Source organism: Pelophylax lessonae (genome assembly GCF_965119305.1).
Source record: "Pelophylax lessonae genome assembly, chromosome: 13".
In the NCBI taxonomy this organism is placed as follows: domain Eukaryota; kingdom Metazoa; phylum Chordata; class Amphibia; order Anura; family Ranidae; genus Pelophylax; species Pelophylax lessonae.
In genome coordinates, this window is record NC_138780.1 from 113405776 (window position 1) to 113549954 (window position 144179).

Below are 144179 nucleotides of genomic sequence, written 5' to 3' on the forward strand. Positions count from 1 at the left end.
GCTGACTTTAAATTTTTTTGGGGGGAGATTGGAGTTCCTCTTTAAGTATACAGTGCACAGTAACCCATAACAACTGATCAGAAACCAACTTGTGACAGGTACTGCTTGACATATTCAATCCTCGTTTCAGATTGGATCTGTCAGATCAGTAGGGCTCACCAGCTATGTAGTGTTATGCCCCATACACACGTGCAGATTATCTGCAGACTTTTGTCTGCAGACTTACCTTTTCTATGTAGTGCAAGGGCCTGCCGGATTGCATACAAATTGAAAGTGTTTAGGTTTGACCTCATATTATATGGTTTTGGTAAGTCTGCAGACAAAAGTCTGCAGATAATCTGCACGTGTGTACGGGGCATTAGGGTCTTCTTAAATGTATATGATTTGAAGTGATTGATTGATAGGCTGATGAAAAGGATCCTAAACATATTCCACAATGATGTTCTAATATGTAAAGTTAGCTCTATGTAAAATATATAAATATGTATATGGGAAAAATACATTTAATGAATATCATAATGTGTCCTCTGGATCTTTAGCTCCAGAAATACATTCACCTAAAGGACAGATTTTTATATTATGTAGTTATACAATTTTAGGATACTTAAATATTTGTAACGCATAAAGCATGTCTACATTTACCCTGTAAGGCAAAGTTAAGAAAATCTGCTATCGATCAACACAAACCTATGGCACAGTGGAGATAATGATTCACAGCATTGCTTCTCATGTATTATACACATTCTCTGCAAACTGTTACTATAAAACACGTGAAAAATATAAGAAATGTTATAATTGCTGCTGCTGCAGAAGTGCTAAATAAGTATTTGGCAGGGTGTATAACCATTATGTGTCTGTTCCAAGAGGTGACAAAACTCATTAAATTGAAATTTTAATAAAAATTAATAAATAAATTACAAAGAAAGAAATGTTTAGAACACACAAATTTGCCAAAGAAAAAAATAAATCCCCTTTCTCCTAGCAATGTTTTGTAATAGTGTGCCAGCGGCAAAAGTGTAGTGCAGTATATATCCTGGCTCATTCCTGACATTTGTAAGATGCTAGAGATGCAACCTGGGTGTCAGGACAATGCAAATCCTGTCAGGTAGCCCACATCAAAGATGGCCAACCAATGCTCAAAGACAAAAGCCGGGAACCCAAAAGAAATATCAGAGAATAGGTGAGCGCCTGTGAATAGAGTGGCGAGGGACAGCTCTTGTCACTGCAAAAGGAAAAAATTTACTCTGTCACTAAAATCAAATAGTAAATATTTCCCTCTCTTGCTACCCATGCTGCCAAACGCTACTGTAATGAAGAGAAGCTTCTCCTCTTGCAATGTATTTCCCCAGACTGAGGTCCTTATAGAGGTATTGGACCATGGACGGTGGTCCTGCATTCATTATATACAGAAATTCTGCATAAAACATGCACAACTGAGAGCAGAATTGTGCAATTTGTACATGATGAACTGAGGAACAAATCCCTCTAGCACAATGGTCGCCAACCTTGCGGACCTCACGACCACTAAACTCACAAATTTGAATCCCACAAACCACTAACATAATTTATACATGCTTTCTGCACATAATGCTCTGGCTCTCTGCCCCTCTCCACCTGGATCACACTGCTGCCTTATATACACAATGCTCCAGCTCTGTGCCCCTGGCACTCTGCATCACACTACTGCCTTACACAGACGCATCATTGGATCTCACCTCCTTATCCATCCATGTGCTTGAGCTCTATGCTCCCTCCCGCAGTCTGTGATCCGAGCTGCCATTAAAAGTCCTCTCCTTCTTCATCTCCCACTCTCTGCACCACTCCTGGCGCCTCCATCAGATGAGTTCACAGGCGCCAGAACTACAGAGGTGGCACTGACTGGTAATGGGTGCTGACAGTATTGACTATTGGTGGGCATTGAGAACACTGGAAAAAACATTGGGTGATATACATCCACTAAAATGTTGATTTGCGGCAGAACCCCTGGAGACCACCAACATTTTCTCGTCCATGGACCACTGTTTGGCAACCGCTGCTCTAAAAGTAAATGTGGAAACTCCTAGTTTTGTTGTGTCCTATGTAGGGCCTTGATGTGAGATATTGACTACCTTTTGTGAGTATGCAGCATGGAGAAGGGGTGTGGGAATGTGTTTGGGGCTGTTAGGAACTGCAGTGTTGGAGTCGTTGAGAGCCTGGCTGGACTCGAGGAGGAAATAGGATCAGGGTGGCTAGGCACTTTCTGTACTTACGCACAATGTGTAAGAGATGCTTCCTTATCCTCTTTTCATCCCCTCCTGGAGGGCGAGTGTAGTGTGGCCCTGGAGCACCCAGTCTGCCCAGAGTCGAGTGGTGAGAGCAGGAGAGTTGTAAAAGAATGTGGGGATGGTAGAGGGATGACAATGGGAGGCTTGGCAGAGTGGTAAGATTGGAGGGGGCTGCAGAGTGGTGAACAGGGCAGGCAAGAATGGTGAGAGCAGGAGTAGGTGAGTGGGCATGTGGCAGAGTGGTGGGGAAGGCAGAGTTTTAAAAGCAGGATTTCCCCAGAGTGGTGAGGGAAGTGATAGCAGTGTGATAGGAGTGTATATTTAATTTGGCACTCTTTTTGTTGGACTTTCTGACTTTGAGTTTAACACATTTGTTTTAGAAATTGGCACTGGCTTCAATGCAGATGGTAAGTTCCTTCAATATTGCTTAAAATTCTACTAAAGGTTATATAAAGTGTGACCACACTATTGTACTCTCTATTTTACCGACTGCTGCAATCTTCAATTATACACCAAAACTTTTGGAAATAAAATGAGTGGTTTAAAGGTAGAACACCTCTTTATGGAAGTTGTGTATGCAAACTGTACCATAAGTTCCACCAGTTGCTGTAGGAATAATTTATAACTGGTAGTTCAAACTTCCATATACAAAGTTTGAATTATGTTATGCTGGCTTGAAACTCTAGGAAAACTGAATAGTGGAACTGAATGACAAATGCTGTAGGGGTTAGTCAATGACAGCAAGCCATCCTGCTGGTAGAGCTGCCACACTTAAAAGGTTAGCCTAATGCCCCATACACACGTGCAGATTATCTGCAGACTTTTGTCTGCAGACTTACCTTTTCTATGTAGTGCAAGGGCCTGCCGGATTGCATACAAATTGAAAGTGTTTAGGTTTGACCTCATATTATATGGTTTTGGTAAGTCTGCAGACAAAAGTCTGCAGATAATCTGCACGTGTGTACGGGGCATAATTCAAACTTTTTAGAAGATGTGTGTGTGTGTGTGTGGGGGGGGGGGGGGGGGGTAGTTAAACCACAAAATGGTTTCATACATCTCTTGGAGTCTATGGGGGGCTCTGAACTTGAGTTTTGGTCTCTAGATGTGCTGCAGTTAATATGTACTGTATTCAATTTTTTTATTATAGATGACACAGAGAGGGAATGGAAGCACCCCAGGGTGGGCAGGAACACCCAAAATGACAACTCAGGGGCAGTGCCAGAAATTATGGGAGGGATATTTGCTTTTGGAAGTTCCCTAGAGATGTAATTGTAAATGTATTTCAGCCCGCCAAACTCCATACAGAAGTATAACATTTGGGTAGAATGGACCTTTGATTTGCCATTCTACATGGCTACATGGAAATTTTACATTTAGGATCAAAATCCATACTTGCCTGTAGTCAGGCTATGTTGTGGATGTACAAGAAAAGCATTATAACTTTAGCCTTGCCCCTGCTGCTCGTACCTGGCAGTACATCCTTGAGTTGACTTGTAGGATGCCTGGCAATCATTGTTTCGCACCTATTATTTTGTCTCGTTTTGTTTTTATGCCTTCTGAGGTTGTTCCTTTTTGTGTGTATTGAAAAATTTTAAATAAAGTTTATATAAAAAAAAAAGCATTATAACTTAAAATATGTGCAAAAAGAACCTTCTGTCAGGCCAATCAGTTTGTTACTTCATATTTCAATGCAGACTGGAAGATGAGAAGGTCCGCTTTCTATATGTAATAGAGGCGTTTCCACAGATACTTTATTTTTGCAATCTGTTGTTATTTTTGATTTGTCATTAATGAAGTTTTCCTAGGAGAGTTAACAGCGGTGTCCTCATACAAATTTAACACCAGCTCTTGGCCTCAGTTAAAAATAAGCAATAACTGATACACCTTAGAGTAATTGTAAAGGTTAAAGGTTTTTTTTTTCTACTTAATGCATTCTCAGCATTAATGGGTAGTAACCGCATCAAAAAAAAAAAAAAAAAATTGGGCCATGGGCAGTTTAAAGTGATTGTAAAGTCTAGTTTTTTTTTTTAATGAAAAATAACAAACACGTCATACTTACCTCCTCTGTGCAGTGGATTTGCAAAGCGGAGCCTGAATCCTCCTCTACTCGGGTGCCTCTTCGGCTCTACTGGCCCATCCCTCCTGTTGGGTGCCTCCACAGTAAGCATCTTGCTATGGGGGCACCCGAGCCGAGTCACAGCTCCCTGTGTCTTTTCAGACACAGAGCTGTGGGGCAGCCCTTCTCCTTCTATTCTCATTGGCTGACTGACTTTGATTGACAGCAGCAGGAGCCAATGGCACTGCGCTGCTTTCTCAGCCAACGAGGAGGGTAGTCCCGGATGGCTGAGACATTCCTACAACATCAATGGAGCTAGAGGGACTTCATGTAAATATTAGAGGGGCTGAAGGGGGCGGCTGCACACAGAAGGCTTTTTATCTTAATGCATAGAATGGATTAAGATAAAAAACCTTCTGCCTTTTAAACCCCTTTAAGTCATAATGCATCGCATACTAGCACATTGTGACAGACTTACCTGAAAATGAAGCCCCGCACTGTCACTGCTGAAGGCGCTTCCATCTTCACCTGGTCTTTTTTCTGGGTTTGCGGGCTTTAGCCATATGGATGCACATATGCACGGGAGTCAATGTTTACAGCACAGCTCTGAAGAAACAGAGCTGTCTCCTTTTTGTTTGCTTTTAAGAGTAAAGGAGAGATTTGGGGTCTTTTTTACCTCAGATCTCTCCATAAAGTGGACCTGTTTCTATTATAGGTCCTTATTTCTATTACAAGGGATGTTTATATTCCTTAATGAGAATAAAAGTGAACCAAAAAAAATTAAAGAGAAGGTGGAAAAATAAAAAATGAAAAATTTTTTTTAAGCACCTCCATCCTTTCCCTCCGTGCTCACGCGCAGATGAACACAAGTCTTGCACGTATATGTAAATGGTGTCTGCACCACACATGTGAGGTATCACCACTAATGTTAGAGTGAGAGCAATAATTATAGCGCTAGACCTTTTCTGTAAGGCTAAAGAGGTAACCTGTAAAAGGGTTTACGATTTTTAGGTATCATAGTTTGTCCCAAATCCACAAGCGTGACATGTTAGGTATCTATTTACTCGGAGTAACATCATCTTTCATATGCTACCAAACAGTTGGGGTATATATTATGTTTTGTTTTTTTAAATTCATTAAAGTGTATTTTTTTTAAAATTGCGTTTAAAAAACGCAAAGACCGTGTGAAATAAAAAATTTAAACGATTACCATTTTATTCCCTAGGGGTCTTCACTAAAAAAAAATATAATGTTTGGGGGGTTATAAGTAATTCTCTAGCAAAAAACACTGATTTAATCTTGTTAACAAAAAGTGCCAGAAAAGGGTTGGTCTTCAAGTGGTTATACAGACTCCACTTTGGATGAAGGATGCAGGGGGCAGACTTGGACAGAAACATTGTCAGTCTGGGAGGAGGGGCGTGCTAGAAATACTAGCAGATTTAAATACACTAACAAACTGAAGCTGAATGCCAGCTAAGGCTACCAACGATTAAGGCTGGTGTGAATTCTATCGGACGAAATCCTTCATTTACAGCTGGGGATGATAACGGCTAGGTGCAGCTATAATGACAGTTTGCTGGCGGTCGCAGATATTCGTGGCTCTATACACAGCCAGAGATTACTTGCTGTGATTGCTGGCTGTACGGAGGGCCGGGGATAGTTATCAAACAAAAGATTTCTGTCGCTACAATTCATACCAGTCTTCTTAATGGCTGGTGTTAATGTAATAATATATAATTAGTTACAGCAAACATTTTTTTTTCTTTGTGGGATAAAAGCTGATCATTTTAAGCACCCCTGCCAGTGTCAAATAGTCTGTCTCATCCCTGTAACTGCAAGAGAGCTTTTATGTGGAAAAACAATAAACTTACTGTCCAGATTGACAGATGAAAGAAAAAATGGCTAAAAAGGAAACAAATGCTGCCATCGCATCTAAGAATGGGTAAAATGCAATATAATAAATGTTTGCTTCTGGGTTTAATGCTGCTTTAATGCAATAGATCAGTGGTCTCTAAACTGTGGCCCAGGAGCCAGATTTTTTTTATCCAGCCCTTGAGGCACTATTCCATCCATTGACACCAACAATGGGGCATAATTACTCCCACTGACTCTAACAAAGGGGCACGATTATTCCTGATGACATCAACGATGAGGCACAATTTCTTCAACTGACATCAATGATGTGGCACCAATCCATTCACTGACACCAACAACGGGGGGCGCTTTTCCTCCTACTGACACCAACGATGGGGCACAATTCCTCCCACTGACACCAATGATGGGGTACCTTCCAACCCACTGACACTAAAAATTAGTGATGGGCTCAGGCGTGTTTGGGATCATAGTCCCTACCCACCTGAGCAATCCCGCCAAGAAGCCGACATTGGACACCGCCAATCATAGGCAGTAAGGCATTTCCCGGTCTGCAGCTGCACAGACTGGGAAATGCCTTACTGCCTATGATTGGCGGTGTGCAGTGTCGGCTTCCTGGTGGGATTGCTCAGGTGGGTTTAGACTACGTTCCCAAACATGCATTTGCCCATCACTACCAACAATGGGGCATTATTTCTCCTACTGACCCCAACAATGGGGCACAATAGTTCCCAATGACATCAATGATGGGGCACTATTCCTCCCACTAACACCAAAGATGGGGCATTGTTTGCTTCCTCTTATGCCGGGACATTTTCTATTCCCACTGACCACAGTCCGACCCCCTAAAGTCTGAAGGACAGTAAACTGGCCCTTTGTTTAGAAAGTTTGGAGAACCCGCTATAGATGAACTGCATCATATATATCATGTTTGATTTTGCCCATAGTTCTACTGAAAAATAAGTTTCTGTTCCAGGGGCCTTAAGGGCACTTTTCACAGGTTCCAAAGGAGTATATACACAACAATTTAAACACTTTTCAAATAATAAATAATATATAATGAAGTAAATATTTAATCATTTAAAACACAATTCATTGTCTGGATATTCATACAATATTAGGCTTATTCAGCAAAGTAAAGTAAGTCATAGCAACCAGCCAGAAACCATCTTTTACTGATAGGGCTAAGTTGATGTCTGAGTGGTTGCTAGGGGTAGCTGCACTTCTTTAAATCATTACGGTACTTTGCACATTCTTGAATTCGGTTGATTATGGAATCACAACCAATATCTGTAAACAGCATACATTTATGGGTAATAAATCCAGAATACGGCTGATTCAAGTTATTGAAGTTAACTTGAAATAAAGTGACATAAAGGGGTTAAGGGTTACAAAAAAACAAAGCAACAAACACTGAGGGAGATTTACTAAAACTGGTTCACTCAGAATCTGGTACAGCTGAGCATGGCAGCCAATCAGATTCTAACTTCAGCTTGTTAAATTAAGCTTTGGCAATAAAACCTGGAAGCGGATTGGTTTCTATGCATAGCTGCACCAGATTTTGCACTCTCTAGGTTTAGTAAATAACCCCCATTGCGTTAAAAAGAATCTGGTTTATCCGAAACTGAATATTTAGTCCAAACCTTAATTGTGCACAATTATTTATGAAATGTTGTATGTGCCCATTTCGTAGCTTTGCCTATTCTGTCTGACATTTCAGCTTGTTTTGGAGGGCCACCTCAAATTTGACAGTTTCTGCTGACCTCAAACACCATACTCTCAGAAGTTGGGTAGAAGTTTGTCACATCAGGAGATCTCAGATCTTCTTATACAAGAAATGTGTCAGACTCAGACAGCTAAAGCTGAAGTTTAGATAAAAGTTCAGATAAAAAAATATTTTAGCTCTACAGCTTTCTTGATCTTACTTACCTGTAATGCAGTATCTCCCACGTCATGCGGGATACTAGAGGGGACTAGTCTCTGTTGAGAACTTTTGCTTTTGAATTCAGCCTGGAGACCCCAAGCTATTAACCCCCAGGAAGAGGACAGGGCATCTCTGCAGTGACAGTTTTTCCATGATCTAGCAGCCTGTCATAGGACACACTTCAGAACAGCTAAGTTACGTCAATAAAGCTGTAGGGCTATACTTAATTTTTAGCTACATTTCAGCTTTAAAGTTTAACTAATATAGGGAAGCAATAAAAAATAGGTCTGTTCAATCATAATTTAAAGCAGTCCGCTTTTTAAAATGCCCCCTCCCTTCCTCTTTGCTAAAAAAACGTAATAAAAGCGTAAAAAAGACAACCGTAGGGGAAAAAAGTTAGATATTATATCTGCTTTCCTCCGGCTTCTGTGGTGCAGTAGTTATTATCATCATGCTGTCAACAAGATTCTGGGGAAGGTAAGTACTCCAAGTTTCGCTAGAAGACACTTCAGCACAATACTGGGCGCATTTTCTCATTTGGCCTATTCAACAGTTCCCAAATCTCACTGGAAAGAGGATGGCATTACCCTTTATTTACGTACCACAGGCAGAATCTTAAGAAAAGGTGAGTATACTTTGTTACGTTTTTTCCCCTACAGGTGTTTTTTGTTTTTTCACTTTTAAGTAGTGTTTTAACATGAGGGGCAAATTTGAAAAGCAAGTCTAGCATCTTAGGTGCTACTTTAAAATTGAAAATTCAGAATATTGCCTAAGCCCAATCATAGTTGGTCTTTAGAAGGTATGGTTAATATTTATTGGCTCATCGGAGGTATAGGTACATTTTTAAACATTTTCACATTTATCTCAGTTGTGTTCAGACAAATACTGGCAATGACAGGAATTAAAATATAACTATTACATCATCATCGATGTAGTCACATTCCAAAGTGTCACCTATCACATGAAAGTGAACCTGAGGCCCTGTGTGTTCAAAGTTCAAGTACAACTGAAGTACTGATATTGTTTTTTCATACTGTTAAATGCTGAAAATAGGGAGTCTGTATATCTTTAAATGAGAAACCGATGCATTTTTCTCAGCACCAAAAAAGCATGAAGTTATCTTTTCTGGTTTGTCAAATAATATTACAGCTGGCCAGAGAGCACACAGGAAAAACATTTTCCAATGCATGCACACTGTCCATTGCAATAAGGAACACTTTGATTGCGCGTCTCCTTCCTGCTGTGTACAGTATTTGGCATATATAACAAGATGGAGCGCAGATTTGCAGGAGGGGGATTGGGCTAGGCTAAGAGTCTACTTTAGGAAAAATACAAACTTTATTGTTCCTGCTTAATTTACGCTCTGTTTTACATTTGGGCTGCTTTGTTTGGATAAGTTCCTCAGGGGTATTTCCAAGAGGTGGTAAAAGACGCTTTTTGCTGTTCCTTTTATCAGACAGCCATTGTGGGGGCAATTCAAAGGGCCCAAACCCAAACTGTACAGAATACTTGTCATTAAGGATTTCCGCTTCTCCAGGCATCACAGGGGCCACCTGAGCTGCAGATTCAGCACCCTGTGGGATTAGCTTTTGCACCAGAGTATGTTCCACCTCTATACTGCCACTGGGTATTGTTTCCTTCAGCTTGTAGCTTCTGGAAGCCTCTAATTTGATCTCGTTATCCTCATCTTCTTCCACAGACCTGAATATCTGTTGCTGTCCAATATGAAACATCTCTAGAAGCTGGCTCCCTGACCGTACACTGGGCTCCAAATTCACCTCTGCTACCGATCCCAGGTTCACCACGTTCCTCCTGCTGTATCGCCGATGAAGTTGAACTATGGTGCCCACCACACATTTACGCACAGATTTGTTGACAGTCAAGAAGAGTAAGGGGTTGGTGACAAGGGAAACCTTAGGCAACCAGATGGCAGTAAGTACTAGAATGTCTGAGATATGAGAAACATTGAGCACAGTGCGATAAACAATCAGTGTCACATATGGAACGCTGCAAAGGATGAAAACCAGGACCATGGACAGCAACATTGAATGCAGTTCAGCCTCCTTTTGGGAAACATAGGGAATAGATATAGAGTTCTGCGGGGTCCTTAGGGCTGCTATGATCACCTTCTTCTTCTGGCTGGCACTTAGTGCTCTGCGAATGAGTAGCATAAATAGGAAAACCACAGCAACTGGTACTAGAACAGTGGTGACATTGTACACCAGGACATATACCAAGTGACCCAAAGAGTAGCCCCATGACTGGGAGCAGGTAGACATGGCATATATGTCAGTCACATTAGTCACAGCGAAAACAGGTACACTGGCTACAACTGCATGCGTCCATATGTAGATCAACAAGTCTCTAGCCTTGGCATCTGATATCTTCCTCTCTAGAGGGTACAATACAGAGTAATACCTGTGGTAACAAAAACATGGCATATATTAAAAAAGCACAGTAGTCTAACAATATTATAACAAAATACAGATGAATAATGTGTAGATAAAAGGATATGATATTTTTTATGTATTTAATTACATATTATTGAAATTTTCTCACTAAACTATCCTTGTCCTTATATACAGTATCTCACAAAAGTGAGTACACCCCTTACATTTTTGAAAATATTTTATTATATCTTTTTATGTGACAACACTGAAGAAATTACACTTTGCTACAAAGTAAAGTAGTACGTGTATAGCTTGTATAACAGTTTCAATTTGCTGTCTCCTCAAAATAACTCAACACACAGCCATTAATGTCTACACTGCTGGCAACAAAAGTGAGTACACCCCCTAAGTAAAAATGTCCAAATTGGGCCCAATTAGCAATTTTCCATCCCCGCTGTGTGTGAATGGGGAGCAGGTGTGTTAAATTTGGTGTTATTGCTGTCACTCTCTCATACTGGTCACTGGATGTTCAACATGGCACCTCATGGCAAAGAACTCTCTGGGGATCTGAAAAAAATAATTGTTGCTGGCCTAGGCTAGGCTATAAAAAGATTGCCAAGACCCTGAAACTGAGCTGCAGCACAGTGGCCAAGACCATACAGTGGTTTAACAGGACAGGTTTCACTCAGAACAGGCCTCGCCATGGTCAACCAAAGAAGTTGAGTGCACATGCTCATCGTCATATCCAGAGGTTGTCTTTGGGAAATAGACATATGAGGGCTGTTAGCATTGCTGCAGAGGTTGAAGGGGTGGGGGGGTCAGCCTGTCGGTGCTCAAACCATACACCGCACACTGCATCAAATTGGTCTGCGTGGCTGTCATCCCAGAAGTAATCCTCTTCTAAAAATGATGCACAAGAAAGCCTGCAAACAGTTTGCTGAAGACAAGCAGACTAAAGACATGGATTACTAGAACCATATCCTGTGGTCTGATGAGACCAAGATAAACGTATTTGGTTCAGATGGTGACAAGCGTGTGTGGCAGCAACCAGGTGAGGAGTACAAAGACAAGTGTGTCTTGCCTACAGTCAAACATGTTGGTGGGAGTGTCATGGTCTGTGGCTGCATGAGTGCTGCTGGCACTGGGGAGCTACAGTTCATTGAGGGAACCATGAATGCCAACATGTACTGTGACATACTGAAGCGGAACCTGATCCCCCTCCTTTCAGAGACTGGGCCACAGGGCAGTATTCCAACATGATAATGACCCCAAACACACCTGCAAGATAACCACTGCCTTGCTAAAGAAGCTGAGGGTATAGGTGATGGACTGGCCAAGCATGTCTCCAGACCTAAATCCTATTGAGCATCTGTAGGGCATCCTCAAACGGAAGGTGGAGGAGCACAAGGTCTCTAATATCCACCAGCTCTGGATGTCATCATGGAGGAGAGGAAGAGGACTCCAGTGGCAACCTGTGAAGCTCTGATGAACTCCATACCCGAGAGGGTTAAGGCAGTGCTGGAAAATAATGGTGGCCACATAAAATATTGACACTTTGGGCACAATTTGGACATTTTCAGTTAGGGGTGTAAGCACTTTTGTTGCCAGCAGTATAGACATTAATGGCTGTGTTTTGAGTTATTTGGAGGGGACAGCAAATATACACTGTTATACAAGCTGTACACTCACTACTTTACATTGTAGCAAAGTGTCATTTCTTCAGTGTTGTCACATGAAACGATATAATGAAATATTTACAAAAATGTGAGCGGTGTACTTACTTTTGTGAGATACTGTATATGTGCAAGAAATGACTAATGGTTATGTCTCAACATCTCTGCCCTAAAACTGTTTTGGAAAAGAGAACAAAGGGCATTAAACAAATAATTTAATTTAACAGAAACTGAGAATGAGCTGCTCAAGGCACATTGGCCATATAATCTATTTTACTCACTGCAGTAACGCTTTGACCATCGTTTTAATGAGAACGCAATAAGGGGGGCTTTATGAGAGTTTTGATTGGTTAACACCAAGAATCAAGAGAGAATGATATTACTGTTTATATTCACTACAGGACAAATACCCTTTGAGAGGCCACACCTGCAAGGTATCTGAGCAAGTGATCTGCAAACAGGTATTTTGCCCTCCTGTTAGAACTAGAGTGAGGGCAGCCAGGCTCGAGCCTAAGGCTGCTGATAGGGCAGTTCAGCCGGTCCTCCTGTACTGGGCTTTGGCCCCGTCATCTCAAAAGGGGGGCCCCAAGCAGCTTTATTGTAAAATTTATTGATAAATGAATTAAAAAGACAACCACAGTGCAACCGCTCCTACTAGGCTTCCCAGGATTTAATCGTAATTTCCCTGGACCCCAGAAGTTCAACAGAGGGTCCCAGGAGGCGAGAGCAGAGGAGAGACTTTTTTTCATTTTTGGCACATGGGTGGATAAAGCCAGCGCTGCAGGTCCTGTAGCTCAAGGTAAAGTTTTGGCTGGCCACCCACAACCTTTGCTTTGTGGAGTGATTCTAGATGCCTCCACTCCCTGAGTAAGTGCTAAGGGTGTGGTGGGTGAGGCTGTAGCTAGTGGTGAAGGAATAGAGAAAGGTGGCTGAGAGCACAGCTCAAGGATCCCACAGACAGGTGTACAGGCTGTCTTTGAGCTCTTCTATCTACTCTATTACAGTCCTTAATAATTGAAACTTAACAGTATAATTACGGTACACTGTCATTATCTTCATTATCTCACAGTATTTTTGTGATAGATTTTTTTTTTTTAACTTGCACCCTGTAAAAGCACATCCAAGTATTTAATACTTGTTTAATCCAGGTAGTGTAATGCAGAGTAGTACTATTTTTATTCCTCACCCACCCCCCCCCCCCCCACCCCCTGCAGCCAATGGTTTTCCCTACTAATGCTACACTCTTAGAATGTGGGCTGGCCTTCCACATCATCATATATGATTCAGGACTAGCGATGGCCACTGGTCCTGCATTGTTTTTAATGATGTCTGCAAAGGACTAGTCTTCATACCAGAACCAGCATTGAGAAAGCCAGTGGAATCAAGGAAAGGGCTAATTAATTCTATTACATGCTCCCTAAAATAAACAAGCACTAGACCCTTAATGGGTACCCATATGGATTTTTTATAGCTGACAAGATTTCACATTTAACCAGAAAGACTCTAGAGAAAGCTTGAAGTCTGACCCCCTACAACAACGAGGCTGACTCAATAAAACTGGAGCAAAGAAAATGAGCATGAAATAGTAGTTGTGACTTATAAGATTTCACCTCTTACATCATAAAAATGGTAAAGTACATGTAAATCCAATCATTAAAATCTTATATGGTATGTTAACATGTTAATGGGATTTCAAAAGAAGTTTTCAATCTTTTATAATCTCCAGCTTTCATTTATTTCATACCTGGAGATCCTGCAATAAATTATAGGGTGCTTCCTGTTAAGGGGCGACAGTGCAGTATCGCTGTCTCCCAGTTGATCTCCCGTGTTGTTACTCCATCACATGTGTTTCTAGTAAAGGTGAGCATGTTGACGCTCCATGCACAAGCAGGTTCCGCACTTGTAATTAGAAAGACCATCCTTGACATATACCTTTTGCTACAGCACATGCAAGTAGACAAAAAGTGTCTACAATGAGGCTTCAGATGACCAGCAGCACTGGGATGTAAAATGGGATGAAAAAAGGTCAGAATGTAAGGGGTCTTAAACCCAAACATTATTTTGAGAGTTCCATTGGGGTAAAAAAATGTTGATAAAGGCTGGCTTAGATTCTCCAGACAGGGAGAGATTCTATAACTAGCTTCATTCATATTGACACCAAGTACTGTTGAACAAGTGAGGGTGGACCTGACTGCAGAGTATTGGATGTGTAAGTCTGCCACATTACTGTTAGAAACTGACCATGAATGCTGCCAAATTTTTGCTGCACATCCAGGTTACAGTTAAAGGCATTGTCTACTAGGGATGATCGAACGGTTTGGGTCGACCATCGGTTCGACCCGAACATTGGCTGTTCGAGGTTCGGCCGAATTTAGAACTTTTTGCCCAAAAAGACATCTGAACATGTCTATAGGGGTATATATACACACCCATGTCTGTATATATACACCTGCACATATATAGGTGTTAAAGGAGCAGAACACTATACTTTTGCCAATGAAATCATTTGCACTAATATGGTTACGCTCCCAACACCTCTATATGTGTACGTGTAATATACATATCAGTGTGTGTGTATATATATACCCCTATACAGAAGTTCAGATGTTTTGCCTGCCTCCAAAGAATCCAAAAAAAATGCCCAAAAAAATGCCTGCAAGAATAAAGCTGGGCATTTTTTTTTTTTGGCGCTGGCATTTTTTTGGGCATTTTTTTTTGGGTTCTTTGGATGCAGCCAAAACATCTGAACTTCTGTATATTACACTTACACATATATAGGTGTGTTAGGAGCCTAGCCATATTTGTGCAAATTATTTCATTAGCAAAAGTATAGTGTTGTGCTACTTTCACACCTATATATGTGTAGGTGTGTATATATACCCCTATACAGAAGTTCAGATGTCATGCCTGCCTCCAAAGAACCCAAAAAAATGCCCAAAAAATGCCTGCAAGAACAAACCTGGGCATTTTTTTGGCGCTGGCATTTTTTTGGGCATTTTTTTTGGGTTCTTTGGAGGCAGGCAAAACATCTGAACTTCTGTATAGGGGTATATAAAAACACACACTTATATGTATATATACCCATACACATATATAGGTGTTAAAGGAGCAGAACACTATACTTTTGCTAATGAAATCATTTGCACTAATATGGTTACGCTCCCAACACCTATATATGTGTAAGTGTAATATACATATCAGTGTGTATATATATATACCCCTATGCAGAAGTTCAGATGTTTTGCCTGCCTCCAAAGAACCCCAAAAAATGCCCAAAAAAAAGCTAGCGCCAAAAAAAAAAACGCCCAGGTGTGTTGTTGCAGACATTTTTTTGGGGTTTTTGGAGGCAGGCAAAACATCTGAACTTGTGTATAGTGGTATATATACACACATACTTGCATGTATTTTTACACTTGCACATTTATAGGTGTTGGGAGCGTAACCATATTACTGCAAATGATTTCATTAGCAAAAGTATAATGTTCTGCTCCTTTAACACCTATATATGTGCAGGTGTATATATACAGACATGGGTGTATGTAAATATACCCCTATAGACATGTTCAGAAGTCATACCTGACCCCAAACATGTCCTCAAAAAAGCACTATTAACCACTTAAGCCCCGGAAGATTTTACCCCCTTCCTGACCAGGGGGTATTTTGCGATTCGGCACTGTGTGACTTTAACGGACAATTGCGCGGTCGTGCGATGCTGTATCTAAACAAATTTAGCGTCCTTTTTTCCCACAAACAGAGCTTTCTTTTGGTGGTATTTGATCACCTGTGCGATTTTTTGATCATGCGCTATAAACAAAAAAAGAGCGTAAATTTTGCAAAAATAGCAATATTTTTCAAATTTTTTTATATGAAATTCCCCCCAAAAAAATGTAAAAATCAAAATTTTTTAACATTTTCGGCCAATTTGTTTTATGCTACCTATGTTTGGTAAAAAAAAAAAAATCGCAAAAAGCGTATTTTGATTGGTTTGCGCAAAAGTTATCGCGTTTACTAACAAAGGGAAAGATTTTTGTCATTTTTGTTGTTTTTTTTTTAACGCGTAATGGCGGCGATCTGCGATTTTTTTGCGGGACTGCGACATTGCGGCGGACAGATCGGACCCTTGACTGACATTTTTGACACTTTTGGGGTTACCAGTGACATTTCTACAGTAATCAGTGCTATACATATGCACTGTTACTGTAAAAATACACTGGCAGTGAAGGGGTTAACTTTTTTTAAAGGGAGGGGCTATGTGTGTCCCTAGGGGCGTGCTTTCTTCTGTGATTGGCTGTGGCTTCAGATGTATGAACAGTGATCAACGGTTCTACATAGTAGAACCGTATGATCATCCTTCATACACAGGGGAGAATGACAGGCAGCTTGTTTACACAAGCCGCCTGACTTTCTCCCTCTCCCCCGACGATCGCAGAGTGACCGGCGGACATCGGGTCCTCCGGTCACACGCGCGGGGGGGGTCCGTGACCACGCGGGAGCGGGAGCGCGCCTCCAGCGGGGCGCGCGCTCGCTCCCTAGACCCTCACAGGCTAGCGACGTAGACCTACGTCGCTTTGCCTGTGAGGGGCTGACCGCCGACGTAGATAGTCGTGCGGCGGTCGGCAAGTGGTTAACACCTGCAGCAAAAAAAAAATGCTGACGGGAGGGGAGCCATATTGGTGCTCTGAAAGTGACAAAATACAAACGATCTCTTTTTTTCTGGTTCTGGGCATGCTACAGAGCTGAAACTTCACAGGTACACTTTTTAGACCCCCCAGATACTAAATCCAAAGTCAAAATCAAATCTCTTTATTTTTTTCAATAATTGTCTCTGTATCAAAAATGACAATTTTTAAGAACTTTTTTTTGTGTGATTAATAGTCCCTGGGGCATGACCCAGAACCCTAGGCACTTTTTAGGGGCATTTATTGGGTTTTAGGGCTTTAAAATGGTGTTTTTGGATTACCGAAGTTCGGGTCCCATTGCTTTCAATGGGGTTCTGAAATCCGGGCCGAACTTTCGGGTAGTTCAGATGTTCTGGCCGAACCAAACTTTTCAAAAGTTTGATCATCCCTATTGTCTACCCTTTGTCTACCTTTTGCACTGAAGCATGCAGAGCATTGCAACTGTGATCAGTTGCTAGGACTGAGAAAAATCCCTCAAACAGAGCCCCAGATAGCAGGTGTAACCCAACAAGGGTTTTAATAATTCCCCACTCTATCCAAAACCTAAAAAAAAGTTTAGGCTGGACCTCTAATTTAGGCACCTGCCCATGAAGGGTAGATGAAGGGACATCAGTAGTTGAGGTGTTTTTGTCAAAGGCAATTATCACACATTTTAAAATTGTATTTGTTCAATGAATAAAAATCAGGAAAATAAATAATACAGAAGTTCAGAACATTTTCCTCCTTGAAGCATGTTTCATGGAGGAATAGAACATGATATTGGATTTTCCAGTTTTGTTTTGCTGGCTGTCTTTTGGGGAGAGCTAAACCTCTTACATTGAGAGACGTAAGACATCAATAGGCCATATTTCATCTGTGATTAAAGAGCATAGAATCTATTGTGAGAGTTTGAAGATAATTCCTGACACATAATGTTGATTTACTAAAATAAAGAATTCAGTTAACCAAATGAATAAGGTGACGCTGTGGTCACTGCAAATAAACACAACTTCAAGTAAACAAAAATTCAGGTTTTTTTTTTATTTATTTGCACATAATTTGGGGTACTTAAAGTGAATTAGCCACGCTATATTTCTATTCTTTTTTCCTAAAAAGGAACAAAAGGGCAAACCTGTTTTTTTTTTTTTTTCTAACTTTTATCTTTCAATTCCAAGTTACAAATCTATGGTGTTAAATGGTAATGTGGTTAAAAAGCAACTCCAGCTTTTGAAACAACCCATCCCCCAACCCTCACCTTCCGTTTCCCCTTGCCCTTCCCTGAAGCCCCCTACACATTTAAAAAAACTTACTATGCAAACCTTAAAGGAGAGATATAACCAAGGCTTGTTTGGCTGTACTTCTCCTGTGGATCACAAGAGTGCAGTTCGTTTTGCACTCTTGTGACCTATTTTCAGCAGAGAGCGGGCTGTTTTCAGCAGAGAGCGGGCTGAAGTCCGTTCTCTGATGACGTCACAGAGCCTGGACCGGCACCCGGCTCAACCTCTCAACGGGCAGCTGAGAGCCTGAGCCAGCCGCTCTCACCCCTTCCACAGCCCAGCACTCCAGTGAGCGAGGAGGGGGCAGAGCAGAGAGCGGTGACTGACAGTCAGCAGCTCTCTGCTCACGGAGCTGTGAGAACTGAGTGACCAGTGGTGTTCGATCACTCGGTTCTGAGTGTTAGAGGTGCCGGGGGACAGATGCAGCATCAGACTGTTGCTGCATCCACCTGGGTAAGTATGATTCTAAAAAAAAAAAAAACATACATCTCTTTTAAAGCTGAATTCCAGGTATGGCTTTCTTCACATAGTTACATTGGACCAATACATGTGTGCATGTTTCATTTATGGCCACTGCTGCTACAGTGATCCTCACTGTCTTCTATACTGAGCAGCTGCCCTACTGCATAGTGAACACAGGGGGTTACTTGATTGGCATGGATGCCATTCAGGGAGCGACTTGCATTTCTGCAATTTGAATTCAAGGTATTCTCTGATAGGACAAGTTGGTAATTTTGATGTCATCCAGTGAGAATATGCTTTGCATTAATTGTGAGAAATGAAAGGCGTTCCCTGAATGGCACTCGTACAAGTGAGCGACCCCCTGTCTTAACTATGCAGCAGGATAGCTGCCCGACACAGGACCTTCAAGACTGTGAAAATCACTGTAGTAGCAGCAGGTAATGAAGTGATTCTCTGCTTCCATGGGGTTTGGCCAGATATGGAACATGCATACTTGCTTTGTTCCAAGCTGGACCAATGTAACTATGCAAAAAAAACCATATCTGGAATTCAGGTTCAAATCCAGGTGTCTTCCAGCCAGCCATGTGGCATCAAAGCTGGCTGGCCACTTCTTTGACTGTGGCTATTGTGGGTGCACAGAATGATGTTCAGGTAATGATGACGGATTTTGTGCAGCTGTACTGTGATCCCCGGGAGTATGTGTATAATGACCTGGGCCCACAAGAAGTGGGTTGGATGATGCTGGACTTCATTCAACCTGTAACAAGAATGGAGCTGGACTACAGAATGGGGAGTCTGTGAGGGACACTGTTAGAGTGAAGGTGAGTTGAAATGAGAGCTGCATTTTGGGGTTTTTCTTTGCAATGCGGCGGAACCTTCTTTTAAAATATAAAACCTTATAGAGTTGGGTTAAAAAAATAGCCATAAACTGTTCATGTTAACACAAATATAAAATACACTGTTTTTACCTGTCCAAGGCGATGGCAGCAAAGCTGAGGATGGTCACAGAGCAGAAGACTTTGTGCAGGAATTTGATGGTCTTACAGAAAATCAGGGTGTAAATCCACCAACAGCACTGAGGGTTGGCGCTGAGCACAATATCGAAAGGCACACACACCAAACTGGCACAGATGCCAGAACAAGCAAGGTTCTTCATAAACCTATTTGTTACAGATTTGAGTACGGTGGTCCTACAGGTTGACCAAAGGACAACAAAGTTACCTGAAAATAGAAAAAAAGATTACTAAGCTGAAATATCAAATATGTATTTACAGATGGGAAAACACAGATGAAGGAACAACTCCAATCCTAACAGAATTGTCAGATTTGGATATGCATTGACTGCTTGATTGACCTACCGTACTTGTTTCTTTCCCTCATATGGCTGGATGCTATGGGTATTTGTTTACTCTACATTTTGTAGAACACAGAGGAGAGTAGGACACCATTGTTTCATTTTGTATTGCTTGTGGCACTCTGGATCCTTGAGAGAGATAAGCTAAAATTTGGCTGAGCTTGCCAGCAGCCATGAGGTCTGAGCTTTGGGCAGACATCCTCTGATCTTCACCTATACCCGCAGCCATAATTTGAGCACTGGACCTGTCAAAGACACTTGTCAAGAGTGCCGGCTATGCCTGCTTTTCTGCTCCCTCAACTCCATTCAAATAAGCTGAACTATAGCTTTAATCAATAAAAAGGGCTCTATAAATGTAATAAATTGCTTTTCATGAATGGAATCTATAGTATAGCTTCTATGAATGGAGTGGGCGGAAAGAGTGACCATAGTTGGTACTCTTGACAAGTCCCTGTGACAGGTCGCTCAACTCATATTAACCACTGCAGCACCAAGAAGATTACAGCTGTGGGGATGGGAGTGGGAGGTGGGGGTCAAAAGGCTTTGGATTTCAGCTAAAACCACAGCCAGCAGGCTTTAATTAGTATGTGTATGTAATTAAAGTTGACAGCACATGTTAAATCTGATTGTATAATCTTCTTTTATCTGGCCAAACAATTTACAATTTGATGATACCTCCCCCTTCATATTTATCAAAACTCTATAGTAAAGGACCTACCTAACCAATCCATCCAACTTGTATCCACTTAGTCAAGTGCTTGTACCACATAAGAGGAGATTGTACAACAGCCACATCTGAGAGGGCCTGCTTGGTTAGCTAATAATTTAATGGCTTGCTTAGGTTGCCATTATACTGTAGTTCGTAAAGCTAAATGTGATTGCATATGGCTGCATGGCCAGTGTTCAGTGCACTAATATAGTTTGTATATCTATGTACTCTTTGGCGTAGCAATGTACTCACTGTCGTAGCAATGTACTCACTGTCGTAGCAATGTACTCACTGTCATAGCAATGTACTCACTGTCGTAGCAATGTACTCACTATCGTAGCAAGGTACTCACTGTCGTAGCAATGTACTCACTGTCGTAGCAATGTACTCTTTGTCGTAGCAATGTACTCACTGTCGTAGCAATGTACTCACTGTCGTAGCAATGTACTCTTTGTCGTAGCAATGTACTCACTGTCGTAGCAATGTACTCACTGTCATAGCAATGTACTCTTTGTCATAGCAATGTACTCTTTCTCATAGCAATGTACTCACTGTCGTAGCAATGTACTCACTGTCATAGCAATGTACTCACTGTCGTAGCAATGTACTCACTATCGTAGCAATGTACTCACTATCGTAGCAATGTACTCACTGTCGTAGCAATGTACTCACTATCGTAGCAATGTACTCACTGTCGTAGCAATGTACTCTTTGTCGTAGCAATGTACTCTTTGTCATAGCAATGTACTCACTGTCGTAGCAATGTACTCTTTGGCGTAGCAATGTACTCAATGTCGTAGCAATGTACTCACTGTCATAGCAATGTACTCACTGTCGTAGCAATGTACTCACTATCGTAGCAATGTACTCACTGTCGTAGCAATGTACTCTTTGTCGTAGCAATGTACTCACTGTCATAGCAATGTACTCTTTGTCATAGCAATGTACTCACTGTTGTAGCAATGTACTCTTTGGCGTAGCAATGTACTCACTGTCGTAGCAATGTACTCACTGTCATAGCAATGTACTCACTGTCGTAGAAATGTACTCACTATCGTAGCAATGTACTCACTGTCGTAGCAATGCACTCTTTGTCGTAGCAATGTACTCACTGTCGTAGTAATGTACTCACTGTCGTAGCAATGTACTCACTGTCATAGCAATGTACTCTTTGTCATAGCAATGTACTCACTGTTGTAGCAATGTACTCTTTGGCGTAGCAATGTACTCAATGTTGTAGCAGTGTACTCACTGTCATAGCAATGTACTCACTGTCGTAGCAATGTACTCACTATCGTAGCAATGTACTCACTGTCGTAGCAATGTACTCTTTGTTGTAGCAATGTACTCACTGTCATAGCAATGTACTCTTTGTCGTAGCAATGTACTCACTGTCGTAGCAATGTACTCACTGTCGTAGCAATGTACTCACTATCGTAGCAATGTACTCACTGTCGTAGCAATGTACTCTTTGTTGTAGCAATGTACTCACTGTCATAGCAATGTACTCTTTGTCGTAGCAATGTACTCACTATCGTAGCAATGTACTCACTGTCGTAGCAATGTACTCTTTGTTGTAGCAATGTACTCACTGTCATAGCAATGTACTCTTTGTCGTAGCAATGTACTCACTGTTATACCAATGTACTCACTGTCGTAGCAATGTACTCACTGTCATAGCAATGTACTCACTGTCATAGCAATGTACTCAGTGTCGTCAGTGGTCTATTTAGGTTTTGTGCTGCCCTAGGCCTGACTAAACTTGGGCACCCCCTAATTTAAATAGGACGCACCCCTTCCTGTAAAGACCACACCCTTTCCTGTTTATGACCCACCCTGTCATCTGTAAACCACAGACCACAACCACAATCTATCAGTGCCCATCAGTGCAGTCTTATCAGTTCCCATCAGTGCCCATCAGTGCAGCCTTATCAGTGCTCATCAGTGCAGCCTTATTACTGCCCATCAATGCAGCCTTATTAGTGCAGCATATTAGTGCGGCCTCATCAGTACAGCCCCACCAGTGGCCACCAGTGCAGCCTATCAGTGCTCATCAGTGCATCATATTAGTGCTGCCATATCAGTGCAGCCCTACCAGTGCAGCTTATTAGTGCCACCTCATCAGTGGCCATCAGTGCAGCCTATAACTGCCCGTCAGTGCAACATATCAGTGACCATCAGGACAGCATGGGCCAGCTGTATTAAGTGTGATCGGCGGCCTGCGGTCTGTCCGAATGTCCTCACTGGCCGGTATTATCATACCAACAGGTAGCAGTGTGACCGCTTTATGGGGCTGCCAGACTGACTTGCCTCCTAGAACCTGCCCTCCAGCCCAATTCGCCCCATAGGACTGGCACTATACTAAAAGTGTAGCGCAAGCTGGCGGGAACACTTTTTGTGCGGGAGGGGGGAGAAGGCTGTTTTTTTTTTTGTGTGGGGTGCAGCTTTTTTGCTGCCCCCCTGCAAAGTGATGCCCTAGGCCTGGGCCTTGTTGGCCTAGGCCAAGATACAACACTGACTGTCATAGCAATGTACTCTTTGTTGTAGCAATGTACTCACTGTCGTAGCAATGTACTCACTGTCGTAGCAATGTAATTACTGTCGTAGCAATGTACTCACCGTCCTAGCAATAGCAATGTACTCACCGTCATAGCAATGTACTCACCGTCATAGCAATGTACTCACTGTCATAGCAATGTACTCACTGTCGTAGCAATGTACTCACTGTCGTAGCAATGTACTCACCGTCATAGCAATGTACTCATCGTCATAGCAATGTACTCACTGTCATAGCAATGTACTCGCTGTTATAGCAACGTACTCACTGTCGTAGCAATGTACTCACTATCATAGCAATGTACTCACTTTCGTAGCAATGTACTCTTTGTCGTAGCAATGTACTCACTGTCGTAGCAATGTACTCACTGTTGTAGCAATGTACTCTTTGTCGTAGCAATGTACTCACTGTGGTAGCAATGTACTCACTGTTGTAGCAATGTACTCTTTGTCATAGCAGTGTACTCACTGTCGTAGCAATGTACTCGCTTAAAAATGTCATGTTCATTATCTAATCTAGGCCGCAGCACATCTGTTTTGTCTTATTTAGTCTTATTTAAAATCACTGAAGGGTACAGGATCTGTTTTCTGCTGGTACATTTGCAGTTTCCAAAGTTACGTGGACATTTTTACCCTGCAGCTAAAATAACTTTGAAGTGAAATTCATGTAAAATGCAGTAGACTGGCACATGATTTATAAAGCTTTTAAATGCACACCTGTACTGTTGTTGCACGAGGGCAAGCAGCATACCTCCCAACTGTCCCTGATTTCGAGGGACTGTCCCTGATTTGGAACAAAGTCCCTCTGTCCCTCTTTCCTCCTCATTTGTCCCTCATTTTGGTCTGATCTATATAGTTGTATATGAAATGCTCTATTTATATTTCAAAAAGTGTTTGCCAGTGTTAAACCTTCTAATTTCTAAATTGCTGCATTTGTAAATTTTAAAAGCCAATTTAAAGGAATAGTAGTGGTAAAAAATAAAAGCACTTGTGGGTATAACTAACCTTTTTTTTGTAAAATTCTCCCTTAAGGGGGCATGGCAGGGGGTGTGTCCTACGCCTACATACCTTTGCTAATAGGTGTACCTCATACCCATCTCAAAAAGTTGGGCGGTATGGGCAAGGCCTGGTGCCCCTTGCTGCTGACACTCTTACCTCCAGCTTGGTGACCATCAGAGTCTATCTGGTGGTGGATTGCTCAAGCAAGGCCACTGATAAGGGGGTATCACCAGCCCTCTTGTCCCTGCTGTGCAGCTATTTAAAATAAAACTTCTCCAGGCCCCTTGTGTTTAGTGGGGGCTGGGGGACAGGAAGCCAACTATTTAATCACTTTTGGGTTTAGGTGGATTGATCCGCAGCAGCGCTCTCAGCCGGCCCAGGTGTATTGATATAGAAGAGGCTGGATTTCAATGTAATTGAGGAGAGTGCTGCTGCAGATCAATCCGCCTAAACCCAAAAGTGATTTAATAGTCCACTTTCTGTCTCACGGCCCCCACTGAAGAGAATCCACCTGCAGGAGAAGCACTGCACCTGGTCCCAAGGTAGAAGAAGTTGTCCAGACCAGGTGCTGGGGGAGACCAGCAATACTGCATTTGAACTCTTGTTTAATATCCAGCACGTTTGCAGTGACACATCTGAGGGGCAATATTGCTGTAGATTAGGGTACGCTAGTGGTGCCCTCTGAAGAGTGATCCCCGGTGGATGTCTTTTCAGAGGATGTTTGACAGGCAGCAAGGAAGCATTATATTGCCTTCTCATGACCTGATTTAATCTCTAAAAACCTGCACCACCTGCATTTGGTGTACATGGTTGTGAGGCACCCCCATTCAGTGGAGTGGGTTGCAATTGGCAACTGAGCATGATGGGGGGGGAGATTTTTGTATAACTCCATTTCCTGCCTTTGCCGTTACCCCTTCTAACCACTGTACTCTATACATTACATATCCCAGACTCCTGCATTCTATGCATTACCCACTCCTGACCCCTGAACTATGTACATTACCCACGCTTGACCTCTGCACTGGGTGTACTAAACATTCCTGACCCCTGCACTATGTTCGTACCCCTAACTCCTGCAAACTGTATGGTACATACTCCTGAAACTACACTGTGTGAGTTACATAGTCCTGACCCCTGCACTTTGTACATTACGTATTTTTGACACCTGCATCATATATAGACATATACCTGATACCTACCCTCCCACTGTTAGTGCAGTTTTGCCACACCCACATTTCTCCAAGGCACACAGTCCACGCTGCCTCCTTCTTCTCTGTTTGCTGCTTGCGGACTAGGGGGAGGGATGGGCGGGTTTTGGCCGGGTTTCCGCCCCAGGCCCTGTCAGGTGGGGGGGGGGGCTTGTCAGGTAGGCTGTATGGAGCCCCATGATTTCTAACAGCTGCCCTGGGACCAAAGCTTAGTGGTGCAACCATTTTTATCACTTAACTCATGGCTTCACTTCAGGTACCGTACCATATACTCAAATACAGATTCTGGTTGATATCACTACCTTCCTTTAGAACAGCCTGTTTCATGTGACTCACCCTATACACTTACAACGACTTAGTGGTGCCCAATGCCCATGGTATCCAAACTGCAGTTCCTACCTCTTCTTATACACTAGACGAGGGTAGTAATCTTCAACACTAACTTTTCCATAGAGAATCAGGTACACCAGCTACTTGTCCCTTGCTAGTAGAAGACCACACAATGGTGCACACACCCTTAACACTAAAGAGTTCACTTATGCCAGTCATAGATGGTGTGGGTTGCAGGAAAGAAAATCACTTGATTCCCCCATCAACACTGACTGTTGATCCCTCACTATTCTGTTCTCCAAGCAGGGGGGCCGTCTCAGTCAAGAGAACACATAGTGATAATTGCCGCTGGCAATAATTTCATGAAAAATCCGACAGGCTTGTTGTACCCAAGTTGGGTACAATCAGCCTGCCCATACACGGTTCAAATTTCGGCTGATCCCTGCTGAACTGGACGAGATTCGGCCGGCTTCAGTCTTCATCTCAGCTTTACACACAATTACAGAATGTCCAGTCAGGAATTGTGTATAAAGTCAAAATAATTGGTAAAAAGCAAAAGTGTAATTTTTCCATTACTAAGCAACATTCATTTACATGTTTGAGGATCTGGGATGCAGAGGGCAATAAAGGGGGCCCCACGATATCACAATATCTTAAAATGCCCAACATCATACAGTAATTTCATCATCAATCATAACATCTAGCAATGCAGACCCAGATCAATAATGATGAATCATGCCCATTGAAAGAAAACAATCTTGCCAACCACCATTATGATCTGCTCCTATTGCTTACTCATGTCTATATTTGATTGATGACATCACTCCTTTTATTGTTTCCTTTTATTGGTAGGGCCCCAAGAGATGTTATTCGGGATGAATAAGCAGCAAGAGTGGATCGTGTTGGCGGATTTCTTTCTTTCTGTGGGCATTGTTTATCATGAATCTACATTGCTGGATGACGTGACTGAGAACTAATTTACATCTTAGGACTTTTTTTTTTTTTTTAAATGAGTGAATACTATGAATGAGTATGACCTTACTCATTCACATAACGAGGCAATTTAAATTGAAATTTTTTCTTTCTAAATGTTGCTGTTAAAGGGTTGTATACATAGTATAGAGATTTACCTTTCACAGGTAGGTTCAGGGCATCCCCTAATTGTAACGGAAATTTGTATTTTTATTTTTACACTTAAAGATTTATTAACCACTTCAGCCTCGAAAGGGTTTTACCCCCTTAATGACCAGGCCATTTTTTGCGATATGGCACTCCGTTGCTTTAACTGACAATTGCGCGGTCCTGCACCGCTGTACCCAAATAAAATTGATGTTCTTTTTTCCCCACAAATAGAGCTTTCTTTTGGTGGTATTTGATCACCTTTGCGGGGTTTTTTTTGTTTTTTTTTGCAGTTTAAACCAAAAAAGAACCACAATTTTGAAAAAAAAAAATATATATATATTTTTTACTTAAACATAAAGCATTCCCAATACATTTAAAAAAAAAAAATCAAATTTTTTCATCAATTTAGGCCAATATGTTTTCTGCTACATATTTTTGGTAAAAAGAATCCTAATCGGTGTATATTGATTGGTAGGCGCAAAAGTTAGTAATAAAATGTGTTTTGTCGTGTTTTTTGATTTTCCCTTCTTTTTCTTTCTTTCCCCTTTTATAAAACAATTATATTTTCGAGCCTTATCTGCTATAATCTGTTACAATCGTTTCCCACAATTACATCGTTTTTGGTCCGCTCATCTCGGTTGTCCCTGTGTGCTGGCGTTCACCATGCCTCAGCCCCGGGTCAGGCTTCCCCTGGATCACCTTGGGTCCTCCTATTCCAACATGGATTGCTCTTCGATTTTGGACACTCACAAATTTACAAATGCTCCTGACGAGTGGACAGAGATCCACGAAACGCGTAGAGCAGACACATATTCAGATAATTCGATTCAAGGCTTCTCAAACAGGAGCCGAAAATCATCTATACAATATTATCCAATTTTCATTCAATGTTTTTTCTAGTCCTTGATTACAACTGTCCTAATGCATTGTATTTGTCATCCATGTATTCATTTCTATTTATGACCCATTGTATGGATTAATGTCTTTTATTATCAATTAGACTTACTTTGTTAGAGTTTTTATTGATCAACTAGATATTCGATTTTGTGGCAGCTCTCCATTGGTCCCCCTTTTGGGTTTATATAAAGTTTTGTTTTTTGCATCATGTATAATTGGTACCTACGGAGTAATTGCTTTCACATTAAAATCGTGTATTTACCAATGAAAATTCGACATTTTATTTCTATATTTACATGTAATACATAGATATGCTATATATATTTTTGTTTATTTATCTCAATTTATAAACAGTGTTTAGCCCCGGTGTCTAGCCGTACTCATCTAAAGTCCCACTTGCCCCCCCTATTTTGTTTTATATGTTTAGGGATGGAGATTAGCTAGACACTCTATCAAGAACATACAGTGGCAGATCTACTTCCTTTGTTCTTTCCCCTCTTATGTTTTGATGCATAGCCTCTCTGACATATGGTTTTTGATTCATGTTTCGAATTATGGGTGCATATATTTGTGTATTTGAGAGACATGCATCGTTACACGGAAGTGTTTTACATATTTGTTACATTGGGCACTTACTTTTATGGGGATTTTTGTATATGCACATTAGGGTGACGGTGGTATATATATATATATATATATATATATATATATATATATATACTTTGTATCACAATATTTTTTTCTCTTTTTTTAATTTTCCTTGGTTTATATTGTGTTTTTTTGTTTATTGTACAAAGTATATGTATTGTATCCTTTGTGTTTAATGAGTGGCCTTGCTTGGCTGTGGAGCTGTGAGAATGGTGTCATTATGACTTTATGGACCCCGCCTGCAGCTTCACAGCTATAAGCCAGTGCAATACCCAGTAGTAATCAGCAATGACTAAGCACAGATGTGTGAAACGCGTCTGCTGAATTGTTTTCTGAGCTGTGATTGCGTGTCATGTCCTCTTTTCTGATGGATTTAGAAATAAATATTAAGATTTTATGCTGGATGTGCCGCTACCTTTGCTCTTCTTTGCCTCTACTCCACAATCACGGTCCCTGGCAGGCACCCGGCGTTCTACAGACAGTTCTATCTGGTTCCCCCTACAGTGGTGGAACTTTTGATAGTCTGACTTTAGTGGTGCAAACCTTTTTGTTGCCTCCTTGCTGTAGTACTTGTAAGAGCTGTCACTCCCGCACATGTCCTCCCGAGCACTGCATAGCTGGACACAGGCATCTAAATTCCCTCTCCTGCATCAAGCTTTCGCACCCATCTGCCTCTCCAGAGAACCTCTGGACTTATCACTAGTGTTGTGTACCACCACCAGGAGCTGATAGGGGAACCTATCCTGTCAGGGAACCTCTCCTACCGCTCCGCTCCCTCTCTACAGGCACCCTGCAGCCCCATTGTTGTCTTCTCTTGGGCTTCCTTTAAATCCCTGGCACATGGGGATGCCCAAGGGCCAGCCACCAGGAGAGCAAAATAAAAAACAAGAGTAGCCAAAAGAAACAGCCAGAGAGAGAGAACACCTTGGTTCTGTGCGATCAGGAGTGCTGCACTGACAGGAAGTAGCAGGGGGAGAACACAGCTTGCACCTTCACCTGGTTTGCTCACATAACTCCTATCAGCCCCGGCACCCCTCTCAATGCACATGCCCTCCCTGCCCCCCCCAGTTTCGGTCCTGCTCCTCCTCACTACTGTATTTACAGCATTCTAGTAATGGTGTTTATTTTAGAACTGTTTTTAATCTGAGTATTGGCACAAGTGTTCCATCATTTTGGAGCACGCGATTGGACAATTATAGAAACTATCACATAGCACTTTTAGGCTAGGTTCACACTAACGCTCGTTGGGAATGTATGCACAATCATGCTTTCTCCTGCCATGGAAGAGAAATGTTGCTCTGTAGCAGAGGCATGGGTCGCTATTAATTCCTTATGGACCCCCACGCCCCGGTAAAATGTCTGCGTTTTCACATATCCATCCTGTTGTATCCTGTTGATGCTCAACATACAGGAATAAAGGATTTTACTTCATTCAAGTGTTGTGGGGGAGTACGGACAATTTCTTCTATATATCTGCATTTTCACATATGCAAAAATGCATTGTGCTGCAGCACCGTGCGATTCTGTAAGAAGCAATTTTTTTAAAAAAAAGGGTCTAGGACTTTTTTCTTTGCATTTCTGGGGGTAGGGAAGCCCACTAAAATGAATAAGCTGTCCTACACACAGAACACGGGTCGCACGGATCTGAACAGAGTCTTAGGCCCCTTTCACACATATGGTCTGTTCAGTTCATCAGTTCAGTCACGTCAAAATGTATCAGTTTTTCATCTATTTTTGCATCCGTTTTTTCAAAACATCCACTACCAATGCAAAAACAAATGAAGAACGGATGAAAAACGGACCGTTTGTCCGTTTACATCCGTTTTTCATCCGATCCGTTTTTTGGACGGACGAAAAATAGGGCATTCATCCGTTCCAAAAAACGGACATTGACAGCAGCGGATGAAAACGGATGTTAACGGATGATCATCCGTTGTCATCCGTTTTTACATAGAGATGCATTGATGTCCGTTTTTCATCCGTCAACGGATGGATGAAAAACGGACAAACGGACCGTATGTGTGAAAGGGGCCTTAATCTAATTTAGTGCAGCTGGTACAACATCACATAGAACTTCTAACATTGTCAATTAGGTGCATAGGAAAAGGTGCCAATTATTACACCACAAAATAAACATATTTCCCTTTGTCAATTCCCCTAATTTTGTTTGGATGCCCTTGGAATGTATACAGGTGATTTTAACATAAAGTTCAGTTGAACTTTGTAAAACTGTATACATTGATTAATTGAAGCGGAGTTTGGGGGTCAAATTTCGATAAAAATACCCCCGGGACAGTCGGGGCTAGTACATTCCACAATGGATAGCCTCTGAACTGTCCCGGGTCGCACTAACCTGTAAGAAGAAATACTTACCTTGAAAAGCAGCTGAAGCCAGCGCATCCTCTTCTGCGGCCTCTTCGGTGATGTTGGAGTCCCACAATGCACTGCACCAGCCCCGCTCGTCACTTCTGGTGCAAGCACGGCATCCCTGCACAGCTTCTGGGCATGCCCAGAAGCTGTTTAGCAGGGAATGCCGCGCCTTCACCGGAAGTGACAAGCGGGACCGGTGCAGGTGCATTGATTCCTGGGAGCGATGACGTTCAGCTCCTAGGAGTCATTGCAAACCGGAAGTGACGGCACGGGCCACGGCCGCAGAGGGAGGAAGTGGAAGGAAGGTGAGTATATTTTCTTCAATATCAAGGTAAGTGACCAATAAAAAATTGGGAGCATCCATTTCTTTTTCAGGTGGCCCTCAGCAAGCGGATGGCCCAAAATCGATTTTTTCGATTTTGAGGCCGGAACAACTCCGCTTTAAGGGAAAAAATGAGCAGGATAGCCTAGTTAATATTTTTGAAGAGATACTGTAAAAATTTGTTTCAAGCGTATATTTTATTTCTTTTTCTTTGCTAAACAATGATGTAAACAGTAGGTATATGGAATATTACATAAATGTACTAAAATACATAATTAGGTAAAACAAAAGACTGTGGTTTCTCAAAGTGACATTAGGCATGGTGGTACACATAATCAAAATTTGGTCCCTAAAATTCCACTACTGCCCACTTGCAATCATAAAAAAATCATACACTACAAAACAATCCACATGATTAGCTTAACATTTGTAAGAGCTCTCCTGTAATTGATATGAAGAGGAGCATTGCGCCTGCATTAACATGTGCTACACCAAAAGATTCTTCCACTATCACTGAAACAAGCAAAAGCCCGTTACATTCACAGTGCACTTTTCTTTGAAACCACTTTAGAGGATTAAAAATAAAAATAGCCAATTAGAGTAAAGCACTTCAATGAACATCAAGTTAATTACGATACATTGTTGGGTACATTAAAGGATTTTCAGTGTTGGAAGAAATGTTTGTGGGAGGTTTGAATAAAAAAAAGAGATACAGACACTTGTAATATGTTTGAAGTAAATTAAAATACAATTGATGGCAAATACAGTTTTTTAGGTAACCATTATATTCAATTTTTAGGAAAATTTACAGGCCTTTAAGTTGGTGTTGTATATTTGTATTTATTTGTAATATAAAATCTTTATTTTATAACTAAACATGTAATGAATCCAGAAAGCAAAGCACTAGCTGCATAACTGATGAGTCCAGAAGGGTCACTGTTTGGCATGAGAGAGAGAGGGGGCATCCCTCCTTTGAGTCATTTAGCTGTGTGCAATCAAATCTATCCTGCTGCTTACTGTATATTACAACAGTGACAAAAGTTTATAAATCAGCGCAAACTATTAAATAATATTATGTGCGACACAGCAGCTATACCAACTGTGCTTACCACTGCAAAGTCAAAGAATTATAATATAAAATAAGGTACAGCGCTATTGAAGACTTAAGCCTCGTACACATGCAACGATTATCGGCCGACCGATCGTCCGACTTTTGTCCAAGTTGTGTTTTGTTGGTTGGAATGTGCCTAGACTGCACACAAATTTTCTCGGCCAACAAAATTCTACTTCAGAAGTGATGTCATGTGTTGGTTAGTTTTCTTTGTGTTTTTTCTTCACTGAGCATGCCCAGACTTGCTCATCAGATTTTTCCCTGCCGAAATCTGTACTGACTGCACGAAAATCGGCCGTTATGTTGACGGCCAACAAAAATTTTATAGCCTGCACACCAGATTTCTTTCGGCTGAAAAGTTGGAGTTGGTTGTCGGAAGCATCATACTAACAAGCCGAAAATTGAAGATCTGTGTGTTACCTCTCCACTCCTTCTGAAGAAGTCGAGCATGCTATGACCGATGGCGCAACGCGTATAGGGGGCAGAGGCTTCCAGACCAACCAGGAAGTCGGCAGCCAGCTCCGTGCAAGCGGAGACAAGCACCTATAGTTTGCACTGCTTTTAGTGCTATACCATGTAAGTTCTTATTATGCTAATTCCTAATTTATTTATTTTAAAACGGAGAGCATTAGATCCCTTTGCCTCTCTCTTTTTAATGCAAAACGGGATACACGCTGAGAGTGATGCTGTGAGCAACATAAGCCATTATCATATCCAAGCCATTGAGCAGCCCCTATTGAAAACGGGCTTGAGGAGAGAGACCTTTAACCCTTAAGAGGAACTGCTCGTTTGACCTAGTGGTAACACACAGGTCATAGTTTCAGGTGAGAGACCATCTTTTGGGTGGTGGTGGCGGAAGCACTGGTCAAGCACCTTCTACTTGTTTTTTGCACAAGGGGTAAAGAAGTTTTATGGACTTTGAAAATTTGGATATTGTTTTGCACGTCATGAATTTATTATACTTCATGTGATTTATTTTGGCACTTTATTTTTTGTCTCAAGCACCTTATGTTGTCAATTTGCACTAGTTTTTGCACTTTTGTATACTGAGTCACTTTTTATATTTTTAAAGCACTTTAGCCAGCTAGCATATACTGACATTTGATGCTTAGTCTTCAATAGCGCTGTACCTTATTTTATATTGTATATTACAACAGTAAACATTTTTTAACCTATAGAAAGTAGCTAATTTGATTGGAGATTGCTGCTAGTTGCAAGCAAAAAGTATGACATAAGCATATGCCATCTCCCCAGATTCATGGCTGGGCTTACTCTAAATCGATTGTTGTGTTGTGAATAATTTCTGGAAGGCACAGTCTTATTTATTTCTCATTTGATTTTACAAGCTTGTTCTCTAGGCTTAGATGTATAAATTAAACCAACAACTCAGTTCCAGTTGCTTCTGTTCTTTCATTTCTATCCACACAAGTCAATATAACATTATGCAGTGCCTTATGAAGTCTTGAGCTGTAACCTCACTTTGTACTCTTGATTAGTTACGCTATCTACAAGCTCATGGCTGGTAGTACTGAAGAGACCATTGCGCAGGATGAATAACATGCCCTTAGTGTTAAATAAAGTCTTTTTCTAAACACAAGATTGTATTAGATGAAGCTTCAATTTTGATGGCAGCTGTTATTTCAATTATACTTCAATTGAAAACTGCTGGAATAAATAAGAGCCTCATCCATCCTCCCCGACATATGACCTAATCTAATCTAGAGTTGCATTAAACTACTCCTGCGTGTCTATTCTGGACTATGTCCATGCCCTTTAACAGAAGACAGATTTATGACTTATATAATGGCACATGACTGCTGAGAAGCATAAGTTCATTAAGACTAATTAGTAAAACCCATACCTTGCCCAAAAATGACACAGAGGCTGGGAATAAGGGCAATCCCACAGCTTTTTTTTGAACTTTTTAAAATGTAACAAACAACCAATTTCTGTCACAGTTATACAGTGAGCACTTGTAAACCATAAACTGACAGTCCAAGAGGCTTGTCCTTACCATCAGTGCCAGACAGGCATTAAAATAATCACAGAATTTGACTTCAAAGCATAGCCTATTAAAGCAGCGTCCATTGCTGGCAAGGTAAAAACTGCCAATAAAGCTGTGATTAAACATCACAGAGCAGGTGGGAGGGTGGGCTACTCTTCTTTAGGCTGAATCTTCTCAGTCTAGTGGGATGAGCCTATGTAAACATGAGAGATTTTGGATTTTCACCCTAAACACCCTTGCTCCATAAGGTCTAAATGAAGATCTGGAGGTCCATATGATTATTTTGTTTGTGACAAAATTCCACCCCCCACAAGCCCCATCATAGGGTACTACTCTGTCACACAACAATATAATCAGTATACGTTTCCTTTGTGTATTAAGACCTTCAGACCATGTGGGTATTTATTATTCCTAAACTCTTCTTTATTGCATATATTAAGTATATAATGTTTTATGCAATGATATTACAAAAAACATTTTACAAAATTTTAGTGTCCCAATTAATTGGATTTATTTAATTAATGTACCAATCTTATATATTTTTTATATGTCAATCCATTTTACGCCCATTGATCCCTCATGTTGTTATCACTGATAAGTTGTGATACATTACTCTTCCACTTTTTCTTTCTTCCACATGCCTTGAGAATCTTCCCTGATCTAACGAGCCCAGCTGCATCACAATTTGAGCTTGAACCCATTCATCCATCCATCCACCCATCCCGGATTACATCCATTCCTGTGACCCATCCTGCATTCACCCACATTAAGGCTGATGTCCATTGCATGTTATTCTGAGTCGCTCCACTGGAATTCAGACCCCCTAGGAGCACCGGTTTGTGAGCTTCTCCTACAGATCAAAGTACTTTAATTTAACACTTCCCTACAACATTGTTTTCTGTGCCTGAACTGTTGAGCGCAGAGAGATTTGTTTTTTTCCCATCACTCTGTAGTTTGACTGCAGAGGAAGACAAGGTATTGTAGTTTACTTTTCATGGCAAGATCACCTTACAGAAGCGAAATAGTATATGCCTATGTTATTAAAGAAAAATTATCTTCAGGACTGGCTGTTAAAAAAAAAACTGTAAGCAAAGAAGCTGGAAACTTGTTGGGATAAAAATAATTTCAACTGAAAATAGCATGTCATTCAGGGAGTCAATTTCATGAAATTTGTATTTCAAAAGTAGCAAACATTTCTTTGTAGTCGCTCCCACTGTACAGCAAGGCGTTCCATTAGTATGAGGGGATGAGAGATGCCGCACACCAATAGATCAACAGATGAAAAGAAATGTGAACGGTGTCAGCCTTGAGCTCCTTCTGAGCCCCGTCTCGGATGCATTTCACCCCACCCATCGGGGCTTAATAATAGAGATGCATCCCTATGATTAAGCCCCGATGGGCATGGTAAAATCCATCAGAGCCAAAGGCTGACGCTGTTCACATTTCTTTTCACCTGTTGAGCTAGTGGTGTGCGACGTCTTTCATCCTCTCATACATCCCTGATTTATGGATTAAGCATAAGATAGCCTGCACCCTTATATTTCTGCGAGACATCGGATCTACCAGAGCAACTTTAGGGGCGCAAGAAGTGGTATTGAGTATAAGGAGTTCATTTAGTCTAGGACGGGGTCTCCAAAGTACATCCTACGGCCACGTCTGGCCCGCTAGAACATTTTTCTGCTCCGCAGCTAGAGTCCTCAGACTCTTTGCAGGGACAGTCTCTGCTCAAGCTTTATCGAGTTGCGGAACCTGCGCTGCATACTCATCCCTCGCTTAGTATGCAGTGAAGATCCCACAACCTCTCCTGGCATCTCACTGTGTTGGTTACTATGACTGCTGGCGTCCTAGCAACCGATGAAGTACTTCAGTGCAGACCTGCTGCACTTCCCAGGCTCCCACCCCGCTGTTGAAATCAGCGTCCTTTAGCGTGCTTGTTTAAAAATGGGTCAGGAGCTGAGAGGTGCAGCAGGTCTGCACAGCCAGTCTAATCACTGTCATCACTGTCTAATCGGCAAGGCACAGTTTACTGCGGTAAAGTACACTGATGCACTGGCTCTGATAGGGACACAATTGTATGGGGGGTGGAGGGTAATGTCTCTGATGGGGACACAATGTAGGGCAAATATGAAAGGGGAGGGGGTTGTTGGCTCTATGGCTTTGATGGGGACACAGATATGCAGGGGGGGTTGTCTCTGATGGGGACAAAAAATATGCATGGGGGGGGGGGTGATGGCACACATGGGTGTAGGAAGGTTCTGATGGAGACACAAATATGTAGGGAGGGCTGTGATAGAGACAAAAATGTGGGGGGGGGTGAGCTCTAATGGGGACACCAATTTGTGGGGAGACTCTGATGAGTGATGGGAACACAAGACTGCGGAGAGACTGAAAGGGACACAAATGTGCAGAGAGACTCGGATGGGGACACAAATGTGTAGGGAGACGCTGAGAGGGACACAAATGTGTAGGGAAACTCTGATAGGGACACAAATGTATGGGGAGACTCTGATGGGCCAGGTTAAATTCTATCCTTTTCTGCTACTGTGGATTTATTTATAAATAATTTTTTCGGCCCACGAATATATGTAAAATATACAGTATACTATGTGGGCCTCAAAGTGAAAAGTTTGGAGACCTCTAGTCTAAGGGGTAAGAAATAGGGTGAAATAATGGCCCTAAATCCTTGCTCTTGCAGTATTCCTCCCCAATGTTCAATTTGTCACACAAAGCAACTACTCTTCCTTTGGCTACCTCTCCAAGACTATCACCTTCAATGCAGGACCAGTGGTCCTGCATTGTACGTGAGGGCATGGGCACACTAGCATCCTGGGAGCAGAGGACAGCAGAGAAGAGTGTCAGTTGTTAGAAGAAACAAGGTAAAAGTATTTTCTTATTTCTTTCCTCTAGTCTAACGAGCCGTTAACCATTGCTGTGGTGGTGAGTGAAATAGGAGAAAATACATAAAAGGAGTTGTCATTTTATAAGGTCTTTTTTTGCTGTCTTTATCCTTTCAGGGAGATTTCCTTTTGCTTTCTGTCCCAGTCACTCAACCAGAAATAAGAATTCCACTCTTAGTTGTTACCTGGCAATGTGTCTGCACTGGAAAATTTTCCCGCACCTCCTCTTCTTGTGACAATTTTCCACCACTATCTGTACTGGAGATCATGGTCACCAAGACAAATATAAAGGTTAATCTCTCTTTTCTTCCTTAGTTCTTTACTGTATCCAAAATAAATTACATTTTGCCTTTAAATGCACCTTCCTTGATAAGCCTTAGCAATATGTGTAAACAAAACTTTGATATCGCTGACATACCTGATAACTAATTACATCAGTATCCATAGGTGTGCATAGCCTATTGCATTAGGGTGTGCACCCTAAAGCTCAAACACATTTGTGTTCCTGCCGGCACAGTGAAATAGAAGTGCATAAACACTTATCTTATGACAGAACCAGTAAAAGGGAGATCTTTCATATCTTTGTGCTGGCACACAGAGCGATAATGCTAATGCGCATGGGGTGATTAGGGCGTGCCCAGGCACAGCCGCCACACACTGTGTGGAAGTCTATATCCGTATCAATGTAAAACAAATGTTCTATGAACAAAATGTTAAGTGTATCTCCATTAAAAGATTTTTTTTTTTAGTTTTGTATCAGATGGGGGGTGGTTTGATCTTCTGTCAGATTTTTACTGCTCTATAGGTCTGTCTATTGCAGAGATTTGGTTTGAGAAGGTTGTTACCAGGGCAGCAAATACTAAGGAACTTCCAACTTGGGACACAGAAAGCAATAAAAATACTTTTCTTCAGTAGCTTAGGGGAAGGGTAAGAACCTCTACTGACTTGAATTGCTGTCTGTGTCACTCTTCCAGATTTTCCCTTGCTTCCTGTTTGGCGACAATATTACAACCAAGACACGAAGTCAGAAAATATCCATAATGAAATCCTGTATGGCAGAAAAGAACTCTACAGAGTTTCTGCCTCTCCCCAATTCTATTACTAAAAAAAGGCTGCAGAAACCAAGAAAGCGGGAGTCACTTTGGTTGGCAGCCCGTGGAACCCAGCTTACCTTAGAGAGGTTGAGAAATCCCTCTCTCAGCTCCCTAGGCCCCTCTTACGTGTAAGTCACCCTGTGTCTGTTAGGGGCACAGGGTGGCCGAGATCATGATGGGCAACTACTTAATAAACACTGAGAATATGGTTTGGATTACTTCAAATGGGACAGTAATATTTATCAACAATATACCTGAAGAAATATATGAAGATTTAATCCCACTTCACACTGTGAGACCTTAAGCCTGTTGTAGACCATTGCCATGATGTCTGTAACTCCTAAATAATCATAGCATTGTTTAGAAGTGGATTCCATGTACTCCACCTAGGCTGATTTAAGTGCTAAGTTAATTAACATGTTAAAGATATCCTTGTCAGCTAAAGTAGTTGCTATAGGGGGATTAGCAACGAGTAAGCCCTACCTCGTTATCTAAACCATTGTGTGATGTTTTGGGTAAATATTTGGTTCATTGTTCATGTAGTGACTGACATACTTCTCAAGTGTATAAAAAGTTTGTATTCTTGTTCAATAAATAATTGTCAAATCAGAGTTTGCAGCGAAAACAAGTGCTGTCTAGTTCTTGGTTGCATTAGGCGTCAAAAATATCTGATATCTATGTTCAAGACTGAAGGAAGCTGTATACTGACGGAAGAACGCAAGCACATTGTGCGTCGTTTTTGTCATAGTAATAATTCAAAAATATTATAAGGTTTTAATAATGGAGATGCTGCAGTCATAACAGAAAAAATGTACAAAAATACAGCTGTCATATTATAAGCATGCCGGAGAAAAACGGTGGTTGAGGAATATACTGGGCCAAAATATATGACAAGTATATTTATGTATTTAAACTGGTAGCAGTCTATATGCAAATATAGTCTGCCTAGTGCGCCCCTACTTCAGACTGTAAAGGTGTTTTGGTATTTTTACAACTCCTCCCAGAAGCCAGCCAAAAAGTCTCCTCTATCACAGTTCAGACAAGTACCAAATCTAGTTTGTAGGCAGGTGCACAGTGCCAGGACAAGGTCTTTCAGTGCCCAGGGAAAAATGCCAAACTGTGCCCCCCTCCCCCATTCATGATGTGCAAGTTTAGGGAATCCTACACCCAGCAGTCACCCACTTGTTAAAATCACTGCCACTTTCCCTGTCAGCCTTGCAACAGAAGGAAGTTGCCCCCAATTCTACAGTAAACCATTGCACCCAGGGAAACTGAACCTCCCGCCCACCCCTTGTGCCGCTCTGCAGGTGCATACATGTTAATTGTATTCTACATGCAAAAGTAAAGTGAGAGTAAATTCCCAGGTATAATTTTTACCTATAGGTAAGCCTATATTTTTATGCGTCTCTTGCCACTTCCTTTCGTGCGTGTCACCCTGAGGTTGCGTTCTGATGGTTTGGGCTATCTGTTCAATGGGTGTGGTTTCCCTCCCTGGACCCGCATGATGTTCTGTCCATCTAATTAATATTGTGATATCATTAAATGTCTGCAATACTTACCTTCTTTTTTCTCTATATTCAATGTAGTATCACGACCATTGATCTAAGTTATTAACGCCCCTGAAGAAGCCATCCGGCGAAACATGTTGGGCGCCGCTCTAGTGGACGCGAATTGGAGTGTTCACTTTGAGTAGCCACATACATATCACCCCTATATGGTCATGCATACATTGTTGTATCTATCTATGTGATGTATTCTATCAATTATGTTCATTTTTTGACTTTGATTGTTTAGTTTTTGTTTTTTGTATTGTCTATATTATTCATCCAGCATATGCTAAGCGGATGATTTTTATATCCCAATGAATAAAGTTCTAATATTTTTAACTTTCTTGTGAATATTTAATGTTTACCGGTACCGGTAAAGTCCCACCTTTTTTGGTTCTTCCAAGCCCTCACTTATCTCGCCTAGGCGAGAGCTCTGTAATTTCAGAGATACATCTGATACAAGGCTTACCTATAGGTACTGTAAATATCTTCTAAACGTGCACCATTTAGGAGATATTTACTGCACATGCAGCTGGTGACCTCAGTGAGTCCTGTGCCATAAACAGCGGCTCCCGCGCACACCTGGAGTCCGCAAACCTGGAAGGAAGATGGGTGAAGATGGAAACCCTGTCAGCGGTAACAGCTTGTCGCTGGAAGGGCTTTGTTCTGAGTTAAGTTTCACATAATGTGCATACCTAGCACATTATAACTTTGCCGTTATTTGACAGGATGACCAAATTGGTAAAAGGATTGATTTATTTTTTTTTGACAGGTAAGCTAACTGGTATGTTTTCAGCTGTGATTTTAGCTGCCTAGAAATATTACCAATACCCTTTCCCTATGGACTGATGAACCTTTTCAGACTGAGTACTTTTGCAGGAGGAATAACATTGGAGCAGAGCTTGTTAATAAGTGTAGCAAACCAGGCACATGTCTGCTCCCCTCAATGATAATGAATCTGCCTACCTAGCACAGGAGTGTACATCTCCCAAGGAGTTTGTTGGCATATAAATTGCATTTCAGTGAGAACCTTTTTTGGCAGATCGGCAATTAGACAAAGTATAAGAAGGCAATATTTTCTTTTAGTTTTGGATAGTGTGGAGATAAATTAGAACACGCCAGCTTTTTATAGATTTCTCTGTCCCTGTAAGGGAGATGCTCCTTCTGTATTCCTGTCCTGTTTACCATTGTCACAGAGAATGAAAGATAATCCTAAAATTTGGGTTGTCCCAGAACAGTAAATTGAAATTGAAAAGTTGATCCTGATATGCTGGTTACTTATTGATGACAGTGTACCTTTGCTATACCACAGTAATTCTCAAACTGTGTGTGGGAGAATTGCAGGTGTGCCGCTGGGAATTCAGTGGCATTGAGAGGGGGGGCTTTGAAAGTCATTGGCGACCGGAGGGGGGGCTGACCTGGGCCTCCAAAAAGCCCCGGGTCTTTGTAGTGCCCATCCATCACTGGCCTCTACTGCGGCCGCCGCAATGGTTGCTAAGATCGTGAGACCGGCTGCTGTCAGACGAGAAGCTGTACACACCGGCCGGTAACTGCCAAACCGACCGTTTTCAACCTATTTTCAGTCTGTGTGTACTTAGCTTGGTAAATATCTTTTATTATTTTATAATCATTATACACACAATTTATACACATCTCCATTACAGTATAGTTTATACAATTTCTAATCTATACACTTAAGCCAAGCCTTATACACGTTTCTACATGTTATTTATTCAAGTCCTTTATGTAATTCTTCTCCTATACCCACAACATCCTATTGAAATTTCCCTCCACCCAATACAACCACAATAAAGCACAATATCATATTATACTTAGTCATATCATTGCGCCATAAGGGAACAGACAAAACAACCACCCAAGAAGAAGAAAAAAAAAAAAAGTAGTCAGATCTCACTTAACCATATCTAACATTTATCACCATTTCAGGCTGTACTTACAGTAGCTTAGCTCTTTACCTGATGACCTGTAGGGGCTGTTAAAGTAATTTTAAAGTCTTGTTTTTTTTTTTTTTATTTGAGTAGCCCTGATCCTCCTCTTTTCGGATCCCTCTTTGACTCTCGTGGCCCCTCCCTCCTGCCAAGTGCCCCCCAGCAAGCAGTTTGCTGTGGGGTCACCTGAGTCGAGTCACAGCTCCCTGTGTCCATTTAGATGTCTCTCTCTTTCCTGATTGGCTGAATGATTTTGATTGACAGCAGCGGGAGCCAATTGGGCCACACTGCTATCTCCAATGAGGAGGGGAGTCCCAGGCAGCCTAGACACTCCTGCAACATCGCTGAATAAAGACAGGCTCAGGTAAGTATTAGGGGGGCTGAGAGGGGCTGCTGCACACAGAAGGTTACGCATTAGGATAAAAAAAAAAAAAAAACCTTTTGCCTCTACAATCCCTTTAAAGTGTCATCTATAGAAAATATAGGGTACTGTAATTTTTCACCATTTCATGGCGCACATAATTTTAAGGTTTGACATGTTGGGTATCTATTAGTGCAACCTAATCTTGTATATTTTACCAAAAATCTGCAATATTTTGCGTTGATCTGCCACAAAATTAACTTTGGGGTATTTTTTTACTGAGATTTTGAATTTCCTAGACCTTTGCACTAATATTATGTAACATAAAACATTGGAACTACCACTATTTTATTCTCTAGGGTCTGCGCTTTTAGAAAATATATAGGGTTTGAAGGTTTATGCTATCTTCAGGGCTAAAATAATTTTTCAAACGTGTGCAAAGTCACGCAAAAACGACTGTGAAAGAGTTAAACTGTACACTTCAGCACATAATTATTGCTAAAAAAAAAAAAAAAAAATAGCAACAACCTGTTGTTAACCAGTGCATGCGATTTGGAGCTTTTCTTTCATAAATATTAAATAAATAATATTTTAACTTCCTCTCCATTTTCTGATCATCCATTAATACTAAGCCCATTCTAAATATAACCCGCCAGTTTTGTCTAATTATTGTGTATTCCAGCAGCTAAATATAAAATTCTCGCTCTCGCCTGGCGCTCCTTTCCCCTGAGTCTGTCACTATCCCTGGCTCGGTTGCCGTGGTAACCCTGTCTTTTTCACACATCCCCCTCTTCTATGTATAGTCGGAAAGCATTTTTCCTTTAGTGCATCTTGTAGCAATTACACTTGTGAACCCCATTGAGCGGTATATCTGAGTCATAAGCACACAGAAGTATACCGCATCCATAATGTCCCGCTGTTTGTGACACACACGACACGGCCCCTTATGTAACGTTGTTTTGTCTCACAGCAGCAGTCCGTGCACAAATGACTTCATAGTCTGTGCTGATCCCTCAGCACTGTGCGAATACTGCATCTTTTAAAGGGGATTTATGGGAAACTTACCTGAGGCTACTTCATTTTGTAAAAAGAGACTGCTAAAGTTTTAACTCAAGCCTTCACCAAAGTTCTGGAAGCGGAAGTGATCTGATTACAAAATTTATGTTAATAAACTGAATAACATAAAGTGGACCCCGTGCCAGGATAAGGCCAACTAGAGCCCAGGGCGAACATGCCAAACTGTGCCCCCCCCAAGATGTATGAGTATTATGTGTCAGCAAAAATTCCCATCACAAATTGAACACCATCTACACTCACCCCCAAGCATAAATTCCCCCTCCGCCCAGGACAAATACGCCCCACTGCTGAAATCCCCCCCTCCCAGCACAAATATTTGTTTCCCATCCAACACACACAAGTGCCCCCCCCCCCAAAAAAAAAAATCACCCCTCATAACACAAATCTACCCCTCAAATTTCCCCTCCAAGTGCACATCTTCCCTCCCCTGCACTCCAAATTCCCCCCTCCCAGCACAAATTTCACCCCAATTCCCCCTCCTAGCACAAATACTCCCCAATTATCCTTACTAGCTCAAATCGACTCCCTTCCTCCCCTTCCACCCCTTCCACCACATCACCTCTTCTAGCACAAACCCCCCAATTCCCCTCTCCCAGCACAAATTTCACCCCCAATTCCCCCTCCTAGCACAAATACTTCCCAATTATCCTAACTAGCTCACAAATCCCTCTAAATTACCACTCCCACCCAAATTGACCCTCCTAGAACAATTCTTCCCTCCTCCCTCCTCCCCCCTCAATCTCGTCACAGCACCCCCCAACTCACATAATGCCAGAGTGCCCAGGGCAGCTGCCCCTCCTGCCTACACCTTGTCCCGGCCCTAAGTAAAACTATAGGCAAAATGAAAAACTTCAGTCTCTCAATAGTATTAACATGGTAGTCTGTATTCTGCAAGCAGATATGTTAAATCCACTTCCCTTAACAGGCCAAGGTGTCCAGGAAAAGTGACACTTACAGGAGCTGAGATAAACTGACACTGCAGCAGTGCTTACGATAGTCAGCATTTATTCATATATTGTTTAAACAATAAGTTCACCTTTATTAAAAAAAAAAAAAAAAGATAAATGTACATATTTTTTGTAGAAAAAAATTAGCATTTATTATTTTTTCCCAGCAGAGGGCTGGAAAGATTTGCACCCGTAAACAGTGGATCAAGGGTACGATGTCAGGCTTTTGCAGACAAGCCCCGCAGCTTTTAGCCCCTACCTGCATAAAGGCTTTCTGTTTGAAAGCTGCAGGCTTTGTGAATGAACTACAAGTGTGCTCATCAGCGCCCCCTCACAGTTTTTTCAGCACTACAAGCCATCTGCTACGGTGAAAGGAGGTACTTGTAGTTCTTTTATTCACAGGAAACTGTGAATGAATGACGCGGCTGTGTTGGTGGAGCCCCACATGGCGGTGCTCTTTTAAAGTGGATGTAAATCTATTCTGTAGGCTTGTACCTACAGGTAATCCTATAATAAGCCTTACCTGTAGGTACTATGAATATCTCCTAAACCTTCGTGGTTGAGGAGATATTCACACTTCATGCAGCCGGTGATGTCACTGGCGCATGCGCTCTGAAGGTATGGTATAGCCATGACCCATGCACGGGAGTAACGTCATCCCAGCACAGCCAATCAGACGGCTGGAGGATGCGAACATGGAAGGCAGGCCGGGTCAAGAGGAAAGCGTCTGTCAGAGCTCACAACACGGTGGTGCAGGGCTTCAATCTAAGGTAAGTATTTCATATTGTGCTAGTATGCAATGCATACTAGCACATTATGCCTTTACTTTGCAGGGTTTGAAAAAAAAAAAAAAATTTGGCGCGGTTAACTTACTCTTTAAGTGACAGCAGGTGAGGGGACAAGAACCCCCACCTACTGGCCATGGGGGAAGGGGGAACATGGGAGAGGCGATAGAAGCTAGAACATGTTACATGTTCCACCCTAAATACAAGTTAATAAAAGGTCCAAAAGTGAACTTACCCTTCAAAGCTTCATAAAAATTAAAAGGTAAACTCACTCCAAATATCCTCACATTCCCTCCAGGCCCTCCAGCACATAGTGGCTGTAATAACACCCACAAAATTAGTAGTCATGGACTTTGTGTGGGCATATAGATATCATAAAAGCAATCCTATATTACAACACATTGAAAAAAAACTGTCATAAATGGCTATTATTCATGACTCATTGTTTACTATTGTGATGCTGTGATTGGCCCACAGCTAGCCAATCACAGCATCGTAGTATAGGGTGCTGTGATTGACCCAGGTACCATGTGATCACTGGTGACCAATCACAGATCACACACAGTGGTAAACAATGATGTTGTGAATAAATTCCATTCATGACTCTTGTTTACTACAGGTCATGGGATTGCACAGCTGGTGTCTGGGCCACCCACAGTTGCCCAATACCGAGCACCACAATCGGCTGTGTCCGGTGTCTGCCAGTGCACATGTGCACCGCAACGTACAGGTATGTAGCAGTGCCTGGGGGAGCCTCCTGCCAGCAGTAATATACTGCTGGCGGCCGGCAAGTGGTTAACTTAAAAAGAAAAATGTTTATTTCTGCTTACATAGACATTTGCTAAGCCTCAATTTGACAATACCTGGTGGCTCCTGCCACAAAAGGGCTCGTTCACACTATCTACGGTGACACTGGATAAACGCAGGTCACCACTAGAGAATGCAGAAAATAATCGTTTTCTAAGTGATTTATTCACATTGCAAAGCTGGTGTGATGTGGAGTGCGGTGAGGTGAGAGAATGCGTGTTTACATTTTACTACAGTGCAACGTACCGCATCTCACTGAACAGTAGCCATTACAAAAAGAAAAAAAAACAAGTAAGCCTTGTGATTCAGTGAAATGCACATTGCATGGCTCTCTGAACAAGGCAGCATTGTTATTAGCAGAATGCTTTTTTTTTTTTCATGCGGACTAAACAAACAGCTTATCAACAGTCTATAGCCATTAGTACTAGGGATGCACTGATCCGATATTAGGATCGGATATCGGCGCCGATATGGCCATAATAGCTGGATCGGCGGATCGGTAAAATTAACAGATCCACGGGCCGATCCGGTTTCTCTCTTTAACAAAATAATAGCTGTGAGGGAGCAGAGAACAGCTGTCAAAGAAAAAAAAGAAAAAGAGCCTCCTGCAAATGCCTGTCAATCTCCCAGTTAAGTAAACACAATGAATACAATGTATCTTTTTGTTCCGTCTGCCGGAGGAGGGAAGTTTAGAGCCGGTTCACACTGAGGTGATCCGACTTCGAGGGGCGACCTGTGAAGTCGCGGTGCACAGCGCGCACCGCGACCTCGGAGCAACATGCACGGACTTCATATCATTGAAGTCAATGCAGGTCGCTCCAGGTCGCCTCAAAGTAGTACAGGACCCTTTTTCTAAGTCGGAGCGACTTGTGTCGCTCCTATTAGAACGGGTCCTGTGCTAATCAATGGCGAGCGACCGAGTGCGACTTGTCAGGCTGACAAGTCGCCTGACAAGTCGCGCTAGTCTGAATGGGGTCTTAACCTCTTAAATGTACAATTGTTATAAGGTATCTGCCGATATCGATCTGGAAGTATTATTTTGTTATAAGCTTACAAAACAGTACTTCCGGATCGGACTTGGGATCGGCGATTTCACAAAGCAAAAGATCAGCATCGGGATCGGGACCAAAAAAGTTGGATCGGTGCATCCCTAATTAGTACCCATGTGAATGAGGCCTTATAGGCCTTAAAAACCTTCCTACATGCACTTTGTGCTTTTCAGCTGAATAAAATGTGCATTGATCATGTAGATTTATGGTAGTTACATAGTGTTGCCTTGTACATACAGCCTAAAAGAGAATAAATTTTCACATTGCTTTGTCAGCAATATCTGTTTTTGTTCAAACATGAGGCATGCGGCATAGCACTGTCCAGGTTAATGCATGACCTCTATCTGTAATCTGAGAACTGCATTTTCCTGTTGAAAAAAATACATATCCCACAATTCCTGTGTTTATCAGGCTAATGTTCTTCAGGTGAGAGCTAAACAGTAATTAGATCTGACATAGTCACAAGCAGGCAGAGCAAAGAAGAGAAGAGATGTGTTTAATCACATTAGCTCTCCCACGTTTGTGAGGCAACGCTGGGATATTGCAAGGCATGAATTGGACGCTGTGTGACCCAGAACAAGAAGTTACTTGTTCCTTTAGGAACAAGCTAGGTGAATGAATATATAGACATTTGGAAATTGATAAACAATGACACTACAGTGCTTCCAACTGCAGAGGTCTAAGGATGGACCGGAGTTGTAGTGTATGACATAAAGCTTTATTTCACCAAAAAGACATGTTTCGTGGCTCACATTTGCCATTTCTCCAGTGAGTACTCGAGTCAATCTATGGGCGGTAGAGATTTCAATGACCAGGTGATGAAGCCCTACCTGGCAACATAGACAGCCATTTACTGGTACAAAAAAAAGTGTCCATCTACTTATTTCAATTAGCCATGTACAAATCATATGTTCTCTATAAGTCTGCATGAAGACCTGGCTCTTTTCTAAAACATCAATAAGCAATTGTAACAGACCTAATTTACCAGAAGGGCCCTTTACCTGAAAGCCTTCAAACTGATGCAGTCAGCAGGCTGCATGAGAGACACTTTCCTGATATTATCCCTTCCACCCAAGCAGACTCGAAACCCCCCAAAAAAAGCTGTGGCCTAAATGTATGGAGAAATAATATTTATTTGCAAAGTTATGTAACAATAACCAAAGGAAGTTTTTCCTATAAGACTCCATTCACACTAATACGACTTGTCAGACGACTTGGTCAGCCTGACAAGTCGCAGACCGTTGCGGTCCATTGTGTGGTACAGAAACGGTTCTAATAGGAGCGACACAAGTCGCTCCGATTTAGAAAAAGGTTCCTGTACTACTTCGGGGCGACCTGGAGCGACTTGCATAGACATTCATTTTATTAAGTCCGTGCAAGTCGCGCCGAAGTCGCGCTGCACGCGACTTCACAGGTCGCCCCCCGAAGTCGTGCCGCTGCAGTGTGAATGCGGTGTTATACAGTAAAAAAATAAATAAATAACACACAGTGGTGACTAAATACTGTCAAAGAAAGCTCCATCTGCCTGAAAAAGAATGATATAAAATTCATTAGGTACAGAGTTTCATGACTAAGTAATTGTCAGTCAATGTATCACAGCTCTGAAGCCTGAAAAATGGCCTGGACAGGAAGGGGGTTTAACATGCTGATTTTCAAGTGGTTGAACAAACTGGCAGTGCAAATGACACTTAGCAGACACCCCTTTGTGAAGGACGAACAGCAGGACCTGGTTTCTGCAGCATACACGTCGAGGAAGGGCTCCAGACTCTGTTTTCCATCTACCTTGTTGTAGTAATCCCTCCTGCTGGGACATTGTATTCTGACAACGGGACCTGCCACTGTCAGATTACCCTAATCAATGGCTGCAGCCCATAATCGACAAAAGGTTTTCAACATGTCCCTTCAACAGAAGTCGATCATACAATTGACTTCTGTCATACATGGACAGTCACACACTGGTTAGAATTCATCCAGTGCTTACTAAACTAGCAGAATGTCGATCAGATTTGGTAGCAGTCAGTCTTCTCCAGAGTATCCCGCAAGGAATGATGGCCGGGAGCCCTAGTGGCCCTCAGTGTTTTTGCTGCAAACTGGAATCAGGTAGTAGCCCCCGGAATAGCCCCACCAGACGGTGGTAGAAATGGAGGGACTACTATGTAGTGACAGTGGGTGAGGCAGGAGATTGGAAAGTGAGATCCAAGGAGGAAATAGGACAGCCTAGTTAGCAAAAAGTTGTCAGAGTAATCCCACAGTCCGGGTGCAATGAATAGGTAGGAGACAAAAGATTAATCAGCAGGGGTTCAGGCAGACAGCAAGCAGAGTCCACAGTCAGTCCGGGATGGGACTGAACAGATAGGCAGTGGACAGGGCAGATGCTGAGAGAGTAGTCAGGCAATCCGGGTCAGCAATAATCAGGTAATAGCAGGCTTCAGTACTATAGTTCTCAAGTAGCTGTCAAGAAGACACAGCACCAATCTGTTCAAAGACTAGTCCCTAAACTGGAACTTCACCCAAAAAAGGGAAGTTCCACTTGTTTCAATCCTGCTGCTGACTTTTTTGGAGGGGAGCCTGGAGCTCCTCTTTAAATACCCTCCAGGTCACTACCTGTGTCATTAGTGTGTGCAGATGCATGTTGGAAAACCAGGACTGAATTGAAGAAGTGCATCAAACTCTTGGACAGGGGAAGGAGATCCGAAACAAGGCTGGAAATGAGCAATGTCCAAAGGAATCTAGGCTCAACAAGCATTTAGAACAGGGGTCTTCAAATTATGGCCCTCCCGCTGTTGAGGAACTACAATTCCCATCATGCCTAGCCATATCTGTGAATGTCTGAGTTTTACAATGCCTCATGGGACGTGTAGTTCCACAACAGCTGGAGGGCCGTAGTTTGAGGATCCCTGATTTAGAATCTACTACTCCCCTGTATTTTTGTATAAAATTTTTACCACCTTCTTATCTACCTGAGAAATTTCTGGTGACTTTCTGCAGTAGGCATCAGCCAAGTTTATCATAATCATTCAGTCCTGAGGGCAAGGAACTGAAGCAATAGTCTATAAATGTTTAAAGTGTGTAATTCCAAGCTAAGGATCTAGTTAGTATATAGCTGCTGCCCCCACTGGGACTAACCACCAAAGTGGCGTCTGTAAGATGGATGTGGAATAAAAGGGAAGTGGGTGTTGGCACTGCTCAGAGTGTTGCGCTAGCTGATATATCAAGTATAATTAGATGGACATGGAAAACATATGTAAACTAGAGTGGTACCAAATAATTAGATATACAGTGCCTTGCGAAAGTATTCGGCCCCCTTGAACTTTGCGACCTTTTGCCACATTTCAGGCTTCAAACATAAAGATATAAAACTGTAATTTTTTGTGAAGAATCAACAACACGTGGGACACCATCATGAAGTGGAACAAAATTTATTGGATATTTCCAACTTTGTTAACAAATAGAAAACTGAAAAATTGGGCGTGCAAAATTATTCAGCCCCTTTACTTTCAGTGCAGTAAACTCTCTCCAGAAGTTCAGTGAGGATCTCTGAATGATCCAATGTTGACCTAAATGACTAATGATGATAAATAGAATCCACCTGTGTGTAATCAAGTCTCCGTGTAAATGCACCTGCACTGTGATAGTCTCAGAGGTCCGTTTAAAGCGCAGAGAGCATCATGAAGAACAAGGAACACACCAGGCAGGTCCGAGATACTGTTGTGGAGAAGTTTAAGGCCAGATTTGGATACAAAAAGATTCCCCAAGCTTTAAACATCCCAAGGAGCACTGTGCAAGCGATAATATTGAAATGGAAGGAGTATCAAACCACTGCAAATCTACGAAGACCTGGCCGTCCCTCTAAACTTTCAGCTCATACAAGGAGAAGACTGATCAGAGATGCATCCAAGAGGCCCATGATCACTCTGTATGAACTGCAGAGATCTACAGCTGAGGTGGGAGACTCTGTCCATAGGACAACAATCAGTCGTATACTGCACAAATCTGGCCTTTATGGAAGAGTGGCAAGAAGAAAGCCATTTCTTAAAGATATCCATAAAAAGTGTCATTTAAAGTTTGCCACAAGCCACCTGGGAGACACACCAAACATGTGGAAGAAGGTGCTCTGGTCAGATGAAACCAAAATCAAACTTTTTGGCAACAATGCAAAACGTTATGTTTGGCGTAAAAGCAACACAGCTCATCACCCTGAACACACCATCCCCACTGTCAAACATGGTGGTGGCAGCATCATGGTTTGGGCCTGCTTTTCTTCAGCAGGGAAAGGGAAGATGGTTAAAATTGATGGGAAGATGGATGGAGCCAAATACAGGACCATTCTGGAAGAAAACCTGATGGAGTCTGCAAAAGACCTGAGACTGGGACGGAGATTTGTCTTCCAACAAGACAATGATCCAAAACATAAAGCAAAATCTACAATGGAATGGTTCACAAATAAACATATCCAGGTGTTAGAATGGCAAAGTCAAAGTCCAGACCTGAATCCAATCGATAATCTGTGGAAAGAATTGAAAACTGCTGTTCACAAACCCTCTCCATCCAACCTCACTGAGCTTGAGCTGTTTTGCAAGGAGGAATAGGCAAACATTTCAGTCTCTCGATGTGCAAAACTGATAGAGACATACCCCAAGCGACTTACAGCTGTAATCGCAGCAAAAGGTGGCGCTACAAAGTATTAACTTAAGGGGGCTGAATAATTTTGCACGCCCAATTTTTCAGTTTTTTATTTGTTAAAAAAAGTTTGAAATATCCAATAAATTTCTTTCCACTTCATGATTGTGTCCCACTTGTTGTTGATTCTTCACAAAAAATTACAGTTTTATATCTTTATGTTTGAAGCCTGAAATGTGGCAAAAGGTCGCAAAGTTCAAGGGGGCCGAATACTTTTGCAAGGCACTGTACATATAGAGAACACTAATATTAATAGTGTCACCGTGTTAATATAAAAATAAAAATAATAATAGAATAATAAAACATACTGTATATCGATGGCCTATATCCACAGATGAAGAATTTGCTATATTTGCAAACAGACTATTTGCAAGATCTGCTCCTATTGTAGAAAAAGCACACTAAACATAAATGTATCCCGCTGTAAATAAGTATGCCTGGCTTGTATATTGCCTTCACAGTCTCCATATACTCCCCCACGTATTCAATAATATAGTGGCATTCTCCCATATGGGTCAATGGAACATAGAAGAAACAGCCCCTGCAGTGTAAAATCGTAATAAACAAGTTTATTGATAAAAGTATTACACCTACATAAAACCGATCAAACTCTCGTGTTTGAATCCAGGAATTTCCTGGACGATATGCGCTCCACAGACACAAACCGGAAGTTGCGCAATGACGCTTGACTCCGCCCTATGCGTTTTGTCACTGTTGCGTCATCAGTAGTGGCGCTATATTGCTGCTTCCTCCGGCTTATATTATGCGTGGTATCCTGGCAATCTGGTACACGTGACCCGCAGCCATATTGGATATGTCAATTGTAGTCATGGAATAGATCTACAGTCAGGTCCATAAATATTGGGACATCGACAAAATTCTAATATTTTTGGCTCTTTACACCACCACAAAAGATTTGAAATGAAACAAACAAGATGTGTGATAGTGACAGTTCTTTGGATCTCATATTGAGAGTTGACAGCAACAGATTCCAAATGCAAATAGCACACTTGAAATGAACTCTGGACCTTTTATCTGCTCCTTGTAAATGGGATAATGAGGGAATAACACACACCTGGCCATGTGTAACGCTCCTACGTTTTTGTAACAAGATGGATTTGCAGCTGCAGAAATCTCCACTCAGCAGTCATGTAGAGATGTGTTGAAATACCAATTCCAACTCCCAAGACTCATCACTGTGGCCTGCCTGATTCAGCATACAAATATACACACTCAATAAGATGTTCCTGGAGTGATAGATGTATGTAGCAGTATAGTGGTGATGTGCTGAAGGGACAGGTATGAACAGTGACAGTAGATGGCAAGCACTCGAGAGAAATGTTCAGGAGAGTATAGATGGTAACAGGTAGGATGCAGATAGGTTAGCAATCATGTATGGTAGTAGGTGGTAGGATAGCAGATGACATACAGGAGAGACTAACCCAGTGCAAGGATAGATGTTAGTAGGCTCAAGAGCTAGCAATCTAAATAACAGTGCAGATGATAGGTTTAGTATTGCATAGAGAGTGACAGTCTTTAGTGAGCAATAGATATAGTGTAAGTAGGTTTTATGGAGGTTTCCCCTGCGGGGTACTTATCACTAGAGAGTAGGTTAGTAGCGGGGTCCGGTAATGAGGAGTGATCCGGTAGCGAGATACAGGGATCAGGAGCAAGGTTCCGGTCTGTTCAAGGCAAAGGAAAGCAACTGGAGGTTCCGACAGCGAGACACACTAGCAAGCATGTGGACAGCCAAGCAGGTTGAGTGAAGGGTAGAAGCAGCAAGCCGAGAGTGATCGGGTAGCGAGATACAAGATCAGATATGACACAGGTTCAGGTAGCGAGATACAGGAGCGTGTGACATCTAGTATGCTGCTTCACTGATGGCAGGATCGAACCAACCATGCGGTTGAACGAACGATGTGAGTGAGACCGCCGGCCGTTGAAATAGCCGCTCTGCGGCGCTCAGCAGTGACCTCATCGCTCTTAAAGGTATATGCGTACCACCTAAAGGGAAAGGTGGGACGCATTGAAAAGAAAGTAGTAAATAAGGGTACTAGAGGTACCAGAATCTTACACCATGGAACAGCTGAGCAGCCAATTGTCCCATTACTTTTGGTCCCTTAAAAAGTGGGAGGCACATATACAAACTGTTGTAAATTCTACACTGTTCACCTGATTTGGATGTAAATACCCTCAAATTAAAGCTGAAAGTCTGCAGTTAAAGCACATCTTGTTTGTTTCATTTCAAATCCATTGTGATGGTATATAGAGCCAAAAAGATTAGAATTGTGTCGATGTCCCAATATTTATGGACCTGACTGTATATGTACTCTGTTCTAACAAGTCTCCCGACTTGCTACCATTGCTTTTTAGAAAGCAGTTTGTGAAAAATCACTTTGAGGGAAAAAAAGGGAGTCCCGGTTGTCATGTTACCCTACTATATAACAAACCTTTAGAATACAGACCAAGACAACAAGCTGTGCATAGTTGTTCAAGTTTGAATGTACACTTTCATATATGCCAAATTGAGGGCTTTCTAAAAGAACCGCTTTCTAAAAAGCAATGGTAGCAAGTCGGGAGAATTGTTGGAACAGAGTACATATAGATCTATTCTGTGACTACAATTGACATATCCAATATTGCCACAAGTCACATGTTCCAGGTTGCCAGGATACATGTACACAATATAAGCAATATAGCGCTGCTCCCGATGACGTCAGAGTGACGAAACACATAGGGTTTAGCCAAGCATCATTGCACAACTTCCGGTTTGTGTCCGTGGGACGCAGAGCATCCCGGAATTCCTGGTTTTAAACACGAGAAATTCATTTGTTTTATGTGTGTTTTTTAGTGTATTACTTTTATCAATAAACTTGTTTATTATGATTTTACACTAAGGGGGCTGTTTCTTCTATGTTCCATTGACCCATATGGGAGAATGCCACTATATCATTGAATATGTGGGGGAGTATAAGGAGACCGTGAAGATGATATACAAGCCAGGCATACTTATTTACAGCGGGATACCCCTATTGAAAGGGGAAGGATATCTGGTGAGTGTGATACCAGGTGGGGGACATGAGTGGAGACACCAGGGTTCACTGCATGGTTCTAACCTGAGTATTACAGCACCACTAAAGGTTTTTCACCAATGGCATTACAAGGGGCAGCAAGACCAGGAGGAGAGTCAAATTTAACCTGTTCCGGACCGTCCGCCGCAGATATACTGCGGTAGGCAGCCCCTCCTGTGCGAACCGACGTAGCCCTAACTTGGCAGCGGGGACTCCGATGCACGGGGCCAGCGGCTTTGATTGCCGCCGGCCAATCACTCCCCGCTGAGAGAGAGAAGGATGGTCAGCTATTGTAAACACAGCTGACCGTTCTTCTCTCTGGAATGATCACAGAGCGCCTGTGATCCTTCTATATAGGATCACAGGTCTGTGTGATCATTTCAAAAGATGGTCCTGTTCCAGCCAGCCACCCACAGCCCCTGTGCCAGCCACCCACCTACCACAGGGTGCCAGCCAGCCACCCACCACAGCGTGCCAGCCAGCCATCCACCACAGGGTGCCAGCCAGCCATCCACCACAGGGTGCCAGCCAGCCACCCACCACAGGGTGCCAGCCACCCATCCACCACAGGGTGCCAGCAAGCCAGCCACCCACCACAGGGTGCCAGCCGGCCAGCCATCCACCACAGGGTGCCAGCAAGCTAGCCATTAAGCAATTAAACAAAAATTAACATGTTCAATACCAGATTTGTATCAAAAATTGTCTTTATTTTTCAAAACTTTAAATGTACAAAATATCTAGCAAAGGAAAACATTGGTCCCCAATTGGGGTTTATTACAGCATGCACACAATAAAAAAAGGTTTTAGAGTAAAAATTCAAAAAGTTTATTTCATAAATAATTTAAAATCACATGAAAGGGACTGGGTACATGAAATACTCCAGGTCCTATAAAAGCATACATACAGACTAGTACGTCAGATTAGTGCAAATAACTGTGCCATGATACAGTTACCAAATCAACAAAATGGCATGTGTGGAGGCTGTAGATGGTGATTCGGAAACAGTAATGTCAACATGTTTCGAAAACTGTAGTTTCTTCTTCAGGAGAGAAGGCACAAAAAATGTCTGTGATCAAAAATATCCATACAAACAATCAATATGGAGTTAGAAGTTATAAAGGATCATCATATCAAAAATGGTTAAAAACATTTTTTACTTCAACAGTCCACAGTCATCATATTAATTGTCTATGCATGTGTTTCTCCACTGTGATGCCATAAAAACAAACATGAGTAATAAACTTACCCTAGGTCTAGCTGTAAACACTGGAATAAGGCTCTCAAATGGATACCGAAAGGGAGAGGACTTCCTTGCTTCCAAGGCTGGGTGACATAGAGGTATTAATAGAAATATAGACTGTGGATTCTATGTGGTGGTTCTGGAGTTCAACAGAAATCCACCAAGCCCCAAAGTCTGGTGACAGGCAAAGAGGGAGGGGGAAGGAGGAAGGGTAGAGAGAGGGGGTTTGCATCAGCACAGGGGAGACAAATCCCCAAGGGGGGGTATTATAGTGTAGTGCCACTTAAATGAAGGCCTGGTGAGCGGCAAGTCACACGATCCCCAGCATTTGTCCCTCAAGGATCCCTACTAAGGGGCAGGCAAATAATGGGGAACTTTTACAGGAGCTGAAAAATAAGAGAGGGGAGAGTATATGGATATCAATTATTATCAGGAGAGAAGAAAAGGGTCCATCAAAAAAGGTCTCCATTGTAAATGCTTACCCAGTTCCCCAAGTGTCAGGAGTGCAGCAAATACTGGGATGAGTGATACATTCACTTTCCAAGGTCTAAATCCATATTGATTGTTTGTATGGATATTTTTGATGACAGACATTTTTTGTGCCTTCTCCCCTGAAGAAGAAACTACAGTTTTCAAAACATGTTGGGATTACTGTTTCTGAATCACCATCTACAGCCTCCACACATGCCATTTTGTTGATTTGGTAACTGTATCATGGCACAGTTATTTGCACTAATCTGTCTGATGTACTAGTCTGTATGTATGCTTTTATAGGACCTGGAGTATTTCATGTACCCAGCAGTGTTTATTTTGACATCAAATTTTGAATTTAGTTTTAGTTATAGTCTTTTGGCTAAAATGCCATTTTAGTTTTAGTCGTATTTTAATCTTTTAAACAAAATGCCATTTAAGTTTTAGTCAAATTCTAGTCATCTGAGTTGTTTTAATTTTAGTCGTATATTAGTCGAGCAAAATCTCCAGTACATTTTAGTTGACTAAAATGTAATGGGTTTAGTTCAATTTTAATGCATTATTTCTTTAGAACTGAGAAACGTTATATACTCCTGGAGTAAAAATCTAATAACATGTTTATTATTTATGATATTAAGGTTTGAACATGCACTACAGACACAGATTTAGCTGTTGTGATATAAATTCAATTTATTTCAGTCATAGTCTTTCGACTAAAATGCCATTTTAGTTTTAGTCGTATTTCAGACTATTGATTAAAATGTCTTTTTAGCTTTAGTCTTATTTTGGTCATCTGAATTGTTTTTGTTTTAGTCGTATTTTAGTAGACTAAATAGTATTAATTTAGTCGACAAAAGTATTTTAGTCAATCAAACACTGATACCCAGTCCCTTTCATGTGATTTTAAATTATTGTGTATGATATGAAATAAACTTTTTGAATTTTTACTCCAAAACCTTTTTTTTTATTATATAGTTGTAGGGGGACAGACAGCACAAATTTGATGTCATCCTACACACACTTTTCTCCTGTATTAATATACAAAATATCGGCCCATATCGGCCGATACCGATACGTTGTGACTAGGGTTGATCGAACACGGACTGTATTGTTTGGGATCGTACCGGACTTTTTGGTGTTCGGTACCCGGACACGGACCCGAACATTTTACTGTATGTTCGGGATACAGTCCATTGTTCGGTAATTTATTTCATGTTTTGGCGCGGTTTTAATGGCGCGGTTTCAACAGCTGCAGGGCAGCCAATCAACAAGTTTTTAACTAGTGTGCCCTTAGAAGCCATCACAGCCATGCCTACTAATGGCATGGCTGTGATTGGCCAGTGCAGCATGTGACCCAGTCTCTATATAAGCTGGAGTCACATAGCGCCGCATGTCACTCTGCTCTAACTACTGTAGGGAGAGGTTCCTGATGCTGCTGAGGGAGAGATAGGAGATTATTGTAGGGGCAGGCTGGAGATTGCTTTCAGGGAAAGAATAGGAAGAATCTTCTTTAATCAGACAGCGATCTAAATTGATTTTATTGTGGGGGGGGGGTGCAGTGCACAATCTTTTTGCCCTGACCTGAGCCCAGTGAGGAGGAGGGAGAAAAAAAATGTATATCAGTCTGTTAGGTTTGCGGCGTGTAGCGGCCATGTAATGCAAGCTCAGTGCATATGTGTCTGCTTAATCTGGATTTAAAAAAAAAATAATAATTTTTTTCCTTCATATTTTACTGTGACATACAGCGTTTAGACACTGCTGTTCTAATCTGCTATTCAAAAAGCACCAATTTAAGGGGACAATTATTTTTAAGTCTTTCATTCATACCTTACTGTGACACTGACATACAGCATTTAGACACTGCTGTTCTAATCTGCTATTCAAAAAGCACCAATTTAAGAGGAAAATTATTTTTCAGTTTTTCATTCATACTTTACTGTGACACTGACATACAGCGTTTAGACACTGCTGTTCTAATCTGCTATTCAAAAAGCACCAATTTAAGGGGAAAATTATTTTTCAGTTTTTCATTCATACTTTACTGTGACACTGACATACAGCGTTTAGACACACTGTTCTAATCTGCTATTCAAAAAACACCAATTTAAGGGGAAAATTATTTTTCAGTTTTTCATTCATACTTTACTGTGACACTGGCATACAGCGTTTAGACACTGCTGTTCTAATCTGCTATTCAAAAAGCACCAATTTAAGGGGACAATTATTTTTCAGTTTTTCTTTCATACTTTATTGTGACACTGACATACAGAGTTTAGACACTGCTGTTCTAATCTGCTATTCAAAAAGCACCAATTTAAGGGGAAAATTATTTTTCAGTTTTTCATTCATACTTTACTGGACACTGACATACAGCGTTTAGACACTGCTGTTCTAATCTGCTATTCAAAAAGCACCAATTTAAGGGGACAATTATTTTTCAGTTTTTCATTCATACTTTACTGTGACACTGACATACAGCGTTTAGACACTGCTGTTCTAATCTACTCTTCAAAAATTACCAAAAAAGAGAAAAATAAAAAATTTTCATTCATACGTTACTGTGAGATACACCCGTTGGATACTCTTGTTCTATTTCGCTTTGCTAAAAAAAACACATTTAGGGAAAAAAAATTAAATTGCGGCCTAGTCTGCATATGTTACTGTGAGATACACCCGTTGGATACTGTTGTTCTATTCTGCTATTCAATAACCAACCATTTAGGGGAAGATCCTAAATTAGAGAAATATGAGGAGAAGGTCAAATAAGGGACGTGGCCTGGGTCATGGTGCTGCTGGTGGAGCTGTTGCAATGAGAGGACGTGGTCGATCTGTGCCAGCTACACGCACAAGTGAAACACCTTCTTCAGGTGTGAGTAGGCGACAGAACCTGCAGCAGTATTTGGCAGGGCCTAATGTGCCTCTACAAATGTTGAGGCCAGAACAAGTACAGGCGATAGTAGATTGGGTTGCTGACAGTGCCTCCAGTTCCTTCACATTGTCTCCCACCCAGTCTACTGCTGAAAGGTCAGAGTTTGCACCTGCAGCCGATGTCCATCAATCTTTCACCTCACCCCCTAGCAAATCAGCCAAGCAGTCTGAGCCCCAAGTCATGCAGCAGTCTCTTCTTCTTTTTGATGACTCAGTTAGCATGGTTTCCCAGGGTCATCAACCTAGCCCTGCCCCACTATGGGAAGAGATTGAGTGCACCGATGCCGAACCACTTATGTCTCAAGATGAGTACATGGGAGGACCATCGCAGCACGTCTCGGATGATGAGGAAACACAGGTGCCAACTGCTGCGGGAATTCCGAATTGTGGAGACAGACAAGGAGGGCAGGGGTGAAGACTGGGTGGAAGATGATGTAAAGGACAATGAGGTCCTCGACCCCACATGGAATGAACATCATGCAGGTGACCTGAGTAGTTTAGAGCAAGAGGCGGTGATCGCACAGAGCCACCAGCACAGCAGAAGAGGGAGCAGGGTGCAAAAGCGGAGCAGCCGTGCCCTAGACACTACGCCTGCTACTGCCCAAAGCAGCAAGGGACCGAGCACACCAAAGCCAGCTCAAAGGAGTTCCCTAGCGTGGCAGTTCTTCAGACAATGTGATGATGACAGGACACGAGTGGTTTGCACGCTGTGCAATAAGAGCCTGAAGCGAGGCATAAACCTTCTCAACCTGAACACAACCTGCATGACCAGGCATCTAAGTGCAAAGCACAAGCTGCAGTGGAGTAGACACCTCAAAAACCAAGAAAGGTCTCTGGCTTCTCTTGCTTCCTCTTCTGCTGCAGTCTCTGCCTCTTCATCCACCTCTGTAGTGACAGTGGCACCTGCCACCCCGCAAACAGAGGATCTGCCAGCAACACCACCACCTGGGTCACCAACAACCATCTCCACAATGTCCTGTGGAAGCGTTCAGCTTTCTATCTCCCAAACACTGGAGTGGAAGAGGAAGTACCCCCCTACCCACCCGCGATCCCTGGCCCTGAATGCCAGCATTTCCAAATTCCTGGCCTTTGAAATGCTGTCATTCTGTCTGGTGGAGACGCAGAGTTTTAAAAGCCTTATGGCGGTGGCTGTCCCACAGTACATCGTGCCCAGCCGCCACTACTTTTCCAGGCAAGCCATCCCTTCCCTGCACAACCAAGTGGGTGACAAAATCAGGTGTGCACTGCGCAACGCCATCTGAGGCAAGGTCCACCGAACTACGGATACGTGGACCAGTAAGCACGGTCAGGGACGTTATATCTCCCTAACAGCACACTGGGAGAAATGCAGTGGTGGCTGGGCCTGAGGCGGATAGCAGTTTGGCGCATGTCCTTCCACCACCGAGGATTGCAGGGCGCTTCAGTTTGCCTCCTGTTCCTAACTCCTCCTCCTACTCCACTTCCTCATCCTCTACCGCCTCCTCATCCGGTCAGCGTAACACCTTCACCACCTACTTCAGCACAGCCAGGGGTAAACGACAGCAGGCAGTTTTAAAACTTGCCTGTTTGGGGGAAAAACCCCACACTGTGCAGGAGTTGTGGAGTGGCATTGAACAGCAGACCGATGAGTGGTTGGTGCCAGGGAGCCTAAAGCCCGTCCTGGTGGTGTTCGATAACGGGCGAAATCTCGTAGCAGCTCTGGGCCTAGCCGGTTTGACACACATCCCTTGCCTGGCGCATGTGCTGAATTTGGTGGTTTCCTTAGAAATTACCCAGATATGTCAGAGCTGCTGAAGAAAGTGCGGGCCGTCTGTGCGCACTTTCGGCGTTCTCACCCTGCTGCTGCTCACCTGTCAGCGCTGCAGTGTAACTTCGGCCTTCCCACTCACCGCCTCATATGTGACGTGCCCACAAGGTGGAACTCCACCTTGCACATGCTGGAAAGACTGTGCGAGCAGCAGCAGGCCATAGTGGAGTTTAAGCTGCAGCACGCACGCGTGAGTCACTCTGCGGAACAGCACCACTTCACCACCAATAACTGGGCCTCCATGCGATACCTGTGTGCCTTGTTGCACTGTTTTGAGTACTCCACCTACATGGCCAGTGCTGATGACGCCGTTCTCAGCCTAACTATCCCACTTCTATGCCTCCTTGAAAAAACACTTTGGGCGATGATGGAAGAGGATGTGGCACAAGAAGAGGAGGAAGAGGTATAATTTCCAAGGCTTTCAGGGCAGTCATTCACAAGTGGCTCCGAGGGTGGGTTCCTGCACCCACAAACGTCAGGTACACAATTGTCCAGCAGGGGCACAGTTCTGGAGGATGACGAGGATGAGGAGGAGGAGATGGAGGAGGAGATGGAACCATGTTCACAGCAGGATGGCACCCAGGCCAGCTCATGGCCATCACTGGTGCATGGCTGGGGGGATACAGAGGACACAGACAATACACCTCCCACAGAGGACAGCTTTTCGTTGCCTCTGGGCAGCCTGGCACACATGAGCGATTACATGCTGCAGTGTCTCCACAACGACCGCCAAGTTTCCCATATTGTAACTTGTGCTGATTACTGGGTGGCCACACTGCTGGATCCCCGTTACAAGGACGAAGGTCCGTCCTTAATTCCCTCACTGGAGCATGATCAGAAGATGTGTGAGTACAAGCGCACGCTGGTAGACGCGCTGCTGGTGGCATTCCCACCTGACAGCGGGGGCACAGTGGAAGCACAAGGCCAAGGCAGAGGAGGAGGAAGAGGTCGCCAACGCAGCCAGGGCACCGCCAGCACCTCAGAAGGCAGGGTTAGCATGGCCGAATTGTGGAAAAGCTTTGTCAGCACGCCACACCAAGCAGCAGCACCACCAGCTGATATGGAACGTCTTTGCAGGAGGCAGTATTTCACCAACATGGTGGAGCAGTATGTGTGCAAATGCCTAGACGTATTGAATAACGGGTCTGCCCCCTTTCAACTTCTTGGTCTCCAAATTGGGCACATGGCCTGAGCTTGCCCTTTACGCCTTGGAGGTGCTGGCCTGCCCTGCAGCCAGTGTATTATCTGAACGTGTATTTAGCACAGCTGGGGGCGTTATCACAGACAAGCGCAGCCGCCTGTCCAGAGCCAATGTGGACAAGCTCACGTTCATTAAAATGAACCAGGCATGGATCCCACAGGACTTGTCCGTACCTTGTGCAGAATAGACATGTATACCGGCCTTACCCAGCCATTGTTGTATTTTTGATCTTTCTCACTCTTTTGGAGTTCACCCTAATGTAAAAAAAAATGTTAAATTAAAAACAAAAACCAGTGTTGGCTACCTCATCCTCCTCCACCGCCGCTTCCACCTACCCTGCCACATCCACCGCCACCTCAACCTCCTACTCCATATGGGCCTCATCCTCCTAGATCAAGATGATTATTTTTTATTTTTATGTTTTTTTATGTTATTTTAAGTTATTTCCCTATCCACATTTGTTTGCAGAGCACTTGCCATGCTCTTAAGAAGATTTTGCTGCCATTTGCAGCCCTCTAGCCCTTTCCATGTTTTTTTAGCCATTTTAGTGCTCCAAAGTTCGGGTTACCATTGACTTCAATGGGGTTCAGGATCGGGGTAAAGTTTGGGTTAGTTCGGGTTACGAACGCGGACTTTTTTTTCAAGTTCGGCCGAACCCGGACATCCAGGTGTTCGCTCAACTTTAGTTGTGACCAAAATATCGGTATCGGCCCTGAAAAAAGCATATCAGTCTATCCCTATTTGAAACTTTATTCATTTTAGCATTTGTACTTTTTGGCGAATTTGCATTATTAATGACTTGCACAGGTTTGTCAAAATTGGAATTTAACTGATTTGCACATTTATGTTTAGTGTGCTTTCTGTGCAATATGAGCAGATCTTGCACATAGACTTTTTGCAAATATAGCAAATGCTTCATCTGTGGATATAAGCCATTGATATATATGTTTTAATATTCTATTACTATTGTTATTTCTATACTAAAACGGCTTTTAATATGAGTGTTCTCTATATAAATATCTAATTAATTGGTACCACTCTAGTTTACATATGTTTTCCATGTCCATCTAATTATGCTTGATGTATAAGATAGCATAACATTTCAAACAGCCCCAACACCCACTTCCCTTTTTTTGCACATCAATGGTCTGTAGAGACTCCATTCTGAAGCTTTCAACTTTCATGAAGGTAGTAAGCCTTTTCAAGTCTAAGACGGGTCGGTATTTTCTTGAAAACCCCAGGAGAAGAATGATGGGGGAGAGCACCCCTGGCCTGTAAGAATTCTCTCTTTTTATGGTTCTTGGGGATCATCATCGACAAGTACATTGACGGGATATAGTGTTATACAATTTATAATAAAGTTATTTTTAATTTTGCATGCAATCTTTGTACAGCAGACATTTTTATTTAAGTGGTTACTGTTTTGTTTGTTTTGCATTCTTTTATGGTTCCCCTTGTCTGCACACTTGGTAGTGCTGGACTGTTTTTCATATGTTTTGGCATTTGGATACAGAGATGTTGGTGGAAACATGAAGAAAGAGAGGTAAAAAGAGGAAGAGGAAGATGTAAAATACATAAGGAGAACAGAACAATACCTACTTAATAGGAGTCCTCCTGCTATGTAATAACCAGTCCTTTGGACCAGGTGAGGTACGCCCTTACTATACATATCAGGGAGGTTCTACTCTCCTCATTGTTTACTTACCACTGCACCCTCATATACAGCCACCGGCCCAGTCATCCTCAGTATTTAGTCACCCACCACTGCCATCCCATATACAGCCACTAACCCAATTCCCCTTATTATTTAGTCACCACTGTCATCCCAAATACAGCTACCAGACAAGTCTCTCTCATTATTAACCTGGCGCTGCCACCATATACACAGTTATTAGCCCAGACCCTCTGATTAGTCGGCCTCATCATTTACTTACCATTACCTCCAATATACAGCCAACTGCCCAGTTCCCCTAACCACCTACCTACCTACCACTGCCCCCTCACATAAACTGCCCCCTCACATAAGACATCAGCCAAGTACCTCTAATTTCCCCACAATACCCCTACAAAAAAGCCACCAGCTGAGTCAGCCTCCTTACTTACCCACCATTGCCCCCTCATAAAGGGCTACCAACTGAGTCCCCCTAATTATTTACCTTCCATTCCCCTCATAAAGGGGTACCAACTCAGTCCCCCTCATTATTTTCCTATGCCACCTCATACGGCCACCAGTCATGCCCCTCTCATTATTTACATACTACTGCCACCCTATATACAATACCTCCATTAGCCCAGTCCCCCTCATAATTCAGTCAACAGTGCCCCTTCATATGAGCCACCAGCTTGTAGGCAGATGCAGTCTGCATTCTCCACTGCAGGTGGTGCTCAATAGCAGCAGCATTGCAGAAGAGAGGAAGTCAAGAGGAACTTGGTTCCTCTATGGTTTCCTGGGTCACATGGGGGCAGCAATCCGATTGAATGCTGGTGCCCCCTGTGACTCTGGCAGCCATCTTCTGTCGGGCAGAGTCTATTTTAGACCCTGGCTCCTGGGCTTGACGTGTATTTCGCTTGGGGATAGTGACAGGGGGAGGTTTCAGACAAGTAGGGAAAGTACAGGGAAAGGCCATTCTTGCTGGAAGTCTCCCCACTTGTGTATGGACCAGTCAGGCTGCATTCCACCCCTCGATGCTGTCAGCATACCTGAGATCTACTGCTAAACACTCATTGCTGTTGCATCCTGTGAGTGCGATCAGACTGCCTTCCTGCCGTGTTTGTTATGTATTGCTGAACTTTAACTTCAATATAGTGGTGTTTTCTGCATACAGACTCTGAGTGTTCTCTCCCGCTGCACCACACTGCACCCACCCCCTCATTATTTACTTACCATTGCCCTCAATATACAGCCAACTGTATGGTTCCCTAATCACTTACCTACCACTGCTATCTCATAAAAGTCATAAAACTTACCATTGCCCTCAATATACAGCCACTTGTATGGTTCCCTAATCACTTACCAACCACTGCCATCTCATAAAAGTCAGCAGCCGAGTACCTCTTATTCTTTACCTACTACCAGCCCCTTATGAAGGCCACCAGCTGAGCCCCCTCATATAAGTTACCATCCGAATCCCCTTCATTATCTACCTACCACAGACAGTTCATTAATCGACCAGCCCATCCCCTTCATTGTTTAACTACCATTGCACCGTCATATACAGCCACCAGCCCAGCCCCCTCATTATTTACCTACCACTGCCCCCTTAGATTCAGCCACCAACCCTACGTTACCACTCATTACTTATCGCCCTCTCATATGAGCTACAAGCCAGTCCCTCCTCATTATTTAGTCCCCACTGCCCTCCCCCCATATAAATCCCCCTGCCATCATGTGCGTTCCTACAACACATGTGCATTGCCTTGCAAAATGAAAGGCACGGCAGCGAAGTGCGTGTAACTTGTGTTGCTGCAAATTGCAAAGCTAAAACAACCGTCTATGTGGGGCCCCATTTTACAGTAGTAATTGCATACATTTTAGGTTGCTCGGTCAAAAATTAAACATGACACAATAAAATATGTAATACAGTGAGGGAAAAAAGTATTTTTGAAATGCGTTTTTCTGGATATTTTTTTTTTTTTGTTATTGTGTCACTCACAGTTAAAATAAATCTACCATTAAAATTATAGACTATTCATTTCCATGTCAGTAGACAAGCTCAGCAGGGGATCAAATACTTTTTTCCCACACTATAGGTATGCAAAAAAATTACTGTAACCACATTAAACCATAAAAAAAAGAATGCAGCTGAATTCCAGGCATGGATTTTATTGCATGGTTACATTGGTCCAAAATAGAACAATGTAAGTATGCATATGCAATACCTTTGGGATCCCTATGGAAGCTGGAGATCACTGTTGTAGTTGCCGCTTCTACAGTGATCACCGCTGTCTTCTGGGCACCATGCCGAATAGCTGTCCTACTGCATAGAAACCACAAGAGGGTTAGAAGGCTTTGCATTTCTCTCAATGGATGAAAAGTGTTCTCTGAGTGGACAAGGTGCAGATCGTGACATCACTGCCTCGCCACCTCGTCCAATCAGAGAACTGCATGAATATAAATAGAGTCCAGTTATATTCAAACTTGGATGGAAATACACAGTATAGTCATTGTAACGCACATTTTAACCATATCTTGTGTAATAAAATTTGAACTGGCCCACAATATCCATATGATTCAAGTGTATAAATTCCTTGGCATTAAAGGGTAACTCCACTGTCGTTGGGAAAAAAAAATAGCAAGTAAAGAAAAAACAATATAGCGTATACAACTGCGACACAAGTCATATTGTAGTTGAAAGTTATTAAAAATTACCTTTCCTTTTTAATCTGCAGCTTTTGTAAATTTTCTGAAAATACAATGCAATATGGCTACCTAGAGGCGTTCTTTACACAGAATATGTACTGACCACACTCCAGAAATATAATTTCCTGCTTGTGTGATTGGCTCACCAATTTTCCCAGAAGTCTGCGCTAAGATACAAGTCAGATTTTTGGCATCCCCTGCAACAAAAATGTCATTTTTGGTGAGATACTCCCAATAGGAACATGTCTAAAGGGATGCAGACCCAGCAGCATTCCTCATTAGAGCCCTGCAACTGCACAGCTGATAAATAATTATGAAACCACTCCCATTAGACCCAATCAGCACAGAGGAACAAACAGGGATTTCTTCAGAATAACAAAAGGTAGGAATCAGCAGCAAAATTTGTTAAAGACCTTGTAATGTACAGAGATCACCCAGAGGGGAATGTTTTTTTCTCAGCAAAAGTGGAGTTACACTTTAAATTTATATTTAGCAGTTCACAAACTCTTTGAATCATGTACTGCAAAGTATCTGACTCACAGATGCAGTATAAATTCAATCAATGTTCAAATAATTGCGTGCAAGCATAATGAACATGAATCTAATGACTGATAATATGATCCACAATGCCAGATTCACACAATAACCAAAGCTATTTCCATAATTAGTCACTGTGCCCTGCAAATCGGCAGATCTTCAGATGAGTTAGACATGTTAAGTGCTTTTCGTGTAGTTCAATGCTATTTTGTCAAAATGACGAAATTTAGAAACTGTAATGAAGCAGTAACTTGACACCTGGATAACAGAATATGTATGTATTTCTTTAAGTGATAGGGTACAGTTATTCGCAAGAATAGCAGGTGAATGAACCTTGAAAATAACCCAAAGATGTAGATATGTTTGGCAAGATGTTACTATGCATGCCAATTATTTGTGTAATGTATTCCACAAAAGATATAAGTCCGGTTGCCGCTGCCACTATCTTACTCACCACCTAAGATATTGTGACTTTTTTTTGTCAAAGACACTGGCATTACCTGCATCCATATTCAATACCCTCATTTTTGCAGGCATATTGATTACTGAAAATCAAGCTTTTGAAATTTAAAACAAACCCTTGGCAATCAAGGCCCAATTTAATCTTCAAACAATATTTTGTTTTATAAGTCTGACAGCGAAAATAGATTGCCAGCTCTTGTAATCAGCAAGATATGTTAGAAAAAGATAAAATTATTTAAAACATTTTTAAGCCTTAATGTGGAAATGCAATGCCAGTGTTTATAAAGCAGGCAAGGTATAATATATGGCCTGAAGCATTTAGACGCTAAAATGATTGTGTTCGGGTACACAAAACCAGGTCCATAAAGGCATGGTTGGTAGAAACCTAAGGGACCTGCTCAGAGCCCTGCCCTAAGTGTGTTTCCACTTTTGAGGCTAAATTGGGAGAACCCCATCTTTGTATTTGTTAAAAGTTCCCATTTACATAACATAAATGTAAAAAATAAATTAAAATTACTGCTTACCTTATTACCTGAAAAGTCATATTTAGCTCTCCCTTTCTATGTAATGTTAAAGGGGGTTGGGGGGAGTAATGTTAGTCATATCTGCTATACCTTGTCTGTACTATGTTGGCAGATCCCCAATATTAGATGTAACCTAGATGTGCAGGACTAATGCTGGCCATACATGGATCGAAATTAAGCCTGTTCAGCAGAAACTGGCTAAATCTCAATCCATGTATGGGCAGGGAGATTGTACAAAAGTTGAACTACAGATGGACTCCTGTACAACCATCCTGTAGGATTTTCCTCACTCGATCAGCTCCTCTGGCTAAAGACGGCAGGACTGATTAGTGAATTTTGACGGCAGGGAAGTCTCTCCACTGTCAAAATACAATAGCTTGGCAGGGAGCATTACCCCATGCACATCAAGTGTGTGGATGTGAGGAATCAAGTCATTTTTTTTTTTTCATTCCACCCATTGGTTGAATCCATGAAGCCTTTATGTCCATGAAGCTTAGTGTTAACTCCAGATTACCAAGTATTGGATAGAGAGGTGAGTGGATCAGGAATAAGATGTATCTCTTGAAGGCCTGAGATGAAGCCTGAATGGAGGGTTCAATTGTTGGATGCAATGTTAGGTGCACTGGGATAAGTAGGTAGTACTAGGAGAGTAAGGCCCATTGTTTAGAGTCTCTAGGGTTGATTTACTAAAGACAAATAGACTGTGCACTTTGCAAAGTGCAGTTGCACTCTGTAAGAGCAGTTGCTCCAGAGCTTAGTAAATGAGGAAAAGCTCTGCTGACTTCCATCATCCAATCATGTGCAAGCAAAAAAAGCTTTTTTTTTTTTCTTTGATTGGGTATTCTTTGCAAAGTGAGGCCTTACCTCATTTACTAAGCTCTAGGGCAGCTGCCCTCTGCAAAGTGCACACTCTATTTGCCTTTAGTAAATCAACCTCTCTGTGTCTACCTCTGTTAATCAGTCTGACCAAGTGGCATAAGTAGCTTAAGTACGTCAGGTAGTGCAAGGCTTTGGTGATATAGAGGAGTTGGCTTTTAGGCCAGGGTCATTTGTTGGCTCATAGTAATTTGGTGCAAATAGAATTAACCAATCTAAGATAGGAAGTAGGGTTGTATGGGTAGGGTTGAGTGCAGGTACAACACTTTTAATAGGATTGTCATTTTAAGGATGTTTTAGTGACCAAACTAGGCTGGAATTCCACTTTTTAAAAGGAGGGTAGGAAATTCACAGTAAAGGTATTCTTCAGAATGGCTAAAATGGGACTACACTTTAACCCTACTGGACTTGTGGAAAAACTGTAATGTTGGTTGAGAGCAGGGCCTTATCCTCCAATATCAGCACCTGGTCTCAAAATACTCTTTTGGCTGAAAGAGCATGAATTCCCACAGACACACTCCAAAATCTTGTGAAAGGGCATGAATTCCCACAGACACACTCCAAAATCTTAGGAAGAGCCTTCCCAGGACAACTCCATATTAATACACTTCGTTTTGGGATGGGATGTCCAACAGACATATACAGGTAGGATGGTCAGGTGTCTACAACATTTTGTCCATAGTGTGTTTGTAAAGTCAGTGTTCCCTCTTCATTGTGTAAGTGAGTGAAAAAGTCAGGACTATGTAACATATAGAGTGCAGGGGTTAGAACTAATATATAACATTAGTCGCTTAACGTGTCCCCTTACACTGGTGGTAAGTGTTCTCTCTCATAATGGTGGTCAGTGCTTTGTGTGCCCCTTTGCATTGGTGGTCAGGGCTTAGTATGCCTCTTTACTTTGGTGGTGAGTGTTGTGACAGGAAGTCAGGTAAATCTGTGGATGTAGTCACAGACAGGAGATACATTTCCACCTGGTTTAGAAAATTCACCAATTACTATAGGGTGTCGGCTGCAAAGGTAGCCAGAACTGTCTAAGGAAGTTGAAAGGCCTTCAGCTGTTCGGAATGAGGAAGTTAAGGCCTCTATAATTTGTCCAAAGGAAGTCCTATTGATTGCGGCATCCTGACGCCGTGTGGGCTGGGGAGAGGAGGACAGTCAGATGTGTGCCTCCCGACGCTGTGAGAGCCTGGGAGAAGGATCGCTGCCTCCTGACGCCGTGTGGGTAGCGGAGGACAATCAGATGGGTGCCCCCTGAAGCTGTGTGAGCATGGGGAAGACCTCCTGAAGCGATGTGCGCTGAGGAGGGTAACAAGTGTGAAGACTACTCAAGGATCATTTCTATGTGAAAAGAAACAAATGGACATTTCCTGTGTGAAGGGGAAATTAATTAAAACTGAAGACTACTCAAGGTGAGGTCTTGGACTATTTCTATGTGGAAAGAAATAAATGCACTGTTTGCTATGTGAAGGGACAAACAAAGGAATGTGTTCTATGTGAAGAGAAAAGGGACATGTTCAATGGACATTTGTTGTATGAAGAAAAAACATGGACTATTGAGTGTCTGCTGTAGGATCAGCAAAGTTTGCCCAACAGTAGGTTGGAGACAGACTCCGTAGGTAGGTTCCTGTATGTGAGAAGGTAGCCGCCCACAGTGGCAAGGATTTAATTTGTGTTTTATTTTTATTTTGATGTTTTTGAGGCTTGCACCTGTGTGAAGAAAATTGCACGAATAAACCAAACTGTTGTTGGCAACCACTTCTCGGCTATCTCCCTGTGTAACTAACCCCCCCAAGGGGTCATCCACACTCACCACCAAGCAAATCAACCTCACATATGGTGGAGGTATGCATTGGGCAGAAGCAGAGATCCCTGCAAAGAAGTGCATTAGTTCTATGAACTTTGTCTGGTGCATAAGATTGAACAATCTGTGTGTGCAGGAGAGAAGATCCTGAAAGAGAGAAAAACTACGTGTTTTAAAGAGACAGTGGTCTCAAAATTTTTGATGGACTTTGTTGTGTCTGGTGCATGAGACTGCACAAACTGTGTGTGCAGGAAAGGAGATCCTGCAAGAGAGAGAAAAACTACTAGTTTTAAAGAGACAGTGGTCTCAAAATTTTTTGCTGGACTGTGAAAAATTTATTGTGGAGTTATTGAAGATAGGGCGGTCAAAACGCCTGAAAGATGCAAAGATAGCTGAAATGAGAGACCGAATTCTATGGATGGAAGGGATGCTACCGCCTGAACGAGCCCCATCCATGCCTGAACAGAATCTGCTAAAGAGAAAGGTTATTGTCCCTAGCAACACTGAGGCAAATGTGGATTTTCAGCAGAGCTTTGCAGCTCAACAAAAGGCTCACCAAGAGAGCATGGCAGGCTGGAAACAGAGACGCCAGCCGCCAATGGAGGCCATCGGTTTGGAGGAAACCGAGTATGTGTGCAGGGCTGAACTGGATGCCTTGCAACGGAAAATGGAAGAAAAGGAACACGCCCTGGAGTTGCTTAGGATGGAGCATAGAAACTTGCAGGCTCAGGTGTTACAGTGGGAAGAATCCACTGCTCTTCTTTTTTCCGAGTTACAAAAACGTGGAGAGACTATAATGGAGAAAGATACCATCCTCATGGAAAAGGAAATTGAAATTCAGACTTTGCAGAAGCAAAGTATGTGTGAAATGTTGGAGTTGCATAATCAGCTGGAAAAAAGTCTTCAGTCTTTGGAAGCTACCAAAATAGACTTGCAGGATGTGCAGGAGCAGAATGTCGCTCTGAAAACGACTTTGTCTCTCAGCGACAAGGAGAAAAGTGAGAGAGAGGCTAAATTACTGAGTACTGTGTATGAGCTCACCACTTTGAGCAATGTGATAGATGAATTACGTACGGACTGTGAAAGTTGGAAAGAGGAAGCCCAACGTGTCCAGCAGCAGCTAAAGGAGAAAGAAGCCTGTGTGGCAGAATTACAGTCTCATTCCCAGAAACTAGCCAATGAGGTGAAGGCTCTTGTGCAGGGAAAAGGAGATTGTGAACGTAAGAGAAAAAAAGTAGAGGCACAGCTGTAGGAATCGCAAGTCAAGGTGTCAGAAGGTGACCGATTGTGTGCTAAGCTGTCAGAGAAGGCAAACCGACTGCAGGTTGAGTTGGACAATGTCACAAATCAGCTTTGCCAAAGATTTCTCTATCTTGGAATTGCAGATGCAAGACACGCAGCAACTCTTACAGGAAGAGAGGTGTCAAAGGCTGAGTTTTAGCATAAAGCTCAAACAAATGGAAGATGAGAAAAATGGCTTCCTGGAACAATTAAAAGAGGAGGAGGAAGAAAATAAAAACCTATCAGAGCAAGTCGCAACACTGCAAGCTCAGATAGCGGATATGAAAAAACGCATGGAAGAAAGCGTTGGTTCATTAGAAAATGTTGAAAATGTGAAAAAGAAGTTTGATCAGATGCTTGGTGAGGAGAAGACTGTGTCTGCAAAATATGCAGAAGAACGCGACCGTGCAGAAGCGGAGGCGCGTGATAACGAGAGCAAAGCCCTGTTCTTGGCTCACTCCTTGGAGGAAGCTCTGGAGTGTAAGGTTGAACTAGAAAGAGTTAATAAGCAGCTGTGTACAGAAATGGAAGATTTGGTCAGCTCCAAGGATGATGTTGGGAAAAGCGTTCTGGAGCTAGAAAAGTCTAAGCGAGCCTTAGAACAGCAAGTAGAAGAGATGAAGATTCAGTTGGAAGAACTTGAAGAGGAATTACAGGCAACAGAAGATCTGTCCCAAAGAGGGGATAGTGTGCCTGATGCAGTTTTTAAAAGGATCAGTGTTTTGGGGTCTGTCCTGAGTGAGCATCAGAAATGTGATGACATGTGGCTTGAATCACCCCTCTGGAATAAACAGTTCCTTCAAAAACTTCAAGTACTGGAAAATCTATCATTAGAACTTCAGCAAGTAAAGGAGTTGTGTAAGAAATGTGATGATTTCTCAGTTCAGGCTGAAAACCTAGTGGAGAAAACTAAGGCAAGTGATATAAAGCAGGGAGAAAAAAGCAAACACCACCTAGTGGAGAAAACTAAGGCTGTTGGTGAAAACGTGAAGCAAATGAATAAGTGCCTTTCAGGGAGTGTTTCCAAAATGGAACTGGTGAAAGACAGGTGGCAGAAGTTTGATCGTGATCTTGGGATACATTCCATGTGGAGTTCAGATAAAGAAGAGGAGCTACAAGGGAAAAGTAATGCAGTGGCAGAAAGTGCATCGAAGAAACCTGTATTAGACTGTGTTGCAGTTCCATGCTTCTTCACTGATGCAGAGAGGAGGTCTGTAATGGATACCACCCAGATCGCTGGGTTCAACTGTCTACGGCTAATTAATGAAGCTACTACCTTTGACCCATATGATGGTGGAAGGAAAGTTGATAAAGTACAGACATTTCTTGGAACAAAGCCAAGTGAAGCAGAGGTTCTCAAAGTGTTGTGAAAATAATTTGTTGATTGCAGAGAGAGGCATCTTAAGAATGTTGAAAACTTTAAGACTAGCACAATTGAGTTGCCTATGGATCACGGTCCTCCATGGTGGATAGGACAGACGGTTATGAGGGACAAGCTGTCTGACATTTATGAGAAATCTGTCAATGAAGATGACAGAAACGAGAAGGAGCGAAATGATGCCAAAAATGCAGTTGAAGAATGTGTATATGAGATGAAGGACAAGTTGTGTGACATTTATGAGAAATCTGTCAATGAAGATGACAGAAACAGTTTCATCCGGAAGCTTGAGGATACTAGGAGGCTTATCAGTGAGAGTCAAGAGAAGTGCCTGACACATGCGTGTCTGGAAATCTGTGTCCCAACCCTAGGGTTGAAACAAGAGGGGGGGGTATGTGACAGGAAGTCAGGTAAATCTGTGGATGTAGTCACAGACAGGAGATACATTTCCACCTGGTTTAGAAAATTCACCAATTACTATAGGATGTCGGGTGCAAAGGTAGCCAGGACGGCTTAAGGAAGTTGAAAGGCCTTCAGCTGTTCGGAATGAGGAAGTTAAGGCCTCTATAATTTGTCCAAAGGAAGTCCTATTGATTGCTGCCTCCTGACGCCATGTGGGCTGGGGAGAGGAGGACAGTCAGATGTGTGCCTCCCGACGCTGTGAGAGCCTGGGAGAAGGATTGCTGCCTCCTGACGCCGTGTGGGCTGGGGAGAGGAGGACAGTCAGATGTGTGCCTCCTGACGCTGTGAGAGCCTGGGAGAAGGATTGCTGCCTCCTGACGCCGTGTGGGTAGCGGAGGACAATCAGATGGGTGCCCCCTGAAGCTGTGTGAGCATAGGAGGGGAAGACTTCCTGGAGCGATGTGCGCCGAGGAGGGTAAAAAGTGTGAAGACTACTCAAGTGTGAGGTCTTGGATCGTTTCTCTGTGAAAAGAAACCAATGGACATTTCCTGTGTGAAGGGGAAATTAATCAAGATTGAAGACTACTCAAGGTGAGGTCTGGGACTATTTCTATGTGAAAAGAAATAAATGAACTGTTTGCTATGTGAAGAGACAAACAAAGGAATGTCCTCTATGTGAAGAGAAAAGGGACATGTTAAATGGACATTTGTTGTGTGAAAAGAAAATAAATGGACTATTAAGTGTCTGCTGTAGGATCAGCAAAGTTTGCCCAACAGTAGGTTGGAGACAGACTCTTTAGATAGGTTCCTGTGTGTGAGAAGGTAGCTGCCCACAGTGGCAAGGATTTATTTTGTGTTTTATTTTATTTTGATGTTTTTGAGGCTTGCACTTGTGTGAAGTAAATTGCAAGAATAAACCAAACTGTTGTTTGCAACCACTTCTCGGCTATCTCCCTGTGTAACGAACCCCCCCAAAGGGGTTGATCCACGCCCGCCACCGAGCTAATCAACCTCACAATACATATACTATCCAGGTCCTTGTCCCCAAGACAGTGTTTCATCATCCTTGGAAATGTTACAGATGCATTGTTCAGCCCAAAGGACCTCCATTTGAACTAGAACAACCCTTTGAGAGTAATGAAAGGGTCTTTGCCCAGTCCAACTTGGTAATATGGTTCTGCCAATACCTACTGATGAAATCCGAGTTTGGACAAAATGGTGCCCTGTCTTAGGGCGGCCAGGGATTCCTCAATTTGTGGAAGAGGATAGGCGTCCCTGGTAGTATCAGTATTTAGAAGCTTTATGCAATAAAAATACAGAAAGTGCCATCCTTCTTCACCAAGACATTTGGAGCCACATATGGGCTCTTTGATAACCTCTGTTTGCATCATCTGTTCTAGCATCTGCTTGACTTCCTTGTAAAGGATGCTACAATCATTTTCCCAGGTAGGTAGACATTTTCCTGAGGTCATTTCATGTTCGATCACACTACAGCCCAGGTAATTGCGCTCTTGTGGGCAAACTTCTGACCAATTATCCAACTGATGCCTAAGTCCTTCTGAGTGGGTGTCAGTTACTCAGTGGCTTCCATATGAACAGATCATGCCCCAATCACCCAAGTCCTGGCCTGACCCAGTGAAGTTTGGTAATTGCTGTGGTGGTAGTCTGTATAAGTGTCTATAACAACAGAGAGTCTAGATAAGCATCTACTACTAAAACTAAAACTAGCTTAGAACACAAAAGCTACACACAGTTATACTCATAAACAGCATCCTTCCTAGTAAAGTTCAGAGCAGCTCTGATAACACAGGTGAACAACTGGAGGGATCCAAGGACAAAGGACCACCTCACTGGCACTTGAGTACTCTGATCATAGGCGTGCGCAGGGGGTGTGCCAGGTGTGCCTGGGCACACCCTTATCACTCTATGTGGTGCCAATTCCCCCTACTGCCCGGGCTTTCTCCTGTGTTGCACCCCCCCCATCCCCCACCAAAATGCTGCTGGCTCAATCCCCCCCCCCCCCCCCATGGCTGCTAAGGGGGATGTTTCAGGATGGAGAGTGGGGGAAGGAGCTAATCAATGTAATTTACCGGCCTTTTCCTTTTTTTAAGTGAACACAGTGAACACACTCACAATGTTCAACCATAACTGAAGCATAGGAAACTGTGTTTGGAAAACACATCTGGAGGAAAAAGAAGAGGAAGTGAGGGAAGCGAGCAGGGAGAAGGGCCCAAAAAAATCAGAAAGCAACAATAGGCCAAGGTATATACAATATTAATGGCCAGGAATTAGGAATAGAGGAAATCAAAGTATTAGACAGAGGGCTTAAATATGATCCTGTCAAAAATATTAATAAATTCAATACCTATATGCAGGTACACAAGAATATGAGAACATTGAATCAGAAAAAATACTTCCTTTCTAAACCTGATAACAGACCAGCCATTAGTGAAAATCGATATACCACCCTCAGAAATAAATCAGTATTTAACCCTCAAACCTCTGATAGTAAATTCCTGGATGTATTTAAGAACCTGGTCTTTGATGATTTAGAAAAATTACCAGTTGTAAAGAAAAAAGATCCCTACTGGATGAGTAAAGGTATTAAACAAATAGAAGCTAGGAAAAATGTAATTGTACGTCCAGCTGATAAAGGAGGTGGTCTGGTTGTTATGAGCAAAGAATTTTATGTAGGAGAAATTGAGAGACAACTATCAGACCTACTAATTACTGACAAAGAATCCCATGAATGAATATAAAAATAAGCTGTCAAAATGTATTAAACAGGGAGAAACTAAAAATAGTTTATCCAAAAAAGAAGCATTATACCTCGACCCTGTAGCTTGTAGAACCCCCTTCCTATATATCTTGCCTAAGATACACAAAAGTTTAGATAAGCCCCAGGCAGACCTATTATAAATGGTATATAGTCTGTCTGTGCACGATTGGATCAATACATTGACCACTTTCTTCAGCCTCTTGTGGCCACTACTGATGTGTATGTGAAAGACACTACACACATACTACAAATCATTGAAAATCAGTCGCAAATGGAAGATTGTATATTGGCCACTGCTGATGTAGGGTCTTTATATACCATTATTGGCCACGATGAGGCGCTTGATGTATGTTGGGCATTAAGTAAGACAGATTTGTCAGTAAGACATAGAAAATTTCTCCTCGATAGCCTCAAATTCTGATTACGACACAATTACTTTTGGTTTGGAGGATAGTATTATCTCCAATCAAGGGGTGTAGCTATGGGGGCTAGGTTTGCCCCCAGCGTGATTAATATATTTATGGCCCGCTGGGAGGACGAACGTATCTTCTGTGCACGGCCAGACCAGCTGGTAGTATACAGAAGATTAACTGACGATATAATCATAGTTTGGAAGGGGGACCGTGATTCTTTGGATTCTTTTGTCCAAATGATGAATGAAAATAATAAAGGGGTTCAACTTACATGGGATGTCAGTGAGGACAAAATCGTTTTCCTTGATTTAGAAATCTATAAATATATGGGGAAGTTGTACACAAGAAACTACTTCAATCCCACTGATCGCAATGCATACTTACCCATAGACAGCTGCTATCATCGCTATTGGAATAAAAATATACCCAAAGGGTAGTTCATCCGAATCAGATGGAACTGCACCTCAGCTGATGAATATAGACAGCAATCAGATACGCTTATCCAGAGATTCTATGAGAAAGGTTATGATCTGGATGTGATCACTAGGGAACGGGGTGAAGTATATAGGTTAGACAGAGATCCATTGGTCCATAAGGGTCCTAATGTAAATAATAATAAAAATAAAAAAATGAAGCAGGGGAAAACCAAATTTAATGTCTTATTGGAATATAATGTCCAATATAGACAAATTGAAAAAATCATTAAAAAACATTGGGGTGTACTACAAAAAGACAAAGTTCTAGGTCCGCATTTACCCGCGACTCCCAAATTTATACATAAAAAGGCCCCCACCCTTAAAGATAAACTTTCCCCAGGGGCCATTGATCCACCGGTTTTAACCAATAATTCTGCTTTTAATTTTTTAAAAGGCTTCTATGCCTGTGGTAAGTGCTCAGCATGTCAACACAGTAAAGTGAACCCTAAAAGAAACAAAGAATTTGTGGCAACATGCTTGAATGTGGATGTGGCCTGCACTACGTGGGGCGGACATCATGTGCCTTAAAAATCCGCCTGAGAGAACATGTGGTCAACATTAAAAAGGGTAAAGTAGAACACAATTGGCCTAATTCATTGTACCTCCAACGCTGATTTTGTTCTATTTTACCTCCATTTTGACTATTTTTAGGTGAAAATGCAATTCACTATAACACCATCAGAAACGTTATGAGCAGTGTCAAATTCACTAAGATCAAATAACATCAGGACTGAACTTAAAAACAGTCCAGCTAAAAGGTGGACTAATTTTTTCAAAATCACAAAATATGGCAGGAAAAAAATAAAAAAATGTGTGGGAAAGATGTGTTATATGATTTTGAGCTAAACTGCTTTTAAACTGTGTGAAAAAGTTAAGTAGAAAAAAGATATTAATAAAAGTGTTAAATGCAAAAAATAGCTCCAGAGTCAATTTCTGGCAGATAGCCCATGTGCGCATGCTCCATACCAAAAATTAGGCTGAAAATAACGTTTTTGAAAACATTAGTGGAAGTTATAGTGAATTTGCGGCAAATACCGCCGCAAATTCGTGGTAAAATGGCGTTATTCCGGCGCTAATGAGAGAAATGCACATATCTTTTTTTTTGCACATATCTATGTTTGTCTATATATATATATATATATATGTAAAAAACAATATATTATTGTTACTTCCTATATCTAACCAACCCAAAAATATATTAATTTCACACATATACAATGTTTCATTTTTGGGGAGAAGCCCTATTAGTGTTGCTTGTCATATATAACAACAGACAGTTGCAGGTAGTTCAGGGATTCGAACACCTAAATACACTGTTGCACGGCAGCTGTGCTAACCACTTAACTACCTGAGGCTAATGACATTTTTTCAAAGCATGTGTGATTTGTGCTTTAAAAAATCAAATAAAAATAAATGTATATATATATATATATATATATATATATATATATATATATATACATATACATATACATATATATATGTGTGTGTGTGTGTGTATATGTATATATATATATATATATATATATATATATATATATATATATATATATATATATAGATAGATAGATAGATATTTATATTTATATATCTATATTTATATTTGATTTAGACCCAATTCAAGCTCAAATAATTTTTATTTATTAAATTTTTTTGATGGACTAATCGAATCAAACTATATTAATTTTTAAGGTGCTAGTGCATGTATGTTTGGTATAAAGATAACAAAAAAAAACCTCAGAGACCACAATTCCCAAATAATTACCCTAGTTTAGTGAAACTGTATAAAATCAACAAAATTTTAAAAATAATCCTGCATGTTGGAAATTATATATAGGTGTTTAAAACATTTATTTCTGTGAAAAATTATTTTAAATATAAATTGATAGGCTAAGAAACTATCAGTGGCATATATTATGAAATAAATGTAACAAAGTGATTATGTTTGTGTAAATTGTGTTTTGCAAAATGTTGCAAATATGTATTGAGCTGAGCTTGAGCTTGAGCTTGCGCTTGATTAAATAAACTGACCAAAATATCCAAGTGGTTAGCACATCTGCCATGCAACAGTGTATTTGGGTGTTCAAATCCCTGAACTACCTACAACTGCCTGTTGTTATATACAGTATATATGACAAGCAATACTAATATGGCTTCTCCCCAAAAATAAAACATTGTATATGTGTGAAATTAATATATTTGTTGGTTGGTTGAGTGGGGAGCCATATTAGTGTTGCTTCCTATATAGAGCCACATTACACTCTGAAAAATAGCAGTGTTTGAGCTTGCAAATCTGAGAATTTGCAAATTGATTGAGCATATGCAGTGGAACCCCAGAACTCAGAATTCAACAACCCCCCCAAAAAAAAAATATATATATATACCTGTATATATATACTATATATATATATATATCCCCAAAATATACTTTATATATACAAACATTTGCTATATTGCCCTACATCAAGTCAACACACATAAGAAATGCTTTCAATAATCTCAGCATGAGCACAAAGTGGCTTTTTCATTTAGGCTGGTCATACATGATCCAATTTTCTTACAATTTTCTGTCAAATTTTCTAGAAATGTACCTTCAAGTATGTAGTACAAAGGCCTGCCTAATTTGATACAAGTGAAAGTGTTGTTTAGCTTTGACCTCACATTATGTAGTTTGTGGTAAATCTATCAGAAAATTGTAGAACAAAAATTGAACATGTATGGCCAGCCTAAAGGGCCATACACACTATAAGATTTTCTGAAGACTTTTCCTTCAGATTTACCTTTTCTATGTAGTACAGGGGCCTGCCAGATTGCATACAAATTGAAAGTGTTTAGGTTTGACCTCATATTATATGGTTTTGGTAAATCTAAAGGAAAAAGTCTTCAGAAAATCTTATAGTGTGTATGGCCCATTAGGCTGGCCATACATGTTCAACTTCTGTTGTACAATTTTCTGGTAGATCTACCACAAACCACATAATGTGAGGTCAAAGCTAAACAACACATTCACTTGTATCTAATTAGGCAGGCCTTCGTACTACATACTTGAAGGTAAATTTCAAGAAAATTGGACAGAAAATTGTAAGAAAATTGGATCATGTATGGCCAGCCTTAGTCTAAATGAAAAAGCCACTTTGTGCTCATGCTGAGATTATTGAAAGTATTTCTTATGTGTGTTGACTTGTAAGAAACTTGGATCATGTATGGCCAGCCAAACACTCATTCATTAGTGAACTGGTGATTTTGGTTTAGGAACCAACAGACCCAATTAATTACTTTGCTGGGCGTTTCCTATACTGGGTGGGTGTAGTTTAACCAAGGTTATATAACGGGATGATTAAGAGCAGCTCATTTGGCTTCTGGCAGCAGGGCCACATGTCTTTATGTCCAAATTTGCTTTTGGGGGTGGGGGGTTTGCTGGCACCCCTAAGGACCCATATTGCAGTAAGTGTATTTTGTTGGATAAATACTTTTCACGCTCTTAATGTTTTGTATAGTTTTTGCAAAGTGTATCTTTATGCACTATAGCTATACATGTGTTTATTTATTTTCAGGCCTCTGTGTAGCTGTATGTTCTACTGATTTGATGGTATTTAAATGGAAAGGCAGGCTCATGCAAACAATAAACATAAAAGTATGTTGTGTATGTTTTATGCTTAATACTAAGGTGTCTACAACTTATTTTGCTTGACTTTTGGATATTGTAAGCTCTATCCATCATATGTTGTATCTTTGCACTGTAATTTGAATAAAAATTACTTGATTTGGGGGTTTTGGGAGGGGGGGGGGACATTTCACATTTCACATGCCTGCTTGAGTGATTACTGATGTTTTATACATGTTCAATTAAGCTTATTCATTTGTACACAGCTCCTGTTTTTTTGTTTTCTTTTCCTCATATTTGTCTGGATGTAATTTAGATCTTTTGTGTCTAATGAATGTAATCCATTTCTTGTATTTTTTTGTGTGTGTGCAATGGCAGGACAGTATGAACATGGGTAGGGTTTCTCCCTTTACTCCAGCAAAGTGTGTATGAGTGTGTGTGTGGGGGGGAGGAGGGGAAATGTGTGGGGGGGGGGCTAAATTGTAAGAATTAATTAAAGTGTGTATGCATATATTTAGCTAAAAATATAAATAAAGGAATAATACAAAATTTCCATTCAGCCTCTGTGGATGAATGTAACCAAAACATTTAAAAAAAAATCACTAAAAATGATTACTAAATAAAAGATTGCTACAGCGCTCACTCACCTTTTTAGTTGGCCTAGGTCAGTGATGAGGAACCTTGGCAACGGTGTTTTGTAACATTTTCCATGATGCTCACCTACACTGCAGAGTACATGAGCATTATGGGAAATGTAGGGCAAAAACATCTAGGGGGGTGGGGGGGTTAAGGGTTACCATCACTGGCCTAGGTAAAACATTTCCAATACATTTTAGTGGTCTGTGTGCGCCATTTTTAAAATAAAGAAAAATCTCTTTACAATAAATTGCAAATGGCACATTGGCGTTCGCCCTGGAGCAGAAATGACACCAAATTGGCTTGCTCACATTCCAGCAAGTGGTCACAATCAACTGGCTAATCATGGTGAGGGCCACTTTCAGCTGTGAAGAAATGGCATTCATATGCGAAGTAAGTGTGTGTGTGTGTGGGGGGGGGGGTCTGTGCTTGTAATCAGAGCATTGATTACCAGTGCAGACCCTTGGGGGGTGCCACTAGAGCCACCAGGGATTGCTGACCCATGGCCACAAGGGATGCCCACCCATGCCACCATTGATGCCAATCAGTGCTCAGGGAACCTGTTAGTGCCCTCCTCATCAGTGCTGCCCACCAGTGCCAATCATTGCCCATCAGTGCCACCTATCAATGCCCATCAATGCTGCATATTAGTGCCGCCTATCAGTGTCCATCAGTGCTGCATATTAGTGTCTCATCAGTGCCTGCCAGCGCAGCCTCAGCAATGCTCGTCAGTGCAACCAAAAACATATTGATTTACCAAATTTTATTACATAAACAAAAACACATTTTTGTAGGGGTCAAACATTTAGGTCTTCTTTTTGCCAATAAAAAAACCTTGCAGTGATCAAATACCACCAAAAGAAAGCAATATTTGTGAGAAAATAATGCCATACATTTGTGTTAGGTACAGGGTTGCATGACCGCGCAATTGTCATTCAAAATGCAACAGTATAAAAAGCTGAAAATTGGCCTGGGCAGGAAGGGGGTGTAACTGCCCTGTAAGGAAGTGGTTAACTATTGAAACATGGGAATAAATATTCCATGGGTAATCATGCTCAGCTCAATGGTTTAGTGGTTAGTGTTCCTGTCTATAAACACTGAGAGCATGAGTTCAAATCCCAAGTGTGCCATCACCTCCTTAAATTTTAGACAACTGTAAATAAATACTGAAACTTGGCAAATGCATAATTGCACCCTGCACATATGCATGTCTGTTTCTTGAATATACATGGCCATTGACATGCAATTTTAGGTGATGTAGCCAATGTATTACTAATTGGCCAAAAAAAATAATGACACACAACTGTGAGCACACAGGGTGTTATCGTGGTTGAGCCTTGAACTCATGACCTAGCAATCTTTGTCTATGAGCATAGCCCACTACACCAAAGTGCTGAATACAATCAGATATGCCTGAAAGTTTCAGATGAATAAAGAATGAAGATTGCTAATTAGACAGCTGTGTAGTCTGCTATTAGTAAATCTAAAGGTTAAAACACATAAGATACATAACTATACCTTAAAATTAAAATAAACCATAATAGATGACATTGATGTGTAATAGTGATTCAGAATAGACACATTTCCTTTTATGAAAAACACAAAGGGATTTTGGTTAACTCCAAACCTGAATTCAGTCTTAGTTAACTCCAACTCCGAATTCACTAAAGCACCTAGTTGAAGGTTTAACTACCACTTACCTAATTAGGATGCTAATGAGTTTAGGCTGGAGTTATTTCTGGAGAAGCGAGCAGCTCTACTCCAAACTTATAGTGAATTGGGCCCAATGTGTCCAAACATTTTAGATTATGCCATCAAAGAGACCCTAGCTCCCTCAAATTTTGGGGGATTGAAAAAGTCTCCAAACATTGGAGGGGGGGGGGGGTCATTTTATTTGAGTCCTTAGCAAAAGAGAAACCGCCTGGATATACCAAACCAAAGTTTTGACACCCAGAGGTTTAAATGTTGACTTAGATGTAAATTGCTTCATTAGTGATCGTTGATTATAATTATATTTTATTATAGTATATTATATATATTTTATTATCACATCTATGCTGGTACCCTTAATGTTTAATTCTATTTTAGTGAATTTTATATACTTACTAATGTATTTTAGGGTCTTATTGTTATTATATATATATTTTTATTTAATTAAATTTTTTATTATTTTTTCATATTTTTTTCATATATACATATTTTATATATATACATATATATATATATATATATATATATATATATATTTTTTTTTTTTTATTTTTTTTCTTCTTCATTATATATTTTTTCTTCATGTTTTTCTTTATTATTTGTATATATTTTTACAAATTATTGTATTGTTAATAATTAGTTAGTCTAGAGTTATTTATGGATTTTTATTGAGTATTATAGTCTTGCTGTGTGCCCCCGCTCCTCCAGAATTCAATATTTATTCAGTGCCAATACCTGTATACACCGCTATGGTAGGCCTGATGTTTATTTCCTGCTAATATTGGGCTTCCGGGGACACTTGTGAAGCCGCGCCTTTCGAGGAGAAGCTACTCATACTTATACCTCGCTGGTCTGTCTAGTCTCCACCCCTAATGACGAAGTCGTGACGCGCAAGCGTATGGCGCCATGCGTATAGGGGGCGGAGTCTCCGATGGACGAGCGGCGACTACACAGCACGGCTCCTCACAGCTCATTTGTTACTGTTTGTACGGTCTGCACAAGCCCGATTGTGCCTTATATGTAAGTGTACTTTCATACTTTTAATAAAGGGTTACATTGCAGTGAGCACTTAGATCTCTTGCAATTTCTTTCATGTCCTCCCTGTATACTGAGCCCAAGAGATTAGGAGTCCAACAAGTGGTATCCATTGATCCGGATTCAACTCTATTGAGGATTCATTGCTTCCTTATTACCTTATTGAGGTGAGAGGCCATCTTGTGGCTAATCGGTGGTGGTGTTTTGAGCACACTTTGAATTGAGACACCTATCAAGCACTATATATATTAAGTTTCACATTTGGCAATTTCTTGGATTGGACTTGATTTTTTCATTTGAACCTTATTTGTGTAAAGCACTTTATTGAAACCCTTTTTATGCACTTTGAGATATATATATTTATTGTATATCTTAATAAGCACATTAGGATTGTTAATTTATATTGTTATTGTTGAACCAAAATTCTTTGGTAAGAATAAAATAAAAAATATGCATTGAACATTTTTTTCTCTATCTTATCTTCTTAACATTTGGTAGTCATATCCCCGAAAATTCTAAAAAGTATCTTTTTTTTTTATCTCATGGACAAAATGTGAGAAATAATCTATATATATATCATACAATCATTTCATTAACACATACCACATACATTGCATATATCATTTGATCAAAATATGCTTATAAAATTGTTTATCATTTGCCAATTAAAAAAAAAAAAATGTCCCTGGATTTAATTTAAAAAATCTGGTCACCGTATCTAAAACAGGAGTAGGCAACCTTTCAGATCCTGAGATCTACCTGGACAACATGGAGGAAAACAAATATCCCAGGGGAGGGACGGTGCCCTTTTTTAGCAAAAAAAATAATAATAATTATCAAGACAATAAAAATATAGTGTGAAGAACATATAGTGTATCACAGTAGTGTCCTCTACCCCCCTCCACATTACTCCCCCCCCCCCCACACACACAGTATTGTCCTCTCCCCCTCTGCCTAAGGGTATCTGGCTTCCAGTTATCAAGCAGTAGTCTGCTCCTGGCCAATACAATGCTATTGCTAAGTAAAGCTGGATAAACACTATACAACTTTTGTTGGTAGATTTCCTTTAGATTTACCTTTAACTATGTAGTGCAAGGGCCTGCCAGATTGCATACAAATTGAAAGTGTTTAGGTCTGACCTCATATTGTATGGTTTTGGTAAATCTAAAGGAAAAAATACAAAGAAAATTGTATAGTGTGCATCCAGCTTTAGACTGCACTAGAAAAAGTGTATTTACCATGGAACTACTGCATTAGATATTCTATGAAAGAACTTGCGGAATTGGGACAGTAGGCATGGATGCAAACTTTTGGTAGGTTGGTGCTAGGTTGTAAGTTTGGATATGCTCTCCCATTGCACAGACAGAAAGTATTAATTGTTCATTAATTATCTGTTTATTTTTTTTTTTTTTTTATTGTTTTCAACAAATAAAAAAATGACAGGGCACAACAGTACATAGAGAAAACATTAGTAATGAACATTTGCAATGGATGCTATGAGTAGGTACACCAAAGGGGAGAGTAAAATATGTTTGTGCCTGCTTAGTTCTGCTATCGCCAAGTATGATGATCTCTCGTATAGTTTGTTCATGCAAACCACAAATGTAGATATCATATGCAGTGGCGGCCTGTCCATTGGGGGCGCAGGGGCGCCGCCCCCCCCCCTCCCCATTTATGCGTCTGGCCCTCAAATCTACATGCAGGGCGCCGGACGCATAGATTCCAATAGGGGATTTTTTTCTTTTCTGAAGCACGTGATTAGAGCCAGAGGCTCTAATAGGCTTAAAAAAAGGGTAGGCTCGGGATGCAGAGCACTGCGCCCTGAGCCCATCCGGTTGTATGTCAATAGCAAATGAATATTCGCTATTATCACACTGATTTTCCTCCCAGCCAATCAGGTCGTGAGACCCCTTTCCTGATTGGCTGAAAAGAGAAGCGATTTTACTGGTCATTGGCCAATAAGAGGGAGGAGACGTACGGCTGGAGGAGACTCACAGCCGCTTGAGGAAGGAGGAGGTAAGGATGCTGGCTGCCCGGCAGTCAGCCGTCCTTCCCGGGAGGGGGTGGTATATTTGATGGCTGGCCGGCCGTCCCGTGCGCGGAGGGGTGTTCGTTTTGCCGCCCCCCCCCCCCCAAATTTTCATACACCAGCTGCCACTAACCATAGGTCCCTAAACTAAGCTAAATTTATTACAAAGATAAGGAAACATGAAGAAAGGGAGGACAGAGGGAAGAAAGAAGGACAAGAGGTGGAGGGAGTAAAGAGGGAGGGGTACGGAAGGAAAAAAAGGTCATTTAGGTGCCTAAAGGACCAAGCCCAGATTTTGTTACATTTATGCATAGTATCGCGTAGAAGATACCAAGACATCTTACTCAATTGTAGACATAGAAGATTTTCATGTCATAGTTAAAATTTGTTTAGCCACTATTAGGATAAGGGTGATAAGTTTGCAGTAGGAAGAGGTACATCCCTCAGTTTTCAAATTAAACAAAGTCTCCCAAGGGTTTTTCCTAACGCTCCTGCACAAAACAGAATTAATTAAACTGTAACTAAAGGCAAAACGTTGTTTTGGATGCAATGGAGCGGGTTTGGAACACCTGTCAAGTTTTATTACCATCTGTGCCCCCTATTAGGGAGAATTACCCTCTGTAATTGTCATGTTTACCGTTATCATCGGAAGTGAAAGTAAAATAAAAAAAATCCCAAATTTTATGTTATCCCTAGAACAGCAATAGAGGGAATATCATCCAACAGGGGCACTTTTCCTGGTGACCTCACTTTGCAGGGATTTCTATTCACTTTCTGTTTTGACTATGGAACAGGAAGTGAATATAAATCTCCCTAATGGCACACAGATGAGGGGAAAAAACTGACAGGGGTTATAACCCTCCCTTGCTCTATCCTAATTTAAAAAAAATATTTGCCTTTAATTCTACTTTAACTGATAGACACCTATCCAGTAACATCCTATTTGCGGACAGTTCCACCAGGTTTGTAGGTATGTGTGCCAACTTCATTAGAACTCTGAGCAAATTTGGCTATCCTTTGGGGCACCATGTACCTAAGTAAAAGTACCCTATAATTAGCTTTAATGTTGTTTTTTGATTTTAATAGTTCTGGCATTTAATACAATAGTTTATCGAAAAGTTAGGCTGGAGTTCTTTAAAGCAAACTTTTACCTTTGCCAGTGTTTACCACCCTATGATAGAAGGTTTATTAATGGCTGGATCACCAGGTAAAAATGAAGATAAAAAGCAATAAGAAAAGAAAGCTTATACTGTCCCCACATCTAACGAAGGATTGGTAAGGTGCAATATATTGCACTTTTTGAAGGTTTAGATATGCTTTAATATGTACTAATTGTTAAAACACAAAACTCTTACAATTCTCAAGAAGGTACAGTACTATGAGATGTAACATGGGGACAACAGGCCATCAAATCAAAATCAGTGTGGCAAGAACAATGTGTGGCATGAAATGACTTTGCTTTATAGTAGATGACCCAAAGTTGAATTCATGGTTGCTCAAGTAAAATCCTAAATACATAATATCAGATATTGAACTTCACCTCGAAAATGCATAGCCATGTCTTTTTAGAGAGAAATATTGAGACAAAAAGACTGCAGAACAGTTGCATCAAACTGTTATTGTTTCAACATATATTATTTCCATTGACTGCAGTGAATCCAGTTACAGAAATAAGCTGCATTACTTTGTTACTGCAGTGGCTAATGTGAGCATTACCAGCAGTAGTTGGATGGTGTTTAGTGGGATTCATCTCAGAGATCTTTCAGCCTGCTGGATAATCATACCACTAATGATTGGACTCTTGGGATTTTCAAGAAAAAAATTATTACTTCAATCACCATATATGTGCTAAGTATAATACCACAACAATTTAAAAGCAAAGTTAGTGTGACACCCTGTAATCTGAGGTTGATTGGAGGATAGGCGTATCTCATATCTAATCATCAGATCTGCCTATCCATAGTGAGGGCATTTATTGAGAAATGGAGGAAATATATGATACATAGGATACTAGATGTGCAATGCATTAAAACATAGCATCGAGTACCATACAATATATATTAACCATCATATATAGCAGTGGGATAATGAACTTACCCAATAGAGAACCAATGAATATAATAACTTGAACGCTGGTGGTGAAATGTCTGTAGCTCAACCCATCACTGCTGCTGCTGCGGTTGCTACATAGGACTTGAGAATGAGACACGTTCCTAATTTCCAGTGCCCCAGCCTGATAGAAGCCGATCTCACTTCTGTTTCTGAAGATCAGGCTGCCATTATAACCCATGGCGGTTCTTCTACCACCTACTGCATGTGTTGCACTGTCAGGGCTGCTCTCAGCATCATGGCTCTGAAGCCCACAGCTCGGCACGCTCCCTGGCTTTGTGCGCCCATCTCAGAATAATTACCTGACTAGTCCGGATAGCGTGCATTTTTTTTTTCCTTCACCCGGTCTTACTCTGGCTCTTCGTACGACAGAAAGAACACAAGCCTCTCTCTTTGCTTTTCACCCCCAGCAAACATCTCCAAAACAAGATCATGTCAGATGCCGGTAAAAAAGGAGGGGGGGAGAAAGAGCTGACCCTGAATCTCATTGCTCCTCTTTTCCCTTTCTGCGAATCTCCGGCACAGGCTCCCTCTCTCCACCTCTCTCTCCTTGTTACCGTCACTGAAACTGATTGGGAAAGAGAACCAAAAGCCTAATCAGTCTCACAGCCTGATGCTGGGGAACAAAAGAAGAAAAGCCTTGACATGAAATGTCTCCCTCACCTAGTCTAGCAATGCAATGATTGCAGAGGCATGAACACACAACGTAGCGACTGAGAGGCTCGGTATACAGGCTGCCTTCATCTAAACCCAGTTCACAATGAAGGCTCATCCATTTCAGACTTTTTACATCTCTTCTGCTATAAAGATGCAATCCCAACATGCCTCGAGAAAACTGGAAATTAACAGAGAATGATGATAAAATGGTTCCAAGCTTGCTTTCCCACCGAATGTCACATTATTCATAAATACAAATCAGTTCTATTCCATTGCATTTCAATGCGGTTTTATCTAGGCCTAGAGGTTGGCATGTATCCTGGGCACAAATGTGGGGGTTGGAGTATTCGTGACATGTCCATAATCAGATATGGGAAATATGAAAATAATGCAAGGCATACTGCTTAGTGTTCACCACACAAATTCAGATTTCTATGTGTGTGATATTGGCTATATATAGACCAAAGGTACAGGATCAGAAAGAATCCTGGGAATTGGAAAATCAAAAATGTATGAAATTTACAAATGTTCATTGTCATCATACCTACAGATATTGTTTTTTAAATATATGTTTCACATAGGGGGAACACAAGTTTATGAAACATACTCAATTTACAAAGATAAGGGTGGCTATACATATCAACATTTCATTGTACAATCTGTTTTAAATTTACCAAAACTAGGTAATATGTGAACAAATTTCAACAGTTCCATTTAGTGTGTAACCATCTTCAGGCTCTTACATTACATACTTGGTGGTAGGGCTAATAGCATAGCCCCCAACTGTCCCTGATTTTGAGGGACTGTCCCTGATTTTGAATATAATTCCTCTTTCCTCCTCATTTGTGACTCATTTTGGTCTGACCTATAGAGTTGTATATAAAATGCACTTTTTATATTTCAAGAACTGTCTCCCAGTGCTAAACCTTTCATCCAATTTCTAAATTGCAGCATTTGTAATTTTCAAAAGCCAATATAAAGGAATATTAAAGTGAAAAGGTAAATTCTGGTGCACTAAAATTGAGGTATAATCTCTCAAAAGGTGAAAAACACTTATAACTGCATCAAGGACACATGGGACTAATGGTGCATATACAATAAATATATAAAAAAATGTGCAAAGTGTTAAAAAACAAAATCAGACAAAGCATATAAATGAACAATGATGTAATGATCCAAATGGAATGATCAAAGTCCCAAAAAATTGGTGACCAACATTCGTGAATTGCCAACTGGTGCACGTGGAAAAATCAGAAAGGTGTTTCAGGTAACAGCCAGAAGACAGATCTGATTGTCTGGTATCCCCCCACCTGTGCAAGTTTACTTCTTACCAGCAGGAAGATATGAAAGGGCTTAAAGACAGCCACATCCAGAATGGATTCCTCGTGTGAGAGAGGGAGATTAGTGAATATCTTCCCACACCTCCGAAAAAAGGGGGTTGGTGGGTGGGTCGCTTACCAGATAGCCTAAACAGTAAAGCCTGTATAGGTTCCCTGTCTGGGGTTCCTCTTCCCTCTGTTGCGGGTTCCCTCTGTGATGACCGTGCTGGTGATCTCTTGGGGTCTAATACTGCAATGGGTGCAAACAATACATCTTCTAAATGCCTTAAATTTCAGTAATGCAGGTATGAGTAAGTTCAAGTGTTCATTCAGACACCATCTGACGTCACCTTCTTATGTCACAGCAGCACACAGACATCTCACCACTCCCATCCAGGTCTGCTGGATGGGAATGCCTGTAACGTTGTCCATTTTAGGCACTGGACCCTGGGATCTGGACCCTTGGTAAAACCAAACCTGAAAGGCGCACCGGCAGGGTGCTCTACAAGTCCAAGGGAGTGGCCCCTCGAAACAAGGGGACCCAGATTGGATTTTTGTTACAAAACAGAATCCTGCAGCAGGACTGGTAAGTCCACTTTAAAAATATTTGTAAAAATATTTCTATGCACTGTTCCCTTTAAGATAACAGATAATGAGTGCCATGTTGGTCTCTACAAGAGACAATAGGTGTATTAGCTATGTCAAAGCACACCTGGTTTGTTAAAACATTTTTTGATCTCCCTGTGAAAAGCATTAGGTGTATCAGCTGTGTCAAAGGACACCTTGTTTGTTTAAACATTTTCTTTGCTCCCTGTGCAAAACAGTAGATGTATCAGCTATGTTAAAGCACACCTTGTTTGTTTAAACACAAAGTTTTCACCCTGGGCTGATCACCTGTAAAGTGCTCTCACCCCATGCTGTTTGGCGTGTAGTTTTTTTGCCTTGGCACGAAAGTGCCCACGCATCCGTCTCCTCATAAGCTCGAGATCAAGCAATGCCTTCAGTGGCGTGTCTGTAGCGATGAATCGTCCGCGCGTGCGCAAATATTCACCATTTAAACAAGCATACGTTTGGAGCAGGAGAAGTGCGTCATGTCGAGATTGGCGTGCACGTTGACACCACGTAGCAAGCCGCGCATGCGCAGTACATCCGCAAACGGCACGATTTTAAAAGGAGTTACTTCCTACGGGCAAGCCTCTGTCAGAAGGATGGAGGGACACAGAGCAGCAGCTGGGTTTCGTGAGTCACTGTGGGTGCATGTTTACAGGCACAGTCAGGTTCTGCATCTTTGGGATAATCAGCGTTTTGTGTGATAGGCTGTATGGCTTGGCACAAGCCTTGAGTACGCTAAAGTTAGTACCTCAAGTTTGTCTTGCCTAAGAGCAATGTCCTCCCGAAAAAGGAGTGGGGGGGGCACAGCTGGAAGAGGCACTATGATTCTGTTGTCAGACCTTGAAAGTTATAGCCGTACTTCCTCTGTGTCTACTCCCCCTGAAGGGCAAGGCAACTAGCCAATCTGAGCTATTACGGTTTTCAGGCATAGTAGCTACTCCTAGTGCTTCTGTCGCAACCTACGTCACTAAGGACAATTTGGCATCAGCGTTAGCCGGCCTTGAGGGTAAGATTGCTGGCATGATTGCATCATCGCAAAGAGGGAGGAAACGTGATAGATCCCCCTCACCTGAGCCACCCCCCGAGTCAGTTCAGGATCTGGCAATGGATGTGGAAGAAGTAGCTGTAAATGACCCTGTAGAAGATCAAGCTGAAGTTTCCACTCTTGGGGAGTCAGGATCTGAGGACTCATAATCGGCTTCTCAATCCCAGAGATTGTTTATTCAGTCTCCCACTGAAATGGTCCGGTTCAGATACAAATAACCTCACTTAGAGATGTCTGAAGTCTTTTTCCTCTCTAGGCTCATTGTGCCCTCCTCATAGTTTTCAGGTTTTTCCCTTACATCCACTCTTGTAGCGGGAAATGTATGCTGATTGGGATCATCCTGATAGGATTTTTGTTACTCCCAAAAGGTTTTCATTTTTGTATCCTATGGAGGAAACATTCACAAAAAAATGGAGTATACCTTCTGTGGATGCTGCCATTTCTTCAGGTAAAAAAGTTTAACTTTGTCAGTCTTTAAAAGATCGTATTAAGCGAGTGTCCAGGATGGTTCCTTCTCAAGGAGAGTCTGTGGAAGATATGACAGGTCTACCTTGCACATCATGTTTTACAGTGGATGCTCTTAAAGACTCCATACAGCAAATGTCATGGTTTGCTCTTTTGACAGTGCGTATGCGCAGAATCCTTTGGCTAAAAAGCTGGTCTGCGGAATTACGCCGTAAAAAGTTGCTGGCTGGCTTTCCCTTTCATGGAGAACGCCTGTTTGGTGATGATCTGGATAAATATATCCAAAAGATTTTGGGGGGGGAAGAGTGCATTGCTACCCATTTAGAGGAAAAGCAAACGTCCTTCTTTTAAGATTCCCAGCACTCAGACTCCCAGTGCTTCTAATCCCAGGCAGTTGCGACGGCCCCAGCCATCTGGATCTAGGACCAAGCCTTCAGGGCAAGGGCAGAAGAAACCCTGGGACCAGAGATCTACCAAGTCTACCTCTAAGCCTTCCTTATGAAGGGGCGCCCCCACTCATTTGGGTGGGGGAAGGCTGCTATGGTTCTCGAAGGCCTGGGTAAAAATAATTCAGGACAACTGGGTTATTTCCACCATCTTGCAGGGATACATACTGGAATTTTGGGTGTTCCCTCATCCTCGGTTTGTAAAATCAAACATATCAGCAGATCCTCTAATAAGGTCTCTCTTTCTGGCTGTGGACCATTTAAGGTCCCAAAGAGTGATTACAGAAGTGCCAGAGCAAAAGATTCAGGGGTTTTTACTCTGGTTGCTCTAAACCAGTTTCTGAATAGTCATCATTTCCGTATGGAGTCAATTCATTCAGTCATGGCCTCCCTGCAGGGAGAGGAATTTCTAGCATCCATAGACACCAAGGATGCATACCTTCACATGCCTATTTTTCAGGCCCATCAAAGGTTTTTACGCTTTGCAGTAAAAAACTGTAATTTTCAGTTTGTGGCCCTGCCCTTCGAGTTGGCCACGGCTGCAAGAGTGTTCACAAAAATCCTAGCTCCAGCAGGGGAGGGCTGGCAGCATTAGGCCTGGGGGGCAAGTCCAGTCAAGTGGCCCATTAAACCATGGAATCAGCTCACCATCCATACCCACCTGGTTTTGGACTGACAGCTGTATACAGTGTCTGGCCCCTACATTAATCCAGCCCTGAGTGCGGCCTTTTTACCACTTTTCAGAGTGGCCCGGGGGGCAATTGCCACCCTGCCCCCCTTGCCAGTCCTCCCCTGAGCTCCAGTATTGGCTGCCCTAAGGTCTCAAGGGATATCAGTGATAGGATATCTAGACGATCTATTAACAATAGATCAACTGGCTTCGGCTCTAAGCCGGAATGTTTTCCAGACAGTTCAGTTCTTAGAACGTCTGGGTTGGATTCTGAACTTGGCAAAGTCAGCATTACAGCCGGTCCAGCATCTGGAAATTCTGGGTTTCCTTGTGGACACAATACAGGCAAAGGTATTCTTGCCATCAAGAAAGGTCACAGACCTGAAGGATCTGGTTCGATCTGTAAGAAGGCAAAAGTATCCTTCTGTACATCTTTCTGTATGTCTTTGCACAAGGGTATTAGGGAAGATGGTGTCCTCGTTCAGAGCAATTCCCTATACTCAATTCCATGCCAGACCCTTGCAGAACAGCATTCTGTCAGCATGGTCCAGAAAGGCCCAGTCCCTAGACTGGTGCATGTCTCTGGTACCAAGTGTACATCAGAGTCTAAATTGGTGTTTGTTAACCAGAAATTTGGAAAAAGGGAAATCCTTCCTTCCAGTAGTCTTGAAAGTAGTGACTACAGATGCCAGTCTTTCCGGTTGGGGAGCAGTTCTGGAGGAGGCCACGGTCCAAGGAAAGTGGTCATGGGTAGAGAAAAGTCTCCCCAACAGTGTCTTGGAAAACAGAGCAGTTTTTCGGGCTTTAAAATTCTGAACGTCCAGACTTCGGGATTACCCTGTCAGGGTACAATCCAACAATGCCACAGCTGTGGCTTATATCAACCATCAAGGAGGCACCAAAAGTCAGTCAGCCCAGAAATAGATATCATTCTATCCTGGGCAGAAAAATGTATTCCATGCTTATCGGCGGTTTTCATTCCACGAATAGAAAACTGGCAGGCAGACTTTCTGAGTTGTCAACAGATGTTTCTGGGGGAATAGTCTATACACCCCAAGATCTTTGCATTGATCTTCAAACACAGGGGGTCCCAGATGTATTTCAACAACAAGTTGAAGAGATTTGTGTCCAGGACCAGGGATCCACTCACAGTCGGAGTGGATGCTTTGGTGACTCCTTTGGAGGAGTTTTCCCTGATCTATGCCTTTCCACCGGTTAAGCTGCTACTGCGTCTGTTGCTTAGAGTCCAGCTAGAGGGGAAACTAGTAATCCTGATAGCTCCAGCATGGCTGAAGAAGTTTTGGTATGCACAAATTCAAAAACTGGCAGTGGCAAGGCCTTGGGTTCTTCCAGTGCGTCTGGACCTGCTCTCTCAAGGTCCGATAATTTACCCTGCTTTACAGTCTCTAAATTTGACGGCTTGGCTATTGAAGCCTTGATTTTGAAAGAGCTGGGTATGTCTGGTCCTGCAGTTTCTACCTTAATAAATGCTAGAAAACCAATCTCTAGAGGCATTTATTACAGAGTCTGGAAATCTTACATTGCCTGGTGGGGAGCCAGGAAATGTAATTCCCTCAAGTATATAATTGGGAGAATTCTTGCTTTCTTGCAAGAAGGGGTAGATATGAAATTAGCCTTAAGCACTATTAAGGGTCAAATTTCAGCCTTGTCGTTTTTTTTTCCAGAGACCGATCGCTTTGCATTCCTTGGTTCAAACCTTCGTTCAAGGCATATTACCTATGCTTCCTCCAGTGAAGCCACCATTGCGTCCTTGGGACCTAAATTTGGTGCTGGCAGTTTTACAAAAACAGTCTTTTGAGCCCATGGGGACTGGTTCTTTTGACCAGAAAATTGGTATTTTTGATTGTGATAACTTCAGGCAGAAGAGTATCAGAACTAGCAGCTCTTTCTTTTAAAGAGACATTCTTGGTTTTACATCAATATAGGGTGACTCTATGTCCACACCCAGGTTTTTTTTGCCAAGGTGGTGTCCGCGTTTCACTAAAATCAGGACATTGTACTGCCTTCCTTTTTTCCAAATCCTCAAACAGAGGAGGAAAGGTTACTATATTCTCTGGATGTAGTACGTACTCTTAAGACTTACTTGAAAATGTCGGCTCAGATTCGTAAGACTGATCTTTTGTTCATACTGCCAGAAGGCAGGCAGCTTCTAAGTCTACGATTTCTCGTTGGATTCGCCAAGTTATTATCCAGGTGTATGGTTTAAAAGGGAAGGTTCCAACTTTTCCGATAAAGGCACACTCTACCAGAAGAGTAGTTTCCTCTTTGCCAGTTCGCCGCCAAGCTTCTATAGCTCAAATTTGCAAAGCCGCAACTTGGTCGTTAGTGCATATGTTCACTAGATTCTATCAAGTGAATGTTAGGACCCAGGAGGAGTCTGCATTTGGCCACAGTGTTCTGCAGGCAGCTATGTAGACCTTAGTGGTCTGATGGTGGTATTGATGGTGTCCCCCTCCCCTCAGGTGTATTGCTATAGGACATCCCATACGTAATGAATATGGCTCTGTGTCCCGTGATGTACGATAAAGAAATATGGATTTTTCTACAGCATACCTGTAAAATCCATTTCTTGGAGTACATCACTGTACACAGAGGTCCCTGCTGTCACGCCTTGGCCGGGAGACGATCTGGTGATCAGGTGTGTTCTAGGTCATCTCCCTGCTGCCTGGGTCACTGGGTGATTCCAATTCTGGGCAAGCTTCTCATTATCAGCTATCTTTTGGTATGAGACTCTTGCTCCACCCAGTGGCCAGCTCTTGTCAGTTACCTGATTCTATGACCCATAAATACCCTCTTCCACTTCCTGCTTGTGCCTTTAGTATAGGTTTTGCTTCCTGCTTGTCTGCTGTTTATGTTCTATTCTTGTTGCTGACCTTGGCTTACCCTGACCAATCTTCGGATCCCCCCTTTGGATTGTACCGACTCTGGCTATTGAACTCGGCTCGCACTTGACCTCTCTTTGGATCACCCCCTTGGATTGTACCGGCTCTGGTTAACAAACTTGGCTCGCTCTTAACCAACCTTCTGGACTTTGCTCCCGACCTACTCCTAACCGTGAGTCTTTTTCTTGTTTATTGTTCCCTAAGTTTGCTGGTTGCACTTTTATTTGAGGTCCCCGATATTTTGGCTGCAGGATCCTATCCACTCCTCCACCTGATACCGGGATAACAAGACTACTGGTCAGGAAACCGGAGGAGCAGCTGGCGTCTCTGGCAGGCCTAACACCTGCCCTCTTGTATGGGCTATTTATTGCTTGTTACAAACCTGAGGTACTTCCTGTATAGGAAGAGTTTTATAGGGGGACTTCCTATCTGATTGGTTGCCAGTGTCCATTCACCTGAAGGTGGCCTATAACCCATACGTAATGAATATGGCTCTGTGCCCCGTGATGTACTCCAAGAAATGCATTTTACAGGTAAGCTGTAGAAAAAAATCCATATTTTTACCCACGCTGATAAACTCAGTTTGATCAAATCAGTTGTGAGGGAAATTATGTCTATTCATTTGTCCAATTACACATTAATTGGATACAAAAATCAAAGTGTGGTGGCCACCATAATCTGATCCTAATCTAGTCTAAAGTCGATCCAAATTAAGTCTAAATTAATCTGAAGGTAAATTATGACTATTTAGCTGTTTGCAGATTAGACCATTTTGATCAAATTACATATTGATCATATGGTAAAATCAAAGAATGTCAGTGTCAGGGTTAGGCTCCTGCTATTTACTAGCAGCTCTTTCTTTTAGTGCACAGAGACTGCTCAGTTGTCAATAATTACCAGCCATTTATTGTTTCCACATTGACTCACCTGGTTACCATTACCTGCCTCTTTAGTCCAACCAAAAGCCAGCCCCTTTTGTCTATTTAAACAGCTTTGCTCACTCCCTCTTGTGTGGTCATCATCTCTAGTGTGTTCCTGCTGTATTCTTGTGTATGACTTGGCCTGGCTGATTTCTCTTCTGATTCCTGCTCCTGATTTTTTTTCTCCTGACAACGCTGACTTCTGGTTCCCTGATCCTGGCTCAATTGATTACCCACTCTGGCTTCCAAACCCTGGCTTGTGTTTTTTACTTCGCTCCAGAACTGTTGTTAATTTTGCTATTACATTAAAGGTGTGATTTTAACTGCATTTTTTGTCTCTGCTTGGTTTATGGTTCCTGACATTACGCGAGGGCCATGAATTCAGAAGATGCAGGCAATCCACCTAATTGTAAAATTTATTCCAGATTGCATTAGCAGGACCACCGCATGGATCAGTTTGTCATAGCGTGACAGATGCTTCTGATTCAAACTGCTCATATGGATCATCCTACTCTGGCTGCTCTGGTACAACCAGTATTGCAAGCTGTCCCTGCTGCTGCTCTGGTCTCTGTGCAGGCACCTGTCTCCAATACTACCTCTGTAAGAGATATGACTGGTTCTGCTCAGCTTCCCCAGGGTTTTGGGGGTGATCCAACCCACTGCAGAGGGCTTCTCAACCAGGTTGGAATATATTTTGCGATGCTGCCCCGGGCCTTCCCTACGTACCGAAGCAAAGTAGGCTTCATTATTTTTGCAATTACCCTGAGTTTGTGGCCTCCTTTTAAAGAGTGTTTGATATTCCTGCTCACACCACCTTTGCTGCCAAAAGCCTTATGTCCATTAAACAGAGTTTGAGAACTGCTGCCGACTACGCTATTGAATTCTGTACACTGACAGCAGAGGTTGGTTGGAACAATGAGGCTCTTGTGGCTGCTTTTTCCCATGGTCTCTCTGACAACATTAAAGATGAGAATGCAGCTCGAGACATACCTAGGAATCTTAAAGGAATTGATCTCGCTTGCCATTCACATTGATACCAGACTCCAAGGGAGACCTTCCTTTAAGGAGTACTTGTGGAAGCCTCCTGCATGTTTGGCCCTGAGCTTTGCTTTCCTACCCATGCCTTCCTTACCTCTCATGCCTCCTGGGCCTGAGTCCTCCAGTGAAGTAGCAGCTGGGTTTCACACGTCTCTCTGCCGAAAAGAGGGCCTTTAGGAGGAGGGAGAGATTGTGCCTATACTGTGGCCAGGCAGGTCACTTATTGAAGTCTTGTCCTATCCGTCCGGGAAATACCTGCACCTGAGGTCCAGTAGGGGACAGACCTTAGTGGTGTCTTTGTGTCCCCAGCTATCCTGAAGGATAAGCCTCTAGTTCCGGCTACCATTTCCTGGTCTGAGTTTTCCATCGATACCCAGGCACTAATCGATTCTGGGGCTGCAGGCTTGTTTATAGATTGTGCCTTCATGTTGAAGCACTTGGTAGCACTGCAGCCTCGTGCCTCCCAACTTGCCATTGAGGCTATTGATTGGAGACCTCTACAGCCTGCCCAATTGACTCATGGCTGCAGGGGCTCTTCACCATGAGATAATCCAATTTCAAGTAAGACTTCGGGATTACCCTGTCAGGGTACAATCCAACAATGCCACAGCTGTGGCTTATATCAACAATCAAGGAGGCACCAAAAGTCAGTCAGCCCAGAAATAGATATCATTCTATCCTGGGCAGAAAAATGTATTCCATGCTTATCGGCGGTTTTCATTCCACGAATAGAAAACTGGCAGGCAGACTTTCTGAGTTGTCAACAGATGTTTCTGGGGGAATAGTCTATACACCCCAAGATCTTTGCATTGATCTTCAAACACAGGGGGTCCCAGATGTATTTCAACAACAAGTTGAAGAGATTTGTGTCCAGGACCAGGGATCCACTCACAGTCGGAGTGGATGCTTTGGTGACTCCTTTGGAGGAGTTTTCCCTGATCTATGCCTTTCCACCGGTTAAGCTGCTACTGCGTCTGTTGCTTAGAGTCCAGCTAGAGGGGAAACTAGTAATCCTGATAGCTCCAGCATGGCTGAAGAAGTTTTGGTATGCACAAATTCAAAAACTGGCAGTGGCAAGGCCTTGGGTTCTTCCAGTGCGTCTGGACCTGCTCTCTCAAGGTCCGATAATTTACCCTGCTTTACAGTCTCTAAATTTGACGGCTTGGCTATTGAAGCCTTGATTTTGAAAGAGCTGGGTATGTCTGGTCCTGCAGTTTCTACCTTAATAAATGCTAGAAAACCAATCTCTAGAGGCATTTATTACAGAGTCTGGAAATCTTACATTGCCTGGTGGGGAGCCAGGAAATGTAATTCCCTCAAGTATATAATTGGGAGAATTCTTGCTTTCTTGCAAGAAGGGGTAGATATGAAATTAGCCTTAAGCACTATTAAGGGTCAAATTTCAGCCTTGTCGTTTTTTTTTCCAGAGACCGATCGCTTTGCATTCCTTGGTTCAAACCTTCGTTCAAGGCATATTACCTATGCTTCCTCCAGTGAAGCCACCATTGCGTCCTTGGGACCTAAATTTGGTGCTGGCAGTTTTACAAAAACAGTCTTTTGAGCCCATGGGGACTGGTTCTTTTGACCAGAAAATTGGTATTTTTGATTGTGATAACTTCAGGCAGAAGAGTATCAGAACTAGCAGCTCTTTCTTTTAAAGAGACATTCTTGGTTTTACATCAATATAGGGTGACTCTATGTCCACACCCAGGTTTTTTTTGCCAAGGTGGTGTCCGCGTTTCACTAAAATCAGGACATTGTACTGCCTTCCTTTTTTCCAAATCCTCAAACAGAGGAGGAAAGGTTACTATATTCTCTGGATGTAGTACGTACTCTTAAGACTTACTTGAAAATGTCGGCTCAGATTCGTAAGACTGATCTTTTGTTCATACTGCCAGAAGGCAGGCAGCTTCTAAGTCTACGATTTCTCGTTGGATTCGCCAAGTTATTATCCAGGTGTATGGTTTAAAAGGGAAGGTTCCACCTTTTCCGATAAAGGCACACTCTACCAGAAGAGTAGTTTCCTCTTTGCCAGTTCGCCGCCAAGCTTCTATAGCTCAAATTTGCAAAGCCGCAACTTGGTCGTTAGTGCATATGTTCACTAGATTCTATCAAGTGAATGTTAGGACCCAGGAGGAGTCTGCATTTGGCCACAGTGTTCTGCAGGCAGCTATGTAGACCTTAGTGGTCTGATGGTGGTATTGATGGTGTCCCCCTCCCCTCAGGTGTATTTCTATAGGACATCCCATACGTAATGAATATGGCTCTGTGTCCCGTGATGTACGATAAAGAAATATGGATTTTTCTACAGCATACCTGTAAAATCCATTTCTTGGAGTACATCACTGTACACAGAGGTCCCTGCTGTCACGCCTTGGCCGGGAGACGATCTGGTGATCAGGTGTGTTCTAGGTCATCTCCCTGCTGCCTGGGTCACTGGGTGATTCCAATTCTGGGCAAGCTTCTCATTATCAGCTATCTTTTTGGTATGAGACTCTTGCTCCACCCAGTGGCCAGCTCTTGTCAGTTACCTGATTCTATGACCCATAAATACCCTCTTCCACTTCCTGCTTGTGCCTTTAGTATAGGTTTTGCTTCCTGCTTGTCTGCTGTTTATGTTCTATTCTTGTTGCTGACCTTGGCTTACCCTGACCAATCTTCGGATCCCCCCTTTGGATTGTACCGACTCTGGCTATTGAACTCGGCTCGCACTTGACCTCTCTTTGGATCACCCCCTTGGATTGTACCGACTCTGGTTAACAAACTTGGCTCGCTCTTAACCAACCTTCTGGACTTTGCTCCCGACCTACTCCTAACCGTGAGTCTTTTTCTTGTTTATTGTTCCCTAAGTTTGCTGGTTGCACTTTTATTTGAGGTCCCCGATATTTTGGCTGCAGGATCCTATCCACTCCTCCACCTGATACCGGGAAAACAAGACTACTGGTCAGGAAACCGGAGGAGCAGCTGGCGTCTCTGGCAGGCCTAACACCTGCCCTCTTGTATGGGCTATTTATTGCTTGTTACAAACCTGAGGTACTTCCTGTATAGGAAGAGTTTTATAGGGGGACTTCCTATCTGATTGGTTGCCAGTGTCCATTCACCTGAAGGTGGCCTATAACCCATACGTAATGAATATGGCTCTGTGCCCCGTGATGTACTCCAAGAAATGCATTTTACAGGTAAGCTGTAGAAAAAAATCCTTATTTTTCACCCACGCTGATAAACTCAGTTTGATCAAATCAGTTGTGAGGGAAATTATGTCTATTCATTTGTCCAATTACACATTAATTGGATACAAAAATCAAAGTGTGGTGGCCACCATAATCTGATCCTAATCTAGTCTAAAGTCGATCCAAATTAAGTCTAAATTAATCTGAAGGTAAATTATGACTATTTAGCTGTTTGCAGATTAGACCATTTTGATCAAATTACATATTGATCATATGGTAAAATCAAAGAATGTCAGTGTCAGGGTTAGGCTCCTGCTATTTACTAGCAGCTCTTTCTTTTAGTGCACAGAGACTGCTCAGTTGTCAATAATTACCAGCCATTTATTGTTTCCACATTGACTCACCTGGTTACCATTACCTGCCTCTTTAGTCCAACCAAAAGCCAGCCCCTTTTGTCTATTTAAACAGCTTTGCTCACTCCCTCTTGTGTGGTCATCATCTCTAGTGTATTCCTGCTGTATTCTTGTGTATGACTTGGCCTGGCTGATTTCTCTTCTGATTCCTGCTCCTGATTTTTTTTCTCCTGACAACGCTGACTTCTGGTTCCCTGATCCTGGCTCAATTGATTACCCACTCTGGCTTCCAAACCCTGGCTTGTGTTTTTTACTTCGCTCCAGAACTGTTGTTAATTTTGCTATTACATTAAAGGTGTGATTTTAACTGCATTTTTTGTCTCTGCTTGGTTTATGGTTCCTGACATTACGCGAGGGCCATGAATTCAGAAGATGCAGGCAATCCACCTAATTGTAAAATTTATTCCAGATTGCATTAGCAGGACCACCGCATGGATCAGTTTGTCATAGCGTGACAGATGCTTCTGATTCAAACTGCTCATATGGATCATCCTACTCTGGCTGCTCTGGTACAACCAGTATTGCAAGCTGTCCCTGCTGCTGCTCTGGTCTCTGTGCAGGCACCTGCCTCCAATACTACCTCTGTAAGAGATATGACTGGTTCTGCTCAGCTTCCCCAGGGTTTTGGGGGTGATCCAACCCACTGCAGAGGGCTTCTCAACCAGGTTGGAATATATTTTGCGATGCTGCCCCGGGCCTTCCCTACGTACCGAAGCAAAGTAGGCTTCATTATTTTTGCAATTACCCTGAGTTTGTGGCCTCCTTTTAAAGAGTGTTTGATATTCCTGCTCACACCACCTTTGCTGCCAAAAGCCTTATGTCCATTAAACAGAGTTTGAGAACTGCTGCCGACTACGCTATTGAATTCTGTACACTGACAGCAGAGGTTGGTTGGAACAATGAGGCTCTTGTGGCTGCTTTTTCCCATGGTCTCTCTGACAACATTAAAGATGAGAATGCAGCTCGAGACATACCTAGGAATCTTAAAGGAATTGATCTCGCTTGCCATTCACATTGATACCAGACTCCAAGGGAGACCTTCCTTTAAGGAGTACTTGTGGAAGCCTCCTGCATGTTTGGCCCTGAGCTTTGTTTTCCTACCCATGCCTTCCTTACCTCTCATGCCTCCTGGGCCTGAGTCCTCCAGTGAAGTAGCAGCTGGGTTTCACACGTCTCTCTGCCGAAAAGAGGGCCTTTAGGAGGAGGGAGAGATTGTGCCTATACTGTGGCCAGGCAGGTCACTTATTGAAGTCTTGTCCTATCCGTCCGGGAAATACCTGCACCTGAGGTCCAGTAGGGGACAGACCTTAGTGGTGTCTTTGTGTCCCCAGCTATCCTGAAGGATAAGCCTCTAGTTCCGGCTACCATTTCCTGGTCTGAGTTTTCCATCGATACCCAGGCACTAATCGATTCTGGGGCTGCAGGCTTGTTTATAGATTGTGCCTTCATGTTGAAGCACTTGGTAGCACTGCAGCCTCGTGCCTCCCAACTTGCCATTGAGGCTATTGATTGGAGACCTCTACAGCCTGCCCAATTGACTCATGAAACTGCTCCGTTGCCATGGCTGCAGGGGCTCTTCACCATGAGATAATCCAATTTCAAGTAAGACTTCGGGATTACCCTGTCAGGGTACAATCCAACAATGCCACAGCTGTGGCTTATATCAACCATCAAGGAGGCACCAAAAGTCAGTCAGCCCAGAAATAGATATCATTCTATCCTGGGCAGAAAAATGTATTCCATGCTTATCGGCGGTTTTCATTCCACGAATAGAAAACTGGCAGGCAGACTTTCTGAGTTGTCAACAGATGTTTCTGGGGGAATAGTCTATACACCCCAAGATCTTTGCATTGATCTTCAAACACAGGGGGTCCCAGATGTATTTCAACAACAAGTTGAAGAGATTTGTGTCCAGGACCAGGGATCCACTCACAGTCGGAGTGGATGCTTTGGTGACTCCTTTGGAGGAGTTTTCCCTGATCTATGCCTTTCCACCGGTTAAGCTGCTACTGCGTCTGTTGCTTAGAGTCCAGCTAGAGGGGAAACTAGTAATCCTGATAGCTCCAGCATGGCTGAAGAAGTTTTGGTATGCACAAATTCAAAAACTGGCAGTGGCAAGGCCTTGGGTTCTTCCAGTGCGTCTGGACCTGCTCTCTCAAGGTCCGATAATTTACCCTGCTTTACAGTCTCTAAATTTGACGGCTTGGCTATTGAAGCCTTGATTTTGAAAGAGCTGGGTATGTCTGGTCCTGCAGTTTCTACCTTAATAAATGCTAGAAAACCAATCTCTAGAGGCATTTATTACAGAGTCTGGAAATCTTACATTGCCTGGTGGGGAGCCAGGAAATGTAATTCCCTCAAGTATATAATTGGGAGAATTCTTGCTTTCTTGCAAGAAGGGGTAGATATGAAATTAGCCTTAAGCACTATTAAGGGTCAAATTTCAGCCTTGTCGTTTTTTTTTTCCAGAGACCGATCGCTTTGCATTCCTTGGTTCAAACCTTCGTTCAAGGCATATTACCTATGCTTCCTCCAGTGAAGCCACCATTGCGTCCTTGGGACCTAAATTTGGTGCTGGCAGTTTTACAAAAACAGTCTTTTGAGCCCATGGGGACTGGTTCTTTTGACCAGAAAATTGGTATTTTTGATTGTGATAACTTCAGGCAGAAGAGTATCAGAACTAGCAGCTCTTTCTTTTAAAGAGACATTCTTGGTTTTACATCAATATAGGGTGACTCTATGTCCACACCCAGGTTTTTTTTGCCAAGGTGGTGTCCGCGTTTCACTAAAATCAGGACATTGTACTGCCTTCCTTTTTTCCAAATCCTCAAACAGAGGAGGAAAGGTTACTATATTCTCTGGATGTAGTACGTACTCTTAAGACTTACTTGAAAATGTCGGCTCAGATTCGTAAGACTGATCTTTTGTTCATACTGCCAGAAGGCAGGCAGCTTCTAAGTCTACGATTTCTCGTTGGATTCGCCAAGTTATTATCCAGGTGTATGGTTTAAAAGGGAAGGTTCCACCTTTTCCGATAAAGGCACACTCTACCAGAAGAGTAGTTTCCTCTTTGCCAGTTCGCCGCCAAGCTTCTATAGCTCAAATTTGCAAAGCCGCAACTTGGTCGTTAGTGCATATGTTCACTAGATTCTATCAAGTGAATGTTAGGACCCAGGAGGAGTCTGCATTTGGCCACAGTGTTCTGCAGGCAGCTATGTAGACCTTAGTGGTCTGATGGTGGTATTGATGGTGTCCCCCTCCCCTCAGGTGTATTGCTATAGGACATCCCATACGTAATGAATATGGCTCTGTGTCCCGTGATGTACGATAAAGAAATATGGATTTTTCTACAGCATACCTGTAAAATCCATTTCTTGGAGTACATCACTGTACACAGAGGTCCCTGCTGTCACGCCTTGGCCGGGAGACGATCTGGTGATCAGGTGTGTTCTAGGTCATCTCCCTGCTGCCTGGGTCACTGGGTGATTCCAATTCTGGGCAAGCTTCTCATTATCAGCTATCTTTTTGGTATGAGACTCTTGCTCCACCCAGTGGCCAGCTCTTGTCAGTTACCTGATTCTATGACCCATAAATACCCTCTTCCACTTCCTGCTTGTGCCTTTAGTATAGGTTTTGCTTCCTGCTTGTCTGCTGTTTATGTTCTATTCTTGTTGCTGACCTTGGCTTACCCTGACCAATCTTCGGATCCCCCCTTTGGATTGTACCGACTCTGGCTATTGAACTCGGCTCGCACTTGACCTCTCTTTGGATCACCCCCTTGGATTGTACCGGCTCTGGTTAACAAACTTGGCTCGCTCTTAACCAACCTTCTGGACTTTGCTCCCGACCTACTCCTAACCGTGAGTCTTTTTCTTGTTTATTGTTCCCTAAGTTTGCTGGTTGCACTTTTATTTGAGGTCCCCGATATTTTGGCTGCAGGATCCTATCCACTCCTCCACCTGATACCGGGATAACAAGACTACTGGTCAGGAAACCGGAGGAGCAGCTGGCGTCTCTGGCAGGCCTAACACCTGCCCTCTTGTATGGGCTATTTATTGCTTGTTACAAACCTGAGGTACTTCCTGTATAGGAAGAGTTTTATAGGGGGACTTCCTATCTGATTGGTTGCCAGTGTCCATTCACCTGAAGGTGGCCTATAACCCATACGTAATGAATATGGCTCTGTGCCCCGTGATGTACTCCAAGAAATGCATTTTACAGGTAAGCTGTAGAAAAAAATCCTTATTTTTCACCCACGCTGATAAACTCAGTTTGATCAAATCAGTTGTGAGGGAAATTATGTCTATTCATTTGTCCAATTACACATTAATTGGATACAAAAATCAAAGTGTGGTGGCCACCATAATCTGATCCTAATCTAGTCTAAAGTCGATCCAAATTAAGTCTAAATTAATCTGAAGGTAAATTATGACTATTTAGCTGTTTGCAGATTAGACCATTGTGATCAAATTACATATTGATCATATGGTAAAATCAAAGAATGTCAGTGTCAGGGTTAGGCTCCTGCTATTTACTAGCAGCTCTTTCTTTTAGTGCACAGAGACTGCTCAGTTGTCAATAATTACCAGCCATTTATTGTTTCCACATTGACTCACCTGGTTACCATTACCTGCCTCTTTAGTCCAACCAAAAGCCAGCCCCTTTTGTCTATTTAAACAGCTTTGCTCACTCCCTCTTGTGTGGTCATCATCTCTAGTGTATTCCTGCTGTATTCTTGTGTATGACTTGGCCTGGCTGATTTCTCTTCTGATTCCTGCTCCTGATTTTTTTTCTCCTGACAACGCTGACTTCTGGTTCCCTGATCCTGGCTCAATTGATTACCCACTCTGGCTTCCAAACCCTGGCTTGTGTTTTTTACTTCGCTCCAGAACTGTTGTTAATTTTGCTATTACATTAAAGGTGTGATTTTAACTGCATTTTTTGTCTCTGCTTGGTTTATGGTTCCTGACATTACGCGAGGGCCATGAATTCAGAAGATGCAGGCAATCCACCTAATTGTAAAATTTATTCCAGATTGCATTAGCAGGACCACCGCATGGATCAGTTTGTCATAGCGTGACAGATGCTTCTGATTCAAACTGCTCATATGGATCATCCTACTCTGGCTGCTCTGGTACAACCAGTATTGCAAGCTGTCCCTGCTGCTGCTCTGGTCTCTGTGCAGGCACCTGCCTCCAATACTACCTCTGTAAGAGATATGACTGGTTCTGCTCAGCTTCCCCAGGGTTTTGGGGGTGATCCAACCCACTGCAGAGGGCTTCTCAACCAGGTTGGAATATATTTTGCGATGCTGCCCCGGGCCTTCCCTACGTACCGAAGCAAAGTAGGCTTCATTATTTTTGCAATTACCCTGAGTTTGTGGCCTCCTTTTAAAGAGTGTTTGATATTCCTGCTCACACCACCTTTGCTGCCAAAAGCCTTATGTCCATTAAACAGAGTTTGAGAACTGCTGCCGACTACGCTATTGAATTCTGTACACTGACAGCAGAGGTTGGTTGGAACAATGAGGCTCTTGTGGCTGCTTTTTCCCATGGTCTTTCTGACAACATTAAAGATGAGAATGCAGCTCGAGACATACCTAGGAATCTTAAAGGAATTGATCTCGCTTGCCATTCACATTGATACCAGACTCCAAGGGAGACCTTCCTTTAAGGAGTACTTGTGGAAGCCTCCTGCATGTTTGGCCCTGAGCTTTGCTTTCCTACCCATGCCTTCCTTACCTCTCATGCCTCCTGGGCCTGAGTCCTCCAGTGAAGTAGCAGCTGGGTTTCACACGTCTCTCTGCCGAAAAGAGGGCCTTTAGGAGGAGGGAGAGATTGTGCCTATACTGTGGCCAGGCAGGTCACTTATTGAAGTCTTGTCCTATCCGTCCGGGAAATACCTGCACCTGAGGTCCAGTAGGGGACAGACCTTAGTGGTGTCTTTGTGTCCCCAGCTATCCTGAAGGATAAGCCTCTAGTTCCGGCTACCATTTCCTGGTCTGAGTTTTCCATCGATACCCAGGCACTAATCGATTCTGGGGCTGCAGGCTTGTTTATAGATTGTGCCTTCATGTTGAAGCACTTGGTAGCACTGCAGCCTCGTGCCTCCCAACTTGCCATTGAGGCTATTGATTGGAGACCTCTACAGCCTGCCCAATTGACTCATGAAACTGCTCCGTTGCCATGGCTGCAGGGGCTCTTCACCATGAGATAATCCAATTTCAAGTAATTTCCTCACCTCATTGCCCGGTTGTCATTGATTATCCTTGTTTACAGAGATACAATCGCTCTTTTGATTAGTGTAGTGCCAAGGTTCTGTCATGGTTGCCACAGTGCACTAATACATGTTTTCAAAAAGGGGTTAAGGTCATGTGCACGTCTTCACTCTCTTCATTGCCAGAGGAATACCATGAATTCAGTGATGTCTTTGACAAAGGTCAGGTTGGTATTTTGCCGCCACATCGGCCTTTTGATTGCACAATTTACCTTCAACCTGGTGCTATTCCTCCTTGTGGCCAGTTTTATCCTTTGTCTGTCTAGGAGGATAAGGCTATAAAGGAGTTTGATGCAGACTCACTTTTCTGCAAATCCTCTTCTCCTGCCAGTGCTGGCTTTTTCTTTGTGAAAAAGAACAGTGGTGAACTGAGACCTTGTACCGATTATAGGGGTCTCAATAGCATTACAGTTAAGAATGCTTATCTGATCCCATTGATTACGGGATTATTTGACTGTCTCGAGGGAGTAACCATTTTCACTAAGCTCAATTTGAGAGGGGCATACAATCTTATGAGGATTAAGGAGGGCGACCGATGGAAAGCTGTGTTTATTACTAGGATTGGACACTACGAATACCTAGTAATACCCTTTCGTCTTTGCAACACTCCTGTATTGCAAGTTGAAGTGCGAGTTCCATCATGAACAGGTCACATTTCTGGGTTATGTCATTTCTACTGCTGGATTAGTCTTGCAGTCTTACAGTAGCCTCGACCCGTAGGTCTACATCCTCTACAATGTTTTATTGGCTTTGCCAATTATTATCGGTAATGCAATCATAATTTCTCTTCCCTGGTCAAACCCCTGACTGAAATGACCAGGAAAGATGTCAACCCACAGAATTGGTCCCCGGATTCCATTAAAGCCTTTGAATCCCTCAAGGACGCTTTTGCTACTGCTCCTGTTCTGAGACATCCTGATCCTAGGTTACCCTTCATTCTTAAAGTTGATTTGTCTGAGACTGGAGTAGGCACTCTCCTGTCTTAACTTCCTTCCTCTAAAAGCCCTATGCATCCCTGTGGCTACTTTTCTAAGAAATTGTCTCAAGAATACAGAATACAATCACAAGATTTGGGACAAAGAATTATTAGCCGTCATTTTAGCTCTTAAAAAATTGAGTCATCTCCTCAAGGGTACTACAGTGCCGGTCCTCATTTTGACGGATCATAAGAATCTCACATTTTTGTCTGAGGCAAAACTCTTATCTCCCAGAAGGGCACGATGAGCCCTTTTTCTGTCAAGCTTCAATTACATAGTCTCATTCTTACCCGGTATGAAGAAAATAAGGGCTAATGCATTGTCCCAGAAGTTTTCCTCCTCTTCCAAGATAGTCTGTTTCTACTCCTGTAATACCTCTGGACTGCATTTTGGCCTTTATTCACACTAGTGTAACTTCACTTTTGGGTGAGAGAATTCTGACCTCTCAGATCCATTTTCCTTCTGAAAAACCTTATGACTGCTGCTTTTTCCCTGAGAATCTCTGCACTGCTTTGCTTCAGACCTACCATTCTCCTAAAGCAGCTGGGCACCCAGGGAAGAATCAACTCATTTGGTCTATGTCTCAACAATTCTGGTGGTCTAATCTCTGCGCTGATATAACTGCCTTTGTAACCACGTGTCCCGTGTGTGCTCAGAATAAAACACCCGACACCTTCCTGGACCTCCTACAACCCATATTGAATGGAGAGAGGCCTTGGACCCACTTGACTATCAATTTTATTGTGGCTTTACCGAACTCCCAGGGCAACAAAGTTTTTATTATGGTAGTTGATCGGTTTTCGAAAATGTAATGTCTCATTGTATTCCGCTAAAGACGTTGCCTACGTCCAAAGAACTGGCATCAATTGGGAATTTAGCTTTCCTTCTCCTCAGCATATCACCCGCAGTCCAATGGAGCAGCAGAACGGGCCAACCAAGCCTTGAAGCAGTTCCTAGGTTGCTATATTTTTGACCATCATAACCACTGGTCGGACCTGTTTCCTTGGGCGGAGTTTGCTCACAATAACACCATCAATGTGGCTTTCTGATTATCTCCATTTATGGGGAACTATGGGTTCCAGCCATCCATATTGCCTGACACCTTTGTTCCGCAAGGAATTCCTGTATTAGAGGAACATCTTCAGGAACTCTGTTTTACTTAGGTGCAGGTCCAAGAATCCTTGAAAAGCGCCATAGAGAGGTACAGACTTCATGCTGACCACTGTGTGCCCTCCTACAAAATTGGGGAGAGGGTCTGGCTGTCTTCTCGCAACCTCCGACTGCATGTTCCCTCACCAAAACTGGCACCTCAGTATATTGGGCCTTTCCGCATACTCCATAGGATTAACCCGGTGGCCTACCCATTAGATCTTCCTTCCAACATGCATATTTCCAAAGTGATCAATCTTTTCTTATTAAAACCTTTGGTGGGCAACCGCTATACCACCATGGTATCACGCACTTGCCCGGTTCAGGTTGACAACCATGGGGAATATGAGATACAATCTATCACAGACTCTCATAGGTTTCATGGATGCATACAATACCTTGTTCATTGGAGGGGTTACGTTACAGAGGAACGCTCTTGGGTCTCATCCTCAGACATACAGTACATGCTCCTGTCATCCTCTGTGCTTTCCATGGAGGTTTTCCCTTCAAGCCTGGTGCCCCCCCGAGCGGGACGGGTCATTGAGGAGGGGGTACTGTCAGGGCTGGGCTCCTGCTATTTATCAGCAGTTCTTGCTTTCAGTGCACAGATGCTGCTCAGCTGTCGATTAATTACCAGACATTCATTGTTTCCACAGTGACTCACCTGGTTACCATTACCTGCCTCAATAATCCAGGGCTCAGCCAGCCCCATTTGACTATTTAAACAGCTTTGCTCGTTCCCTCCGTGCCCTCGCATGATCAACATCTCCAGTGAGTTCCTGCTGTGTTCTTGTGTATGACTTGGTCTGGCTGACTTCTCTTCTGATTCCTGCTACTGATTTTTGGCTCCTGACAAATTATGACTTCTGGTTTGGCTCGTCTGATTACTCACTCTGGCTTCCGAACCCTGGCTTCTGTTTTTGACTACGTTCCTGAACTGTTATTATTTCTGCTATTACATTACGATTTTAACTGCATTTTTTCTGTCCCTGTCTGGTTTATGGTTCCTGACAGTGAGACAACCTTAAAGAAGATTGTACAATCAGATTTTATAGTGTTTGGTCACCTTAACATACCAATATTAGGATCTTCTTTTTTTTTTTTAAAGTGACAGTTATTATCAGCCAATGAGTCCAATGGGATCTAAAAATTAGTCACAATTAAAAATGATTTTAATTTTTATGCTTCTGTTAAAACATTGCAAAAAAAAGTCTAAGAAAGCGTTGCAGCTTTCCACACCAGCACTAATACAAGAAAAGGAAAGGGAGGGGGGTTTAGGGGGAAAAAAGGGATGACACATTTATCACAGGTCAGATGACATTTTCTGTGTACTGGGTATTCTGCCTCCATTGTGGCAGTGGTGCTCACATGAAATGTGTAGTGTTGTCAAACACATTCATGTGTCTGCAGCAGCCATGTGTATTTAACCACATAAAGATCATCATGTTTAAACGATCTTCTTGCCCAGGCCATTTTTCAGTTTTTAGCACCGCGATCATTTTATTAACAATTATTCAGACGTTCAACACCTTACCCAGATGCAGTGACGTACCAACATGGGTGCGGTCTGCCAGAGGGGTGACACCCAGGCCCGGCCGCCGGATTGCCTCCGCCGCTCACTAACACAGGAGAGTGGAGCAGGAGGCACTAAGGCAGAACAGGAGAGAGAAACAGCAGTGCTGAATAGACAGTGAGAGCTGCCGGAGTTAACTTTTCAAGCTAACCAACAGGTGATTGGTTGCTAGGAGTACCTAGTAACCAATTACCTGCTGGTTAACTTGGAAAGATAACTCCGGCAGTTCCCACGGTCTATTCAGCACTGCTGTTTCTCTCTCCTGTTCTGTCTCCTGCTCCCTGCTCCGCTCTCCTGTGTCCCCTGCTCTGCATGCCCGAATAAGGTAGGAAGGGGCAGAGCGGGGGGGGGGGGGGTAGGGGCTGTGTAATGCAAAGGAGTCCAGAGGTGTGGGGGGACTGTGTAATATAAAGGGGTCGAGAAGTGTGGGGGCTATGTAATGTAAAGGAGTCCAGAGGTGTGGGGGGGCTGTTTAGTATAAAGGGGTCCAGAAGTGTGGGGGGCTGTGCAATGTAAAGGGGTCCAGAGGTGTGGGGGGGGCTGTGTAGTGTAAAGGGTTCCAGAGGTGTGTAGGGGGCTGTTTAATGCAAAGGGGTCCAGAGGTGCGGAGGCTGTGTAATTTAAAGGGGTCCAGAGGTGCGGAGCCATGTAATATAAAGAGGTCCAGAGGTGTAGGGGCTGTGTAATGGAAAAGGGTCCAGAGGTGCGGAGCTGTGTAATGTAAAGGAGTTCAGAGGTGTGGCACTGTGTAATGTAAAGGGGTACAGAGGTGAGGGAGCTGTGTAATGTAAAGGTGTCCAGAGGTGTGGGGGCTGTGTAAAGTAAAGGGGTCCAGAGGTGCGGGGGCTGTGTAGTGTAAAGGGGTCCAGAGGTATGGGGGCTGTGTAATGTAAAGGGCTCCAGAGGTATGGGGGCTGTGTAGTGTAAAGGGGGTCTTCCTACATTTTACCCACAGTTATAGCTGCAGTCCTATATATTTCTATTAGGTTGTGCATTTTTTTCTGCATTTCATGAAAGCGCACCAAAAGTCCCGCACGCTGCATTTTTGGCCCACTTTCAGAAAATAGTGACGTCACTGGTAGTCGCACATAGTAAGTGTGCCAATGCCAGTTACATGTATTTTTGTCTGGGGCCGGCCGCCCAATGACAATCCTCAGGTTGGTCGGCACCATTTTTGCAGAGGGGGAGCTGAGCGAGGAGGATTCTTCCAGAATCCGGGCAGCAGTGGGTGAAGGCACTACCCTTGATGTCACTTGACTTCGACATCAGCACGTCGACGTGCAGTGTGCCGCCTGCCCGCCTGGGGGGTGCCAGATATAGGATCCACCCCAGGTGCCAAATGCTCTAGGTATGCCCTTGCCCAAAGTATTTTATATTCTTTTTTTTTTTAGGCAGACAGAGCCTGGTATTTATTTTTTACTATACAAAGGAAAAAAGACTTCAATTTTGAAGAAAAAAAAAATGTTTCCCTTAGTTTCTGCTAAAAACACATTGCAAAAATAATTTACTTCATCAATGTGGGCCAATGTATTTTCCTACATTTCTTTGGTAAAAAAAAAAAAAAAAATAGGTGGTATTATTTAGATTGTGTGAAAGTTATAGTCTAATTTGTAGACTTTTAAATTTTAAATTTATCATCTCCAATGTATTGACTGCCATTTATTTTCACGAGGTCTTAAAATGCCAACACAGTAAAAAAATATTTAATAATTTCGAGAAAGTAGACATTGCCAGGTATTGTTTATTAAGAGGCATGGTGAGCTTTTTGAAGTTGTATTTTTTTTGCCCTTTTTTTAATGAAGAAAGTAAATAAAATGTAATTTTCACACACCATGGGCATACTTACAATTACATCCCAAAACACATTCTTCTACTCCTCCTGAGAATGGAGTTACCATATGTGTGAGATTTTTTGAGCACATTCAGGCGTTCAAGGGGCATACATTTTGTATTTAATTTCCTGACTATCTGTCATTATTCTTGAGGCCCTGAAGTGCATTGACAGAAGAACACACAAATTGACCCCATTTTGCAAAGTAGGCCCTCCCACATATTTAATTAGAGGCATGGTGAGATCATATTTTTGCCACAAGTTCTTAGACAATGAAGAAATAAAATTAATATGTATACTCCTCCTGAGTATGAGGATACCACATATGTCAGACTTTATTTGCAGCCTAGATGCATAGAGGGGCTCAAAATCCAAGCAGCACCTTCAAGTTTTTAAGGGACATGAATTAGGCATTAGGCAACAAGTAGGCCACATATTGAAAAGCAGACATCATAATATATTTTTTGGTGGCATGGTGAGCCTTTTGAAGGTTTATTTTTTTGCCACACGTTTTTGAATAATGGGGAAAGAAAATTAAAATACTTAGAATTACACCCCAAACAACACTTTGCTACTCTTCCTGAGAATGAGGATATTGCATATGTGAGACCTTTTCTCAGCCTAGCTACATAACGGGGCTCAAAACCCAAGAAGCATCTTCAAGGGCAAAAATTACACATACCTGACTACCTATGTCATTTTATGGGGCGCCGCGGGAACCAGGACAATAAAAACACCCACACAATTACCATATTTTGGAGAATAAACACACAAAGGTATTTTCTAGGGGGGGGGGCATGGTGAAGTTTTTGAAGATTTCCTTTTTTTGCTAGACTTTTTTGGAAAATTCTGAAAGAAGATGAAAACTTGTTTTTTACATAAAGTTGCCAATTTATTAAGATTTTTCTAATGCGCAGAATGGACATACTTAGAATTTCACCCCAAAACACTCTTCCTGAGTATAGGGCATATCACACATGTGGGATTTTTTGAATGTTTGAACTGATTATCTACTGAACATTGTGTTACAAAAATCAACCAGCATTGTATCACAAACATTGTACTCTAATGCTTTAAATGTACAAGGGGTCAGGGAATATAGCTTGGTGTAGTGTCACTTTTACCAGTCCCAATACCTATAGGTCCTGCAGTCCTTGCCTACTGGTATGTGGCTTCCCTCAGAAATGTTCACTGGCAAGGAAGTACAACTGGTTGAACAAAGGGTGAACAAAAGATTTCCTGTGGTTCCAAGAGCGCAGTTGTCCACAGGGAATGGCTGAGACTGGTGTTTCTTAGGAACTTAGTCAGTGGGCCGTACTGATAGGCCAGTGCAGGCAGCAGGCAGTGACGTGGTCAATAAACAGGGCAGGATCAGTCCCGTTCCAGGTGACAGTTATAAATGTGGTCAAGAAACAGGTCTGCATCAGTATCGGCCGCAGACAGAGGCAACACTGCACTTTTGTGGCAGTGATCAGGGACACTGTTGATGAATGCACTGGCTCTGGTAATACCTGGACTGGTGTGATGGTGATCAGGATCACTGTTGATGGCTGCATTAATTTGGAGGACTGGTGTGGTGGCAATCAGGAACACTGTTGCTGGCTGTTGGGGTTGCAGTGGTCACAAACACTGTTGTTGACTTACACTGGATTGTGTGGTGATGATCAGGAACACTGTTGCTGGCTGTACTGGTCTGGTGATATTGGGACTGGTGGGACAGTGATCAGGAAAACTGTTACTGGCTTACACCGCTCTGGTGACACTGTTGCTGGCTGTACTGGTCTAGTGTGGCGGCCGGTGATCAGGAACACTGTTGCTGGCTGCACTGGTATGCTGACCCTGGGACTGTGTGGAATTAGGGACACTGTGGCTGGCTGCAGTGGTATGGTGACATTGTTTTGTGTGGCTGGTGATCAGGGACACTGGCTGGCTGCACTGTCATACAGTGTCACCAGAGCAGTCAACCAGTGTCCCTGATCACTAGCCACCTCAGTACAGTGTCACCATTGTTCTAGTGACAGGGTGTAAAAAAAAAAAAAATGATCGTAGAGTGTTTTCTACAGTGCCGATCGCTGTAAGAGGAAACAGAACGCTGTCTGAGGCAGCCTTTGTGTGCAAGTACAATCTCTGTGATTGGTCAATTTCATTGGCTATGTACCCTGATTTGTGATCTGCTATGCCAGAAGGACACAGCGATCATAGGGCGTGCACAAGCACCAAGAGCGGGAGGCCATATATACAGTATATGACCTCCAGCCCTTAGGGAGGAGTTGTCTGGCTGTTTGTCTATAATGGCCAGATAGCAAGCGGATAAAGCTGAACTCTAAGTGGAAATAAAATACACAAATGAATGCAGCTCTGTAATCATTAAAGTGTTACTAATCCCACAACAGTAAAATCTGTCTATAGATGCAGAATAGCATGCTTGTTATACTTACTGTGTAACTTAAGTGATTCATTCTCTGCATTGTGTAAAAAGGTTGTGTGATCCTATATGCCCAGATCCTCCCCCTTCTGCAATGTCACTCTGGACAAGTCCAGATAAGCACAGTAAGTGTAGTTCATCTGCACATGCTCAGTTTGCTCTCTTTTGCTGAAGAGAACACTTCCTGGTTTTAGCTGAGCTTTTCAGGTCACATGGTATTACCATCACACATGTGGGCATGTGTACAGATCATAAATGACAGCCCAGTCCCTCCCTCCTCCTCCATGGCCAGTAACTAAAAAAGAACACAGTGGGTGGGTTTTCACATCTTGATTGTTGGATGCTCCGCCTCCCATCAAAGCATGAGGACACAGGCTATAGTGGATTTCAAGAGGCAGTGATTCAACAAAGGAGATAACACCATTGTACATGTTTTGCAGTGTTCTTTTTTGACTTCTCAGCAGCATCAGTTACAGCTTGCAGACGTGCATATTGAGGTCATAGATATTTCTAAACTTTTAAAAATACATTTATTTCCCATTTTCTAAATTCATAAATAATACAGATCATGCCAAAAAATGTGTTCTGTTTTCTTTTTTTTTTATATGTATATTTGCGATCATTCTTTCTCCATTTCTATGCCTTTCCTTTCTCTCTCTCTCTCTCTCTCTCTCTCTCTCTCCCCTGTCATTCTTATCCCACCTGGCAACTAACACCCCAACCTCTGCTATCCTCATCCTCATCTTCATCTCACCTGGAAACCCACTGATACCTTGCTAACACCCCACCCCTGACATCCTCATTTTCTTTCTTTTTTTAATTCCTTAATTTAGTAAGAGGTTGCAATACAAACAAACATACAAAGTGAAGGCACATCAGGTAAAGATGAAACAGTACAATCTAACAACAGCTTTATAAACAGCGCTTCACCAAGGTTACCGTAGCTGTAAAAAGAATATAGTCCACTGGAACAGAAAGGTGGGATCAGTCCCCTTTTGGATGTGCAAGAGGTCATCCTCATTTTCATCACACCTGGCAACCCACTGCAACCTTGCTAAAGCCCCCCCCCCCCCCCCGCCATCCTCATCTTCATCATACCTGGCAACCCACTGCAACTTTGCTAACACCCCACCCCCTATCATCCTTATCTTCATCACACTTGGCAACCCACTGATACCTTGCTAACACCCCACCCCCTGCCATCCTCATCCTCATCCCACCTGGCAACCCACTGATACCTTACTAATACCCCACCCCTGTCATCTTCATCACACCTGGCAACCTACTGATACTTACAAACACCTCACCCCCTGTTATTCTCATCCACATCTTCATCACACCTCGCAACCCATTGATACTTTGCTAACACCCCACCCCCTGTCATCCTCATCTTCATCACACCTGGCAACCCACTGCAATCTTGCTAACACATCCCCCCTGCCATCCTCATCTTCATCACACCTGGCAACCCACTGATACCTTACTAACACCCCACCCACTGTTATCTTTCTCAGCTTCATCACACCTGGCACCCCACTGCAATCTAACACCCCACCCCCTGTCATCCTCGTCACACCTGGCAACCCACTGATACCTAACACCCCACCCCTTGTTATCCTCATCACACCTGGAAACCCAGTGATACCTTATTAACATCCCACCCCCTGTCATCCTTATCTTCATCACACCTGGCAACCCACCGATACCTTACTAACATGCCACCCCCTGTCATCCTCATCACATCTGGCAACCCCCTAATACCTTACTAACACCCCACCTCCTGTTATCCTCATCATCATCACACCTGGCAACCCACTGATACCTTGCTAACACCCAAGCCCCTGTAATCCTCATCTTCCTCACACCTGGCAACCCACTGATACCTCACTAACACCCCACCCCTTGCCATCTTCCTCCTCATTACACCTGGCAACCCAATGCAACCTTGCTAACACCCTGCCCCTGTCATCCTCATCACACCTGGCACTCCACTGCAACCTTGCTAAAATCACAACCACTGTCATCCTCATGTTCATCACACCTGGCAACCCACTGCAACCTTGCTAACACCCCACCCCCTGTCATCTTTCTCTTCATCACACCAGGCAACCCAATGAAACCTCACTAACACCCCACCCATTGCCATCCTCTTCCTCATGTTCATCACACCTGGCACTCCAATACAACCTTGCTAAAACCACAACCACTGTCATCCTCATGTTCATCACACCTGGCACCCCACTGTAACCTTGCTAACACCCCACCCCCTATCATCCTTATCTTCATCACACTTGGCAACCCACTGAAACCTCACTAACACCCCACCCCCTGCCATCCTCTTCCTCATCACAACTGGCATCCCACTGCAACCTTACTAACACCCCACCCCCTGTCATCCTCATCCTCAGCTTCATCATACCTGGCAACCCACTGATACCTTCCTAATACACTACCCATTTCAACCTCATCCCCCCTATAACCTAATGCCAGGTCCCAAACACCTGCATTGAGAAAGCAGCTTATTCCAATGTTGAGAGGACACGGGTCTCTTTACCACAAATGTGTGGTGACCAGTAATGTGGTCATATTGAAATTTTGAACACTATGTTAACAATAAAGATGCCACCCCAGGTGAATGATAAGGTGTTACTAAACCCACAACAGTAAATTCAGTCTGTATACGCAGTAAAACATGCTTGTTATACCCCTTAGTGTGGAACCCAATGGGTTTACCCTTTGCATTGTGTCTTCAGGCTGTTTGATCCTGTCTTCTTCGATCATGTCCTTCTTCCATAGACTCAAAAAATAACCTAATATTTACAGTCTATGGAGTCAGGCTGCACAGTTGCCTGACAGTGGTGACACAGTTGTATGTATTGCTAGAGAGTTTTTCTTTTCTTGGGAGGGTACATGTGATCAGCACAGGCTCAATCAGCACTGTCCAGACATGTTCAGACATGTTCAGACAGAGAATCAAGAGTCTTTAACCTTATAGGACAATCATGGGAAAAATGAAAACTCCTCCTACAATTTATCAGTACTCACTGATACAAGATTGCTCTAATTTAGTGTTTCCCAACCTTTTTACTGTCAAGGAACCCCTGGTTTGAGATCTCGGTGAACCCCTAAAATAGCGTTCAGATCTAAAGCTCACAGAACATTGGTGTGATATAACACTTTTTTTTTTTTTAAGAAATAGCAATAAATAATAGAAATAAATAATAGGACTTACCTATTTTATGTGAAACACATACAGGGGGGACAGCAGGGCACATTATGGGGCATACCATGGCCCATTACAGGGGGGTATACAGCAAAACACAGAAGGCAGGGCTGGCCCAAGACATTGTGCTGCCTGGGTCCGAGAATGAAATGCTGCCCCCCCCCCCCCCAAAAAAAAAAAATTCACGCCCTCCAAGAGGCCCCCACATTCTATAGGACTATGAAAGCAGTCAGAGGGGAGTGAGTGTGTACGGAGTGACAGCAGGAACAGGACAGAGCAGTAGACACTGGGCAGATGAGCACACCAGGCTTTCTACTGTCTATAGTGCCACAGTGCCCTGCAGGGCTGGGGGCATGGTACAGAAGAACGCAGGGTGGCGGACATGGTACAGGAGAATGCAGGGCTGCGGGCATGGTACATAAGAACGCAGGGTGGCGGACATGGTACAGGAGAATGCAGTGCGGCGGGCATGGTATAGGAGAATGCAGTGCTGCGGACATGGTACAGGAGAATGCAGGGCTGCGGGCATGGTACAGAAGAACGCAGGGTGGCGGACATGGTACGGGAGAATGCAGGGCTGCGGACATGGTACAGGAGAATGCAGTGCTGCGGGCATGGTACAGAAGAATGCAGGGCTGTAGGCATGGTACAGGAGAATGCAGTGCTGCGGGTATGGTACAGGAGAATGCAGTGCTGCGGGCATGGTACAGAAGAATGCAGGGCTGTAGGCATGGTACAGGAGAATGTGGGACTGCGGGCATGGTACAGAAGAATGCGGGGCTGCGGGCATGGTACAGAAGAATGCGGGGCTGCAGACATGGTACAGGAGAATGCGGGGCTACGGGCATGGTACAGGAGAATGCAGGACTGCGGGCCTGGTACAGGAGAATGCAAGGCTGTGGGCATGGTACAGAAGAATGCGGGGCTGTGGGCATGGTAAAGGAGAATGCGGGCTGTGGGCATGGTACAGGAGAATGCGGGGCTGTGGGTATGGTACAGGAGAATGCGGGGCTGTGGGCATGGTACAGGAGAATGCGGGGCTGTGGGCATGGTACGGGAGAATGCGGGGCTGTGGGCATGGTACGGGAGAATGTGGGGCTGCGGGCATGGGGCAGGAGAATGCGGGGCTGCGGGCATTGTACAGGAGAATGCGGGTCTGCGGGCAATGATGCAGGAGAATGCGGGGCTGCGGACATGATACATGAGAATGCGGGGCTGCGGGCATGGTACAGGAGAATGCAGGGCTGCGGGCATAGTACAGGAGAATGCAGGGTCTGCGGGCATGGTGCAGGAGAATGCAGGGTCTGCGGGCATGGTGCAGGAGAATGCAGGGCTGCGGGCATAGTACAGGAGAATGCAGGGTCTGCGGGCATGGTGCAGGAGAATGTGGGGCTGTGGGCATGGTACAGGAGAATGCAGGGTCTGCGGGCATAGTACAGGAGAATGCAGGTTCTGCGGGCATGGTGCAGGAGAATGCGGGGCTGCGGGCATGGTACAGGAGAATGCAGGGTCTGCGGGCATAGTACAGGAGAATGCAGGGTCTGCGGGCATGGTGCAGGAGAATGTGGGGCTGCGGGCATGGTACAGGAGAATGCAGGGTCTGCGGGCATAGTACAGGAGAATGCAGGGTCTGCGGGCATAGTACAGGAGAATGCAGGGTCTGCGGGAATGGTGCAGGAGAATGCGGGGCTGCAGGCATGGTACAGGAGAATGCAGGGTCTGCGGGCATGGTGCAGGAGCATGGAGGGTCTGCGGGCATAGTACAGGAGAATGCAGGGTCTGCGGGCATGGTACAGGAGAATGCAGGGTCTGCGGGCATAGTACAGGAGAATGCAGGGTCTGCGGGCATGGTACAGGAGAATGCAGGGTCTGCGGGCATAGTACAGGAGAATGAGGGGGTCTGTGGGCATGGTGCAGGAGAATGCAGGGCTGTGGGCATGGTGCAGGAGACGGACATGGTACAAGAGAATGCGGGGCTGTGGGCATACTACAGGAGATGCAGTGCTGTGGGCATGTACCATGCCCGCAGCACTGCATCGTCTGTAGTATGCCTGCAGCCCCGCATAATGACAGGGCACATCATAGAGCACACAGCAGGTCATAGGACACACAGCAGGGGTTGGCGCACATCATAGGACACACAGCAGAACATGGGGCACATCATAGGGTACTCAGCAGGGCATAGGGCACAAATCAGAACATGGGGCACACCATTGGATAAACAGCAAAACATGGGGCACATAGCACGGCATATCACGAGGCACACAGCAAGGTACGGGGCATACAGCAGGACATGGGGCACACAACATGGTAAAGGGCACATGGCAGGGTACAGGGCACACAATATGGTGCAGGGCACATAGCAAGGTACAGGGCACACAACAGGGTGCAGGGCACAAAGCAGGGTACAGGACACACAACAGGGGGCAGGGTATATACATACAGCATGGTACAAGGCATGGGGGACACAGCTGGGTACAGGGCATGGGCACATAGCAAGGTACAGGGCACGGACACACAGCAGGGTACAGGGCACGGGCACACAGCAGTGTACAGGGCATGGGCACACAGGGTACAGGGCACAGGCACACAACTGGGTACAGGGCACGGACACACAGCAGGGTACAGGGCACGGGCATACAGCAGGGTGCAGGGCATGGGCACACAGCAGGGTACAGGACACAGGTAAACAGCAGGGTACAGGGCACATGTAAACAGCAGGGTACAGGACATAGGCACACAGCAGGGTACAGGGCATGGGTATACAGTAGGGTACAGGACATAGGCATACAGCAACAGTTTAAAATGCAAAGTAGCGTGGGATGCGGCTGTAATAAGACCTCTCATAGCGCAATCCTTCTTGCCGGCCCCTCCTTTCCTCCCATCCACCCCCGGTGATGTCACATTCAAGCACTTGGGGTGGATGGGAGGAAAGGAGAGGCCAGCGGGAATGATCACGCTATGAGAGGTCCTTTTACAGCCACTTCCCGCGCTACTCTTCACGTTGGCTTAGACTCGATCTACCTGTCAGCTGTCTGAGGTTGACGGGTAGATCGCCGTGGAACCCCTGGGGACTTCCCCGGTTGAGAAACACTGCTCTAATTGCTATATACAGCTGATGAAAAAAGATATTTGTCCGTTTATATTTACTAAAATAATTGTATTTCCATGTTGTGTACTGTGGGAGACCAGATATAGTGAATGCAGGATCTGGGTTTAGTAACACTTTAATATATCAGTAAATTTATTTTTTTCAATGCAAGCAGTGCAAATACCTGAATTTGATCAGTCGTCAGCTTGCAGTCCTGTATAGCATAGCCACAACCTGGAAGGGTTGATCATGACCTAGGCTCAGAGAAAGTAGGTTAAAAGATATTGGCCATCAGACTGAGGATGTTTAGTCACTGCAAAATATATATTTTATATTTTTTGGCCTTGAACAATGCTCTAAAATACTAAATTAAATGCAACAATGTGCATGAATACATTGGTTGAAATGGAGTTGCATTCAGATGCCTCTAAAGCAGGGTTTTTTTCTTCCCATGTGTAAGAGGCCAAAAGCAGAACTCCGGCCAAAAATTACTTTTCCCAAACCTGCGTTTGGGGAGGAGCTTACTGCCATGATTTACATACATAGGCAAGTATACATGTGAATATGCATGCAAATTAATTCCAATAACTAGGAAAAACTAATTTTCTAGCAGAATGGGTTTGCACGCATATGCTTCTTAACGCCATTCGCCTGCAAACACACATAAACACGCATAATTACGGGCCAAAACAAGCATTTTTAAAGCTGCATTTTTCATTCAGCCCCTGACAGAAAGATCTAGCAGAGATAGGAGTATTTTATTATGTGAATAAAGGTCTCAGCCTCTTGTACGCAGGCAGAAAAAAATGATGCTTTTATTTTCATTTTTTGTACCTCTGAATACAGTTGTATTACAGCCATTCAGAACTAAAAGAGTGATCCCTCTGTTGTGTACTTTGATATTCCCTCTCACCAGATGTGATAAACCTAAAGAGGTCAACAACGCAAGTGATATAAAACATCCATTGTGTTCAAAATTCAAATCACACAGCGTACCAATATCAGACTGCCACCTCAACCAAAAGCTAAAGATGATATGATTTTATTTTAGGTATTATAAATTTGTAGCTGTTGACATTTTACTTGTCATATAATGTATATGATTATTATGAGCACTGTATTTAATAAGCTTTGTTATAGCACTAATGGATTTTTCTATATGCATATTTTATTTCATATACAGTATGGTGTCTTCAGTGTTTTATATATGGCGTATTCAGTGTAATTCCCATTTGTGTATGGTATATGTAGATAGGAATATACAGTATATCTAAGAGGGTTCAATCCACCTTCACTCTTTCCACCTTTGAATCCCCATTGCCTGATATTTGCAGAGATATTTAGTACTGAATGCGAGTTAATAACAAACTAATTGGGGTTTGATGTCGGCCGGTTTTCCTTTTTAAGCTAATGGAGAACATTCAACAGTTGGACCTAGATTGAATTGTGGGTGGAAGAATGTTTGGAATAATAGTGACTGAACGGTCAGTATTGCTAGCCATGATGATGTCTTGTAATACAAAACATGTTGAGTGTAGCTTGGCATACTGGCATCACATGCTGTTGACTTGACTGTCCCCTAAAGAAAGAGAGGCTATCAAAAGCCTTAAAAACGATACTTCTATCATTATTCGTAATTCTGATAAAGGGGGACTGGTTGTCGTTATGGGGGTCGATACCTACAGACAAGAGACAATTAAATGATCAGTATACTTATCAGAAACTTAACTATGATCCAACAAAGAAGTTCAAAACCATTTTAACTACATTAGTAGAGGAAGGGGTTAAACTAGGTGTGTTTGACAAAAAAACTGCAGAAGCCCTGATTCCTCCTTATCCCATTGTCCACACTTTTTATAATTTACCGAAAACACATAAAGGTTTAAATCCATTACATGGAAGACCGATAATATCAGGCATTGGATCCTTAAATGAAAAGTCGGGACAATGGTTGGATGGTCAGTTGCAACCTTTGATGTCCCAACTTCCAGGGTATCTGAAGGACACCAATCATCTGTTAAAAATGGTTTCCAATATAAAATGGAAAGATAACTATATGTGGATCACATGTGATGTCTCTAGCCTTTACTCATCGATTCCACATGATCTGGCCATACAATCGATTGATTTTCATTTGAAACATTATACTAACATGTCTATCGAAGTTCGCCTTTACCTTTTGGATGTACATGATCTATTATCCCACAATTTTTTGTCTTCTTTAATGGGGAGTATTATTTACAAAAATGTGGGGCAGTGATGGGCGCCAAATTTTCGCCCTCCATAGTAAATCTATATATGGGGTGGTGGCAGTGGTGGGATTCAAAAATTTTAGTAACCAGTTCCGACTTTCAGTAAAGGTGTCTGATCTGTCCGCCAAAATGTTGCAGTCCCGCTAAAAATCGCAGATCGCCGCCATTACTAGTAAAAAAGAAATAAAAATCACATAGATCTTTACCCTAGCTTGTAGGCGTGATAATTTTGCGCAAACCAATCAGAATATGCTTATTGGAATTTTTTTTAACCAAAAAGATGTAGCAGAAAATAAATTGGCCTAAAATGATAAAAAAATTGATTTGTGTGAGTTTCACCTCAGGGGGTCTCATCATCCCCGTCGGGCAGCAGTAGGTCCCCCGGGACTCCCTGTAGAGAAAGAGCTCCTGGTGGGAGATAGCCACGGAGAAGCCTTAAGATGAGAAGGGGTCCCTGTCTCCAAGGGAGAAGGAGTCCCTGTCCCCAGGGGAGAAGGGGGTCCCTGTCCCCAGGGGAGAAGAAGGGGTCCCTGTCCCCAGGAAAGATGGAGTCCCTGTCCCCAGGAAAGAAGGAGTTCTTGTCCCCAGGGCAAAAGGGGTCCCTGTCCCCAGGTGAGAAGGGGTCCCTGTCCCAAGGTGAGATTGGGGTCCCTGTCTCCAGGGGAGAAGGCGTCCCTGTCCTCAGGTGAGAAGGGGGTCCCTGTCCCCAGGGAAGAAGGGGGTCCCTGTCCCCAGGAAAGAAGGAGTCCCTGTCCCCAGGGGAGAAGGGGTCCCTGTCCTCAGGTGAGATGGGGGTCCCTGTCCCCAGGGGAGAAGGGGTCCATGTCCTCAAGTGAGATGGGGGTCCCTGTCCCCAGGAAAGAAGGAGTCCCTGTCCCCAGGGGAGAAGGGGTCCCTGTCCTCAGGTGAGATGGGGGTCCCTGTCCCCAGGGGAGAAGGGGGTCCCTGTCCCCAGGGGAGAAGGGGATCCCTGTCCTCAGGGGAGAAGGGGGTCCCTGTCTTCAGGGGAGAAGGGGGTCCATGTCCTCAGGGGAGAAGGGGATCCCTGTCCCCAGGGGAGATAGTGTGGGGGATGGGATAGTGTGTGGGGGATACGAGGTCATCTCACTCACCTTTACCAAGCTGCAGGACACTTTTCCACAGTCACCTGGGCTCCCTCCAGCAGCAGCATGGATGGGCAATCAGCTCCGAGGGCGACCTGTGTATGACAGGGGGGAGGAGGGGGGCTGGCCTTGCAGATAACCCTGCTGTGTCCTCCGGCTCTCCTAGTGCACCAGTGTGCTTAAAGTTAATTTGCGCGGGAGCCGACTGGGGGGGAGGGAGGTCGGGACTCTGGCTGGGGAGGAGACTGTGCTGAGTGAAGCAGGAGAAAGGGAGCAGGAGAGAGGCACCCAGAGACAGCTGAACGCACGGGTGGGGAATTCAAAGACTTGGAGCAGCCAGTGCAGTGGAGCAGGAAGCTTTGCTGTCCACCCCCAGAGACGGCTCTTTAATTAGGCGGCCACAAGGTTTAAAGCAACTGCTTAATTAAAGAGCCGTCTCTGCCGCCCCTCTCAAATTGCCGCCTGGATCTCCGACTTGCACCGGTTCCACGAACTTGTAAAATGTTAGTAACAGGTTCGGTAGAACCGGTGCGAACCGGCTGAATCCCACCACTGGGTGGTGGGATGGTTCCCACATATTTGGTACCAACAACCCATTTAGAAAACACATCAAATTTTTCTATCGCTATATAGATGACCTGCTGTTCTTTGTAGATGGCCATATAAGGGACATAGAAAGTTTTCTTAATTATTTAAATATGAATGATGTTAACCTTAGATTCACTGGAGCTGGATAAGAGTTGGATAAGATTTCCTTCTTGGATGTCCAACTTGGCATCTCCAACAACAGAATTTATACTGATCTATATAAAAAGCCCCTTTCTGGCAATACTTTGTTGATGGCACAGTAAGGACATCCTAGACATACTATAAAGGGTATTCCAGTAGGTCAATTTGTAGCAGTCAGGAATCTTTTGAAAAGCCTTGTATAATCGATTTTTATCCAGAGGGTATCCCAGATGGATGCTCGATCGTGCCAATAACAAAGCATCATCAAAAGATCGTCTATAACTATTGGGGGGTGGAAAAGGGGGTTGGAAATGAAAGTAAAAATAAAAATGAAACAGGAAAACAACAACAAAAACAAAGACAAAAATATATAGATAATAACTTACCCTGACCACCACATTTAGCTCTGATTTTGGAGATATTAAAAATGTCATTAAAAGACATCTACCTATTTTGTTTGAGGACAGTGTGTGTGCATCTCTCTTAAAGGATGGCATTAACATTGTCACCAAACAAGCTCCCACATTGGGAAGCTCTTTATCACCGAGTTTTTTCAATCCATCTGTACAGCAATCCACCACTTGGTTGCACTTCAAGGGCAACTTCCAGTGTGGCAGTAGGGATTGCTCTTGTTGTGGACACATTATAAAAGGTGATGTAGTACAGTCATACACCAATAATAAAGAACATAAAATTAGATCTTTTTATAATTGTAACACTACATACGTCATATATGTTGTAACATGCAAAGTCTGTCATGTACAATATATTGGACAAACAATTGGACACACAATTAGACGCCTGAGAGACCGATTTTATGAACATCTATTCAGTATTTCTAAAAATCGTTCTACAAATGTGGCCCAACATTTCAATGACCACCATGGAGGGGATACGTCTGTGGAGGGTGTACAGATTTTAGAGAAAATCCATTCACCAAAAAGAGGAGGAGATTTGTTTAAATTATTATGCAAACGGGAGGTGTTTTGGATCTTTTTCTTTAAAACCAGGATTCCCTATGGTTTAAATCATAAATGGGATGTTACACACTACTATGAATAGACTATCATTAATAAGATATATGAACACACTTTCCTTGTAATGGGATTTGACACACAGATATTTATAGTATTATTTTGGTTTTCTAACCATATTCCCGGAGTTATAATTCCTTATATATTCTAATTTTCAAATGTCTATATATGGGATTGGAAGGAGATAGATTTTTCTTTCCCCACAGACTAGATTGGAAGCAGATTGATCGTTACGATCATCCTCCCATGTCTTCATCAATTATATAGGATTGCCTCTAAAAATAGTGTGCAAGAGTTGGGTGTCTATACGGATAGCTTGGTCTATCTGATTTTCTGGCCTTTTGTCCTTTATTCTCTTTTTTGGAGTTGTTTTTTTCCACTAAGTGATTTTATCACATCTAACTATGGTTTTACCAGTATTAATATTAGGATATGATACATATATGTTGTTTTCATTTTTAAACGTGATTATTTCATGTGTTATTTGGACACTTTCGTTTCATTCACCTAATATTTTCAGAATTAGATATTTATACTGTTATATTAGGATGATTATACTTTATATTTTATCATTACACTTCACTTTCTTTTTATATTTTTATAGTCTATATCAAATTCAATTTTTTTCTTTTTAATTAATGGTTTTATTATTCTTTTCTTGTAATCATATATTCACAAGACACTATTTTTTCATTTTTTACACATGCACATGTATTTACTTTGTTACATACATATACATTTTTTCAGACAAATTCCTTTTGCCACAATAAGTGATTGTTGATTTTTTGCATTCATGTCTGTGCAATATTGGTTTGATATCATATTGTACTATTTACGGGTATATGCTAAATACGAATATGTGCCTGCTATATGTATCGTTAAAAGCTATGTTGCTTTTATCTGATTGTTTGATGTAGCAGAATGGAAGCAACAGACTTTCCAATTAAGTGAGTGGACACACCTGTAGCTCACATATTTAAATTGGATCTTCTGTTGCAGTTGTTGTAGTGAACAAGCACGCTGTGAGTCGTGTGAAACATGTCTACCATCCATTTTGCTGTACCTTGCATCCTTGTTAAATAAAGCCTTTCATCATGAGCCATGGTGTGCGGCCATTTCTCTTGTGTCCTGTTTGCGGTGACGATCCGAGGTCCTGCCCCCATAGCTGACTGTGAAGCTCCAACTGCCTGAGCTGTGTACATCTCTTTCCTTGTGACTTGATCAGAGTGACAATACTTTATTAAAATTATAAGTTTGCCAACCGACTTCTGGTGAGCAGGGATGGACAAATACTGATTAAAATTTGGCCATTCCCTGCTCAACTGGCCAAATTTAGATCAGTGTATGGCCAGCTTATCTGCATCTGATTGGGTGCAGTAACTGTTAGACCCCTTTCACACAGGGAGTCCATCAGGCAGACTCCGTTTATTTCATTTATTTCAACAGGGGATCGATCCGCCGATCCCCCGCTGAGCAGGCGGATGGCAGCGGTGTCTCCGCGTTGTGTGCTCCAGTCCCAGCTGACGCCTAGTAAGGAGAAACGCGTCAGAGAGAGCTGCCATGCCATCACGCGCTGCAGGCGGCCACGTTTTGCTACAGGAACCTTGTCTTATCCATTTGATGCCATGTAAGTGCAATATCGCATTTAAATAAAGTGTTTTAATAAGGGTAACGCGCTATTGCCCATTTTTCCTTTCCATCTTGGGGGAGCTTCATTTGAGACAGCTATATCCAGCCTCGGTCCTTAAAGGAGAGTGATACGCCCCTGGGAAGGGATAGACATCTATACCTTATGGTCGGGAGCTGACTTTGGATACTGTCCACACTACCCATATACCAACAGAGGTTCCAGGCCTTCCATTTTTAGAATTCTGGTAAGAAGCCACGCATACCACTTGGGTGACACCAGACAAGTTATGTGCACGAGTGGAGGTTTTCGTTTATTGCACCTGGCTCTTGTTACCAGTCGGTAAGGCGCCATCTTATTCACGTTTGTGTCACAGATTTGTTGTCTCTTTGTGGTCTAATTGGAAGACACTTCTTTCTTTAAAAGACTCTTTGTGTGTTATTACGCTTATGCATTCTTTTGAGAGATTGTTTTTTTAAATGGACTTTTAATGTATTTATTTTTTATGTTTTTTATCACCCCTGTGTGGTTCAGTATCACTATATGATTTTTTGTGTTGGTTGTATACACTCTATGCCACATTGTAAGCGCACTATTTCAGTTTTTCACTGTTATTTTCACCTTTTCTAGTGCAGCTGCATATTATTTAGGTTAACGCACCCTTATTCATTTTTTTCACCCCTCTTCTATAACATGCAATCTTGTCAGCTACTTAAAGGAAAGTAAGCCCATCGATTTAACTGTTTCAAAAAACAGTTACATACCTGGCATGCCAGGAATGCTAGCTGTCACATTGGTTGTGCTCTCAACTAAACTGTCAAACCATCCAATGGCTGGTGTCATAACTGATCACATGGGCAGCATCATGGCAGTTAAAGTTTAAATAGAGGTCAAGATGGCTGCTTCCTTGGCTAAAAACGATAGGAGGGGTTTACTTCCACTAAAAAAAAAAAAAAAAAAAAAAAAAACATATAAGAATCACAATTCTGTCCGCATATCGGGATCGTGCCAAAATGTGCAACGCGCTTGGGCTGCCATTATTAATAGCACCCCAAACAAGGTGCAACAAGATGTGTGAAAATTAAAGCAAAACATGCATCATTAAACGTTCCTGGCTCAGTGCTAAAATTTGGTACATGAGGTCCTTTGGGGCAACAATTGCTCATAGGACAGCACATTCAAGTGAATGTGTGACACAGGGAAATGCGTGTAAATCACACAAAAAGAAAAAAAAAAAACACGAGAAGGAATGCACATTCCTGGCACGCCAAGTGTGAATGGGGCCTTAAAGCGGTAGTATACCGATTTTTGTGACTTTTACCTACAGGTAAGCCTATAATAAGGCTTACCTGTAGGCACAATTAATATCTCCTAAACCTGCACGGTTTAGGAGATATTTGCACTGCATGCAGCCGCTGACACTAGCGGTGCATGCGCTCTGATGGTCCAGCGGACCTTCAGAGTTCTTTGCCGGGAAGTTTACGGAAAGTTAATCCCCCGTGCGCATACGTCATCGCGGCTCCGGCCACTCACAGCGCTGGAGCCGCCGAACCTGGAAGAGACGCTGAGGGATCATGTCCGCTCCCACAGCGGTGACCGGGGGTCCGTGTCGGGGCTTCGTTTTAAGGTAAGTTTTTCATAATGAGCTAGTATGCGATGCATTCTAGCTCATTATACCTTTGTCTTGCAGGGCTGTTTTTTTTTTTTTTTTTTTGAGTATACTACCGCTTTAAGTTTACATCAGTGCAATATAGGGAAACACGTTCTGTAGGTCCCTATAATACATGCATATTTCCATATGATTTATTTCTTTTAAAACCCTATAAGATAAAAATACCTGATGATCTGCCAGAAATACACTCAGCTCCCTATTATATTACTATTATAAGTTGCACAGAATGGTGTCAGCTCTGCCCAGTTGTCTTTTAGTAAATTCGTTATTTGGAATACAAATCTGGGCAGATAGTTATAAACAGTCAAAGCAAGAACTATCTTACATTACAGAAACAAAGTATATGTGAAAAATGACAACCAATGATCCTGAACAATGGGTCAGCATTATAACAATTAAACAGAAGCCTCTTCAAGTAGTTTTAAAGCCCGAACAATTTTTACGTTAATGCATTTCTTACATTAAGGTAAAAAATGTTTAGGCATCAGTATCTTCCCTCATCTTCCCTTTTACTTACCTGACCCCCTATTCGATCCAGCACTGTGCTAGTCTGCAGCTCACTTCTGGGTCTCACAGGCTTTGTCAAGGCAGCAGGACCCAATGGCTCTCAAAGCTGTCAATCAAAGCCATTGACTAGGAAGTGGTTGGCGAGGCCAATTTCCACTGTTCGTGTCTATAGATGGAGACAGCGAGACTCAGAAATGAGTTTGCACAAGTGCCCCCACAGAAAGCAGCTTTCTATACAGGAGGAGCCAGAAGCATTGGCAAGGGACTCCAGAAGAAGAGATTCGGGGCCGCTTTGTGCAATTTCAATGCACAGAACAGTTAGGTATAAACCTGTTTGTTATATGGAAAAAAAAAGCCATATGTGCAGCGGGCCCGACCAACCTGAGGGGCCCGCCGCCTGCTCAGCTGTTTCTTCCTTTCAGTAATGAGGCCGGAAGAGAGACAAAGAGGAGAGCATCAGCGTGCAGGCACAGCCCAGGGGCCCCATCAGTGCCGGTCGAATCTAGAGGTAAGCTGCTGGCAGTGCTGGAGTGGCATGGTACACTGCACACTAACAGTAATGTAATTAGCAGCGGTGTACACCTGCTGCCTGCAGTATTTAGGTTCTCATCATGGTCAATTACTGGTCTGGGCAGCTACCTGTCTCGGGAGTTTGTTGCTGTGCACTGTCTCTGTGCTGTACCGATCTTTTCACTCAATGTCTCATTTGCACAAAACCTGTGAGTGAGACAGGAATAGGAGTGCACAGCACAGTGTGATCAACATGCCAGTCCAGTGACTCTCCTCCTCTGCTTCATCCTACCCCTGCTGTGCCTGCCCCAGTGGCCCCACCCATATTCCACCCCTTTCTCGCACATACGCACACACTGTGAAGGGGCTTGCTGTGTGTATGCAGGACAGATGCCAAACTAGAGTACACAGCCACTACAGCAGGGCCAACACAGTGATAGATCCTGGCTGGATAATTGGTGAGTGTCTCTAACTCGCCCCCCCCCCCCCCCTGACAATTGCAGATGCACCCCCCCCCCCCCTCTGCTCTGTGTCTCTGATTGAGAGCTGTGGGTCTGTGGGTATATGTGGCCGCCGGCTCTGTTCACTATAGCGATTGCTGCTGGATGCACTTTTCTGGGGGTAATCGTTAGCTGTGCAGAGAGCATGCTGTAATAAAATGCAGACATGCTATGCCGAATCGCACAACAATGCAGCGCATCTTACTCCGGTAAATTGCTGTGAATGAAGTGTACAATTTATACACCTAAAATAAAGTTGATTTAAAAAAAGGGGAGCCATGTGATGCACTGCCTTTACCACAGCCGACAAAGCAGAGCTGCCGATGCTGTGAATCGTTCCAGTAGCTCTGCATTATGTGTGAATACAGCCTGAAAAAGGATGCCACTCCTCTGAAAAACAATCTACACATGGATTCCTTTTTAGAGGCATTTATCAGGCAGTGAAGAAGTGATGTCACCTCCTCACCACTTGTTTTAACTCCCAAAATACTGCATCACCCCACCACAAGCATTGCACGCAGTTGCAGGGAAGTTGCAGCACTGACCTATCAAATCTAATAAACAAATAATCTAAGAACAGATCTATTAAATCTGTCAACTATTTATACTTTATTTTTGAGAGTAGGTGCAAAAATTGGGAAGGCTTGTATGGGCCCCAGTGCATTACTTTGCCAAGGGGCCCATAATGCTATTAGGATGGCCCTGGTAGCGTGTGCTCAGGGACAGGGCAGCATTGATCAGTCACTGGCTGATTCGGAGCTTAGTTGGTTGGTGACACCGTGGAGGTGAAGAGGAAAGGGAGGTCTGGCGTAGCTTTCGTGGACTGTGAATTGAGCTGAGGTGACATTTCTGCAGACTGGGATTATAAGGATACTGAGGGGCTACATGTGTGGATGTGGGCTTGTGCTGCCAGCCTGCCTGTGACTGTCTCTTTGCTGGATGGGGATATCTATCTTTGCTATATTGGGCCATCAGCAGTGTTGCACTTTGAATGACAATTGCGGAATCATGCAATGCTAAACCCAAACTTTTACCATTTTTTTTTTCACACAAATAGAGCTTTCTTTTGGTGGTATTTAATCACCACTGGGGTTTTTCATTTTTTGCTAAATAAAAGCAAAAAGTTTTAAAACAAACAAAAAAGCATTTTCTTTGTTTCTGTTATAAAATTTTGCAAAGAAAAAAATCTTTTTTCATACATTTAGGCCAAATTGTATACTACTACATTTCTTTCTTGAAAATAACCTAAATCAGTGTATATTATGGGTTGATTTGGTGGGACGGAAGGTGGGCGAGTCCTGGGTAATGTTGGAGGTCAGGCCGGGGGGGGGGGGCAGACCTATAACTGTGTAAGGGGCCCCAAAATTTCTGATGGCTGCCCTGCCCACATGCACAGATATTCGTCCATGGTTAGCAGAGCTTTCTGTAATGGGAACATGCTAATAGCACAGTGACTGAGCTGTCGAAGACAGCTCTTTGTCTCTAATAAAAATTGGGAGCTGGTAGGAATGGCTCCAAATAATGTGACAACTTTGACAGACAATCACAGAGATTCAGTGGCGGAGCCAGAGGGTTAGCTGGGGTGTCAATTGACACCCCAGAAAAAGTCTCTGCCACCCCTGTTGCCACCCCGATCCAGGCTGGCAGCGGAGGAATCACAGGCAGTGGTGGGATGGGATCAGCCGGTTCGCAGAACCGGCTGATCCCTCTAAGCTGGCGGCTAGGGTCAGGGAGCAACAGAACAGTGCGTCCCGAAGCCGAGCCCGCCCATTCTGTGACAATAGCGAATGAAAATTCGCTATTGTCACATGGATCCTCCTCCGGCCAATCAGGGAGCGGGTCCTCCCGCTTCCTGATTGGCCGAATGGCAAATGCCGTGCCATTGGTCGAGGAGGCGCCGGCGGGAGGACTGAGAAGATGCAGGGAGCCGCGGACCGATGATAAGCTGCTGTGATGACCGTCCGTCCGTGAGGTAAGTAAGCCGGTCTCATGGGGGGGGGACGCTGGCACTCTGCAATGATTGCGGGCAAATGCTGTCTCACTCTGCAATAATCATTGGGGGCATTACTGTCTCACTGCAATAATCATTGGGGGCATTTCTGTGGCACTCTGCAATAATCATTGGGGGCATTGCTGTGGCACTCTGCAATAATCATTGGGGGCATTGCTGTCTCACTCTGCAATAATCATTGGGGGCAAGGCTGTGGCACTCTGCAATAATCATTGGGGGCATTTCTGTGGCACTCTGCAATAATCATTGGGGGCATTGCTGTGGCACTCTGCAATAATCATTGGGGGCAAGGCTGTCTCACTGCAATAATCATTGGGGGCAAGGCTGTCTCACTGCAATAATCATTGGGGGCAAGGCTGTCTCACTGCAATAATCATTGGGGGCATTGCTGTCTCACTGCAATAATCATTGGGGGCATTGCTGTCTCACTGCAATAATCATTGGGGGCATTTCTGTGGCACTCTGCAATAATCATTGGGGGCATTGCTGTGGCACTCTGCAATAATCATTGGGGGCATTGCTGTGGCACTCTGCAATAATCATTGGGGGCATTGCTGTGGCACTCTGCAATAATCATTGGGGGCATTGCTGTCTCACTCTGCAATAATCATTGGGGGCAAGGCTGTGGCACTCTGCAATAATCATTGGGGGCAAGGCTGTGGCACTCTGCAATAATCATTGGGGGCAAGGCTGTCTCACTGCAATAATCATTGGGGGCAAGGCTGTCTCACTGCAATAATCATTGGGGGCAAGGCTGTCTCACTGCAATAATCATTGGGGGCAAGGCTGTCTCACTCTGCAATAATCATTGGGGGCATTGCTGTCTCACTCTGCAATAATCATTGGGGGCAAGGCTGTCTCACTCTGCAATAATCATTGGGGGCATTGCTGTCTCACTCTGCAATAATCATTGGGGGCATTGCTGTCTCACTCTGCAATAATCATTGGGGGCAAGGCTGTCTCACTCTGCAATAATCATTGGGGGCATTTCTGTGGCACTCTGCAATAATCATTGGGGGCATTGCTGTGGCACTCTGCAATAATCATTGGGGGCATTGCTGTGGCACTCTGCAATAATCATTGGGGGCATTGCTGTGGCACTCTGCAATAATCATTGGGGGCATTGCTGTCTCACTCTGCAATAATCATTGGGGGCAAGGCTGTGGCACTCTGCAATAATCATTGGGGGCAAGGCTGTGGCACTCTGCAATAATCATTGGGGGCAAGGCTGTCTCACTGCAATAATCATTGGGGGCAAGGCTGTCTCACTGCAATAATCATTGGGGGCAAGGCTGTCTCACTCTGCAATAATCATTGGGGGCATTGCTGTCTCACTCTGCAATAATCATTGGGGGCATTGCTGTGGCACTCTGCAATAATCATTGGGGGCAAGGCTGTCTCACTCTGCAATAATCATTGGGGGCATTGCTGTCTCACTCTGCAATAATCATTGGGGGCAAGGCTGTGGCACTCTGCAATAATCATTGGGGGCATTTCTGTGGCACTCTGCAATAATCATTGGGGGCATTGCTGTGGCACTCTGCAATAATCATTGGGGGCATTGCTGTGGCACTCTGCAATAATCATTGGGGGCATTGCTGTGGCACTCTGCAATAATCATTGGGGGCATTGCTGTGGCACTCTGCAATAATCATTGGGGGCATTGCTGTCTCACTCTGCAATAATCATTGGGGGCAAGGCTGTGGCACTCTGCAATAATCATTGGGGGCAAGGCTGTGGCACTCTGCAATAATCATTGGGGGCATTGCTGTGGCACTCTGCAATAATCATTGGGGGCATTGCTGTGGCACTCTGCAATAATCATTGGGGGCATTGCTGTGGCACTCTGCAATAATCATTGGGGGCAAACCTGTATCCTGTCTGTATCCTCTGATCGCCACCACCTGTATCCTGTCTTTACTAGTAATGGCAGCGATCATTAGAGGGACTGCGACATTGCGGTGGACGAATCTGACACTAAATTACACTTTGTATATTGACCCCCCAAAATAATACCTAGCCACCCCTTTGCCACCCCTGTTTTAAAAGTCTAGCTCCGCCACTGCAGAGATTACATGATCGCCCAGTACTTCTCACCCCCTGGGCATAAAGAGCCTGTTTAATGGATGCTGGGGGTGGGAAAGGGTTAAATCCATGAAATTAGAATTGGGTGTTCACATTAGGTGCCTATGATTAGCACCTCCTTAGGGAGTATGCAGTCTTGTTTAAATATTAGATATCTTCTAGGGTCTCTTTCTCAGGTTCATCATGCCAAGATCAACTGCATTCTCTAAGGTCCTCAGAAAGAACTCTGTTGATGCTAATGAGTATGGCAATGGATGTAAAAAGATTGATAAATTATATGAAATCGATCATTCCACTGTATGAAACAAATGTATAAATTGGTGTAGATTTCAAATGACAGCTAATTTGTCCAGGTCTGGACAGCCCAGCAAATCAGCCCAAGAGTTGACTGATGCAAAAAGATGTCTCCAAGAATCCCAAAAGTATTGCAAAGTGTTCACGTCATTTTTGCAAAAGCTGGGTTGAAGGGCATTGATTCTACAACCAGAAAGAGATTGCACCAGTTTAACCTGTCTGTGAGGTATGTTAAGAAAAGGATTTTGCTGTCTAAAAGGAACATTAGAGCAAGACTACATTTTGGATTTGAGCATAGGCAAAGACCAGATCTTCTGGAACAATGTGCTGAAGACTAATCAATCAAAGATAAAGATAAAGTTGCTTGGTTACATGACAGTAGACATGAATACCACAAACCAGTCACAGTATTTTAGAAGAACCTTTTGGTATACTTTGCTACTTCAGGGCCTGGATAGCTTGCAGTCATCTAGTCAACTATATATTCTTCATGATATCAAAATGTGCTTATTGAAAACAAGAGGCAATCTATCCAAAAGGTGAACCAGAAGTGAAGATCTGAAGCACCCTAGCAAATCCACCAAAGAATGTTAAAAAAAAACTGAAGTTTATAGACAATCCTAGTCAAAGCATTGATTTGATTCCCGTTAAAATTGTGTAGGTTTTCATTTTTGAAATGGATAATTCATGCAAGCAAACTTGTAACTGACAGAATTTTGCATGGAGAGTTAAGCCCAGTACACACGTACCGATTGTCGGCTGTAAATATTCGGCCGACGACCGATCGGCCAATTGTAGGCTTGTTAAGCCCTGTACACACGTACCGATTGTCGGCCGTAAATATTCGGCCGACGACCGATCGGCCGATTGTAGGCTTGTTAGTATGATGCTTCCGACAGCCGACAGTGCATTTTCGGCCGAAGAGAATCTGTCGTGCAGGCATTAAAATTTTTGTTGGCCAACACCAGAACGGCCGATTGTTCGCCAGTCAGTACAGATTTCAGCCGACAGACAGCAGATTAGCAAGACTGGGCATGCTCAGAAAAGAAAAAAGACAAGGAAATGTAACCATCACATGACATCACTTCTGCAGTCGGCTGTTGTTGGTCGACAAAATTCGTGTGCAGTCTTTTGCAGTTTTCAACAGACACGACAGCCCTGGACAAAAGACGGCCGATCGTTCGGCCGACGATCAGTACATGTGTACGGGGCTTTAGTCAAAAGATTGACTGATGGCAGTTATACAGAATGCCTACAAGACATTTCAGCTGAAGGGGTCAATACTAGCTTCTGACCATTCTCTTGAGTCTGAGCAGCCAGATTTAATGACCAGCAGGCTCCACTGCCAGTAACATTATAATGTTCTTAATTGGCTACTCCATTTAGGAGTAAAAAGAAATACCCAGAACTTATGTGACTCACTCCCCTTCCTCCCACTTGATAGCAATGGTGCATGGTGACTGGCCACGCAAGCAACCAGTGCTGTCTCATTGGGGAAGAAAGTTAGTCCTCAAGCCTGTGTAAGCTCCAAATAGTTACATAGAGCTTACAGACAGCTTCTTGTATGTGCTTCCGATACCCAAACAGAGTGGAGGAGAAGCAAAGGAAGGTATGTATAGCCAGTGGTGCTGCCACTGAAGTGTAGATGTTGCTTTGTCCTAGGTATAATGGAAACAAAGGCCCAGGATTAATAACGCCTGCCTTTCTCCCTCTCCAGCGGGAGATCGCGAGTGACCGGCGGACATCGGAACCGCCGGTCACTCGCGTGGGGATGCCCGTGAACAAGCGGTGGCGGGAGCGCGCCTCCGGCGGCGCGCGCTCATCCCCTATTGGCTCGCAGGCGAGTGACGTACCCATACGTCACTTTGCCTGCACGGGGCTGACCGCCGCAGTATATGTACTTGCGGCGGTCGGCAAGTGGTTAAATGGACTGTAGTGTGTTTCTGCAAAGTTAAAAGCACACTTAAAAGTGCAGAGGTGTGAACCAGGACATAGCAAGCCAAATTTAGCATGTCAGACAATTTTTTTCAGTAACAGGTCGGCAAATTTCACTGAGCACACGTTCTTTAACCGGTTGCCGACCGCCGCACGACTATATACTGCGGCGGTCAGCCCCGGCCAGGCAGAGTGACGTATCGGTACGTCACTCGCCTGTCACTGACTTGCGAGCCTATCGCGGGCGGGCGCGCGCCCGCCGCGGCTCGTTCACAGACAAGTCAGTGCGTGTGACCGGCGGACTCGATGTCCGCCAGTCACACTGCGATCGCTCCTGTGAAGGGAGAAAGACAGAGCAGCTTGTGTAAACAAGCTGCCTGTCAGTTCTCCCTGTGTAAAAGTGAAGATCTGTCCGTTCTACTATGTAGAACGGTTGATCTTTGCTTTTACATCAATAGGAATGTCCCTACACAGTTAGAATCACGCCCCTAGGACACACTTAACCCCTCCCTGTCCAATGAAGTTAACCCCTTCCCTGCCAGTGTCATTTTTGCAGTAACAGTGCATATTTATAGCACTGATTACTGCAGTAATGTCACTGGTACCCCCAAAAGTGTCAAAAATGTCAGTCAAGGGTCCGATCTGTCCGCCGCAATGTCGCAGTACCGAAAAAAAAATCGCAGATCGCCGCCATTACGCGTTAAAAAAAAAACACCAAAAATGACAAAAATCTTTCCCTTTGTTAGTAAACGCGATAACTTTTGCGCAAACCAATCAAAATACGCTTTTTGCGATTTTTTTTACCAAACATAGGTAGCATAAAACAAATTGGCCGAAAAATGTTAAAACATTTTGATTTTTACTTTTTTTTTTGGGGAATTTCATATAAAAAAATGTGAAAAATATTGTTATTTTTGCAAAATTTACGCTCTTTTTTTGTTTATAGCGCGTGATCAAAAAATCGCACAGGTGATCAAATACCACCAAAAGAAAGCTCTGTTTGTGGGAAAAAAAGGACGTCAAATTCGTTTAGGTACAGCGTCGCACGACCGCGCAATTGTCCGTTAAATTCACGCAGTAAAAAATCGCAAAAAAACCCCTGGTCCTTTAGCAGCCAAATCCTCCGGGGCTTAAGTGGTTAAGATATTGGGGTTGATTTACTAAAGGCAAATCTACTGTGCGCTACAAATGCACTGTCGCTGTAGATCTGAGGGGGACATGCAAGATAAAAAAAACAGCATTTTTGCTTGCACATGATTGGATGATAGAAATCAGCAGAGCTTCCCCTCATTTCAGATCTTCCACTAAGATCTACAGCGACTGCACTTGCAGTGGACAGTGGATTTGCCTTTAGTAAGTCAACCCCATAGTGAGCTTGTGTTGTGTATGACAGACCTTTATAAGTTAAAGGAAACCTGTTACCATGCAAATCAGGGAGCTTCCAATGCAGGCCTTAGGTGGTCATTTTAATCTTGGCTTAAAGCGTAGTTCCGGCCTCAAAATCGATTTTGGGCCATCCGCTTGCTGAGGGTCATCTGAAAAAGAAATGGATGCTCCCGATTTTTTTTTTTTTTTGTTCACTTACCTTGTTTTAGAAGAAAATATACTCACCTTTCTTCCACTTCCTCCCTCTGGGGCTGCGATGACTCCTGGGAGCTGAACGTCATCACTACCAGGAGTCAATGCGCCTGCTCATCATTTCCGGTGCAGGCGCGGCATTCCCTGCTAAACAGCTTCTGGGCATGCCATATTAGCTTTTACTGCACCCCTGAAGAAGCCGCTAATGCAGTAAAACATGTTTAGTCATTAAAACGGTAGTAAACTGACACAAAAATGTAAACAAAATTGGACCCCATGCTTTCTTAAGCCATAATGTACTAATATGCACCACACACTTGCACATTGTGACAGACTTACCTGTACATGGAACCCTCCAGCTCAGCGCTGTCATGGCTCCCCAGCGCTTCTATCTTCACCCGGTTTTCCTTCCAGGTTTGTGACCTCTGGCTGTATGAATGACTGGGGCCACCATGACATCGCTCCTTCACATACGCACAGGAGCCCTGGCCCCAGCACAGAGCTCAGAAGGTAAGGCACAGGTATGCCATTCCTTTAGAGTGCATGACGTCACCAGCTGCATCCCATGTAAATACAGTAAACCCCCGCGACATCGCGGTTCAGTTTTTGCGGTCCCGGTATATTGCGTTTTTTTTTTTGTAATGTTATTTTACTATATAAATCATTAAAAATGAAATATTTTTGTGTTTTCCATAGCTCTTGCTATGTCTCTTAGTATCTTTTATGTGTTTAAATGAGTTTCTATTGTTTTAAAAGTGTGTTTAAAGACCTCAAAATGCTTTTACACGTACAGTGACAGTAAAAAAAACATGCCTACAATGCATTTTAATAGGGTTTTTCTATTTTGCGGATTTTCACTTTTCGCGGCTGGGTCCGGAACGTAACCCCCGCAATGGAAGGGGGTTTACTGTATCTCCTAAACAGTGAAAGTTAAGGAGATATTCACTGTACCTTCAGGTAAGTATGGTTGCACTTATTTTCCCCAGAGCTTAGTGTGGTGAAGCTCTGCTGATTTCCATCATCCAATCATGTGCAAGCAAAAATGTTTTTTTTTTTTTTTTTATGCTTGCACCGGATTGGGTATTCTTTACAAGATGAAGCTGCACCACATTCACTAAGCTCTGGGGGAAAAATAAATGCACAGTCTATTTGCCATTAATAAATCAACCCTACTGTTGCAGGTAGAGGACAGGACTCAGTGACGAATGAAGCCAGAAGCGATGAGGATTTCCTCACTTCTGGTTTCGGCTATTTATACTACCCATTGAAGCAAGCGGTCTCAGTTTGATTGGCTGCTTTGGAGGGCTGAAGGACCAGGGTCCCTCCAAGGGCTGTTGTCTGAATGCCTGGAGTGAAAGATTGCATCTGATAGGATGCAGTAATTTTTTGCCCAACAATTTTCCATTCTGCTCCTTTATTTTTTCAGGTGATATTTGAGGAGCCAGGTGAGGCCGACGAGGTCACCCAAAGCTCGAATAGTGTCCGATTCCTGCCATGTGTTTTCAGCTATTACCAGCACAAAATGTTTTGTTCTAGGTATATCAATATCCACTAGGTGTCACTTTTGGTCTTTTTTAAATAGAGGATACTTAACAAATCTTTGTTGGAGGGTTTTTTGGTTTCTTTTAGCCAGCCTTATCATGAGCTTGCTGGTTTTCCTGTCTTGGTGCTCAATAAGGCTTGTTCCATAGAGCAGAAGCTATAATTAAAAGCTTTATTTTTATTATTATTGTCATAGTTGTCAATAATGGTGTATTTTTAACAAAAGTAAAAGTTTTCCTTTAAGAGGCTATATAGCTTTAGCCCAAACTCGCTCATCCATGTCTTTATGGACCTTGCTTTGTGCACTGGTCCATATCATTTAGTGGAGGGGGGATTATGGTGTGGGGTTATTTTTTAGGGGTTGAGCTTGGCCCCTTAGTTTCAGTGAAGGCGTCAGCATACCAAGACACAGTGCTGTATCCTGGCCTAGGCCAACAAGGCCCAGGCCTAGGGCGGCACTTTGCAGGGGGGCAGCAAAAAATATTTATTATACAAATAAGTGAAATAATCCTATAATTATAATTAGTGGCAGCAAACACAAGTCCAACTATCTGAAAAGAGTAATCTTACTAAACCCATGACATAAGGCTGTACTAATGGGCATTGATAAGGCTGCACTGGTGACCACTGATGAGGCCCAACCTGATATGCTGCACTGACGGGCAGTAAAGAGGCGGCACTGATAAGGCTGCGCTGATGAGGCTGAACATATGGGAACTGATGAAGCTATGCTGATGGGCACTGATAGACTGTGGTTATGGTCTGTGGTTTACAGATGACAGGGTGGGTCATAAACAGGAAGGGGTGTGGCCTTTACAGGAAGGGGTGGGTCATATTTCAATTAGGGGGTGTTCAAGTTTAGTCAGGCCTAGGGCAGCACAAAACTTAAATACACCACTGCCAAGACATTTTGGACAATTTCATGCTCCCAACTTTATGGGTACAGTTTGGGGATGGCCCCTTCCTGTTCCAACATGACTGTGCACCAGTGCACAAAGCAACGTCCATAAAGACATGGATGAGTGAGTTTGGAGTGACGGAACTTGGACTGGCCTGCAGACCTCAACACGATAGAACACCCTTGGGATAAATTAGAATGGAGACTGTAAGCCAGGCCTTCTCATCCAGCATCAGTACCTGACCTAAAAAATGTGCTTCTGGAAGAATGGTCAAACATTCCTATAGACATACTCCTAAACCTTGTGGACAGCCTCTCCAGAAGAGTTGAAGCTATTATAGCTGCAAAGGGTGGGCCAATTCAATATTGAACCCTACGGGCTAAGACTGGGATGCTATTAAAGTTCATGTACGTGTAAAGGCAGGTATCCCAATACTTTTGGTCATATAGTGTATATAAGTGCCTGCTCTATGGGCTTTTGTTCACTACCAATGGGTTTTTCACCCCCATACAAGTCAATATGAATGCAAAACTTACTTAAAACAGATCATATGCACCAGTCAGTGACTTCTGAACTATCTGAGAAGAGCCTCAAACTGATGCCATCCATACAAGCCAAAAGCCTGCCATGAGTAAGGGTGGGCAGAATGACCCCCTGTTTGGTTTGCACCAGAACATTCAAACATCGCAAACGTTCGGTACCAAATAATGGACCCCATTGAAGTCCATGGGTCCTGAATTGAAAAAAATCGAAAGTGGTGTTCCCATTAGCAACGACCAAACCAGATGCAGGCTCTGATGAGACAGGAGAGAGCGGGGAGAGCATTTGCTAAGCCAAAGCCCAATGCCATCCTTACCCCTCACAGGGGGTCGGCGACTCAAGTCCCCCACAGGGGGCGCCAATTGAGGCCTGTAGGTAGGGGGGCCCTGACAAGACCCAGCAAAGGGCTCCCCTGCAGGCGCCCTTCCAAGGAGGCCCATAGAGGAGGTTGCGATTGGACACCCCTAAGGGGGGGGGGCCGCCCACCACTGATGCGGGAAGACCCGCAGACAGGCTACCCCTACAATGCCACTAGGAAAGGTGGATGCCCCACAGTACCGTGGCAACTAAACCTGCCTGGGACCCTGTTCCCCCCCCTCCCTAGATCCGCCCTACCAGAAGGAAGTCG

General features: G+C 43.0%; 1 protein-coding gene across 2 annotated transcripts; it reads right to left on the reverse strand.

Moving 5' to 3' along the window:
• Positions 1–8893: 8893 nt before the first annotated feature.
• Positions 8894–89267, reverse strand: GPR176 (G protein-coupled receptor 176). Of its 2 annotated transcripts, XM_082275922.1 has the most exons (4): positions 89194–89240; positions 88519–89098; positions 19545–19797; positions 8894–10534 (listed from the first exon to the last, which is right to left on the reverse strand). In XM_082275922.1, exons 2-4 carry the CDS (start codon positions 88709–88711, stop codon positions 9424–9426), a joined length of 1557 nt encoding a protein of 518 aa, XP_082132048.1. In that variant the 5' UTR covers positions 88712–89098; positions 89194–89240; the 3' UTR covers positions 8894–9423. The 2 variants fall into 2 exon arrangements, with proteins under 2 accessions (XP_082132048.1, XP_082132047.1); XM_082275921.1 differs by having other exon boundaries at positions 88519–89267.
• Between the last annotated feature and the right edge of the window lie 54912 nt (positions 89268–144179).

What these genes read in the sequence shown, in the direction of transcription:
- GPR176 (XM_082275921.1), bottom strand. Translation starts at nt 88,711, where the DNA reads ATGGGTTATAATGGCAGCCTGATCTTCAGAAACAGAAGTGAGATCGGC. An exon ending in ATTCATTGGTTCTCTATTGG is followed by an intron (nt 19,798 to 88,518) that starts GTAAGTTCATTA and finishes TTCTATTTTCAG; the next exon opens with GTAACTTTGTTGTCCTTTGG. An exon ending in GCTGCCATCGCCTTGGACAG is followed by an intron (nt 10,535 to 19,544) that starts GTAAAAACAGTG and finishes TTGTTACCACAG; the next exon opens with GTATTACTCTGTATTGTACC.